This window comes from Atractosteus spatula, chromosome 6 (genome assembly GCF_055471065.1).
Source record: "Atractosteus spatula isolate fAtrSpa1 chromosome 6, fAtrSpa1.hap1, whole genome shotgun sequence".
Lineage (NCBI taxonomy): Eukaryota > Metazoa > Chordata > Actinopteri > Semionotiformes > Lepisosteidae > Atractosteus > Atractosteus spatula.
The window spans coordinates 43,163,263-43,307,441 of NC_142711.1; the positions used below are offsets into that span (position 1 = coordinate 43,163,263).

Consider the following 144,179-nt stretch of genomic DNA (forward strand, 5'->3'; position numbering starts at 1 on the left):
TCATATCAAGGCAAGTCTGCAAGATAACACGCAAGAGAAAAGAGTTTATCTGACTTCCTTTGACAGCCTGTTCAAAGTCACATCTATCACCAGAATGCATCAAAACCAGTAACAGAAAAAGATAAATATCTGCCATTCAAAAACCTGCATCTGTTAACCTCGAGAATATCTGCCTGGGTTAAGTACAGTTAAAAAGCTCAGACTGTTTATGCAATAAATTAACTTGCCTTGGCCTGTCACAGACTTTGCTTTGCTGGCTTCAAAAAATAATTTAATCCAATCTCAAAACAGCACTTCTATCCATCAGTTATCAGAAGCTACGTATTCCTAAAAATAAAACCTAGCCCACAAGTAAACCCCTTTTCTGCAACATAGCCCACAAGTAAACAAACCCCTTTTCTGCAACCTAGCTCACAAGTAAACCTGAGCACCTGCTTCTGATGAAGAGCTGGGGAACACTCTTGTCACATGTTCTTGTTTGAGGACTGTCACAAGTCTTTTCTTCACTTGTTCACCTATTTTCCTCATCCAGAAACAAAAAGCCATTAGCTTTGTGCTTTGGTGTAAATTATTACAATTATTGTACAGTATGTATTGATTGTTTTGTATCTGTCTTACCTGTTGTGGATCCACAGTCTTGTCCTTGTCTGTTTGTTCCCTCATGTTATGTCAGGACTGAGCCTCTCTCACCCTTAGTTTAAATTGAGAATTTCCTGTCCACCAATGGGGGGTGTAGCTTAGAGTATTTAACCTACAGCATTCATAGTGTATCAAGTTAGTCTTTGCTTAGTATTATTCTAGTTGGTCCTGAATGTTTTTTACCTTGTCTGTATGAACAAAACATAGCCTGATGTTTGCAAATCCTTGAAACTGCTCACTGGATGTTTCTTGGAAAGTTAATGTTGTTAAATGTCTTTTTTTCTCCTTTTGTGAATATTTTTCTGCACTGTGCACTTCTAATAGAAAGCTATCTTTTTGTACAATCGTTTCTGAGGGTGTGTAATGACTTCTGTGACCACCTCTGGATGTACTTTCAAGTGGTTTCATCACACTGGTGCAAAAACCATATGTTTATGAGAGAGAACACTCTTTTTTTTTGTTGAGTTATCAGTACATACGTTGAGTAAAATATTTCAGTTTATAAATTGATGTATTGGTTTCACTTTACTTTAAACTCTTCCAGTCTGCTCTATCAAAACATTTTTCAAAATACCCTTAGAGACTTAAACAACATTGTTGTCTTATGCCTTTTTAATCTCTAACTTATCTCCAAAGAGGACATTTTGCCTATGCCTGCAAGTCTGGTGCTTGTTAAAAATACTGTATCATAATACACCATGTTATAAACAAAAAGGAGAAAAAGATCTTTTATAGCAGTGGTTGGACCACCACTGTCTAGAACTTAATTATCTGGGTGAAAAATGGCTCCCATTCAACAGTGTCAGCACCCAATTATAAGAGTGAGAAGGAGAGAAAAATATTTAGAGTTTCAAGAGGATCAGGTCCTCCACAGATATGACCTGTCCTGATAAGTAAAGAAAGTAGTTACATTTTGGCCATTTTTTACTGGAGATAAACTGCTTGAGTAACATGCCTCTCAGTTTGTTTCATGCTTATTGTGGCCTAAAAAAAAAAATAAAGGGAGCCAAATCACATACTGTAGCATACAGGGAAAGCTTTCATCCGGCAAAAAATACTGTACTTGACATACCAGTGGCTAGGTTTAGTATAAAAAAAACAACTCAGTTTCAAGTCTCAAGTGCTCTAAGGAATGTTAAAATAGCAGTGTAAAAATAATCTAGCTTTCAAGGATATTTTTATGCAAACCAAGCAGCTGATTCCTCATAATAAGAAAGAAATGTAAAACAGAAACCGCAGCTCAGAAGCAGGATGCTGAACAGAGAGAGTTGTGAACTTGAGCAAAGATGGTTAAAACAAAAAACGAGGACGCTTCATATTTATTTAGAAATGATCTTCATAGATCAGCTATGGGGCACCTTGCAGAAACCTCCGACGTGCAGTTGCAGCCCTTGCAGTTAGCCATTAACTGTTGACCGCAGACCTGAGGTGCAAAGTCAAGGTTTGCAAATTAGAAGAGTGTGGAAAGCTGAGGTTATGGATACTAATTGTGGTTGTACAGTGGTTATTTGATGAACCTTCTAAAGGACATAGAATATTAATTTCTATGTCCTTTAGAATGTATATTTCAACAACAAAAGTATATGATTAATTGTGCTTGGTAAGTTAGATAAGGCAAAGTAAAAACTATGTCAATTTTGATAGGGCTTACAGGTGTTCAAATTAACAAATGCTCTTCAGCGAGGGGGTAAATATTCTCATCTCATCATCTACAGGCACTTTGTAACTCATATCGTAAGATATTTTAAGGCGGGGGAAATGTAGAAAGACTTGAAAGAACACCACTAGTTTCAGAAAAAAAGCCAAAGCATCAAAATGCTTGTTAATACATTCAGTTCTCACCCACATTGTTTTAATAGTGCAATAAATTTGCAAAACACTCAATACACGTTCGGTTTAATGATGTAAATGAAGATCACCTGAAGCCATATTTAAACAATTAAATTTTGTACTGCTGCAGAAATGCTAAACAATGCTGACATTGCAGTAAGTAGATAGCTGGAACAAAAACGCAACTTTCCATAAAATCTTTCAAAATCATTGTCTATCTGTAATTGAGGAACAGCTGTTATCAAATTAAGGAGCAAGGATTTTTGTATAACGATAACTAATTTTGTATTGGATAACTAATCCAATAATTGAGCGCATTTTATGTAGCACTTCTTAACACAAAGGATACCAAAGCTTTTTTACATACTGTATAAGAGGACCCCCACTAATCCAACACTGAACTATAGCATCCACCTGCCTAGAATGGAATTCAGCCAGTACACCAAAGTTAAAACCCCTCTTAGGAATGTTTAATGATCACAAACACTCAGGACCTTGGTTTAATGTCTGGTGTGCTGGACTGAACCTCTTATAGGAGTGTCCCTGGTCACTGTACAGGGTCATTTACAAAATTATGGACCAAGGGGATGAAAGGAAGATCGCTTACAATATCAATGTGGTTTTTCCCCTGAATTTTTCCATCCCAGTACTAACTAGTACCAGCCTTGCTAGGCTTCAGATAAATGATGAGATCAGATTAGATCTAAATGGTTCCTTACCCTACAAGTGGAAACAATTTATGATTTATACTGTATATAGCCCATTTATCACATTTAATGTAGCCCTCCATTTTAATAAAATAAGTAAAAAATATATTTTTAAATACTGTGAGACACTTTTTAAATGACTGTGAATGAAAAGTTCTAATGCTTACTGTTGGAGTTTAGGACTGGAAATTAGGAAAACTAAACATTTTGCTGAGCCATTAAACTCTGCTGAAAGACAGTAACTTCTGAAGCTTGGGTCTCTGACAGAGATGAGAAAGATGAGGTACAGTTATTAAAAAATATGGAACCTATGGAACTCAAACAGACAATAGTCTGCTGTTAAACTAAATATTTGAAACACTAAGTGTAGCATTTTTCAAAAATGAAGGCAACAAAATGTCTATTCTCTTTTGATCCTGACTCAGATCAGCCACTATTCTGAGCACCCAAATCTATGAGACACTGGAAAAGCAGCGAAATGTGAAAAGTGTAAGGACTCTCTGCAAAAATGCATTAGTTTGTTGAAAGCTAGCACAAAACCTTATATAAAAAAGAAAGAAAGCAGGAGAGAGGTCCCATACCTGAGTGTACAAGCAAGACAATTTGAAAAACTAAGATCACTTTATTAGCAATATACAATTTCTTGCATTAGGAATTTGTCTTTTTGCATACCCCAGCTTGCTCTCCATAAGAGAAACGGGCACACAGACGGGGAGAGAGAAGCTTGGGGTCAGAGCGCAGGGTCAGTCAGGATTTGAGCCGGCAACCTTCCAGCCGCAGGCACCGATCCTCTGCCCCTAAAACTTGTGCCCAAAGCAGGTGGTGAACTCGGATTGTCTAGACAGAACCCCTATTGGCAAACAAGCTGTACCAATGGGCTGCTCCATCGTTACACAAGATGGGACACAAGTTGGCCTTGTTGAATCCTGGAATTGGGAAGGACATGCGGGTCCTCAATTGCTCATCCCATGATCACCTTCAACCTGAGAAAAAGGATGACATCTACTTACATCTACCTTAAACTCAACAGCTGCACTGCAGATCCATTCATTCCACAACTGTGACTTGGAACTTCAGTAGCCTTGCAGAATCTACTTACAGTACATGTGCTCAGGAAGGCTATCTCCTGCAAATGATAGTGAAATTTGGAATAAAAATAGTTATTTTAATCCAGGCTTTGTGGCTACCACCACAGATCTTAAAGGCCTCATTAGTTTAGATATTTATAAAAAGACTACTAACTTGAGTTCTGTTAAAAGGTTTTGTTTAACATTTGCAGCTTCTCTGTTAAAACGCATTGAATTCTCTGCCCAGACTCAGGATATCATTGGTCACATCTGATCTTGTTATGATTCAAAATTTTTAAAAAAACTATTGATAAGTGTCTGTTTTTACTATCACGGAAACCACAGTTAACCACTGGTTAATCCTTTCTAAGTTACAGAACTACAGAAATGACAGGTGCCTGCTGCATCACATATCAAAGACTTCAAGAACGATGCCACAAAAGTGCTACTTAACATCTAGCTGTACAGTTAAAGTTTATAACCTTGCTTTGGCTGGGCATTGGGACATGTGAGGGTTGAAACCAGAATGCCCAAATTGTAGCAGTGCCACAGAGTCAATGAGTGTCACTTTAAATAACTCTTGGAATGCTTTCAAACTATCATTTCTCACTTATAACCACACTGATAGAATATTGGACATGATTCTTCTTCAAAAAATCATGGAATATTTTAAATATAAAAGAAAAGAGTATTTTATGGGAGAAAGGAGATTAACTTGACTGATGGATAAAACTAACAGTAAATATCATTAAATACTTTAGTATAAAAGCTGTTTTTTTAATTCCTAAATATCATTAAAGAAGGCTACTTTTTCTATGAGAAATCAAGTATGCAGTAAAACAATGGTACCTGATAACACCTAAATGTTGAAAGATGAATTATATAAACAGTTGCTAACAATCAAATCCAACAGGGAAACGAGTGTGTTAAATGATACAACACTGAAGTTTAAATATGTTTTATATTGTTCTTTTTTATTAGATCATTGCAAGTAACAAGATCATCCTGGGTTTCCACCTAGTGCAAACTGTGAATGTCAAATGTCCCCATTTAAAAGAAAAATGACTGAGAAAGGAAACTTGAAAAAAGAAAACCCTTTAATGGGGGTTTTCTTCAGTGTTAAAAGACACAATTATCATTTTTCAAAACATGGTTAAAAATTTCTCTCTGCTGTTACACCCTTAGTAAACATCACTCAGCAGCTGAAGGACTGAGGCCTTGGAGAACAAAAGAACTAACAAAAGACACAAAATCTACTCACATTTTGCTGTTTTCTCCATAAAGATTTAGTTACTTTTTAGCAGTTTGCTCTTTGCTCCAAAAACATTTTACATGACTGTTTAAAAAAACAATATGCAATTAAATTAATTAAAATTATATACATACCTATGTAATCTTAATTTTATGCCATTAATTTCTTTGAATACTTAATGAAGATAAAAAGAATAAAAGTGTGATTTATTTTATGATCTATCTAAAAAACAGCCCAGGTTCTGTTATTCTATCCTACCCTCACTTGATTCTTTTTTTCAACTAATGTGCTTCAGTGTTTGCACATACAGTGTGTTTGACTTCTTTATTGTTTACGGTACAGTTAGTCACAAAACTGTAGTCTCTTGCTAGTCAGTTAGTAACTCCCCTTTTAAAAAGCCCTTGATCAGTAGCCACAGCAAGAGCATGACTGAGGGGAATTCATAGTGAGCTCCCCAGTCACGATGCAGCACAAGAAAAGATAGTGTTGCACAATGTATGGAGCCTGGTTTTTGGCAGAATAAGAAAGTCTGAATCAAAAGTAGTTGGACTATGCTCCTGCTATAAGCTCTAAGATAACCAGACACTAGACCACCATTTGTCAAAAGGTTCCACCAAGGCAGCCTGCAAACACCAGCTGATTTTTGTTAGCCACAACAATGACTCAACAATCACTCTTCAGGTACATTTCTATTCTGCATGTTATGGTACATGGGGCACAAAGGTTGAAAAACATGCACAGTATTCTCTTTCAACTCAAAAGGACCACTGGCTGCCATGGAAGAAAAACATTAACATTTTCAAGAAGAGCTGAAAATCCTAGTGTTTTTTTTCAAGCTATCAGACAGCTAATTGCAGAGTGCTTAGTTTTTTTTTTAAAAAAAAGGAAATTCACTAAAACTTATGCCATGCAATGCCACTGTAGTCTTTCATAGTTTTGTGTCAGAAAGGTCTATTACATGTATATCCTAAAGACAGACACTTATAAAGTACAGACACCAAAGTAGATCTGGTTTCCAAATAGATCAGAGTGCCATTAGTGAACCAACAGGTCCTATGCCCATAGTAACAAATAACCTGACCAAAAGGCCACGAGTAAATAAGTAAATCTGTCCCATCACAGAACCTTGTTGAATACCCTAAGTAAATGGAGGTAACCAATATCTACAAATTGGCCTCCTGTAATAAGAACTAAATGAGATCCATATCAATAAGAAGAAGTCCCCTTGATCCCACAATAATTTTCCAGACAGATGTTGCCACTGAGAGTATCAAAAGCTGTACTTACAGTAAGTCTAAAAGAAAAAGAAAATTAGTTGACCACTAAAACAAGAACCTTTTCAGTGCTGTGTCTCTGTATATACCCTTTGTGTAAATGTTTCAAAGAGCTCATTAAATGCAAGATGCCACTGCACATTCCAGAATTCATGTGAGAAAAGGCAAAGTGAAAATAGGAGAGTAGTTGTCGAGTATTTGAGTGTCCAGGCTAGTTTCGTACATTGGTGTGATCATGTGACTAAACAGCCAGGCAGGGGTGATTGAAAAAAAAGGCCAGACCCAAAAATAAAGTTCTAAAACAGTGTCCGTTTAGTGAAGTGCTCTTGTGCAATAAAAAATATTTACAAAAGAGCAAACCGAAACATACAACTAAGATAATCAAGTGCAATTTCTCTAGAAAATGTCATCCTACCATTTTAAAGATAGTGGGCTACTATAAACCCAGCTGTGAAACAACACACAGCCTATATTACTAACAAAACACAAAAACTAAGATAAAACTGTCCTGCTATACCATAAGTGCCAGGTTATATACCCTAAACTCCACATCCAGCTGCTCTTGGTGGACAGGTACAGTAAACCTCCACTCAAACCAGTGGTGAATCAGGGTCTGTAACCCATCAAAAAACAACAAGGACAACACTGCGTCCACAACAGATAAGACAAACACAAATAATCAATACACTAATGAAAACATTCAAATTAATCATAACAACAACAATTGTGTAAGAGTGGATACACTTAAATCTAAATTTTCTTTCCTGATTGCTCAGAACGACGACAAAGATTACACAGTTAAAGGAAATTATGAGCCACCACATCAAAGGTCATGTCATGTAAAGTAACAGCCCCTTCTCACAGGCCTCTAATTTAAGTCTGCAGGCACATGACCAGATTTCAGCGACTGACTGATGAGGTTATTACAGATGGACAAAGAGCAGGAAAACTAGCTTTCAGTAGGAGCATTGAAATCAGGTGCAAAGCACAAGTAGCAGATCTCATTTCTACCAACTCACAAGCAGCATCAGTAAAATAAGAAATTCTAACCTATGAAAAAAAAAGAGGAACACTAAGAGATCACACCAAGATCACACTTTTGTTTAGTATTCACAAAAACCAGTCTATGAAAGGTCACCTCAGAATGACTTACTGTATCAACTTGCATTATGTGAATACATCCTGCCTCACGCTCATTGGTTGCCAGGATAAGCTCCGGCTGCCCCACAACCTTGTACTGGATAAAGTGGCTAGAAAATGAATGGATGAATCATGTGGAAACAATATAATAAGGCTCTACTCATGTTTATAATATCCAGAACATATATTGAGCAACAGTGGGGTTTTAAATGAACAGAAAATGCCTAATACACGCAATGAGCATAACTGCCTGAACATTTAGTAGAATGCCAACAGTGGAGTGTGACCCCAGCAAACATATGGTCCAGTCTGAGAAATCTTGGATTAGCCAATGCATTGTATGACTAGTTTTACCCAATTCCTTTCTCTTAACATCCTGTTGCATTCCAAAGAGCATTTTTCATTTGGAGTCCCAAAAGGAATTTTATTACCTCAGAGCAGTCAGTCTAAGCCTACAGTAGCTACTCAACTGATGATAAAACAGTTAAGTGCTGAATCCCCCCTGATCCCTACTTTAACCTCTTTTTGAGTCTCTCTCTGCTGAAAGCCTATTACACTTTCTTTCTGCAAGAGCAGTATCAGGTATCTCTGTGTGGGCTGATATTACAAACCTACATGACTCATCTCTGTGTGGCAATCCAAAACAGAATCTGCAATCTCCTTATCACACCGCTTGCTAATAGGAAAAGCTATTATCCACTTATCGCTTAGAAGAAGTGTTGCTATTCACCACGTGTTCTACAATAAATGATGGCATCAGAAAACTCACCAGCACATTAAGAGTGATTTTAAATAAGAAAGCACCACAGATGATTAAAAAATAAAGGCAATGGTTCTTTAAGAAGACAGTGATTTTTTTTTCCATTTGAATAACTCGACAATATCATACAAGAACAGCCCCTTACCAAGTAACCTTCTCTTTATTATGTGTGAGAGGCTTGTAATTATCTTTCAGATCCAATAAAATGCTACACAAGGGCTGTGTTTAGGCATTACAGTATATCTCTTATTGTTGAAATAATTACTCATTATACCTAAAGCAATTAAATGTAATTTGTATTCTAATCTTTAGTGTTTGTAAAACCCTTTCTAGAAATGAAGTGAAATGCCCTTTAGCAGTAGTTCAATTTGCTGTCTCAATTTAATTATGTTCAAGTACTTAATTAATAGGATGTATGTTTTAGATACTGGAAACTCCATCCATTCATTTTTAATTGCTTTATCCCATTTGGGAGTGTGGAGGAGCTGAAGCCTATCCAGGCAAATAGAGAGTGCGAGACAGGGTACGTCCTCACCTGGACTACAGTCCATCACAGGGCACACACAGACACAGGCACCCTCACACCAATGTTCCCAGAAGCCAATTAACCTAAAAGTAGGTCTTTGGACTACTACTACTGGGAAGAAACCAGAGCTCCTGGTGCAGGGAATATACAAACTCCACACAGATAGCACCCCAGATCAGGAACTGGACCCAGGGCCCCTGTACTGTGAGGCAGCAATGAAGTGCCAATCCTACTGGTAAAATAATGTCTCGAAAATCTTATATGCTACAGTATGTAGACGGATGGATGGACAATTAGATAGTTTGAACATTGGATTTAAATCTTTTTTTTTTGTATTTTCTTGAACCTGCACTTGTTTTCTTTTTTCAAGTTCTATACACAAATGGATTGTATACAGCAGTATACCATTTCTATAATGTCAGTAATAGAGCAGTGGTGATAGCTCTTCCCAGAAACAGCTTGCTCTCAGGTTTTGCCTTCCCCTTCTGAGAGAGCACTGGATAAATAACACAGGGCATGTCCTACAGCAGTGCATTCCACACAACCACCCCTTTTTTTTTTTGCACTGCACATCATTTAGCAGACCTAAACTGTTAAACTGTTCATCTTCACACAATAAATCTGCTCCCTAGCTGACGACGTCCAGAAAGTATTAGGTGTATCAATTATGTTAGTAACGTCTGCAAAACCTGCTGTATGTATTTTCACAGCAATGGGATTGGGAAAACATTCTTGCCTTTTTGAAATAAAGGAATGGTGATCATGTTCAGAGTTACAAAATATACTAATGAAAAGACACAGGCGTGATCCTGTAGATCTTTCTTTTTTGTACATAATTTGGTCCACACATTATTGCAGCTCTCTAGGTGCAAAATCTTCTGTCAAAAAACATATTGTATGGGTCTTACTGCTACCTGACTGTATTTTTCTGTGATAGTAAATACACAACCCACAAAAAAAAAACATTTAGGACAATACTATCACAGAACTTGAGGGCAAAGGAAGACAACAAAACAAATTAGAATCTCTAAAGTAGCAAAAATGCATATAACCTAAGACAAAAAAAACATGAGCCAGCAACATTAAGCAAAATAAATAGTTCATATCACTGTTCCCTTTCTGTACTTCCTTACCATCCTTGATAACCTGATTGAAATACTGTATGGGTAAACCCTTTTTCCTCTTGCTTAGGGTCTTATATGAAATATTTTGGAACACAATTTTAGCCATCAACTTATTCTCTTAAGCAAATTCCAGTTAATGGGTTCAGTTTATTGGATGGGTTACAACTTGTTGTTGGTATTGGGCAAGTGCAATCCAAATTCTTGGAAAACAGCTGGTCTATAAGAGAAGCAGCTTTAAATGCATTAAATACAGTGTATATACTAAAGAGGTTTTTGATCTATTAAACCTTGTGTACAACATAAAAACGTATTGGTTTTATATTAATATAGTTCTGAAGGATCAAGGGCTCTAATATGGTATGCCTGCAAGATCACAGGAAGCAGTATTATTATTATCATCATTCTAACACTCTATCTTTTTGTTCAGTTTTGGGTGTGGTTTTAGAACCTTTGGTAAATATTTGACATGCAATTAGCCTGTATTCTGGCAGGCTTAGATAGCAACTCTCTGACATGTTCAATCACTGAAATCCTTTATTTAACTAAGTTTAAGAATGGTTGCAAAGAGTTTCTTTGTTATAGCAATGGCATATAGAGAGAGGCAAGGGAAATAAGTTCTCTAAAAAAAGAAGGGGTAGGCTTAGTTTTACTGAAACATCTGCAGGCATAGTTTTTTTCTTCATTTTTTTCCCCCAAAACGCACATTTTCAAATGTGGTCCACAAAATGTAGGCTTTTAAACCTCCACTACAAAGCCTGGAGACCACAAGCAAAAAACTGCCCAGCACTATTTTGTTAAAGTAAGCACTGCTATGAACCTACAGCTTGATATAAAACAGACATTAGCTTAGTTTCAAGAGCAGGAACAAAAGAAAGCTTAATTCAGAAGGGTGTCATTTTGAATCTGAAATAAAGGTTCTTAATTTGTTCTTCATATGATTCAGCCTCTACACATGGATGTGATCCATCAGTGTGGCAAACAATTCTGAGAGACCTTCTGACTGAGGCTGTAGTGAGAAGGTGTGAAATGAGATTGATGTTTGACGTCTCACTGTGTGAAAGCTAACACCACTGGCTGTTATCAAGTCACTGCCCTTGTGAAAAGAGCTGGGGAATGGAAAATGAATGGGATTTAACAGAGCCCAGACTCCAGGCTTCCACACAGACCACTGGCGCTCATAGACAAACATTAACAGACATCAAAAGGAAGTAAGCAAATCTGGGCAGGACCCGAGCCAACAATGAGTCGGTCATTCAAGCGTGTCACAGAGGGTGACACTGAACATAACATGACAATGGGGCACGGGCTGTGGCCATTTCACTTGCCAGCCGATACAATCCCAAAACAAAACTGGCATTACCAGTAAGGGCAATAGAAAAACTAAAACTGAAGTGTCATACAGTAGATGCTTAATGTCTGAGTTAAATTTAAATACATGCCATGCTCACTAGGGTTAATATTACCCAGGGGGGGAGACTGATACAGACTGATACAGAAAAAAACAAGATTCATTTATGTATATAATTCTTACTCAGATTGAAAACATGAATTAGTAATCAGTAATAAATCACTAATCAGAGGGTGATTCACGCAGAAAGCAAAGCACATGTTTAACCCCCCTAGTCATTACAGGACTTCCCTTGCAGGCAGATGTCAAATGAAGGTAAAGCAGTTTAACAAGACCAATAGTGTGAATGAGGACTTGAAAAGCACCGACCTTTAGCTGTTTCTGATACTCTGGAATGAATTAATACAGAAGCAAAACCATTCCAGTGTTAGATGCCTAAAACACACAACTTAAGGAAAAGAAGAAGAAAAAGAGGATATAAATGTTGCTATCCTAGCTTTAAATTCACTCTATTTCCCCCAAAAATTGCACAAATCCATCCAAGATGCAGTTTTTAAGATAAACATATTTAAAATCATTTTAAAAAAATTCAAACAATCCTTTTTCATTCCTGTTGAGGCTATTTCATATTTTATTATCATGCAATCCTTTTGGACTGTTAAGTGGGTCAAGAGAAAGATTTGAAAACAAGGCTTTTTCAGTGAGGAGTGTAAACTAAGATGATCTAGTCCAAAACATTGTGTGCAAAAAAAGCAGGTTTCTCAAAACAATCTCTTGCATAAGATGCTTCAATAGTAAAGTCCACGTCAGCAGTTAAAGGTCGTATTATAATGGTGCTACCTCACATCCACCCGGGTCACACAGTAAAATGGATCCAAACTTCAACAGTCTTTGAGACAAAGGCAGTTGTTTGTTGTTTGTTGTTTTTAACTGATCTTTACACTGTGTGATAGTGTCAGTAGAGTAAGAAGACTGCCTGAGCACCGGCAGAGCACGTGATGTCTTCCCCACGGTGTGCCGGTGTGTAGTTGTCTGCAGAGATTTCGGTTCTCTGATACAGGAGAGAAATCTTTCTCTAAGCGGAGAAATTAGTTTGTGTTGCCAGTGAGGGGAACACATTCGGTTCTATCGTGAACACTGTCTGCGGGCATGCGGGGATCTTAAATTGGCGTCAGGTGTGGAAGATGCACATTCCCGCGCACCGCGGAGTAGGAAGTGCAGTGGGAGGTGTGTTCCACTGTCACAAGTGCAAACAACTTAATTGGAATGTACACTAAATCTTACTAAACACATACCAGCTTACACTTAAAATATATCTATTATAATTTAATTGCCAAACAATCATATCTCATTCCTGTTGCGGAGGATACCGTGAGACTCTTTTTAAAACATATACAGAATCCAGGTTTTGAGTAGAGAGTTTTACAAGATCTCCAGGGTGAGACATTACTGTTGTATTGAGTTGGAGGAAAATCACAAGGGTGCCAAGGTTTATGGCAGAGAAATGAGAATAGGCCTTGTCGAACTATAATCGGTTCATGGATACAGTCCCATCACCACACAGATATTACAGAGATGTAGACCCTTATGGCCCTATAGTTACTGTACACCAGGGCCTTATTTTCTCTACTCAGCCTTGGAATGTCACGCTAAGACCATGCTACCATTTGTGTCAATGCATTTTGTGGTAATGCCACCACCCAAACCAATTTTGAAAATTTGTTTAACAATGATAAACATCAGTTTAGAAAGCTATTCAGTCAATTATTAGATCAATAAAGTAACCAAATGTTCAGCTGGAATGAAAACCATAAGTACCAGGATTGGGAAGTTTTAGCCACCAGCAGGGCTCCCTAAGTCCAGTCCTTGAGGGTAAGAATCCAGCAGGCTTTGCAGATCTTCTTCATCAGTGTCACCAGCATCAGCTCCTTGCATTAGTCCGTGTCTTAAGAGAGAAACGTGAGCCTTCTGACTGAGGTCTTGTGCCGTTCATCATGTAAAGAGACCTAGAAAACCTGGTGGACTGTTGCCATCAAGCACCAGGCTGTTTCTGATACTCTGGATGGTTGCACGTTCTGACTTACTCTCACATCAGAACCTGGAACGGCAGACCCAGGATGGCAGACCAAGGAAACCACAGCTACCACACTTAGATAGCTATGATTAATAACAACAACAACAACAACAACAACAATAATAATAATTTCTTACACTAACAGTATATAGAGCTTTTCTGGACAGTCCACTCAAAGCGCTTTACAGATAATGGGGACTCCCCTCTATCACCACTAACATACAGCACCCTTTAGCTGAGAGAATAATAATAATAATTGCTTCCACTTGTATAGTGCTTTTCTGGACACTCCACTCAAAGCACTTTAGAGTTAATTGGGACTCCCCTCCACCACCACCAATGTGCATCCTCACATGGATGATGCGATGGCAGCCATAGCGCACCAGAACGCTCACCACACACCAGCTATCAGTGGGGAGGAGAACAGGGTGATGAAGCTAGTGGTAAAGTCCAATGGGAAATTTGGCCAGGATGCCGGGGTAACGCTCCTACTGTATCCCAGGGTAACACCCTGGTATTTTTAATGACCACAGCAAGTCAGGACCTCTGTTTTACGTCTCATCTGAAGGACGGCGCCTTTTTACAATATAGTGTCCCCATGACTATACTGGGGCATTAGGACCTGCACAGACCGTAAGGTGAGCGCCCTGTACTGGCCCTTTTAATATCTCTTCCTGCTGCAACCTTGGTTTTTTCCAGGTCATCCAGGTAGTGACCAGACTCACACCTGGTTAGCTTCTGTGGGTTGTTAGCTTTGAGTCAACAGGGTGATATGGCTGCTGGCCGGGGAAATATGATGGCAGACCCAGGAGGGTAGGACATCAGCTCCTCATAATCCATTACAATGACTGTACCATAAACCCACGCCCAAAGGTTTATTTCTCCCAGTGGGAGTTTTTGTTTTCCTCTCCTCTGTACCTTTATTATATATCCTGCTACAGAAATCTGTAAAATGCTCTGTGGCTCTCTGTAAAGTGTTGTAAAGGGTGACATACCAACTTAAACTGCTTGATAGATTGAGTTTACATTTATGCAATGGCAATTGCAGAAGAAGCTCAAGTACTTAATAAAGTGATGTAGGTACAAAACCATCCATCCATTTTCAACTGCTCCTTCATCCTACACAGTGTAGCAGAAATCCGGATACCAAAACTGTCTGACAACAGGTTCCTGACAGGATACACCCTGAATGGATACCAATCCACGCACAGATACAGAGGATAATTCTTAGAGATGGCTACTAACTAGGACAGCATGTCATTTGCTTGTAGCAGTAAGTTGATAAGCCAGGGTAAACTCTACTCTCTGGGGTATCTAAATCTACTTTGAACAAACTGCAGTATGTCCAAAATTCAGCAGCCAGAACCAGGTCTAGTGCAAGTGATCACATTACTCCTATCCTGGAGTCCTTGCACTGGCTTTCTATCAAATTCCATGTGGACTTTAAAATCCTCATGCTCACCTATAAGGCTCTGGATGGCTTGGCACCTCAGTACCTCTGAACTATTATCACCCTACTCCCCACCTCGCAACCTTCGCTCTTCTAATTCTGGTCTCCTAGCTGTCCCCCAAGCCCGTCTATATTGTATGGGTGACAGGGCCTTCTCCTGTTATGCCCCCAAGCTCTGGAACTCTCTGCCCAAGGATATCAGAGATTCAACTTCTCTAAACTCCAGACTCAAAACCTTCTTCTTTAGAAGAGCCTTTACTTAACTTGTTCCCTTCTTTACCCATCTTCTCCTACTTTACTTAGAACCATCATTTACGGTCTCCTATTTGTACTGTAATTGTGTTTTATCTTGTGTATTCTTTTTATTTATTGTTGTTGTCATTCTGTAAAGAGCTTTGAGAAGCCCCCTTTAAAGGTGCTACATAAAAAAAGTTTATTATTATTATTATTATTATTATTAAACCCATTAGGTTAGGGGGAGAACATGCAAATCCAAATCCAGGACCAGAGAGAAACGTTTGATTTAATTCAACTAGTTTCTCTAATGGAACTGTACAGAAAAGGGACAAAAGGAACCTCATGCTATTTTAGGCTATTTTTTCCCCAAAAGGTTAAAAGCTCCACTTCACCAGTCCATCATAGGACACACACAATCACAAACAATGAAAACTTCACATGCAAGGGCCAATTTTCCCAAAAGCCAGGTAACCTACCAGTATGTCTTTGGACTGTGGGAGGTAACCAGAGCACCCGGATTAAATCCATGCAAACACAGGATGAAGAAATAAACTCCACACAGATGGCACCCCAGGTCTGGAAATAAATCCAGGGCCCCAGCCCTGCAAGGCACTGCACCACCAAGCCACCCTGGCTAAAAATTCATGCAATCAAATACGTTGTATCATTTATTAGAAGGTTTTTCTGGTCTGTTTGGATGTGAAACTGTTCTGTTTCTTTTAAGTCGTTATCATTGCTTTAGCTTATAAACTGGCAGCTAAAAACAACATTTTAGTTAAAATAAATCATTAAGAGACAAGACCTCTCAGATAAAATCAAATGTTTCTTACCCAGTTCAGCAGGGGTGCAGGTTAACACTTCCACCTTCACCCGGTTAGGAATGTTTTTATATACATTCAAATCCCTATCACAGTGCTATCTTCATATCAGTACCTTGTGAGACTAAACTCAGTAAATGATGATTTCAAAGCACTTTTATTCAAATAATAATGATGTGATGCAGTATTTAGTCCTCAACTAACCACTGTTACTTTTTGTAAAAAAAAAAGAATTTTTATTTTATCTCATATTTAAATCAGCATTCATTCATTTCTGCAATTTCCCTCATGGGATCAATAAAGTCTATCTATCTTAACCTTAAAATGTTTATACGTAATATTACAAGATTATTTCTGATATGTTTATCCGAAGCACATTTATCCAGTTGGATATTTTAGTGGATCAATTTGGGTGAAGTGCTTGGCTCAAGGTTACAGCATTTCCCCTGAGATTTCAATCCACAACTGTCCAAGTTACAAGGCCAGAATCCTGAACACTTCTCTTCACTATGAGGCTGGCAATACGATAATGTGCTATGATTTCATTCTGGCTGAAAAAAAAAACCAATAAGGCAAGTAATTACACCATTGATCATTTTTAACTTTTGCATTTCTTGCCCTTCACAATTTGGTCAAACACAAACCCTGCAATGTGATGGACAGAACCTCTTTCTGGTATACATACAGTTGTGAGGCTGCAATTCACAGAAATTAAGTCATTCTTACTTACGTCTTTCAGCATTTTTAGGCTGATGCCTGTCTGGCGGCTGGTGTGAAATCACTCCAAGGAGCTGTTACAATCCCACACAAATAAGGCAGGGAAATCATTTCTCACTTTGAGAGGAAAAAATAGAAAGCTGGCAGACTGAGACACGCCATGGAGAAAATATACCGTTTGTGCAAAAAGGGTGTATGCAGTATAGTCATATCTTTACCAGTGATAGACGGCAACTGACAAGTGGTGCCTTGCACTTAACAACACATTTATTGTTTTGAGGTAAATAAATAAAACAATGCAAATCTCAAAACAAAATTAACACAGAGTAATTACTTAATTTTTGCATGCTAAAATCGCGCATGAGTTTCAACACATCTTCTTTGTGAAAGTGCATACTTGATTATGTACAAAATCACCACTCATGTTTTGGTGTCTAGTGACTTAAGCTGAATTTTACTCAAAGAATCATGAGGTGTTATTTTAGAACCCATTGATGCTACACTCTCTCCAACAACAGTTGCTTAAGACAAGGGTATTACCCAGAGACAGAGATTACCTAGAGACTAATGCTGTGACCATCTATAAGAAATATGACAAGACCGAAACAAGTAGTTATAACTTAAATCTGCATGTACATTCATATAAACAATTTTTATAATTCAGTTAATGCAAGTTATAATTTTTCCTATGGATACCCTTAGTTCTGCTATAACATTAGGGTTCTATGTGCAACATTGATTCTAGTCTCAGGGCAATAAACACAAAAGCAAAACACTTTCAGTGATATAAAGTTTCACCTATTACATTCATTCACAGTAAGTAACAGCAATAATATCTGAACACTAGCCCTCTGGTTCACTAAATGACAGTGCTGAATATCCAACACTTATCCAGAGTCCCCTGAAGTTGACTGGTCTCAGGGTCTGTATCTGTTAAACAAGCTCTCGTCAAATGGGCATCTATTTGTCCTGTTTGTTTCAGGGACTTCACCAGTGGTGATAGAGGTCTCCACAGATATTGAACAAACATCTACTGTACCTGTAGGTCCATCTGTTTAGGGTTTACTCAAATAGGGCTACATGCTGGCATGTACAATGTCTTTTCTGGGATTTGTTTTACTGCACAACTGACTTTCTGTAAGCACAGCAGCTGCTGAAACAAATACTGTAGTGATATTTGTCCCAGTGGTCAGTCATACATCAGGTCCTGACCATCTTGCCAAGTGTACCACCTTGCACTCTGGGGAATCTTGTTGGAAGCTGAAACACCAGCGTTTTAGGGAGAATATCACACAGCTTATGGAGCCTTTCAGATCGGCGGTTATCATAGGCCTGTCCTAATCAATGAATTGTTCTGGGATACTGGTGATTTTTAGTTGGGTTTATGAGGTGCGTTCTTGTTGGGTCTCGTCAATTCTCCTGTTCCACAGGACAAAGTGAAGTTTGTGTACCAGGTTGCTGGAACCCACGAGGAAAGATTGTCCGGCTTCTCTTTGGGTGTTAGTGCCAGTGGCTGTCCACATTCCTTTGTAGTCTACTAGTATAAAGGTGGTCTGTGGAGATAAAGAATTCCTTCTTCCCCTTAACAGCATAATCTGGTTAACAGTTATTTGCTAAATGATCAAAAGAGGATTTTCCTACAGACACAAGCCCATCATCTTCCCATTATGCACATCACTCAGTTAGCATCTTCCCATGTGTCAAGCATGGTAGTAGCACCAGCATTTTATGGGGCAATCATTACATTCTCCTTTGTATAATGTCCTAGCAGGTATTACGGACTTGTTTGTTTTTCCACCTCCTTTACAAGTAACAGTGTTCAACTTGATCATTGCAGTACATTATTTCTAAATCGACAAATGTGATATTATTGGTAAACAGTGCATACTTTTGCAAGACATATGTATATGTATGTATTTATGCAGGAGCAGGAGGATGTTTAAAGTGCTTGATGAGTTTGATTGTTTTCATGGTCTTGAGCAAACACCTCACAAAAAGACCTTGCACTTCTGAACAAGTGCAAGGTCTTGGAAGGAGACCTCCTTGGAAGGAGGTGTTGTCCTGGAAGGACAACACCTGTTTCTTGTCAAATAACCAGCTGAGCACAGAAGGAAACTGGGAGAAATTTTCAATTTCCTCTTGCTGGAGGATGCTGGAGGATGAAGAATGAGCCACAGCCTCCTCTGTTCTTTTTCTCTGTGTTCCAATATGTCATTTTTTGCTTTATTGCAGGTAAAGGAAGGGGCTGAAGGTTTCTTCTGCTGTATAATGAACCTGCCCCAAAGACAGCTCTCACCCTGCCCTGTAAGACACAATAAGCAATCCACAATTTTTCAATTTCCAATAGTTGACCGAACATGAAAGGTAATATAATGATGACATCTACACCAAAAGAGGGCAAATTAAGTAAATGTTGAACTGAGAAATTAATTGCCCATTTAACACAGTATTACACATTTATTTCCTCTAATCTCTTACACAGAGCTCTCTGTTGTGCATGAGCAGTGTGTTCTGCAGAATCAGGCCAGTTTGAGCTCTCTTGCTAATCAGTAGCTCATTTCAGAAAACGAAACGTCTGTGCAAAGTGCATGGGCTGCAAAACCATTGCTATTATATAACAGTGTTATTTAATAGTGTACATAAAAGGCAAAACAGGGAACCAGCTGTTTTTAAAAAACAATGCATTACGTAAGGCAGTTGAGATTTACCCCATATTTAAGTTTTTCTACTAGGTTTACAATTTTAAGGTTCAGGTGATTTAGTTTCTGTATACTGTATATATATACTGTACTGTACGTCAGATTCTGGGAATTTGAAAATATTACAGGGATACCTGAATAAGGAAAACTGTAAATAAGTGATAATTCATTAAGCTCTTAATAACCTAACGTCAGTGTATTTTTCTAAAAAAAATGTTTAAAAAAATTGGAGAGGTGTTACTTTAATCATTTAAATAATTTGAATTTGTTAAATCTCATTTGAATCTTGTAAAACTGTTGGGAAGAAGCATTTCCCCTTTTCTTTTTCTGTATACAGTTGCAGAAAATCTATTTCTTACTGCCTAAGGCCCACAGGACGTAGTCTTAGAGAAAGACACAAAACCAAAAAAATATTTACCACTAAAGTGATATTTACTGCTCTTTAATAAGAACTTAAGAGAAGTTACAACTAAAAGGTGGCTATTCAGTTTTTTTTTAGCTCTCTTGGATTTAAGTAGCTAATTTATCCAATCCCTTTCTGTAGACGTCAGGGTATTGGCTTCAATATAATGGCTGGACAGCTCATTCCTGACTCCCATAGGCCTTGTGTGTTTCCAGATTTGTCTTCTTTTCAATAATTGCAGTAATCATTCAATGTGTTCTCATTGTTGTCACATTTTGAAAAAGAAATTCATTAAATGGCCTACACAGTGCCCTCCAAATGTATTCAAAGCCCTGATGAATTTGAATAAAACTAAAATAACAGTAAGTCTTACAGGTTCAATTGATTTGGATTGGATAGATCAAATTATTTGGAGCAATGTCAGTTTTTGTGACCAAGCTTGAGTGTCTTGGCAGAAACAAACAGGTGTTTCGCCAACATGCCCTGGTACATGGAAGAGTTTTATGATTTCTCTGATCTTAACAAGGTTTTCATCAAACACAACACTTATGAAGAAGTCATTTTTTTCATTGAATCGGCCCCTAAGGCAATCTTTCAATTGTTATTGAAATGATGTTTGGAATTAAGTTGCTTCTTTGTATGTTTCACTTTCAGAAGAGGCTGGTTCCTTGCAATTCACATTTATTCACAACTCGAATGGCAGTTTTTGAATTTACAGTTGCCTCCAAAACCATTTGCTTGGGCTGTTACTGCCAGGGTGGAAAATATACCAGCAGCCTTACATGTCTTAAAATAAACATTAGTTCATTAGAAAGTGAAAGACGAAGTTTTTCGAGGATCTTCTTTAAATCTTCTCTAAATTTGACCCTTGTATTTTCTGGGATTTAATAACTAATTACAACAAATCTAACTTTGTGCTATGCAATACACTAATGCCTTGTTATACAAGCTTAATTTATTCCTCAAAAACTGATCATACTGTGATGAGTTGTATAATCTCTGATTGGTTCTAGAACTCAAAAATATTCCCTCAGCTACCTAAACTTCACCTAGAACGGTACCTAGGTATGAACATTAATAACATTCCTGGATTATTATTCCAGTAACATGCTTAAAGGCGTGGGCCAGTGCATAAACAGTGGATAGGAAATCAACAACAATCATGCTCAGAGATGCTGGCATGCTGGGACACCGGGACTTTTCACACAGACTCAGAGGAATACTACTGACAACACCCGAGAAGATGTGAGAAATGAAGAATCTTGGCAATGCTGTATGAATGCCCATCATGTAACAGTGAAACCTTGCTCTTTAAATGAAAAAACGGGTAGAAATTCCTACATCTCGTATAAACTAAAACTTATATAGTTGCTCATACAACAAGGGATTACTGTACTACTATGAGTACACCACAACACTTTTATGACACGTCCCACTTTCTATAAACCAGTGCACCATCTGTGTGCTGGGGCATCAAAAAGTGCAAGGCCAAAAGCCAAAAGTGCAATTTTGCATGTAATATCTAATAACCATTTGTATGTGTACTCTGGACTCAATTACCTGTGACAGCAATGCTGTTGCACAAATCAAAGGTAATTCAGGACAGACTTACTGTATGTAGTAATTTGTCCATCTTATCACCAGTTTACCCATGCTCACTCCGATTTATCTGGTACTGTTCATGTTTCACAGAGGTTTTAGGATTACTTCTATGCCAGTTTAAGACTAATTTGGGCCAATCAAAAGTCTTATTAATTGAATATATCCAAATATCCAATAGCTCTGTTGGTAGAGCATGAGACTCATAATCTCAGGGTAGTGGGTTTGTGTCCCCAGTCGGGCACCAGGTCCTCCATGTTGGAGGTTGGGCACAAGGCTAACAGCCCTGTCCCACAAAAAAAACTAATGTTACGGAAACAGCAACAGGATGTTGCTGCTCCTACATGCCGGAAGGCATAACGGGCAAACATCCATCCATTCATCACATTTAGTGAGCGAATCTAAAATACTCGATCTTTCCCATCACTGATTCTGCAAACAAGGGATCATCTCTCCTACTGTATCTTGCACATCTGATTGCTTGTAGCGATGGATTACAGATTCTTGTCAAGCCATTTATTGCTAGGATCCCAGGTAACCTGCTACAGCCATGTGGTTGGAATGTAAAGAAGCACAGTTAGCAAGAAGGTAATGGTTGAAGTCTGAGTAATGTCAGAGCCAACTGTTGCACAGTTGACCACTGGGTTGGGCTGACAATCATTTGGACCCGATTTTCTGAAAAAATGCAAGCCTTATTATTTTCTCAACATCTGCAGGCATCCAGTGATGTCAGTGAGAGACATTCCACTCCTCCAATCAGTGCCTTCTCTAGGTAATATGAAGCTCACAGCATGTCCGAATACGAATATCCCTGCAGCTGGACATTTAGAAGGAGTATGTCTGTACGTCTCATTCTTTCACAAGTGAGTAGGCGAGTTATTCCCAGAGCTGGCCTTTAAAATAACTGGTAATTCCAAATTGAATGTACAGTACGCACAATTAGAAACAGTCAGTGACTCTGCTTCCTATTTGCAGAACACAATACACTTCCTCATGTTTTCTACATTGTTATTTTTTCACTGTTGAATGAAGTAATCCATAAATGTTCCACTGGGCTGATTTTATCTTTATTTTGCTGTATGTTCTTTTGTAATCTCTGTGTTCACAACTAAGGATATTAATTTCACTTAAACTGTGCGCACAACATTCCTCTCATAGCACAAATTAATGTGATTGCTGATCTTTGAGCTCTTTTTACATCTTATAAACAAAGGCCTACTTATGCATAACATAATTGCGTCAGATGTTTCTTCAATTCTGAGCAATGAATCAATGCTTCACATTAAATGAGAACCAAACTATCAAGGGCTGGAGGACTAGAGAGCAAATAATTGGTTCAGACACTTCAGATCTCTCACATTTTTAATTAAAGAAATTTAAAAATACAAGAACGTATAACAGTGCGAAAAGTGTGTCACGTGTGTGACAGCAAGCTGTTTGAGCTGTGGAAAGGCATCGGCTTCACAATAACCTATTTTTAAATGAATACAAAAAGACATCATTAAATAATTAGAGGTAAAGCAAAGCTATCTTGGTTGTAACAAAAAAATGTATAAAAGTGCCTTTAAAAGTAATCGTCATTTGAATCTTTAATTTACAAAGAAACAAGAATCCTACATACTAAATCCCAAGTATATGAGCTGCAACTTTCTTTTAGAAAAAAAAACAAATCCTTGAAGTTTTGAGCTGAAGAACCTGTTATGCTCCTTTCATGGAATTCTGCATATGAAGCTAAAGAATAAACTCAAATAACCCCTCTTACTGACGAAAATCAGTAAAAAAATCATGTGTCCTAAACCTAATGCCTGCAGCTCATTCTTTAAAGCTCTAATTTCTTTTAACAAGGCTGGAAAAGTGGGTGAATTGCCTGATTCACTAGTTAGTCATATACACTGGGTTTTTTTTCTGTGAGTCATATAAATTTTGTTTAACTTACACTACAATGTATGTCCATGAAAATATCATGCTTTATATAAAGACTGGACAAAAAACAGAAACAAAAAGGCTTCTATAAACCTATAAAATTATATTTACTGTATCATTCTATATACTTTTTGTTTATTAAAACCCTTTTATTCCATAACTGTAGCCAAAAATAACTGTTTGGTTCTTTCCTTGTAGTATTATTCTTTCTTTAGAATCAACTGGTAATTCACACTCTCATTTTCAGTTTGGCAGTTCTGCAGTAACAAAACTGGTCAGACAGCTCTTGGAATGACTCAGTTCACTGTCAGCTCCATTCTACCAACTGCCAAAATTAAGAGCATAAATGTGAGAAAGTTTCACATGAATTCTTTTAAGATACATCCACTTTTCCAGGATTATGATTTTTTTCTGTTCTCTCCATTTAACTGATGTCCTATCACACAACCCACTTTTAATGGGAATACAACTGTAATAGGAGTTTAACAACAAACTTAATGTACCAAAGCAATCTGACAATCCAGAGAGAGAGACAATTAAATAGTTAAATTAAAGTAGAAGAAGTTACTGCATTAACAGAAGATTGTGATTCAACTACAATCACAGAAACATTGCTGATATGGAGTATGAATAAGTTGATACAAACCATTTTGAAGACACAGGAACAATATAACATATGGAGGTGTAGCACTACACATCAACATGGGCATTCTAAGATCTCCAGATCTGTATAAACAAACATTCAGGGGGATAGTGTAAGGGGTATGCTATAAAACAACCAATTATTAATAATAATGCAGTCTAATTATAAATAAATCACCAAAGTATTTATGATGGAAGAAGCACATACCATTGACTATTTTAATTTCGGTGGGAAAAATTATTAGGGACGTCATCAAGTGAAACTGACATCAAAGTCTAGGACATTGTTGTCATAGACTTAGCTAACTACTGTTTACCTAGAATGACTGCAATACCTATATTTGTCTAGTCTTTTCGAACTAGAGTTACTGTAAATAGAAGTGAACGAGCAATTATTGACATATGATCATGACATTGTATATTATGCTTTGTTTAAAATAAGTTTTGAAACTGAACAGGCAGAGTCCAAAACAATTTAAAGAATGGGGACTATAAAGGAAGTTTAAGAGAAGTGGAGTAAGGCATTTGCTATCAGCAGTGAAAGAACAGAAATTGAAGAAAAGGCTGGATGTGATTCTGAGATCATTTGCTAACTACCAAACAGGCTATATGGTCTAGATGGCCTCCTCATTTTTGTAACCTTTCTTATTTTCTCACAAACATGTTAGGAAAGTGTACTAATGTTTTGTCAACAAATCATTTACTGTTATATTTGTTCAGTCCAGGAATTACTCATGTTATGGCTGTTACCAAGTATAATGTAAGACAATGTTCACAATTGGTAAGGTATTGGAAATGATGCTCTGCAAAACAGGGCACAGCAAGGTAACACTCAGGTCAATTGTTAGAAAAGGCCAACATTTCATTGTCTTAGGAAAGGTTTCTACTTGCTTCAAGAGACTTAATTTCAATTTACTATTTTGATAAACAAACATACAATAATTCCTAAATAAATACAGTACATACAGTATAAACTGTACATAATTCTACTAGAGCAAGACTGTTTATTAGTCCTCCTCTAAAGGGATCTAAATGGTTGTGATGAGAGTTGACATTTATTTGAAGTAAAGTACCCACACTCCTCCTTGACAAAATCATAGCACTTATGATCACAGGCTTTAAGAAAGTAACCTTTTTTTAATCCATGAAGGTTAAACTACGACTTGGTTAAGTGTTATCATTATCACTGAAGGTTTTGTTTTATTATAGCAACATTAGGCTGTCATATTACAAAACCTCAATTGAAAATGGGCTTTTCTGATTACTTTATCATATTTACTTAGTAGCTAAGCAATGACTTTTTTCATCAGTCTCAAAACCACTGTACTTAGTAATCAAATGTTTTTTTTTTAATTGTGATAGCCCCGGATTTTTTTTGCACTTAACAGGTTAAATTACTGTTTAATCAACACCATAATAATTTACATTCTGTTGGGCTTTGCTTTCCTGCTGTGTATTTTCTTATCACCACTTTTAAATGCTAAGTAATATAGTATATAATTCTGAGAAATGTACAAAGTGATTCATTTATTTTGTATAACATCTGAATCAGAAGGACCAGCAAATGCTTCATTACCAGAAGCTCATTTGAAACAAACATATTTATCTAAAAAAACAGAAACAAGTTTCAGATCTGTCACAGTAAACGTTTACAGTAAATACCAGAGACCAGTTATTGGAACCAATTGCATTGGTTGTATTTTTTTCGCCTCTCAGTATATTTTCATTCTTTCCTGAAGATAAAACAGTAATACAAACATTGACCTGCTGTTCCAGACAAGGAAGTAGCTTCTGTTTTCTTGCTTGGCTACCACCATCCAAGTCCTGAAAAACAACAAAGAAAGTGTCAGACGTGCCCCAAAGAGAAATTAATTTCACCTCAGTCTGTGAGCTAAACCAAAGCAAACTCTGTCTTTTCTGTTTAAACCCATTATGAGCCCAATAGCAACAATTACACCAGAAAGTAAAAAGTCATTATGCTTTTCATTATGTCAAATGCATTTCTGCCACGCAGTGTGTGAAGTGTGTTAATAGCTAATGTTTCATGAGTGCCCAAGCAAAACGGTATGATTAGACTGTGAAATGTAGCCTTGAAATACAAAAATAAAAATATTATATCATAGCAATCACTCCTGGGATTCCAAGCTGCTTTACATCATACATTTATGAAATACCACAGAAGCCGAGTATCCTTGAAAGCATGTCAAAAGCAGATTATAACATTCCGAGGTGGTATTCGTAATCTCCCAGTAGACTCATCGGTTTTTTCCCTGTATAATTCAATCAGGTATGCTTTGGGATTGTGTGGAATCAAATCTTGATAGATTTTGAATAAAGGTATCCATCCATCCATTCTCTTATCGCTTCTTCCTATTCAGGGACATTGAGGAGCCAAAAGCCTGTCTGGGGCACAAGGTAGGATACACCCTGGAAAGAGCATCACTCACACTCACACCAGGGCCAGTTTTCCCAGAAGCCAGTTAAGCTACCAGTATGTTTTTGGACTGTGGGAGGAAACTCAAGCAAACAAGGGGAGCACACACATACTCCAAGCAGACAGCACTCCAAGGTACAGAATTGAATACAGGGCCCCAGCACTGCGAGGCAGTTATGCTAACCACTGCTTGAAAAAAAGGTACTGAGTGCACAAAATATTTGATCCCAAAAGGAATTAAAAATAGATATCTGGAAAAATGAAAAGCTGTTCTTCCCAATGGTGTACATCTCAGATGTCACCACATTCCTGATACAGTGCTATTTTACCTAATTTGTAAGAATTGCCAAATGTCTCAGTCAAAAGTAATCAATCTGAACTTCACTTGAAAACCATTTCTAATAAATGGCATATTAGTTCTGCAAAATATTTTCTTTTGCATTCAGACAATCATTGCTAGACCACTATAAGCTTGTCTTAACACTGAAGAAAGATGAGATCTAGTAGGGTACAATAGAGAATGTTTTGAGTTATTGCTCTGTCCACACACCTACTGTACAATACTCCCTTGTGTTCTGCAGCTTCCACTTAAATTACGGGGGTCTGTAAAAAGTGTTACAGAGGTATGAATAACAGAAAATGTAGTCAATAAAATCAAAAATAAAACCATTGATATTATTGCATAAAGAATTATATATTGCCATAAAAGAATTATGTATTGCCACACTTATAAACCTACTGTAGTTCTATTATTTTATATGTTAGATATAATATAATATATTATTTTATTTTTGGGGGAATAACTAATGAGTTCTATTTCATACAATCAGCTCCGAACACTACTGCATCCTCCGTCCCCAGGGGGAGAATGAGGACCTGTGGGAGCTCTCCTCCAACATGCCCACCACACAAGAGCCCAAACTGAAGCAACAGGGCATCCCTCATTGCAACAATCCCTGCAACGTTGCAGGCACCACACGAGTTCCCTGAGCCCCTTACATGGACAGTTATATGCAAATCCATTCTAGTCAATTCAAGCAATATAATAATAACTCCTTACACTTACTGTACATGGCGCTTTTCTGGACACTCCACTCAAAGCGTTTTACAGGTAATGAGGACTCCCCTCCATCACCACCAATGCACAGCCCCACCTGGATGATGCGACAGCAGCCAAAGTGCACCAGTACGCTCACCACACAAATTTCCCCCTGGCCTTTACCAATCACGGCCTCCTAATAATCCCCAACTATGAAGTGGCTTCTCTTTCTCAGCTATCATCGGAGAGCCCCCATCTTATTCTTTTAAAACATGCCTGAAGATGGAAATTTGTAAAAACAAATACAAATATATTAAAAAAGGAATGACTGAGATATGGATAAATCATACTGTAGATCCTGAAAACAAAGATTACACTTGAAAATATTTAAAAATGAGACTTAATAAAAGAACAAGAGATGTCTGTGCATCAGAGGACACTGTATTTCTTATTCCAGCTGTATAGAATAAAGCTGATCAGAGTAAGAGACAACGAGTTCCTGACTGCTGGACTTTAAGTGTTAGATTTAAATGCATTTAGTGCTGAAACAAGCAATTAGAAAGTTTACAAACATCAAGAGGCCAAGTAGCCAGTCATGCTTTAGTCTGGCATGAAAAAAGTATCATTAAGATGTAACTGACAAGATTTTATTTTCTTCTTTTTTTGTTTTGTTAATGTCAGTAAGCTCACATTATTTTGTGGGATCACTAATATTAAAATCGAAGGCTACGCTGGTGTCTAATCAAGAATAAAATTAAATACTGTACCCTGTAAATAGCTAGCTGAATTCTTGTTCCACTCATGTGACTGCAAACCTTAAAAATAAAAATGAACTGTGCTAAACATTCATGACCCATAAGATGAACTCAGTGGCAGATTAAATATTTATATAGTTCTAATGTACTCTTCCTTAACACATATAACATATTCAGTATACTGTTGTAGTGATGTCAGGCATCCAAACAAAATACAGTAAATAAATTATGTACATTTAATTAATTTTTAAAAATCAGTTAAATGTTTTAAGACCCTGACCAGAAAAACAGGGCTGAAATGGATGTTGTTAACAATGTAATCAAAGTGCACACAACTTCTGTGCTACAAAGTGTACTGGCATTTAATACTTGCTATTTCCAATTAATACTGGCACATTTCATCAGTAAACTATTGTACATGAATGTGAGGAAATTAAACTGAATTCCCTAACCTATATACCTTCTGTTAGTCACTCTCAACCCCCACCTCCCCCACATATGAATTGCTACTACTGAAGACTATTTCTGTAAATGATATCTCTCTGACTAAATATATTGAAGATGAAAAACTCCAGATTACACATACAGTACCTGTAGGGTTTTCCTACCCCAAAACTAAAAAAACAACAACAACAATTCTACAAACTCCCCGATAGTTTTTCTTTAAAAAATTACTGACAAGAAATGTGAACAGGCTCCGAGACAGTTTGTGTGGAATTAACGCAACCTAAGGAAAGCTGCAAGAAAATATATTGGGTGTATTACACTCCAAAACAACCCTGCATTTAACCTTGAAGGACTTACCCAGCTCTTTTTAGACCTTATCCATACATGCAGCCATTCACAAAAATACTGGCAGCCATAATATAAAACAATTATCTGTTAAGTAAATATTATTATTTTTACTTCTCTGCATGTAATTGACCCCTGTTCTATTGCAGCTTGCTCACAGAAGCAGCTGCCCCCTCGAACCCCACTCTTGTTTATTAAACTAAACGTATTTGTCAATAACATGTTTTGGGTCTAGTGGAACTGAAACAGTTGTTTTATTACCCTGCACCCAGGTAAATTCCATGTTACATCAAAGACAAGTGAACATCATAATAAATGTTTACATTTTGCAATGAAGCACATGCAGTGACTGTCTTCTTCCATTGAGTATAACGAACTATGATTTGAAATAATATCATTTCTACCTGAACCACAGTTAAACATACTGCAATGAACCCAAACTGAATACTTTTCACACTCACTGCCAGCCAGAATTAATTCCTGTTTGTCTCCATATCACGAATAAATATTTACAGTGTCCTTACAGATTTTAAAAGGGAGGCTAAGCGATTGCTTACACGGAAGACCTAAATACTGTTCATTCTATACATTGAAGTGTCAAAGGCACATACTGTATAAACATTGATCTCATTCCAAAGTTCAGCCAGTTAGGGTGAGCAGAAGGCTCCTGTATTCCCTGGAACACTTTGAGACCACACAGAAGTTTAAAACTGGCCTTAACCTGAAAGATTTGTTTGTAAATTTAGCAGTATGCCTTTGCTGAGATGAGATGATTAATGTCTGTGACCAATAAATACTCACAGCAATACTGGTCAGCTGTTCAGTATAAATCCATGACTGAGATAACACTTTTGAACAAAGTAGTAACATTATTCAGCTGTTCACACTGTCCTTGATAGGAACAGTGAAAACTCGATAGTTTTACACATTTACTGTGCACAGTCATTAATCACTTATTTCATCTCAGTAAAGGCGTAATGTGGAATTTACAATTGAGCAGTTTTCAGTTTGAGGGTAGTTTTAAAATCCTATCCAATATCAGAGTGTTCCAGTGAACTCAAAGTCATATGGTCACGTAAAATAAACAGAGAGGCATTAAAAACACAACTAATGGAAGTTCATAACTGATGTTCGGGTGAATGATGCGAACTCATCCCAGCTGCTCTAAATCATCATCATTCCCGACATCATTTCTCAAAGCCACATACAGTATATATCAAATACAACCCCTGTTCTGTTCACATTTTATCTAATGCATCTCTCTTGCACCTTCATAGTTATCCCGTAGACTCCCAGCAGTTAACTCTGGTTAACTCTGCATGCAGATCCCAGCCTCTTCATCCTTTGGCTGTAGGACAGACCCTCAGTTAACTGGGTTGATTCTCACTGTACCTAAACGCTCACATGTACACAAACACTTATCTGATTTACCCTTCCTGTTAGAAGTTGGCAGTGATATCTGAATTTTAGCTATTTCATTAGAAACAAAGACTGAATAGGTGCAAAGAATGATGTCCTGAACTTAATGTTGTCACGCCCAGGCCCAGGCTGTTGCCCCGGGCAACCAGCAATGACCACAACGCGGTTGGGATGCATTTCTCAAAGACCACCTGTCTGTCCATCAGACGGTCAATTCAGTAATCAATCATAAAGCAATTAAGCAGGCTATTATTTCCCCCAGTTATTCAGTGCCCAGACATTGTGCTGGAGCCAACAGGTGCTAACTTTGCTGTCACTTAAATACTTGTCCTAAATACCTATTTTTTCTAACTCTCCAAGCGTTGAATCAGCAAAGTCTACTGCTCTTGCTGCACTTTTCTTGTGTCTTGTGACTTTCTCTCCCTCTGTTTTCTTTTCTGGACTCGCTGTCATTCCCCAGTCTTGTCCACTGCTGCTACAGTACCTGACAGTCATTTACACCGGGGAGATGTGGGGAGTCTCCTCCTATCTGATAGCTCTTTTCCCAGCCAGCCTCTCCACTGCACCCTTCTCTCTTCCCCTGCTCGTTCACTCATCTCCTCTCCCTCTTTCAAACAACCTGCGTCATTTTTATCTTCTCATTCATCATGAGTTAAACCTCGCTCCCACCCAGCCTTTTCCGAAGACTCCCAAGGCTTCTCTGAAAACCTACGCTTGGAGCTCGGCTTATCATTCGTCACGGTCCTGAAATTTAACAGCATAACAAATGAAGCCTAACCAGTGTTTCCCAATGCATTGCGGAGTGTTTTCACAGGACCGTGCTGCTGGAGGAGCAGTGAGGTATTTGCTAAAGCTTTATCAGTACAATAGAAAAAGTTAGCAAAGAAAAGATTTATCATGGCATGCTAAGGGACAACCCTCTGCACAACAGTGACAAGACTATTATGTTGCAAAACCAATTTTATAACAAAGGCTGTTTCCTCTGGCCTCCAGCCAATGTCCCCTCTAATTTTAATGGCCTGTGTGCACAAAAATTTGTGCAAATTTTTCCCCAGTGACAAAAACTTGTGTGTACTAAATTGAGTGTATGTAAAATTGTAAACCTGAAATTATTTTTTGGTAATACAGTCATTCTCATAGAAGCTTAGAGATCCAAAAGACCGGGACAGTGATTCAATGAGCCCAGTCATAGAGACTGGGTGTCGAGCAAGCGTGAGCAGTGAGCATAGATACCGATTATCGAGTAGCAATAATAATGCACACAGCCAAGTTGGGCCTCTCGCAGCCAGTCTCGTGTGGTCATTTTTCAGTTGATGACCATGTTTGTTTTATTATTATCATATTTTTTCATTTTAATTTTTTGTGTGCAGTTCAATTTCCTATAGTATGTGCACATTTCATAACCTGTGTGCACGCACGCACGCGCACAGCTTGAAGGGAACATTGCCTCCAGCCCTTTTGGACTTGTGAAGACCTCAATTACTTAACTCCCAAAACCTATTGTTGTGGATTGTGAATGGCTATTTCTTAATCTGTCAGTAGAAATTTCAGATTTAATCTCCACAAAAGCAGGTGGGTTCTTTAGTAAACAAGGTGGTAAAAGGTATGTAACACCCAAGAAATGCACCGTCAGAATGCTTTATGTGTCGTGTCACGTGTGCATTGCTTTTTGTTCAACACTTGAATGGGATCTGATTTTTTTCAAGACACTGACTGTGCACGTAAGGCATTAAGTAAGTGGAAGGAAATTGAACTTCTCTTGGTGATGCATGTTTCACAGGCTCCAGACCATTTTACTACAGGCATTCAATGCACCATGCTAAGAAAACCGCATAACCACATCTCTACTGTGAAGATGGTCTAGGTTTATAAAATCTAAAAAAGCTGCATATTTGTTTTAATAGTAAAAAGGTCCATCTGTCCATTTTTTTTTCTGTTCCATTGACTTCAAGGGAGAAAAGCAGCTGTACGGAGGATGAAACCTGTCTGGAAAGTCTGTTTTTCAGTTACTAATAATGCTCATTTGATGATGGAATTCCCCCTCAAAGATGTGTAGAAATTAGACTGGTGTAGTGAAGTGTAAAGAGAATGAAAGAGCGATTTGAATAACTGTACTGCATCCATACTGTCTGGGGAAGCACCCTTCACCAGTATAGTTATTTCAAATTGGCCCTACAGTTACTATAGGTAGCTGGGCTACATAACATGTGGATATTGAATCCATGCTTTGCTAGAAAAACAAAGATGTAAAGAAAATATTGCTCAGTGTTTTTGTATGTACTGTACTGGTTTGTATTTTAATTCAGCACACCGGACCTCATTTTAGATCATACTGACCATACTGGCCAAAAACAAGAAATCTAAACACCATCTGAAGAACTTGATCTGGGGTATATAGTTAAGGTTCTCTGTGGTGGCTTTTTGTCCTGCTTTAATTTCAAGATCTTATGTCCAACTTGAACTCTTAAACACCGCATTTCAGGAAACTCTAAAACAAAAGAAATTTACATTCTAGTTCCATCTCATCGGTATGGCATTGATTTCATCACCACGTTCCTGTTCATCTTATATTGTTTGGTTTCAGAACTATTCGCAATATTCAGTATTACTTATCATCACCATCTAGTAGCTTGTCATTGTTACTGTCAGGTCACAGAAAAATGCGCTGTTACAGAATCTTTACCCTTGGGAAGAATTATATTCCATCTTTATTTCTATTCCTGCTGTCACTAACACAGCACTGATGTACTATTGTGTAAAAAGTCTAAACTAGCCACAGCTGAGAGTTTGTCATGTTTACATGGAAGCTGTATTGAGTGTACATTGGAACACATCGTTAGATGAAAAGAAGCATCCGGAGGTTAAGACATCTGACACCTAACAAGTGCGCTGAGAATTTATAGCTCTGCATATTGACATATGGTTTTATGAAGATGTCTCATACCAGACAATCTGACAGCAGCAATATCACCTGCTCAGCAGGGCTGAGCTGAAAGACTTCCAAGGAAAACCAGGTTGCTGCTGTATGTGGTAAGTGTATCAATGTCCTCGTATGGAGACCAGGGACACTTTGGATTACATGTTAAACTTGGGTCTTGCCTACTTAAGTAATCAATTCAACTTTTCCACCTAATGTTCTGTGTAGTAGGCCTGCTGTTGTCAGAATGCCAGCCTTCTGTCACTCTGGGGGGCTGTTTCAGTGGTGGATGACCCCTTGTATGTAACATACTTTAGGATCTTTGAGGGAGGAAAACTGATATATAAATTATTATTGGTAATAATTCAGCTACCACATGCACGCAGGTGAAGCTGGATTTTGTGTTACTTTCGGTCAACACCATCTTTCCGCATTAACGTGATCTTAGATGAAAATCACAACTGGTGGCTTTTTCTTGGGAAGGCAACAGCCATTCATCAGCTTCTTCCGTTTGGGTGTCTGTTTATCACGCCCTCTCTGTGAAGAACCAACACAAGCCTTCTAACAGAAGCAGTAGTGAAACAAGCCTTCGAACTAATTATATTTTTTTAAGACTGAGACCTGTGACAGAATTGGTTTCATATCGAACAGATACAAAGTTATTGTATTCACGGCTTATACTCATACTTCATTCTAAAAAAAAAAGTTTCCAAGTGAAAACTATAAGCAACAGCGGTGAGGAATGTAGGCTGTGCATTTTCAAAATTAATATGTTAATCTATATATAACTTAGTTTTGATTGATCCCCCAAAACAATAACGGCAGCTGCCGTTAAAAATGACACAGGCAGAAAAAATCATTTGTTGAAAACACACAGTAATAACAAAAGAAATGGCAACAACTGCACAGATCTAAGAGTGATATATGGATGACTGCTCTTACTTTGTGGGGTAAACATGTAGGGAGGTCTGGTTAGATTAATGTACTGTACATAGTCCTCCTCTACTGTTCTTTACAAGAAAGCAAAGCAGGGAAGTGGTATTCTCTTCCCTAGCAAGTACTGCATCCTTAAAATCATAATGGTCGATCAATTAAGTTCCAGTCTCAACACTTAATTTAGGCATAAGGGCAGGGTCACAGAAATTGATAAACCATGGACCCCCATACTGCTTAGAACATTTCTGATCTGAATGCTGACTAATAGTAAAGATCTATAGCCTAGTTAAAGTTCACACACAGGAACTTGGGTTGGGTGGGTGAGCTATGCAGCCTGGAGGTTATTAGTCTGAAATCAGCTCTTCAGTGATGGGAAGCAAAGCCAGCTGAAGGAAACTGACTTGAGCAACAAGCCCTGCAGCTACTGTGGGTCTTACACAACTGACCTTTATCCATTAGGGCTGCATTCAGCCTGTGACTGAGGCTGACATTTTGCAGTTTCCATTCCTGAAGCACAGGGCAAAGAAACATGCACACGTCTGAAAAATGGCAACAAACTACCAGTTTAAATTGGGAACGTAAGTGTTCCCATTAGCACAATATCTGGAGGGAATGAAGAAGTGCTGATAATAACATTTCACTCTCCCTTAATCCCTTCTGTTTAAGGACTGGACCAGCCTCCTAGTCAGGAACTTGTCAACTGGTGGAACTCAAACAGTCTTGTAAGGGTCATGAAGCAGCAAAATAATATTCTGTGAATCTCACATGCCCCCCTAGTCTGGCACCAGCACGTCTTCTGGTGTCGTCCTTCCAAACTGGCAGCAACAGAAATGCTATAATAGTCTCTTGCTGAATTTTAGTTATTTACATGCTTGCAAAAAAAAAATCAGTGTATGCATGGCAGACCGTTCCATAGCTGACTGCAATGGAGACTTTTCTGGATGATAAAAAAGGCAACTTTGATATTCTATATACAGTAAATCGCATTATATAGCAATAAAATAATATTTGTGCTTGAACTTTCAGAAGCTAAAACCAAATAACACATTTTCTGTGATGATCACAGTTAAGGGAGGCATGGTGGTACAGTGGCACAGTGGTTAGCATTGCTGCCTTGCAGCGCTGGGGCCCTGGGTTAAATTCCTGTGGTACTATCTGCCTGAGGTCTGTATGCACTTCCTGTGTTCATTCAGGTTTTCTTTGGGTGCTCCAGTTTCCTGGAGTCCAAAGACATACGGGTAGGTTAACTGGCTTCTCAGAAACAAGGTGTGAACGTGTGCATGTCTGTGTCTTTGTGTGCCCCGCGTTGGACTGGCGTCCCATCCAGGGTGTATCTTGCCTTGTGCCTCTTGTTTGCCAGGATAGGGGATAGGCTCCCCTGCAGCCCTGGGTTGGATAAGCAGTTAGCAAATGGATGAATGAGCTACATTTTATTGTAATTTGCAAATGTTATACAAAGTTTGCTCAACGACTATACTTGGAGACCTGTTCTTTTATGATGTTTAATGTTTGTTGAACCTTGTTGTATGCGGGTGGTAAAACTGGCTGTGTTAAATAACTGCACATGCACAACATTTTATAGTTTATACTATTTGTACTTTTTTGTGTTAATGAGATTATTTTATTTCATTTGAAGTAAAAAAAAACATGTTCTTGGTATAAAAGCTTATTACTGCTTCCAGGTCTTTATTGTTTTAGTTGTAACTTTAAAGGAGAATATGGGTATGTATCAAATATGGTAGATTTCTGATATATTTTTCTAACCTGCATTTTTCTTTCTTAATCTAAGACAGTCACATAACCAGTGTCACTATAAAACCAGAGCAATATAAATACATATTTTCTGTAGGATAAATGTCTTGAAGAGAAAACAAACCCTACAAACAAGAGTGTCAAACCTCTAAATTCAGTATCATGAAAATGTAAGTGTATTTTTCATTCAAATAGTAATACACACCACACTTGTACAGATACAGTATACCAGTTAGTCCTCATACAGATTACATTCCAGCATAACAACAACACTAAAGATAACAATGAGGTAAAATGTCCTTTCACCTTACAGAGAACCTGTAAATAAAAACTTACAATGCGAGCTGTTAGATCTCTTCAAGCAAAGATGAAATTCTCTGAAAAGCTAGACGGTTGTACTAAAAGTCTGATGGCTTAACTACATTGTCTGTATATTTTAACTTTATTTCAAGCATTCACTTATTTCAAGTACACAAGCAAATAAAATGCTTCAGGACCATTCTATCATTCTATATGTTTATAGAATACTCCTCCTGAATGGTTACTTCATGAAGTGATTCATAGCAATGATTCCTGTTTTTGTTTCTTTGCTTTACTAGTTGTGTCTGCATCCATTTTTTGTTTTGTTTAAAAGAGAGCTGGGCGCAGTCAATTTGGCAGTCTGGCTGTATCTTTGTGGCTACATATTTTGCCAAATGACAATAGAAGAAAGTTTGCTGTCAGTATTGGCCTATGGCGCCAATTTCCAGCAATTGGTTGCCTTCAAGATATTTTAAGCCCAGTTATTCATAATCTGTTTTTATCATCATAAGTACGTCTGCCTGATAGCTCAATGGGGAATGCCAATGGAAATCTGCGATCTTCTTCCTCTGAAGCAGTGCATGAGTGCTGTTCTCGTTACAGACAGCAGGGAGGCTAGGAGGCAGTGTGTACTTTCCAAAGCTTCACACAGAACCAAATGAAACTTCTTTATCTCTGCATCCCATCAGCTGCAACTTTTAGTTTCATACTGTAGAGCAATGAGAAAAAAGCCTATTTTAGCTTGGGCTGCTGTTTCGGACAGAGTATGTTTTCTTTTCATCAACTACAACAGTTCAGAATATTTTCAAATCACCTGTGACTCGTTTCATTTTAATATCATCGACATTAGCAGCAGCACTGCAACCTGAGTTTCACAAAAATTATTACACCAATAACCGATGTTTTTTTTTTTGGTTTCAAAAGTGCCAAGCATGAATCTTAGTGCAATCAATGGACCTATCACTCAAAACATATATTTATTTCCTTCTTTAGATTAAAAACCAGGTCTACTTAGTGTCAAACTGAATGTGCAGCTATGAGCTATGTACTAGCTTTTTAACCTTTGAGCAATCAATCTCCAGTCTGTGCAGAATGATTACAGGATGTATTACAGGGACACCTAATTGAAGTCTAGGACTTGTGAATCCTAAGGGATGTTAACAGGTCATTCTGCAGAATTTACAGACTGATTGACTGATCAGTTAATTCTGATTATATTAATTCCTAGATGAATAAAGTCAAATTAGATCTCCTTTCAAACTAATATTTTGTATATACCCAGTCTAGGTACTAATATTACTAAAATAATTCCAAAAGACTGTTAACAAATTATGACATTCATTTTAAATGCTGTTAAAAAAGAACAAAAAGCAGGCAATTAAACACAGTGCCTTGTAAAAACATTCAGACCGTTGTGCAGTTTTCACATTTTGTTGTTTTAACGCTTGCTGCTATGACAATTTGAAGTAGAGGTTAATACTACTACACACATTCTAAGTAAAAAACAAAAAGAAAGAGCTAAATTGATAGTTAATATATAAGAAAAAATAATCTTGAATCAATTTAGGTGCACACAGTTACATCAAAGTACCACACAATTATGTGAGTGGTCTCTTTATACAATAATAGTTCACATGATTTCAGAATAAATATATCTCCCTTTGTAAGGTCCTTCAATCAGGTAGTGAATTACAAGCAAAGACTCAAACATGAAGACCAAAGAACTTAAAAAAAACTCAGGGATAAAGCTGCAAAATAGCACAAATCAGGAGAAGACTATACACACATTTCACTGACTCTTAGCATGTCTTTGAGAATGGTAAAGACAATCGTTTATAAGTGGATAATGACTAAATCAGACTGTCCACCCAAACTGAGTGGCCTACTGTGCCAAGGAGAAGCTTGTCAAGACTAATCAACACATAGATGAAGCAAAGCACTGGCAAATCTTACAGGAAAACCTGCTTCTGATCTAAAAGCAGGACAACCAGGGCAATGATCCAAAGCAAAAGGCCAAAGATACACTGTAGTGGCTTGAGAATAATGGAACTGAAAGTGCTTGAGTGGCCCGGTCAAAATACTGGCTTGAGTCCTGTTAAGAAGGAAAAAAACTGTTGTCCATAAGTAAGTCCCAAAAAACTTGAGAGAGCCTGAGCAAAATCTGCCAAGAAGAGTGGAAAAAAATTGCGCCAGGCCTACGTGCAAAGTCAGTAAAGACTTATTCAAAAAGATCTGAAGCTGTAACTGCTGCCAAAGGTGTTTCTACCAAGCAGTTCACGGTTCATAATAATTAAACAATCAACATCTTTAATTATTTTTAGCTTTAGTGTTTGCTGGCATCTACCATAATTTATCAGTTTCTGCCTTCAGGTTCTGAATAAAACTCAGTTTTAAAAAAATGTGTAGCCATCATTTGGTAATTTTATAAATTTGGACACCATAGGAAGGATCTGAATACCTTTGTAGGACACTATATATAAATAGTTGGCTTAGTCTTGCCTCCTTTTGCACAATAAACGTGGTCACTTCCCCCTTTCCTGCGCCACAAGGCCCTGTGAACATGAGTCCAACGCTTAATTCATGCAATGTACTCTCATCCTTCCCTGGACAACTTTTAAGGCAGGAAGAAAGTCTTGCTTAATACTTCTAAATCAGAACCCGTAACTGCCCAGACAATGCTTAACATTTCTTAATGTTATCCTGTGAGACATCAGTGGGTGCTGCTTCATGGGTTGCTAAAGACTTGGATAAAAATACCAGTGTCTGGATTTCAAAAGTGAATCACTGGACCCAGGATTCACATCTTCTGATGCTCCTCTATCATATATGAGGAACAGAGGTGGTGATTCAAAAATGCAGGCACTGGCTCAGTACACATGGCTCATGTGTAGGCAAACTGTATTACAAAACTATAAAAAGGTTACAAGGTAGCCTGCAATTGTAATTTTGTTTTAAGTGCCCCTTAATGACATTTACTGGTGAATCAGATAAACCTTCCCAATCTGCATTTCCGATCACTGCCACAAGCTGCTGACCAAGAAACCCAAAAGGCATAGATCAAAACACCAATGCAGTAAACCACAGATTGATCACTGGCAAAATGTTAAACATCCCCACAAAATGAGGAGCAAAGTTTAAAAAAAAATGGATTTGCTTACATAATTTAAATATCTTTAAATTTCAAGAATTTGTGCAGACGTCATTATGAAGGTTGTCATGAGGTGGTGTTGCTACAGTAAGAAGTGGCACCTGAGGTGCAGTTTGAGGACAATGAATTTAGGGGCTTGTCAGTGTGGAGTCAGAGAAATGAAAAGGTAATTTGCTATGCTTTGTGACGGATGTACTAGCTAAAACAATGAGTGAACCCTTATTTTAACTAGATCAATCAAACCCATCTGAATAATCCCTATCAGATTCTGAATGGGATTCTTATTGGGATCACACAGAAGTTTCTTTTTTATATCAGATGAGTATCTACCAGCTCTGACTGTGTAATAAATCACTTAATTGTTCATACTACCGTGCAACAAGATGTGAAAGTAAAGCATAATATAAAAATACAGGTGCAGTGAATGTTAGGTACAGAGCAGGCAAAGGGAAAATAAATGCAAAATGTCATTCTTTTACTGTAACTGTCCAACAAATTCTGAAAAACCTAAAACTGTAAATTAACCATCTCCGCAGTAGGCCCGATTCTAGCAGGTCAGGATTAAAAGTACAACACCAACAATGATGCAAGAGGTAACATAGCTATAACACAAACAAGCTTATTTTGATATTATGTTGCTCACTTCAGTGACAATCACAATTTGACAAATCAGAGGAAAATACATTTATTGGACAGATGGTGAAGAAAACAAGTGGGTGTATGGAGTATCTGTGAAACATTACTGTGCCTTACACATTTTGTTAATGACTTCATTTTTTAATATATTTAGACAGGGTCTTTCTTTTATTTTACTAAAGCAACATGAGTAAAGTACCTCGCTTAAGCATACAACACCTCTGTCTAGAGTCTAGATATGAGTGTGGAGTTCCTCATGAACACCATCCTGCTGCTATGCCATTGAGCACTTAATTGTGTTCATTTGTATTCATGTTTTAGCAAATTCTATGTGGCTTTTGTAGGAAAAGGTGTATGTCAAAAACTAGAGAGACTGGCAAGCAAACCGTTTTCAAAAATGGTTTGAGCGAGCACTGGAAAAAAAATCACATATCTGATAGAAGCACGAAGCTGAGAAATTGAATCTAAATTGAAGTTGCTAATCAAAATCAGTGATATTTCACAAAAGCTAGACTTGGACAGGAAATTAAGAAATTAAGCACACTAATGAAAATGTTTAACATTCAAGGTCTGTGATTAACGAGAAGTAGCTTTGATAAATCGTTCACATTCAGGCTCAGTCAGTTACAAAGACCTTGTGTAAAACAATGACAACTTTAGTGCTGTTCAGGTGCAAAGCTGTAATGCTACATATTATGTGTTAGGCCTCATACTCAGAATAACCCAATAAACATCCATCTATCCATTTTATAACCATTTTATGCAATACATTCTCCATTTTATGCAACACACACACCACAGTTCTCCCAGAAGCCAATTAACCTATTAGCATTTCTTTGGACTGTGGGAGGAAACTGGAGCACCTGGAAGAAACCCATTTGAACCCCAGGAAGAATATACAAATTACACATCCCAGGAATTGAACCCAAGGGCCCAAGGCAGCAATGCTAACTCATCTAATACACAGAAATAGAAAAATTAAGGTTAAAACAAACATAGAAAAAGTACATTTGGATTGGCCTGTTGCTGCAATAGGATGCAAAATAAAAATCAACTTGATTTAAGAGCAGTTGTTAGCGTATAAAAATAATGGATATAAAGACATCGGTAGCTATTTGATAAAAGATTACTTCCATTTATTACTCAATGGACAAGTCTGATTTGGATGTTCTAGATAGATAGATACTTTATTGATCATGTGAGGGAAATTGCAGACTAGTATCTAGTATCACAGTTCAGTCTTACTGGGGTTTCTTTTTTCATTGTTGCCTTCAAAGTACCTAAGCTTTTTAATTGGGAGTCAAATGTTCATTGCAAAATGATTGAACATACAGTACCTCATCCTGACAAATACCACTCTGTGTGCAAGGTGAAGGTTCATGTGCAGTTTCAGACCTGTGTGAAACAAAACAGTGTAAGTGTCACAACAGCATTTTTTAAACTTCACTCAATTGTGGTCTCCTGGTTGCTCAAGTCCCCACTTAATGGCAAGCCCTGAGACATTTTCAGTCATACATGAGGTCACTCACCTGACAGGTTCTGCATTCATTGCTTAGTTTGTTGTTACTTTTTCATTTAAAAACATCAACACATTTGAAAAACTCACAACCCCCACAGCTAAACAACATCCTGTTTATACTGTCTTGTCAGCAGGGGGTCTGAATGAGTGTTCTCAGGAAAATGCATATATTTATTTGTCAGTTTGGACTTCTACAGCAATGTTAAAAAGATCTACTGGTGTTTGCAAGAGGCCTGTGTGATCCTACTTGCTGAAATCAGGATGATTCAGTTTCAGTTTCCTGAGATTACTCTGAGAACGATAAGTGTTCTTATATGACACACATGGTTCACTGTGGTTGGAAATTATTGAAAACTGAAAACTGCAAAGTGTGTATTAGCTAACCTTGAAGTCCTGGGAGGGGATCAAGCAGGGGTTGTCCCCAGACTAAAGGGGAAATGTGAGTAATAGTTTTTTGTCAGTTCAGTCTTTTCTTGGCCCAAAATCCCCTTGGTATCAGCAGTACAGCCCTCAAAGCTTCAACCTGAAAGGTAGGAAACATGATAAAATGTTTAATAAAATGGCAACACTTCTCTATGAAAACTACAATGATCACCAGTACTATTGCTGTGGCACCCCACAATTCTGCACACATGGTAAAGATCATTAATTCAAACCTCATCATCAACATGTACAGTATAAGTAAATATGCCTAGCCTGCACTATGTAAATCTAGGTAAAGGCACTAGTCATTTGTTTCAAAACTATCTTCTAAAACATCATCATCATCAAGTGATTAAAGACTTTTCACACCAGCCATTCATATTTTAATGTTCATCACCTATTGGGAAGATAGCATTAGGCACACTTATTACATGTAAAGTTTTTATGCAAGCTGCATAACAACCCAAACATAAAGGTACATTATTAAAGGTTTGTGTAACAGTCTCTTAAAAGTCATGGCAGCAGGTCAAGCTTTGTCTTCATGGTCAGATTTATCAGATTTATTCCTCTTGTGTTAAAAGGGAAAAAGAATTACATTCTTCTTTGTGGAAGACAAGGCTTTTCCTCAGTCGACTGGTCTAACAGACTGGATCCAAAGCTGAGCTAACAAAAAAAAGCCTGTAACCCTTCTCTACATGGTTAGCTGCCCTCAGCATCCAATTGAGTGATTCTGCATTCCTGACATTCTCGTGCCAATCAAGTCAACTCTATTTCATCAGACCTACAAAAAACATCTTTATCTGATCACTGCCACTTCTCCCTCTACGTTTTGTGAAGTAGTTTGTCCATTCCTTTGCTTACGGTTACCTTTATTTTTGTTATTGGGTCGTGAGGTGTCCATCATGTGTGCTAAGTAACAAAAGGTGAGGTTATTCAGGTTTCTGTGTAATTTTGGATGGCAAGCTTAACAATTAAGAAAAATGGTCTTTTAAGTCTTGGTTATTTTTTTACAGTTTTTTAGTGTGTCTTGTAGATCTGACTTCCCTTCAGTATAAACAGTCTCAGAAGAACCATGTTTCTCATTTTACTTAAAAAACTGTAACGTCTGGTTCAGTGTTCACTTTACAGGTCTTCAGGTACACCTCCTCAGTTTACACCTCCTCTTTTTCCAAATAAGAACACAGCTAAAGATAGGAAGTGAATTTAAATATTTTTTTCAGGACACTGATTTTAAGACTCCAAAAGGCAGTTTAAGCAGCAGTGCTTGATTTTGTCATAACAATGTAAATGACGTACTTGGTACGGTGTAATAAACGATTCAAATGTGTCCGTGTCTTTTGATGAAACACCAGCATTTAAATATGCAGTATGCGATGCCTACCACAAAGTCCAAGTGAGTCACTTTTTTGGACAGTGACCTATAGTTTGCACTCATATCGTCACATTTCCAAGATAAAGGTTTCATTTTCTTAATAAAGAGATTCTCCCTAACTGAAAGTAACTGAAGTGTCAACCTCGCCCCCAGTTTTATTATCTAAAGAAGCTGGGGAATATAGTACTAAGAACAAGTCTCCAACTTCTGTTTCATGAGCACAAAAATGGATATGAACAGTTGTTTATGATGCCTTATGATGGCGGGAAACACAAGTAAAGTCTAATTGAAAAATAATTGAAAATGAAGAGGGGGATTTTTGTGTGACTTGTATTTAGTTTTTTTGTACCACAACAAGTAAAAGAAATGCATTGACTCACTATCTAGACATTCAATGATCAGTTTCTCTGCTGCCACAATAGATACTATAGGCAGACCGCTGACATTTAGCGTGTTGAAGTAACAGCAATGATACCTTTCTGAATGTACTAAATGGAATGTCACCATACAATTGATTTAGAAGAAGAGGAGTTACACATCTTCAACATCTTATAGGTCGGCACCTTAAAAGAAAAAGAAGAAAACATAAAGGATGGATTCAGGCTGTACCTGTCTTTAGCAGGGAAGGAAGGCTGGCACTAGAGTTGCAGGGAGTGTATTAGGGAGATGTCAACAGAAGCTATGGCCATTTGGTCCTTCCACACCACTCCATTACAGTACTTTAATATAACCAAAATTGTTTAAAGGTTCCTGTTGATTAGCAAGTGAATAATTAAAAAAATTATACGTGCTCAAATTTGAAATGATTTTCCCATACTAGTGTCAACTCTTTTATTGTAGTTCCCCATCACACCTAGTTACACACGTGTAATTAATGGGTTTTTGGTTTTACTTCTCGTTTTTCACAGGCACGTCATTGGCTGCATTTCCACTAAAGGCTCTTAATTAACACATGTTAAGAGCTTAAGCAAAAAAAAAGGTCTGACAGGCTTAGAGTCAGCAGTGTCCTCCTGCCTAGTTTAGAAAGATTTTATGCTTATGCAGTAGCCTTAAAAGAATTAAGTGTTTTTTCACAAAGGGAGAAAATATGGTACCTAAAATTTCATCATTTCATTTCTGTTTCCCCTTAGTTATTTAGTAGAAAATAACTCCTTTGCAGCCTCAATATTACCTGAGAGAAATGGATACCAATTGCAGAATCAGGTATTGAGGGAAATATTACAATTTTCCTCAGTATCTGAGGAAAAATTAAGAAAATCACAATTACAAAAAATAAAAAAATTACAATTGCATAGTAGATGTAGTACTTCTCCAGTACTAAAAAAATAAACTATTTCCATGAAATCCTCTTGAGAACAGAGTTCACCAAGTGAGGTGGTGACCAATTAACTGTGTTTCTGTCTGATGAACAGCCAACAATATCCCCTGTTCCAAATCTATAGTAGTGGAAAGCTTTGTGAAACAATGGCTCTTTCATGAATGAAAAAAAACATTATACCTGTACACATACTGTATTATCAAAATGCCTTATTAATATAGCAGCAATGAACCATATTTATTAGTCAATGATCCCACATAAAAAAAACAGTCACTGTACTTTATCAGACCCCTTGCTGTATGGATCTCAGCGTTCTCCAGCAAAACACTACACAACCGCCCACCAGCAGAAGAAAAAAGGGGAAATAGAAACCCGATACTACGGTACTTGTAAGCTCTTTGTTCTTTATTGTCGTTCCCTTTTTTCTTTCTTTTCATTCACCCTGCATTCTCAAAGCCCCTGTTATACTCGGAAAAAGAGATAACACCATCTCCATTAGGAAAATTGCATCCCTGCGGATGGTACACCACCTTGCAGAACAGCCCTTCATCCCCAGCTGAATGTGCATTACCTTTGATAAAACATGTCATCCTTCGTAGTGTAATTCAATTCTTCCACAGTGAAAGATGTCTATCAGACTCCAACATATAGATGGCTGTAGCACATACTTGCTCAGCCCTGAGGTTCTATGTGATGGATGCTTGCAGCCAGTTCCACTTTAACCTTCAGTCAAAAGCGCTTTGAAGCCTGGAAAAACTCTCTAAATTCTATTTTGTTTTCATCGAAAAAAAGACAGGAAGAAATCTCTCCCTTTCCATTCCGTTCAAGGTTTTTTTCTTTTCTGGCTACAACTAAAACAAAACTTAGATTAATTCAGTTCCTTATTCTGATGCTAAAAATATTTGCTCAAAACAAAATCAGAAAACTATTTTTCATGTTAATTTTTTAATAGATTTTACCTTGTTCCTCCTCCTTGGTTCAATTCCTCATATGCTCTTTCTTCAAAGAAATGATAAGTTTCAGATAGGCTTTTATATTTAACATTCTGCTGGGCTGGACAACTTCAATGGCCAGAATCTCACAGTATTGTCCTAGAATATCATAAGCCAAAACAAATTGTCAGTAAGCCAGTCTTCCACCGTTTTAAAAGACTATTTGAGTGAGTTGAGAGAGTAAAAGCATCTCTCCAAAATTTGAAAGAAAACTGTACTACCAGTGTCATTGTTATAAGATGTGATATACTGTATACAGCAAACTTTCACCTCTTATTCATGTGACCTTCTTAGCCATTCTGAAAATGAAGCAGTCGAGTACAGGCTCACCTTAGCTATTGTAACTGCACAGCTATGATGTGCATTTTGCTATAAATAATCTTTGAAAGAAGGTGACCAGTAGACACAAAAACATATTTTCACATATGAGTGCATATTTTTATATAGGGTTAGGTTTAAGGTCAGGGTTAGAGGTTTGCTTGGTAGCTTGGTGTTGTGTTAAATGATCAGTTTTAGACATTTATGTTCAGATAGTTTAAGCAGCTGTCTGACATCTTTCGTAAGTCAAGTACCATAAATACTCGGACGCAATGAACTATTAACAGGTTATTTGTAGCCAGAGAGGAGTGAATTGTTGTCAATTAAAGGAAGCAAGAACCATTAAAAATACATCTCGAAAACATGGAGCCCACATCATGCTGAGATTCTTACGTCTCAACTAGGAGAATGTACGAACCGATGACATGACATACAAAGTATTGCAATTAATTAAAATGTGTTATTCAGTATTAAAAGTTTTAAACAACCTTTCCATTCATCCATCCTTTTTCTTACAGCTTCCTACGATTCAGGGACACAGGGGAGCTGGAGCTGGATCTCAGCAAGAAGCGGGCGCAAGGCAGGGTACACTGTACCCTGGATGGGATGCCAGTCTATCACAGGGCTGACAGATTCAAACACACACTCACACCAGGGCCAGTGTTCTCAGAAGCCAATTAACCTACCAGTAACCTACCCAGTTGTCTCTGGACTGCAGAAGGAAACCATACAAATTCCACGTAGACAGTACCACAGGTCCTGAATCACACCCAGGCAGCAATGTTAACCGCTGCACCACCACGCCACCCTAAACATCTTTTACCTGAGAAAAATAATACCTTTTTGATAACTCAAAGCAACCTCCAGATTTTAGGATGTAACCTGTGTGAATTCTGAAAAGAAAATCACTTAAATATTTTAGATATGTTCATCTGACAGAGATGAATATCTCAAGAAGATCCTTCATTTTAAACCAAGGATGAGACAAGAGACAAGTGCAGAGCATGAATAAAACCGAGAAACTAAGTATAATTTTTAAAGCTTTTTTTAAAAGCCATTAACAACATACATCAATGATGAAAAAACTGTCATTCAAACAGCGATCTGGAAAATACATATTGATTCAACAGAGTATCGCCTGAAGCAATCTGAATTAGTCATCTTGCTAAAGGGGACCACAGCAAAAACCCCTCTAGAACGTGAACCTACAGCCCTTCATATCAGAGGCCAGAGCTTAATCAATCCTCCCCCAGTGTGAAACAAACAATGGAAAATCTCTGTGCACACAGACCAAACTGCGCTCAAGTAACCTATTATCTATTTTGTACTGTACTAGACTGGACATGATAATGGAAAACAGTGGCAAATGATTCTATTTTTTTATTTTTCACTTCTGTTGATACAAGACCAGTGTAGGACATCAATTTTTTTTTCACATTTTTGTGTTGTGTCTCATGGCAGGGATTATGTTGTGAATATTGCCTCACGAATACAGAAACACAAGCTGAATTGTAACTTTTCAATAGCGCATACAGTAGATTTACTTCCAGACGAGCACTTCGAGGAGTATAAACCTCAGGAACATCAACACATGCAGAAACCTCCATGCCTGGGACCCAAGTTTAAAAACCCATTAGCTAATCTCAAGAGGAGCAACCCCTTCAGTAGTTTGGGAATCCCAAAGGGTCTTTCTCGTCAGTGGGGCCACTTCACATGTAAAGTTAATACTGACGTCAGGGGAAATCTGTGAGACCACAGCTGTACCTCTGTGCTAATGCATCTCCACTCTGGTGTAACATGCAAAAAGATTCAAGGGGAATTTAGCTTTCTGCAGTCTTCAGACCAAGTACAGTATTTCCAGCAGTGTAATTCAGCAAAATCTACCCAGAATCTACAGTATGCAATGGTTTTCCACTACTTAATGCAGGTTTTATACTGGATTTACAACTCTTCTGTAAACAGGAAACAAAAACACTTAAAGATAAACCAAGCTCACATAATAAACTATAAATATTAAATAGTATAAGTGGGATAAGTTTAAGAAGAATGAATAAAATATCAGCTTCGCCCAATATGTACTGTAGCATCACTCCCAAAGTCTGAGTTTCCTACTGTACTTCATTTTAAACTTTAAAAACCTATAAGATGACAGAAACAGTTGCTCAGTTCCATATGCCTCTGTAAAATGTAAAATTATACAGCAAGTATTCCATGCAAAGCGCATAAAATGTGCATTACCAGACAAAGGTCGTTTTAAAGAGCAGTCTCAAAGAATATAAGTAATTAGAAGAGAGCATGTATGTAAATCTGAATGAACAGTGCACTCCTAATTTAAACCTTCAGACGTGACTTAATGTCTGACTCAACTGACATGTGATGGCTTTTGAAGGAAAAAAGAAGAAATAGTTATAGTTATATAATGAGCAATTTGAGACTTCTTCCTGTATATAAAACATAAAATCCTGCATGCCACAATAAGCAGTATACAGTATACTGGGATACCAAACTGGGAGGCATGGTCTGGGATTATCAAAGGAGATGTGCCTTCATGAAAATAGTCGCACAAAGGCAGCAATATGGCATAAAACAGTAATTATGTACAGTGGGAAGAAAATTACGACAAATAACGACAAAAAGCTAGTTCTGTCTGTGCTCTAAACTTTCTTCTCTATGACTGGTTGGTGGCTAAGCTGCATAACAGACACACAGTCACAGACCAGATTGTAATTTTTCTCCCTTCTGTGAGCTCCCCTGATAAAAATCTTCTCCCAGCAAGTTGATAGTTGGTCCCCCTTCACTTCCTACCACCTCGCCGATCAGTATCGCTGGTCAGGTCATGTAATAGAGGCCCACAGGTCATCCCCTTAGCCAAAGGGGAAGTAAGATGACAAAACTTGTCCATACTGTCTTCTCCTCACACCACTCAGAATGCCTGACCAAGGAACAACCATACCAATGTCAATAGTCTGGTTTGGAAGAAACGGGTATCCTGTCAACCTCTTGGGCCTGCACAGGCATGTTTCCTGGTCCAAACCTCATGACACTGGGGTCCTAGATAGCGACTCTTACTCCCTTTCTCTGAGGGGGCAGTATTTCACCCCCCTTTCCCTGGAGCTGGGATGAATAGCAGCAGTTTTGAACAGCCTTTCCTGGCACTGGTAACATTGGCAGCAGCATTCCATTGCAATGTTTCCCAGTAGAGATGGTACTGAGGGACTGTCACCAACAAATTTGCCCCTGTGACCCTACAGACACCTACTGTAATTACTGCCTGCCTGACTGGGCTTGGGCCAGAGTGAAAGTGTCCAGCCTTTCCCCCTTGCTCAAATCTAGCCCATGGTGTGAGGTCATCACCTTGTTAAGACCCTCATTCTCACTTTATTATTTGGAGTCTGCAAAACAGCAACTAAGCTAAAATAACTCTATGCTGAAAAGGGAAGAAAGAAAACACAAATGTTGTGTTTTCTTTCTTCTCTTTTGAGCATGGAATAAACGTTTACTTGTTCCTACGCATACTGCTTTCATACAAATATGTGCTGTTCAGGACCTGTGAAATTCACGTTGTGTCACTGGGAGAGCAGGGTGTCACTGCAGCCTGCCTATGACAAAGGTAATGGATAATAAGCAAGAGAATCAATATCCACTGTTGCTCAGTTTATGCTACAGAACTCCAGCTGAGCCACAGTTAATAATAATAATAATAAACTTTATTTTATATAGTGCCTTTAAAGGTGGCTTCTCAAATCGCTTTACACGATGACAACAACAATAAATAAGAAGAATACACAAAACAAAACACAATTACAATATATAGAGGAGACCATGGATGGTGGTACTAAGATAAGCAGAGGGGTGAAGAATGGAACCAGTTAAGTAAAGGCTTTTCTGAAGAAGAGGGTTTTGAGTCTGGATTGAGTTTAGAGAAGGTGACTCTCTGATATCCTTGGGGACAGAGTTCCAGAGCTTGGGGGCATAACAGGAGAAGGCCCTGTCACCCATACAATGTAGACGGGCTTGGAGGACAGTAAGGAGAGCAGAATTCGAAGAGCGAAGGTTGCGAGGTGGGGAGTAGGCTAATAAAAGTTCAGACAGGTATTGAGGTACCAAGCCATGCAGAGTGAGCATGAAGATTTTAAAGCCTACACGGAATTTGACCGGAAGCCAGTGCAAGGACTCCAGGATAGGAGTAATGTGAACACTTGCACTAGACCTGGTCAGGATTCTGGCTGCTGAGTTTTGGACATACTGCAGAACTTGATTAGTTATCTGCGTGTCAGAGAAGAGATGTTACCTAACTGTGAGTAAATGGGTACAGTGTACTACTTCTTCCAATATTTTATTGCAGCCAAAAATTCTCTTCCAGTTTGTTTTCCCCTTTTTTCACTTTTGTTCTCTGGTGCCCCCTAACACAGCATCACTTCAGACATTTTTTTTAAACAACAATCAACAATCAGAAAACTGATTAAAAAAAGCTTGCAGACTCTGGCTATTGCTCTGAGGAATTGGCTGGAGAGACTGATATAGAACCTTATACACAAAACCAGATGGAAAGAGGAAGCAGCTGTAAATAAGGCATGAACATTGCAACATTCTCCATCCTCAACTTCGCATTCAAGTGTGGAAGAGTGACTCAGTCAGGATGTCAAAGAACAGTTCTGGGACAGGAAAATATTGTAACAACAAGACTATTATTCCTTAAAATAACAGAAAAAAAAGTCATTTATATATTTGCTTTATTTAATTTATCGTCCTGGAACACAAACAAATGAGGGCTGGAGGACCAAACATTAAAAAGTTTATAGAGAATAAAACGTAATAAATACTATATCTATACTGAGTAGCAAAAGATATTTTAACACTCAATGCATATTGTGGTTTTTTTAAGTAGACGGATTTTGGATTTCACACCTGAGGGACTTTGACTGCTATGTAAACACTGCAGCACCTAATTTCTGAGACAGATGACTGGACACAGATGATGAGATGATTTAACCTGTTGAAAGTCAAAGTAACATCAGGGAACCAATGTGACCCACTTGTCAAGAAAGCGATGCTATCATGCCTTTAGTATATTGGAAGCATGGAGTCAGACCCCACAGCAGAGCCAAGTCAAGCGCTGAATCAAGGTTTTGTGTGGACCACCCTGGTGGATGTCAATGAGACATTATGCATAAGAACATAAGAAAGCTTTGAAATGAGAGAAGGCCATTTAGCCCATCTGGTACATTCGATGGTTAGTAGCTTCCGAGCGACTCAGGGATCTCATCCAGCCATTTCATGAAGGAAACCTAAGAACTGGCTACAAATACATGGAGGGGTAGTTAGGTCCACACTCCAACATCTCTTTGAGTAAAGTATGTCCTATTCCTAGTTTTTTAAACCCCTCCCATGTACTTTCCATTTGTGTCCTGTGGTTCTTGTTTGACTATTCATTTTGTCCAATAAGATGACTTTGTCAGTGTCTTTTCTTGCATCGAGTCCCCTTGTAGTCTTGTCTGTTATTCTGACTTACTCTTCAAATAAGTTTTATAACATATCACAGAAAAAAAATGCTGTAGAAAATTTTACTTTGGTTACAATTTACACAAGGAATTTATAAGTTATCAAGACGTACGCTTTTTTTTTTCTAACCACCAAAGACCAGGAAAGGAAAAAATGACACCGGGCTAAAGCACCTGTTGAAATTCCCAAGATTAAAAAAATGTGGCTACAGAAGGAAAGACAAATAAAAAAAACAGAGCTCTGTCATGCGTATCTGTCAACGGCACTAAATATCAGAGTCAGTAAAACAACTGCGGATACACCCAAGCTCCTGAAAAGAATGGAAAGAAAGAAGTAAAGTGTGCCAAGACTTTTTTTCTTTATTCCTTTCGCAATCCCACTCAGCTGGGGGGGGATGGTCTAATGAGCTGTAAGTTTGCCAAGTACCGCAGTCATCAGTGAGCAGTTGAAAGGAATCCTGCCATCCAAATGCCTTCCTACTGATGAACCTCTTCAAAGCACGTTAGGTCTTGGACTAGAGGATGTGTCTGCTTAGTCAATAAACAGAACATAGTGGCTTCTGTGATGCAGGGAAGTAAACAGGACATTTTCCCACACCATCCAATGGCAAGCAAACCAGTGCTCACGGATGTTCAATATGAAAAATTTAAAAAACAGCATAAGAGACTAATAAAGTTACACTACCTCATTTCCTCAGCATTCCTTCAGCTAACAACAGATCTGCTGATAAAATAAAAATGAGCAGGTTGAGCACTTTCAAGCTCCATTGTTACTGTTATTAAGTGTCTTATATATTGAAGGAGCCCTGATGTGCTCAGAAGAGTTCTCCTTTCAAAATACTGACAGTTAAAAGTAACAAAACAAATAAAGAAAAATGAAGAAAACAACAGTTGTAATTAAAGGACACACTGAAAAGCAGATTTAATTCTTTTTAATATTAATAATTTTCTTGTATCAACATTGTATAGGATTACCATCTACAGTGTACATGTACCGTATTTACATTATGATAATAAAGTAATGAAAGCTATACAAGAAACTGGGAGAGTAAAATGTTTAGCCCAAAATATTATATAAATCAGATACTAGAGATACTAAATACCAGATACTAAACAGTAGGATATTTTAAATTTTTAATAGGATGATAGAACAGGTTCATTTTAAATGGAAAATACTGCAGCAAGTATTTATGTTGTGGATAATTGGATTATTTAATTAGGAAAAGTATTTTTTATTAAAATCAATACTAACAAAACACTTTACAAATAACATATAACACTATATCTTTGTTTAATAGTCTGCACACATGTATTATGTTTATTCATGTTCTCTTACCAGTAAACACTGAAAATAAAGTTCGGCCTTCCCTCCTAGCTAAAACGGAACCATTTAATAACACACTGACAGTAATGTCACCCACTCTGCATCAGGTCCTGATCACATATGGAGATTTGGTAGCCACATGCCCTTACAAATGCCTACAAACAGTGGGGCACAAATTTCATAAGCTGTTGACAGGAGTATGAAGAAATTTGAAACTATAAGCCTTTTTAATGTTTCCCACAGATTGTGCAGATGTAGGCAAAGTTAAACTCAAGTTCATCCCAGATGTCATCAGTTGATTATTCTACTGTTGACTGTCCAAAACAGCCCATATCCTTAAGCTGTTTACCTCATTCATTTAACAAAGCACAGCACTCATACTGTACATTTCTAGTTGGTCAATAACTAAATTTGTTGTCACAAGTCCAGGTTTAAAACCTGAGCATGTACATGTTAAGGGTGTTTCTGTAAGGGCAAATAGCAAAGTCAAGTTCTGCCCTTCACATCACAATACTGTGATTCAGTCATTAATCCTCACCAAAACCACAGTTATACATGAACTAAGAGATCTGAACTAAACAAAGGAGTCCAAATTGTTAAAAAGCTTCCAATAAAAAATAGTGTGACAGAAATATGGTCATTTGAAAGCTTGTCTGAATTATTTTATCTAATGGAATATTTTAATTTCATGGGAACAGACAAAAGGCGGTTTTTCGACTTTTTTACTTTACACATGCAAATAACTGTCACTTCCCCTTAAAAAACAACAATAACAAAATCAGTAAGTAATGTTTTGGTCACAATAGGACATATACAGTGAATGAAATACAGAAACACAGATGAATGATACAGTACTTAATTACAGTATATGTTTGGTCTAGGTCTTATGCAGGTGTCACAAAATAACATCCCATCCTTTGAATGAGATTTAAAACCGAGGTCCTGACTGCCCATTGTCATTACAAATCCTAGGATGTTTCTCGAGAATGGTAGGGATGTAAATGTAACCCTGGTGTCTTGGAGAAATTTGCCCCCTGGCCTTTACCAATCATGGCCTCTTAATAATCACCATCTATAAATTGGCTTCATTACTCTGAGTCCTCATTGCCTGTAAAATGCTTAAGGTGGAGTACCCAAAAAAGTGCTATATTATTATTACTATTATTATTATTATTATTATTATTATTATTATTATTATAGTTGCAGATCCCAGAATGAAATCTACATGTACATGTTACGGTTCACGTGACATACCTCCTACAAAATTCAAGAGCACATCAGAGCAGGTTTTGCAAGCAATGAAAAGAGAACTGTCACAAAACATTAATAAAACAGCCTGTAGTAACACCACAATGTTATTATTACCCAGATAAAATACAGTTTGAAAAATAGAATTGTTTAAAGCATAGTGTTCATCTCTTGAAGTTTTGCTCTAATGCTGCTTGTTTTATCTGTATTACTCAAACACTGCATTTGCATATAATTTGGAACTCACATTGAGTTTTATAAAACTGTTTCACCCAGACAGTTTAACAATGTTCCCTGGCTCATTTTGAGCTTCTGCTATTACGAAAGGCATTGGGAAACAAAGGTTTATAAGTAAAACGAAGCAAATGACTTGTTCTTAACATGGAAAGCCAAAGCACCTATAAATCCCCAACTCCTTTCTTAGTGTATTTCCCATTGGATAATATTTTCTCTCCGGTATAGGGAGGGTTTTATGATCATGCCCGGAAACCGCCACTGGTAATGCTGTCATATGTAGGAGTCTGTTGTGACATTCTGACTTCAGAAAATACCTGCACCTCTTGTCTCTGGTTGAGCAACAGCAGGCCATACAGTGAAGGCTCTGTTCATCTTCTGGTTGGCCAAAGCTCTGTGATTACACCATACCTCACACATGAACTGAAATTAGAGCAAACTAACAACTATTTTTTTTCTTTTCAAAATGGGCTACACAAGAAAAAAATGAATTAAAAGATATATTTTTCCTTTTTCAATGGGTGCCATCTGCAAAACTGTTTAATGGGTGTTTTGTCATTGTTTACTGTAACATTTTTTTTGTTACAGTATCATCATTATGATACCCCAAAGATAAAAATGTAAATCTCTCTTGTCACATACTGTACATTACGGGTTTTTATGTCCAGTCACTTAAAAATAAGAACAAAAGATTGTATTTCTACTTCACTTCTCACATTTCAAAAACTCTTTTCACCTCTAATCCTCGAGTACACATAGGTTTTTCATAACTGCCCTGGGTGTTTATTGATTTTAATTCCTCTTTTTTTTCTTTTTGGCAAGCCAGACTATGTTTTTGGCAGCAAAGGAAAAGAATAAAAAAAAGATCTACGCATTTATGAAAAACAAATGGAGAAGATTTGCATTGCAAATTTCAACTGCCAGTGCATCTTAACTGTTTGATTATATCGGATTACGTAATGGGGTGGCCCATATGCAGTCTTCTGAAGTACAGCACATTCATCAGAACCATAACCAGTGTAACTGACACTAAATGCTTTCAGTGGAATTTGAGTGCCTCATCTCTTCATTGAGTAAATCACAAAACAGGACCATAAAAAAGCCACAGATAACAGAAAGCCTTTTTGACTCGTATTCTTATTTTGCTCTTCCCATGACCATATGCAGCTGCTTCTAGAAAAATACCAAGGAGTTATTCTCCAAAACATAGTTTGATATTTGTTCCAACTCCACCCCCTACCACCACCACAGATCAAAATAAGTTAGATAACAAAATACGTTCCTCCTAAATTCTGCTCTAAATACTCCTGCACTGGACTTGTTGTTGCATCCTACAGTCTGGAGTAGTACTCTGTATTCCCCTGTTTCAGTCTAAGAGGGTAGCCCCTACCATGCAGTCTAAGTGAAAGACTAGTGATTTGAAGTTAAAGGAGCAGGCTATGCTCTTTAGACAGCATTACTTTACCAATCAGTCCCTTAACCTAACAGAAGCATGATTATCTGTGAAAAGGTCAACACACGTGTCCTCCGTGTGTTCAGGGATAAAATACCACAAGGCAATAACTTTTTACCTGATGTGGAACCAAACATCATTACTAGCTGAAAAAATTAATGAATTAAACCTAGACATCAACTACATTTTTTTTAATTTCCTAAGCAAACCTTTGCTAAGCTGCAGCACAGGGGTCCTCCAATAACCCTGAGTGTTGAAGTAACAGATCTCTGGAATGTGGAGTGTTGTACTGCCATCGCTGGGTAATCCCCATTGAAAAAAAACCAGGAGCTCTACTCTTGGGTAATGACCTGCTTCCTGACACGTGCTTTAACAGAATACAGGATTTTTTGAAAAAGGCTAAAGGAATCAGCTTCTGTGAGAAACTCCTGGGAACAACCGCCGGATTCTCTTTTCCATACTTGCACATAACATACAATTCCCGGCCGAGGAAGAAGCCCTCTTTCACCCTTCTCATTTGTCCTGTCCCAGGAAAAAAAGTGTCCTGATTACGTGTGCTTCTCTCAGTCTTAGGTCTGAATACCGTCAATTAACCTGATCTTATTATTTCAGAAAAACATTTTTAAAATGTGAAATTATTATTGTGTTTAACAACAAACTTTATTTCATATAGCACCTTTAAAAGTTGCTTTTTGAAGCACTTTACAGTAAGGAAACAACACACGAGAGATGACAGCAGGATTATACATGTATATACGTATACATGTATAAAAAGGTTTGGAATACAGCAGGAAAGCAAAGCAATTAAATAAAAGAAGAAGGTTTTGAGAGTTGAAAGTGCTCAGGGAAGGTGACTCTCTGAGATCCTTAAGGATATAATTATAGAGCTTTGGGACATAGCAAGAGAAGGCCCCATTACTCATAGAATAAATCACAATTATAGAATGAGGTGCCAAGCCATGCAGAGCCTTATAGGGGAGCGTGAGGACTTTGAAGTCGACACGAAACCTGACAGGAAGCCAGTGCAAGGACTCCACGATAGGAGTAAAGTGATCATTTGCACTAGACCTGTTCAGGATTCTGGCTGCAAAATACTGAACATACTGAAGTTAGTTCGGTGTGGATTTAGATACCCCAATATTTGGTTAACAGCAAGAGAAAAGTGTAGTAGCTCAAAAACAAAGGTGAAAGAAACAAAGACGCAAAGTGCTCAGGAATAATGAGAATGTGCATTTAGGATGCATAATAGGAGGCAATACTTTATAGAAAGGTTGGCGGGCTAAACGACATTGTTCAACCCATCACAAAGCAGCTGGATGAGGGCTTTTGATCAACCAATAAAACAAGCAATATCAAAACAAGCAAGCCCATCGGCTTTCAAACCTTAATTTGTCTTGTTTTAAAAAAGACGGCAAATATTCTTTTTAAACAGGAGAACTTAATCATAAGTCGTAAATGTTGTGAGAAAGGGAACAGGCACCACTGCAGAAGAAGAGGACTGTTTCAACAAAAGTGAGGCTTGTGCACATACATCTCAGCTTCAGAAGCCAAGGAAACATATTTTCTGAAGGAATCCAATGGTGTTTTGAAATATATTGCCTCATTGTCACCATATTATAATTGTAATAATAATCACAACAAGGAATAAATAGCTGCAAGGCTATTTGCTGTGATCTCTAAAGTTGTGGCAAAACTTCAGCGCAAGGTTAAATACGGATCATGTCTCACTAAACTACAGATCAAAGAAGAGGCAGGAAGGAAATTTAAATATTTGTCACTTAAGCAAGATTGGGGTTAAATGTCTTTTAACTACTGTAATTAGCATCCTGATGTGTTCACCTATCATGTAATTGTCTTTGTTTAGATGTTAAAAACAAACACAAAATACTTGTTCATTGATGATACATTTTAAATACATATAATAATTAAAAACAAAATTTAAACATTTATCAAACAATTTAAATATTATCACATACTTCAATGATTATACATTTTAATATATTTCATTATACCGTGTATTTAAATATACTTCAATATATTTTTCTAATTAATTATGAACATTGAACCTATTCCTAAAACTATACTTTTAGAACCTAGTTTCCCAGATTTTATATCTGTATATTTCTTTTTGTAGAGAAACAATAAAGTGTCCTACAATTTACCACAACAGTAGTTTTTACTTAAATGATATTTCAGATAGTCCTTTCCCATCTTTTCCAAATCATTTCAGATCCACAGGGGCAAGCGATTAATTTAATCTGTGGATATACACCATTACAATAATTATATTAAAATGATATGCCCATAGAAAACTGCACACTGTATACAGTATATTCAAGAACACATTGCTAAACAATTAACAAACCACTGCTGAACTTAAAAAAAAATAATGGTTTATGGGTCAGATGCATATTGTATATTTCACCTGTATATTATATAGTGTATATGTCTTTAAACACAAAGATTTATTAATGTTTCATTTAAGTGTACTGTATTAGAGTTTTGACAGTATATTTAAAAATAACCATAAGTATTCCGCAATAAAGTAACATCAATGATACCCATCACAGCAGATTAAAAACAGGCCAAGACTGCCAAAAAATCACTCCTGGAATGGGAAATGCATGATCAAATGTAACATTAAGAAATGAGTGTGGCCCACAATTTCACAATAGAAAATGACTTGCAATGCATAAGTAAAAAGCTCACTTTGTGTACTGTATGTTTCTAAGAAATGAATGAGTTTTTGTTTACCTATGATTTTCAGGGCTCTATGATCTCTTCACAACATAGAACATGACAGATCCTGAAATGCTGCTACTCAGTTGTAAGTCTCTATCTTTATGTTAAAGGGTAACTCAACCAGCTAATGATATAGATCGCAGCCGAACAAACAGCAAAGTCTGAGCAGATTCTGAATGAGTGACTGGCAAGCCCCTTTTTACCAATATTCTTCTCTTGGTAGACTTCATACCAGTGAATCACTCGACAAGGGGACTCAGCCTTGTACTATGAATTGTACTAAGTACCAAGTATGGTGAGAAAGCAAAGGTTTTCTTGCAGGATAGAAAGAAGCATTATCTTGATTCATTACTGGAATGGCAGTACAATGCCACCCTTGGACCTTCCATTCTAAGGATCCTCACCTTATGTGGGCAGCAAGAATGTGGCTTGAAAGGTCTGTGTTTCATAACTTTGCAAGAGCAAAGTAAACAGAGTGCAGGTTAAGTAGTTCCACGGTCTCTGTCTGCCCCCTCTATTCTGTTCTAGCTGTCTGGTACCATTGTTGGCAAATATCCAAATATCTCTTTACAACTTGTACTTGTGAAAGATTCTTAATATATTACCTATCCATCTAAATTTTTAACCACTTTATCCAATTCAGGGTTGCAGGAAGCTGGAACAATGGGCAAAAGGCAGGATACGCCCTGGATGGGACACCATTCCATCACAGGGCACACACAGACACAAACATGTACACCAGGGCCAATTTTCTCAAAAGCCAATTAACCTACTAGCATGTCTTTGGAATGTGGAGGACCCACAGAAAACACAAACTTAGAGAAAACATACACACTCCGTGTTGATAGCACACCAGGCCTGGAATTAAACCCAGGACCCCAGTGCAGAGTCAGCAAAGATAACCACTGCACCACCATACTGCCCTACTCAAATTCCTCTAAATGAAAAGAATTCAGCTTAAATTTTACCTTTTGATGACTATCATTTTTAATTTTGTCACTCATTTTTGTAATGATGTTTGATACAGTATGTGCACTTCATAATGTCATCATACACCATAATAGTAAAGTCGTAAGATCACGTAACCTACCAGGATGTCTTTGGAGGAAACTGGAGCACCCAAAGGAAGCCCATGAGAACACAGGGAGACCATACAAACTCCATGCAGGTAGCCCCCCAAGAACTGAATTCAGGGCCTCAGTAATGCAAGGCATCAGTGCTAACCACTGCACCACCATGCCATCCAATATTATATTATAGGAAAATATATTATATTCCTGGTAAACTGGAAATGCCTTTGTTTTGCACACCACCTTACATTTACTCTGTGCGACTGATAAAATGGGATTGCCAAGAGTTGTCTGATGTACACTTATTCAGCTCACCTAGTGTACTAGTCTGCAGTGTCAAAAGACATGTCTATAATGGGTGTAGAACGGAAGGGTTTCTAAATCACATGAGTGCAATGACAGCAGTCAGTGAACTACAGTACCCTAAGCCATAGATATACATCAAAGACACAAATAAGAGCAATAGAGAACATACAATGTTTTCCAAAATACTGTAGTATCAGCGTTATGGATATCTGTACCTGTCAAATTCATGTGGAGTTTTACTGAACGATGAACTGCTCGAACAAGGTTGAAGAGGGTGACTGTTAAAGAACCTCACTTGGATATCTTCTTTCATTGTGGTGTTCAAAAGTCTAACTCCTATCCTATATACCCTATATCACTCTATCTCTTTTAAAAAAATGTCTAAATTTAGGGATTAAAAATTCAGAAATATACAGATAATTTTACTTTGTTAAATTACTTACTGAAAAAAGGAAGCTAATGTGCTGGATGCACTACTCAAGTATGTTATGTATCTAAATTTTCTATGATGTAAAAGAAAATGAGGCCTTTTACGACAGTGGGCTCGTTTGGCAGCAGACAGTCAACACTGAGGTTTCTTTCTAAGACGTTCAGTATAATATATACAAACACCACACCTGTATTGCTCAATGTTTCCTGTGAATTTCACTCACAAGTGCAGATGTAGCATTTTGCTCTCCCCTAGCTTTGGCCTCTCACTGTTGTGTTTGGCTTTGTTTTTCTGAAATGGTCTGAACATAAGTGCTCATCTCTATCCTCTATACAGAGAGCCTGCATACTCAGTAAAAGGTTAACTACAGCGAGTTATCAAAAGGAAATCACATGCAACCATTGTGGCGTTAAAAGTACTGCCTTTCTTTCCATTCCTATCAGTAAAACAAATCACTACCGAAGCACAAAAAGTACTTGCTGTTCTGCGCGTCTGTGGGTTCAGGGGTAGACAGCTGATGATCAGCTGATTTTAATATAACTGGAAGGAAAAGCATTTCCTTTACTCTTTGTGTGAGGCACTCAACTTTAAAGCCTAGCTGCAAAGAATAAAAGGCTTTTGATTCAAACTCTCAAAATAATTTCCTCAGTGTAACTCTTATACTATACACAGCCTTTTATAACCCATGTTCTTCCAGGAACCCACTCTAATTAAGGCACAGTGAAAGGCGTCATCAAAAGATCTTCTAAACTTATATATCTCAGACAATACTGAACCGATGGCTTCCTGTCCAGTATCATTCAGCAGAAAATGACAGGTACGCATGTCAAGTGAGTAGCCAAGAATTAAATTATTAGTTAAACTGGAGATGTATCAGACCAAATTGGAAAAGTATTAAACGTGCACACCTTCCACATGTACATCTGTCATTTTCTTTATCAAATAAAAGTACAAATCTTAAGGCCTTTCGAGTGACTCAACCGGTAAAAGTGCTCGCCGAAATGCAAATCAAGCTGTATAATCCTTGACATTGTGAGTTAGATCCTGCGTCACGTCACTGGCTGACTGTGTCTGGGACTTCCCTAGCGGCGGCACACAATTGGCTGAAATGCCAAGGATGGGGTGGGGAGAGTCAGTCAAAGATGTCTCAGCTCTCTGCAAACATAGCGACCCCTGTGGGCTACTGAACACTTGCAGGTTTGCAGTGCTGTCCGTGAGGGACCTGCCTGTCTTCCAATTGGCACTGAACATCTGACAGGGGACTGAAGGGCATGAAGGCATGGGCAGAGTTTGCCTGCACTTCTCATTCTCCCGAGTGCTGTTGTGTGGTCCGTAGTCATTGTTTGAACAGTACACAACTGGTAAATACAACATCAGTTCGTATTTAGAATCAACGAAAACTAATTGGTGATTCTAAATTTTAGGAAACCAAAAAAAGCCTGCAGAAATGTGTATAAATCTGATTCCTGGGAGGATTCTGCTCCAGTGAATGCTCAGACATATGAAGGAGTACTCTGCACTCTCTTAGCGACTTAACTGGCAATATAAAGGAATAATAATAAAATAATAATATTGCATACAACAGTGTCACTGAGATTCAAACCCGCAGATCAGCTGCTGTTTATGTAGTAAGATTTGTACAAAAGGGTGTGTTTTAGGACAGGAAACCACTGCAGGAAAACAACAAGTACATTTTCTTAAACACATTTAAGGCGTAACTATACTATGAAAGTGGCATGCATTACAATCCTTTACAGACAAAATCAGTCAAAATAATATTTAGTTTGAAATTGGTAAGCAGTTGTGAATTAATTACTTTAAAAAAGGAAAGCAAAAGCTTAAAGTCTCAATTCATACTTCCCGACTTTTGTTCAAATATGGAGTTATCAATTTTCTTTTATGCTCAGACAGTTTGGAACTGGCAACAGTTATATAACTTATAGGGCCATCATACAGCCACAGTGGGGAAGAAAACAGCTGATGTGCTCCCTGGAAAATGTGGACTTTTCGGAGCCATCCATCATAGGCATCACAGATCATCACAGAATGATCACTGTTATTTGGCCACATGCAGCCACAGCCAACTCCAGCCCTTCGCTGGCCAGTTCTGCTTCATGTCTCAGTCAGAGACAGCAAACAACCTGGCAAATAATGGCTCTTCAGCCATCAACATCAAGATGATAAGGCTGAGTTTGTGCCGGAACAGAAACTTTTGCTGGATAACTCTCAGGAGCTCCTGGCCAAGAACATTTTCTTCCAAAATATACTTTCTGAACACCACGATCACGTATTACACTTGTAGAGGTTACAAAAATCCATGTTCCACTGTACTCTTTTTATGTGAGTGTTGAGGCTCTTGTTTGTGTTTTTGAGCTCCATATTATAAAGTCAGAAATGTTAAATGTACATACTGTATATATTCAGTTCTTTCTGGTAATGACAGGCTTGATGACACCCAGGCCAGTTGAAACCAACAGAATCCAAGCATCACATTTTCTGTACCACCATGATGGAAACTGCAACTGGCAATGCATGAATTGCATGGCTCCACCAACACTATGAAACAAACAGCTAAACTACTTCTGAATCCCTTTTTTCTCAGAAGAACATCCTGGTTAACTGTTAAAAAAAGGGTTCACATGACTCTTAACACCACTGCAGTAGAGCAGAAAGAGAGGACCTTAAGCTCCTTAATTTTGTCTAATTGGGGAAGGAAAGTCCAAAAACATGCTAATGGTTCCTTCCAAAAGTATTTAGGCCTGTTGTGGTAAGAAAGCTGAAAAGGTACTTTTTTAAGATGTTTTTTTTAATTAAATGGGATCAGCCTTCGCAGAGAAACACAAGCACACCCAAACATTATTAAGGTGCTATCTAGTAAAAAGTTATAAAAAGGAGCAAAATGAGCTGGGTGCACATTCAGCCTTCATCAGGACAGGACTTGTATAATAGAGATCAGCATTAGCCATGAATGAGAGCTTTTTCATGGGATGGTGAGAGAAATCAGAGAATTCAAAGATCAGACAGAGCAGCAGAAAGTTTTCTTTTTGTCGCAGGCAAACATCATACCAAAAGAATACAGTAATAGTACAAAAGTGCCATTAACTGAATCCCAGCCCTGACACTGGATGGCCACTTCCTCTCAACCCAGAAGAGTCAGCATGGCCAGCCCGAGAGCAGGAAATATGAGCATCTATCGAAAGTGCACATAGGAAAGGGCATTGCACAATTTAAATGTTGACACTGTAGAAAGGAATCAAAACATAAACAGGACAAAAACTCAACCAAAAATTGCAAATGCTTTTCCTATTCCCCTGCTCTTGCTAAACTTTCACTTCTGTGAAATAAGCTGTGCTCATGCATGACATAGCCTCACATCTGGCCCCTCCCTGGCACAAAATAGATGATCTTGTTACTGTTTAAATAATAGGTTTGTATAGGTTTTTGACAATTTCTACCAGCCAGAAAGACTTTATGCTATTGATTTTAAACAATATTAAAGCAGGCAGATGTCTCTTATACACCACTTCTGATCCGTATTATACAATACAGGAATCAGACGGCTGGAAAGCTGGGAGCAATCATTTGTATTTAACTTCACTTGACATGCCCTGTCATAAAACAGGCATATTACAGAGTGAAAGCTTACAAATAAGAGAGGACCGAACAGCAAACACATAAGCAAAGCCATGTGGCCATGTGTCAGTGACATGGCAGTGCTATCACTACATCACCGGAGTCAGAACACTGTACAGTGAGGTCGGCATCGCTCCTCCAATCCAACTCCGCTGTAGGCACTGTGGAAAGCAGGTTCCGTGTCTGGAGAAAAAACTGAAAAACTCTTCTCATCCCCCTTCCTGTGCCTGTGAAGGTTGAGGTGTGTAAAACAAGGGGGGTGGGTGCATAACAAAAAAAGCAACAGTTTCAGTTCTAAAAATAGTTCTGCCATTTTTATAGATCTATTATTTCTTGCCAATTGCCCTTCCTTACGTGTCAAGTGTGTAGAGCTCTGGAGTTGATCAATGTGTTCTTGATGCCAAAAATTCAGTTTGAATTAAGCATTTTCGGAAGTACTTTGAAAACCTTTTCATACTTGCTTTATGAGAGCCAAATAAGTGATCGTTCACTGCCTGGTACTTGTCACCTCCTGCAATGCAAAAGCCTTTTTGCTGCACAAACATTGTGTGTTTGAGAGAAATGGCTGAATGAGATCCTTTGATCAACAATCTACTAACTGTACTAAGATTTATTCTCAACTGTTCAGTCGGATACAACATGTATTATTATTATTAGTATTATTATTATTATTATTATTATCTGAAATGGAGAAAGATGACATTGCTTTTCTTAGGAATTGTTTTTTACTGATCATATACAAGTCATGCATTCACAAGTAATGGGTACTCCCCTTCACCACCACCAATACAATAAACATACGATATATAAGGGATGTCACAACATATAGGAAACTTTTAAGTTAGCATGGTCCACCACACCAAGTCTATTCACACTTGGGTCTATAAACACCGCAAGAGAACAATGTTCAAGTCAGGCTTCTGGCTGAATACTGCTATTTCAGGACTCTAGGTAGACATCTTAATAGCCCTGTACTAAAGTGCTCTGCTGGTTAAGGCTAATCACCTCTGTACCTGAGGGCAGCAGGGATACGTTGTCACTTAAAATCAGAAAAAACTATTTCTTTAAAAACTGTCTTGAGTGGGCTGCAAGGGAAACCCTTCCTGCTGTGATTATTATCAGCTTCTGTTTTAAGCATTGCCTTCTCACAGCATTTCCAACAGCCCGTCACTTCGCTTCCAAGAACACAGTGGGAATAAGGTTAACACACGTCATCCATTACTGGACTCATCAGTGTTGAGCATAAACAAGGCGCTCTTTCTTGTTCAAAGGGAATTGAGACATTAACTAAACCTCACAAGTTCTAAGTTGATAATAAAAAATGAAATAAACCATAACTCTTGTCATATGAAATGTTTCAAAGCTGTCCAAATGTGAGTTTAAAGCTACAATATGTACTGCTGTTTCCACAATGTTTTGATGTTTTAATTCATCCAATTTATCAGCATGCTGCTTATTCCTGATAAGGGTCACAGTAATGGACAACCTAGGGGTACAAGGTGGGACTCTGAACGGGATGCCTGTCCATAGAGGGGCACAGGATCCCGGTCAAGGCCAGACAAACATTTAGAGATGGCAATAAACCTCAGCCAGCCTGTCTTTGGAGCAGCTGGTGAAACCCCACACGAACAAGCAAACTGCACACAGGAGGCTCTGCAGACTGGAACTAAACCCAGGACCCAATTGCTATGAAGAGCTAACCACCAGACTGCCCGTTGTGAAGTATTGTTATGTTAATTTCTCTTCTGAAGATAGCAGGAGACACCTTTGCTAGTTCTTGAATAGCAGGCCAGATTTGAACAAAACACAAACCTGAAGTGTGGTCTGTCACAAGGAGTGACATTAATGTTAATGATTTTAAAAAAAGTTTTTAGCTCATTCTATTGACAAATTGTATTAGCTTGTTTGAAAACCATTCAGTTTTCCAGAAATCACTTAACAGTCTACTTTAGCAAAAGCTGAACACAGACACACTTGTGTCTGCCACTGTTTTAAATGCGTCACAGCCTTTTATTAAGACGGTGGCTCTCTGACATGTTCCCTTTTACATGAACGCTGATCTGAATGTTAACAAGCCTACACCATCTCTTTTGCTGCCCACTTCTTGACATTTTCCACTATCAACAGAAAGTGGCATTTTCTTTTCTTTGTAGTGAATTTTATTCCCGTTGAGCTAGACTCACTCACCCATGGCTCTGTGTGACATGGAGTCTAAACAGAATGTTTCTCTATACGTTTCCATTGTTTGAGAGTGAATCTCATTTAAACAAACAACTGCATGATGAAAATCAAATGGCCTAAACCTTACCACATGTAAATGAGACCAAAGCAAACAAAACAGGTTACAGATGAGAAAAGACCATTTGCCCCATACAGCTCATCTGATTGATCTCCTTTGAAATTCTAGCAACTTGAAAAAGCACAGTGTCACAGATCGCACACAAACACGCAAGCGCTCCCACATTCTCACGGGCACTACTCTTCGTAATCGCCCAACGCACCAATTATCGCCGCACTCGTCCTTATTGAAACCCTCACTCTCCTCTTGGACCTCGCTCACAACTGAGGTTTCCTCACCGAGCTGCTCTATGACTGCCTTCTCCTGAAGACAACCCTTTTCTTCTTTTTGTCCTTACTGGTTTTTGACTTCCTGCTCCCGTACTCGACCTCGACCTTGCCTCTCGTTTTGGTTTAGCTATCCCCTCGGATCCCTTTCCATCACCTGACCCGACTCCACCGGAGACTGCTACGCATGGGGTCCAACTACCCCTGCCTGCTACGGCGTGACACACAGCCCATTGCCTTTTCATATTGTTCTGTACACCTCGTATGCGTTGGCTCCATCTCTTCTGAATGGGTGTGGAGGTCATGGCGTTAAAGTACACCAACTCTTGTCCCAAAGAAAATCTGCTTTAACTGATACTGCAAGCCCACATTAACAGCGTCGCTTTCTGGGTGGGCAGAGGTCTGACATATCCCTCACTGATAACACTCATGACTTAAAGGCCTTTAGACCCAATGTTGTCTAAAATGGAAAGGTTAAGATCCCCCAGGTGACACCCAGCCCATCCCTCCCCCAGTGGTGCACTGACTCTTAGGATTCCCTGTCAGTGGCGTAGTCTTGATTATGTATTATACAAAGAAATTCTGCCACCCAAATGGAATTCAAAACACTTACAAAATGGCATACATGAACTACAAAGTGTATTAAGAGCAAATAATTACAGGACAAGTTTTATGAGAAACACTTCAGAGTTACCGTATCCATAGATAAGCAGTGGGGAGAAGTTGAAAGGTCACCTCACAAGATGTTAACTGACTTCAGGCTACAGCTGTGCCTTATAAATTAAAGATATAAAACACCTGACATTTAGCTTTGAACACAGACTCCACAGAAACAGGTGGTTCGTTTGACAGAAGGGGGAATCGGGAAGTCCGTAGGGAATAGGAACATCAAGTGATGACATGAGAATTTTTATTTGATTCTTTCAGTGCACACTTACCAAAACTGGACAGAAGCTTTTCCTACATTTCGCACAAGAAAAGTGCAATTGTGGACAGTCAAGACATGGCGAAAGGAGATTTTTTTTCCCATTTTTATTTTCTTGTTATTTTGTTATGTGTTACAGAGACAATAGTGTTGTACAGTATATGGCTTTAACTATTTGCAGTCTTCTAGCTCCGCAGGCAAAAATAGCTTAGGAAAGGAGAGCCCAGCTGGTTCAGTCTATGAGGAAGCATTTGGAGGTCAAGTTGACCTGTGCAATCCCAGACACTGCAGATTTGACTCTTGTCTGTATAATTAGCTGACTTTGACCTGTATTTCCCACACAATATATCAACAGCTGCCTGTGCTGGGAGGGCTTAAGTTGACAAAAGTGTCTTCTGCTTGCCACACAACAGTAACACTTGTTAGCTGACAGCAAAGGAGCTGCATCATTTGTTCAATTGATGCTGCCCTTTCCAATTGGTATTACAAGGCCTGCAGTATGACAAATACGAGTATGATGGATGACTCGTGTAAACAAGCACGTCAGAGGAAAGCATGCACCTGCAAGTGGCAGAAGCCGGGATGACTAATCATGAAAAAAATGGAAATTGGCAACCAAACAACAACAAAAAAAGCTGATGGAAAATCAGAACTCTGTAGATCCTTCTAGATAATCAACAAGGGACATAATATTCATAACTTACTTATCAGCTATCCTGTAAGCTTTTCTGCTCATTATTCTTATATCAAGTGTGTTTCAGTCTTATAACAAGACTGTTAATGTAAACCATCCATTTTCTAACTCTTTCATCCAATTCAGGGTCGCAGGGGAGCTGGGGCCTAATCTGGAAAGCAACTGGCACAAATAAGGGTACGCCCTGGATGAGACACCAGTTCTTCACAGTACACACTCAAACATGCACACACTTGCATAATGGCCAGTTTTCCCAAACGCTATTTAGCCTATCAGTATGTTTTTTGGACAGTGGGCGGAAACTGGAGTGTCCAGAGGAAACCGGAGAGACGGAGAGAACATATAAACTCCATGCAGATACTGCAGCAGCCCAGGTCTGAAGCTGACCCCAGGGCTCCAGCATTGAGAGAGATAGCAATGATAACCACTGTGCCACCATGCCACCCATTAATACAAAAAGTACACTTTAAAAAAAAACAACATTGGATGAACAGTAGACATAGTGTTCATCCAACTGTTTTTTTCTCTTCTCACACTGCTTGTCCTGACTTGTTTTTTTTTATAAAGTTGTATGTTATTTAACGTCTTGTTGCTGCTGCTATTCTGTGTTTATGTTTTGTTGATTCCTTAATGTCTTTGTATTGGAGCATACATGTAAATAAGCATTTCATTGCACTTGTGCATATGGCAATAAACTGAACTGAACATACCTCCATTACTCCTCTCCTCAAAGTAACTAAAAAGGACTACTGTTTTAGTATAAACATAAAGGCATCACATACGCACAATACCTGATAGACGTTTTGTGCTTCAGTGTACAATATATTTCTTGTCTTCCTAAAATGAATATTAAATTTATAGACACAACATTTGTAAAAGAGCTTTTTCAGTAGTTTAGCCTACATTTGACGTTTTCACCAGAGAACATTTTCCCAAATTATCTGAATAAAGAAATTAAATTTCAGAGTACACAGCAAAGAAAAATGAAAACCTGGATGACTGTTTTATCATAGGATGAAATGGACACATGATACACATAGGACTCAAGATCAATGTTGGCAGTTCTCTGTTGCTTGTCAAAATCCTCCCGAGGTAAGTAGAGAACGCGTAGGGCAGTGTTTTCCTCACACAGGCAGGAATACAGTGCATTATCCTCAGAGAAAGCAAAGGGGTCATAGGCGGCACTTTTTCTTTCTTGACTGGCATTCTGGAACACTGAGACAAAATTTCTAAGGCTCTCTCCCTCCCCAGACAGCACATTCAAAAGATATCCTTCTGCCTGCATAGTTACAGAGGAATCCTGTATGCCGGCCATAGAATCAGGACTCTGCCAAGTTGTTTCACAACTAGAAAGAGATTCGGCAGTAAGCTGGAGAAGTTATTTATAGACAGGCTTTTTATACTGTACAGTACATGCTTGAGAGACTCCACAAAGTAAAATTCTCCACTGCTTGCTCTCAATTTTTAAATGTAAAAAGATTATTTTTTTCCCTGTGGAAGCACCACGGTGAAAATCTTTTAGTCCTGTACTAGCCAGCACTATTTTGAAGTTATATATGGAATATTTTGCTTTTTTTTCATCATTTACTGTATCACACCCCTTCCAGTAATCTTTATTTAAAAACATTCTAGAAAGGAAAGATTGAATCAAATACCTCATGGACTATTATCTTCCTATTACAAAAATGGTAACCTTATCAATAGGTTGATAGGGCAGTGATATCTAGGGCATGTGGCTTTTTACCAGTATGTACTGTGGAAACAAATGCAATATTGATAAAGACTTCAGAAAAAGATTTCCAATTCTTCTCGGCAAAACCAAATCAAGGGTCACATGTCGTCGAAATCTGTCAAAAACTAATAAAACAGATTTTACGCACTGCATCACTAAAAAATAAACCCCACTTTCATTTCTTTAAAACAGAATTTTGTTCACTTAAGCATGTAAAACTTTTGTTCATCGATCAAACAGACCCCAGCTCATAAAGAATGTTCTATTTACTGTTCAGGACTGCCCATACTGTTTAACAGCATCAGTTGTTGCAGAAAAGATACAAATTGCCAAATTTTTAAAAGCTGTATTCAACACATGCTCAAGAGGTAACCTCAAGTATGGTTCAAAACCTATACTGAGCTTTGCCAGAAGTGTGGAATATGTTATAACCAATAATACCAATCAGTTTCTCCTCCTACTGTACATCCCAACAAGCTCCTTACAGTCCCTTTCCTCTGGAGTTAGGACTGCAGTTTATTAAGTGTCACCGCTCACTGAACCTCTGCAAACAGTAATGAGTTGGTTTATGACTGACAGTTAATCAACATCACTAACACCTTTGTTCTTCAGGCTCTTGAAGATGAATTTATTAAGAGACTATGATTCTCGAGATCAGGCAAGATGCATGAACATTTTCCTCACAGAAGGTAAAGGATTTCAACTGAAGTAAACCCTCATTGCTTATTCATTCACACCTTGATAAACATTTGTAGGAAAATGTCTGCAAATATGTCACCCTGCAACTCACAACTGGCAACCCACTGAAGCTAAGCAGATGTTAGCCTAGCCAGTACCTGGATGGGAGGTCTCCTTGGAGAGTTAAGGCTGCTATTGGAAGAGGTGTTAGTGGGGCCCATAGGGAGTGCTCACCCTGCTGTCTGTGTTGGTTCTAATGCCCCACTATAGTGATGGGGAACACTCCTTCAGATAAGATGTAAAAATTAGTTCCTGATTCTTTGTGGTCATTAAAAATCCCAGGGCTGTTCTCAAAAAGAGTAGGGGCGTTAACCCGACTTGGCCAAATTTTCCCCTGACCTTTATGAGTCACGGCTTCCTAAAACCCCCTTCTATGTACAGTACTGTCTTCATTACTCTGTTCTCCTCCAACACTGATGTGCTCTTAGCGTATTGGTGCACTTTGGCTGGTGTCACATCATCAAGGTGGGTGCTACACATTTAAGGTGGTGGAAGGGAGTCCCCATTACCTACAGTATGAAGCACTTTGAGAGGAGTGTCCAGAAAAGTGCTGTGTAAGGAATGATTAGTCTTGTTCTTGTATTTCAATATCAGTTCATCTGGGTGAATTATCACCTGGTTCAAGGAAATGAGCATTTTACTCTGTCTCCCTACTTTTTAGTAGTTAATGGCACTTTCAATATCCCTTCATTTATACTGCAGGAAACTTCTGAAATTCTTCACACCTCAATTCATGTACAAATTTCCACAGGAATGCAATATTTTATCAGTCTTTTGCAATTAATTTGCTGTTCTGACACAGTTAAGTGTCACAACTTTCCCCTCAGAGCAATACATTTGCTTCAGATACGCAAACTAAAAAAGAACACTGAAATAGCAACTTTAGCTATGCTGCCAACTTGGACACGGTTCTTCAGAACATGTTTGTCTACTGGCTATGGCTCAAACTCTGCTGAACTGTGGTTAGAACATGATGTTTGCAGAAATATGTACCGATTTATGTATAAATCCCTAGCGTTTCTAAGAAAATACTTCTTGAAGTTCTACAGCAGACCTCAATATACAACTATTGAGTACCCTCCAGATTTATTCATACCTCAGCTGCAATAGGAATAAAAAGCATCACAGAGCAGATCAGCGATAATCTCGCAACCTACAAAGGAAAGGGTTGGCAGATTTTAAAAATGCAAGATAATTAATCAAAGTTTATATAGTAGATTATTTTGCACAGTCTTTTATAGCATTGTGTTTTGTAGTGTTGTGTACAGTATATGCTATTTAGTGTTTCAAAGTCTTCTACTGTGTAAAAATGTCATAAAGAACAGAGTACGCAAAACATACAAATAGACTACATACATGTTTACAGTACACATTAATTCAACAAATTGCATTTAGTACAGCACCTGTATAATGAGAAATAAGTCAACAAATAAGTGATTAGGGGTTTCCTGTTTGCCTGGGGGGATATAAAAGGCGGAGTGGTGGCACTGTGGCTAAGGATCTGCGCCTGTGGTTGGAAGGTTGCTGGTTCAAATCCCGTGACCGGCAGAGGAATCCCACTCCATTGGGCTCCTGAGTAAGGCCCTTAACCCCAGGTGCTCCAGGGGTGCCATATAAATGGCTGACCCTGTGCTCTGACCCCAAGCTTCTCTCTCTCCCTGTCTGTGTGTCTCATGGAGAGCAAGCTGGGGTAGGTGAAAAGACAAATTCCTAATGCAAGAAATTGTATGCTGTGTATCTTAAAAGGAGGTAAAAATTCAGTTGTAGTATCTGTCATCATAGACAAGAATAGAAGTTGGCCTGAAGCCTACAGGCAAATGATCATGATCTCCACAAGTTAGGGAATGGCTATAAATGAATCCACGAAAAGAATGCAAGAAGAACTGACCACTTTCCTGTAGTGTCCATTATTTTGAAATGTTAGGCTACTGGCATAGTGGTTATAAAAAGAGGACACAAAATTATCTTGCCAGCACAGGCTGTGAGACAAGTGGTTGGGGAGGCAACCGTAACCATGAATTCAAAGCCAATATTTAAGGCATTCTCCTACACAAACTTCTATTTTCAGGATACAAAGGTTTTAAAACTACCATTCAGTATTGCTTGCATGACCGTGGTCTTAATGACCAGGCTGAAAGGAATTTACCAAACTACGTCTGAATGAACTGAGTTTTTTGGACATGCTTATCATGTTGTTGAAAAAATATGAAGCTCTTGTTGTGAAGGTCCTAACACCCTCTCTGATACTGTATATGATTGTGTGGTACCTTACAAGTGCCACAGTCTCACAGCACACTAAAATCATATCTTGCTTCTATAATATATGCCAGAGTACTATTTGCAACAGGGGTGTGAGTAAATACGACTCCCTGTTTTCTGGACGTACAGTAGCTAAAATTGCATATATTAGGCTCGGCTAGATTCAACCTGTACATTACTATACAGTAGCTTACTTTAAAAACCAAACGAACACTGATTTCTACCTTAATCCTGTCTCCCGTCTCTGCCTCTTTTCATCTCTTCCTCTTGAATCTGTATTTCTCCTGCCTTCTCACATGAAGCACTCTTTTTCAGAAACTAGATTCTTACTCAGTCTGTTTCTCTTGTTGGTCTTCAACTGTGTCACTAAACTCTAGAGCCTTTCACAGTATTACCTGGGCACTAGTATTGAGAGTGCAAGCGAGACCAAATTAAGCATTTGGTTACTTCACCCTGACAATCATTTGAAAACCTGCACCTACCTCTGATATACGTTTGGCTCCTTCTAAACATTCTTATTTTGCATTTCAAGACAAATAAAGGACTTGTCATAAGATTAGCACATTTCACAGAAGTTTCAAAATCTGCCCATTTCACATCATCCAGGGTGAGATCTGACATTACAGACTTTATTAATCATATAATTTCTAAAGGGTAATCAATGCATCAATGTTTTTTTTTCTGCATCAGCTATGTTCTTACTCTTGTCTGATAAGGATACTGTACATTGGCCAAAATAACCTCTTCTGACTTTTCATTTGTTGTGACATCTTTGTTTCAGTTTTGACTGTGCAATTGACATCCTTATGTTCACATTTTTTCATTCATTGTCTTTCTGTATGTCAGTAAAAGGTAAGTGCACTAAAATGTGAAATTATCGGCACCTTTACAATGTAATTAAACATGTGACTTGACTGTTTGTTTTGCATTTCCACCTCTACAGTTTTCATTTTTTAGAAATATATGACCACTGTTTGTTGGCAAAATACACTCTTGACCTTCCTGATCAATCGCAATCAGTACATTTCACCAAAGCCCTTTGACATTTTTCACAAGTAGTGGGTGATTTTTACCGAACCCACAAAGTGACTTTTATTAAGTCATGTTTTACATTTCTTTCAGTAAAACGACTAGAATGCTGTCACAGCTCAAACTTCAGTAAATGCTGGAGGTCACAACGCCTAAGCAGCACTTTATATCTGTGCTTGCACACAAACAGTCAGCAATGGAAAATCCACTTTTAGCTACAAACCGATTGTCTTCATTTCTGAGAAAAGTCTGAACCAGAAACTACACCCAGCATTTTTTTTTATTGGTTTTTGAACAATTAAGCTTTTATGCTGAGGGCCCCATTTAAAAGGGGTGAGTGTGGTTTGAAACTCAGCCGTATAAAAATCATCCACTACTCAACATTTGTTTTTTCCGAGTGCTTTACTCAGGAGAAGTGGATCTTCAGTGACACAGCAATAACTCTGGCAGGGAAGTGAGCACATAGCTGGAATACAACCAGGATCACTCTGCTTACCGTAAATGCTGGCTAAGCCCACAGCTTCTACACCCTCACTTTCAGCCGTTTCCGGGCACCACAAGACACAATAAAACTCTAGCTTGACAAAGGTTTAAGAAATCGATTACATTTCTTATAATATTATTCCTGTTTTTTTTATGGGGGGTGGGGGTTTCCCAGCTCTCCAGATTTTTGGCATTCACGGAGTATTCTAGGCTCAGGTCCAGAACAATCCAAAAATGACTGAAGCATTTGGGAAGACAAAAAAAAAAACAGCAGTCACACGTATTGTAGAGACCATGACGTGATGCTGACCGCAAACAGAGACTGACCTCAAGGAACTGTCTAGTAAAAGTCGAGGACATAAAATCAGGGAGGAGGGAGGATGTGGGAAACAATCACATTAAATGCCAGTAAAATGGAACTGCGTGGAGAAAGATGCATGAATCTTTTCATATTTAATTGATGTCTCATTCTACTGAGCTGAACAGAACAGATGATACATGCGCTGCTGTTCCCTCCTCGCTATAATTCAGGGACGACTCTCTTAACTGTTTCACTACAGCCAGCCAGTGAAAGCCCCTCCTGTTCAGCAAGTTACCTTTCTGTACAGAAAGCCACGCAGTAGTTGTGGCTTGAAGACACTACTATAAAACATATTCAGCTATAGGCTGCTTGGCTCCCAGTGACAACATTTTTGAATACTGACATCACTAGCTCCGATCATATTTCTGACAGTCCTTTACAACCAAAACACACATCGTAAAACACGTATCAAGACAGAGACATGCTTAGGCCAGACAAAAGTATAAATTTGCTCACAGATTATATGGCGTGCTAGGCTCAGTACAATTTGATAAGAAATATTATTGAGTTTTTACTTTCTCTTAAAGTCCACCCCCTTTTACACTTCAGTTTGTTTACAAAATCCAAGTGCTTACAGTTTGATTACATTATAATCATTCAATCTGGACTATTTTCATGTATACTAGTTGAGGCCTAGTCACTTTATTATGTTCACACTTTATTACCAGTGTTTGAATTGAGGGAGGATGGGGATGAGTCCTTCTTCAAAGAGGTATCAATAAATCAGCCCCTTGTTGAAAGAACTACTGACAAATCATTCTCCTGGTGGAAAGAACTACCAATAAATCGTTCCCCTCCTGAAAGGAATTACCAATGAATTGCACCCCTTGTTTAAAGAACTACAAATACATCATCCTTCTTGTTTAAAAACAACATTGCCTGGAAAAACAAAGTCACCACCCAGCCCCTTTTCAAAAAAGACAAAAATGTACGAGATGTTGAGGAAGGCTGCATGAAAAAAAAAAACTAATTATTTAAGCCAAACTCCCCAGACAACACAATACTCACCTCAACCACAAATTGCACTATCTACCTTGTTATAGTTTACAACTCAAGTACTGCTTATACAGTAGCAGTCATCACCTGTGACACTTTCCCGGTGTGACTAAAAAGCCATGTAGTGAAATTCAACTCTTGAAAATGACATGATCACACCACTTCTGATCATCATGTGTTACCACAACAAGTACCGTTCTTCATCATTCAAATTATCCTTGTAAACAACTTTTTCTGTCATCAGTATACAGTATTAATAGAACTTGATTCTTGAAATCCAAAATTAAGTTAATTCACTACAGACGTTTCACCCAGTACATGAAGTGCTTACAATTGAACTTTTGTGTTTAGGATAACATAGAACAAACATGAAAAATTACTAAAATGAATGTACAAGAAAAACGTCAGTTTTCAATGCTGGCAGATTTGGTCTGAAATGGAACAAAGGACTGGTACTCCATACAATACTTAGGCCTCTATTGATGCACCCACTCACAACTGTCTTGCAAAGTCAAACTGTCTCCATTTCAGTGGTTAGACAAAAGACTAGGGCCCACATTGTTTCCATCTGCTGAGAGGGGGAGTGAACCAGATAAACTGGACAATTACATGATATGACCACTATTGTCAAGAGCACCCCTAAGATATTGTATCATAACTCTATCATCTCTATAACTAACTGCTGGACTAAACCTGATCATGAGGCTTTGACTCATAATCTACTTAAAGAATATACAATACAATTTTACCTTTGAATCAGAAGAGGAATCTGAAATATGGCAGGGACTGTGTTGTTGACATCTTTAGTCTTCACATACAGTTCTAGCCTTAATGTGCAGCATATACCATTTCTTGCCCAGTAGAACTTTTTTTCCAGTCTACCTAATGATAATTTAACAGAAAACATTAAAATATTTTTTTTTCTGAACTGGTGGTTTATTTGTGATTTTGAAAGTGCAGTACAGTGGAAAGTTTGCTTGATTTTAAGTGTGTTTAAGTGTAACAGTCTACACTGCAGCTCACTGGACACACACAACAGTGATATTTACATGTTAAATAGACAACAATGAGGTTTCTTCATTGTTTGAGTAGTACTATTCCTTGTGAAAACAAATACCCAAATCATGTGAGTAAAGAAATTGCCAGGTGCTCAGTATTTGGTATACAGGTATATGTGTTGAGTAAAAATGAGCTGATTAAGATTCTAAAAATTGATTTCCTCTTATAAACCACAGGTAAAACATGAGTGTTGTCAGATTATCTGATATTATCGTAGGAACATACTGTAGCTTTTAAATTCATTCACCTCTTGGTATACTGTTTAAAAAAAATTGAAGTTGGCCTTCAAAAAACAACCCTGACCATCAGCTCATCTATTATGACTTTATTCATAGAACTAATGTGAACTGTGTCCTAATGGATCCTATTGACACCTCTTGTCTTGTGGCAGCTCTTTCTACCACATGGTGGGAGACAGTTCTTGCCTGTGTTTTGGAAGTGGGTCCCTTCAACTCTTCAACTTCCCTTTTGGGGAAGACTATTCTTTGGTCTTTAACATTTCTTTTGTTGAACGACACCAATACATGGAGCAGAGCTGGATGTGCCTGCTGCTAAGAGGATGGTTTCTCAGTCCTGGAGGTCCCCACATTCCTTCCCTGGCATCACTGGACCCTCTGAAAAGAAAAGCCACAGAGCAGAGTGGAGTATTGGTCAATGTAGTTAAAGTCCACAGCAATGTGAGAGGTAGCCCGGGACTGAACAGTTCAGATATCAAGAGCTAGTTCATTCAGAACAGAGGAGGAGTGGTGAGAACAGCTTAAAGTTGAATGACTGGAAACAGACAGGAGCAGGATGGTTAAGAAAGCAGCTGGCCAGAACAATGGTTTTTAAATGGATGCATGTCACTACAGGAAGCCAATGGAGGGTCCTCAGAAATGGCATGGCACAAGAGAAACATTATAGAGAAGAGAACGGGTGAGCAGGAGAATTCTGGATGAGTTGGAAAGGGTGAGTAATCCTGGCTATGAAGTTAGCTGAGTGAGAGCTTAACAGACCAGGCCAAGGCCTGAACTAGAAATTGACCTAGATATTGTCTAGAAAAGATAGTGAAAAAAGTGTACAAACTGTGGATATCCCTCAGTAAGAAGTGTCAGGAGCCAGCCAGAGTAGACATGTGAAGGATATAGGAGAGAAAGAGGGGTCAAGAATGACACTGAGGCTCTTGACTGAGGAAGAAAGGGAGAGGGAGGTGGAGTCAAGAGGAATAGAGATGGAGAAGCTGACAGAAGGGGAAGAGGAAATGGAGGCCAGACGTAAAGAGTTTCAGTTTGAGATGATGGGAGTGCATCCAGGATGAAATGCCAAGGTTTTCAAAAGGGCAAGACGATAAGTGGATCTGAGCATCATCATCAAAATAGAATGAAAATCTATAGAATAAGTTCAAAGGTGCTATGGAGCAGAGGTAGATTCGAAGGCAAGACTTGGCCCTTGATCCAACACGTTGCAGGGCTCACTTATAACTTATAACTCTAATCACACTTTACGTCTTTTTATTGATCAAGGTGTAGGTGTTCATATTGCATCCACTACAGATCAGAATATCATTAATTACATTTGCAGTTTCTTCAAGACTATTATACCTGTAGCTCACATTGTTAAAAGGCACGTAATTTATCTTTCAACCGTAAAAAAGTTCATGTGTTTATGCAGAGGTCTGTGGGATGTCTGGAATGAGCTACCCATCCAAATTTGTCAAATCTAATACTATTGCTACTTTACTTTCAGGAAATGGCTGGATGATAGCCTAAGGCCACTTAGCTACAGTACTTAAAACCAAACACGCTACTGTAGCTAGACCAAATGGCCTGCTCTCATCTGCTAATTCTTAGTGAATGCCTTTATTTCATCTAAAATTCACTAATAAAGTGCTGTCTTTGCTGGCTTCTAAGCCAGGCCTGTGCTACAGTTCCAATAAAATTCAGTTTCAATGATTCTTACTAGAATAAGTAAGTGAACACATAGTACTCCCATGTGTTAGCTCTCAGGGAGATCCAGAATTTATTTTAAAGCCCCATTATTCAATAGGAACTTTCTTGTCAATGTTGTTGCTCTATCAGTCGCTATGTGCCTTGAGGTCAACTGACTGTGGCTTTCACTGTATTCTGAGCATGAACCTGAGGGAAAAAAGGACAAAAAAAGCTTTTTGTGTAGTGTGGATTAGAAGCCTAGACTGTTAAGTGACTTACTTTCTGACACATTCTTCCAAATTATCTTTCTGATTTTATAACAACATGTTGTAGTTTACATAATTGGATTAGCAATTTATTAATAGTGTATAAATATTTGGAGCATATTTGTTAGCCCAGTCATTTTGTCAATTTTGTTTTTTCATTTTCACTTTGGGTAAGGTAACTGAGGTCTTGTGTTTGATTTAATTGCAGCAAAGAGCAGTCTGAAATAGCCTGAATTTTAGGAAATGCATCTTCTGCTTTTTATTTGATGAGCTATTGTTTTCCAAGCAACTCATAAAACAGAAAAATGAGACCTCACCTGACTTTACAAGCCAATACATCCACAGGAAGCAGAAACATGAAGAAAGGAAAAACACTTTTTATCCATTTTTCCAGAGGAAAAGCACATTAAAGTTTTTATTATCTATACAATCACAAGCACAGGAAAAAGGAGTTATTAAGGCTGGCAAAACACAATGAGCAGCTCATTCTATGTTTTGTTTGTTTTGGGATTTTTTTTTCCATAAAAAGAGTCAACATGATAATGTCTCAAAAATAATGACGGACGACGCCTGCTGCTCATTTTAGAATCATTTTCTGAATGTACTTTAACCCTTTTCTTCCTGAACCTGAGCGCTTCAGTCCAGGCATAAAAAAAACTGTGGGAGACATTCTGGTGTAGCACCAAAAGTATGTAGAAGTATTTCGGTTTTTACCTTTTCAATGATATCAAGTGAGAAAAAAGAAAAAGTTCAAACTGTTCCTACACAATGGAAAACACTAACAAAAAAGAAACAGCTCAGGAGTATCGACTGCACTTGAAGTGCTGACAATATCAGAGTTTTAACTGTCAGACTCCCTGAGCTTGTGATCTGTGCATCATTTCAACCACAAGCCATAATGTTTATGGAAAAAGAAGCAAGAAATGATTTAGTCTCTCACATCAAAATACATTAGGAGCTCTTCCTCCAGAAAGGTCCAGAAATTCCTTCCTCCAATCCATTTTAAGCATGGATTAGAGGGTATATGCAACACCACATTTCCAGATGAAGATTCTGACCCTTTTGGTCAAAGATGTGCTCAGGGTATACCCAACACCTATGGTACATTTGGGAATATATTGTGATGGAGCACTTTTGCCTGCGTGTGACTAATGTGCTTTTACATCTAACTGCTGTGACTGTGCCAATGAACCAACAGCTGCTCCTTCTCAATGATGACTCTCAAGTCATTATTAACATGTGTCTTTAGCTGGAGGGTCTAACCTCTATGTTATGAGAATTTAGTGTGGCTATGTTACATTTTGCTAATACAAGAAATTATGTTCAGATGTTTTTCCTATCTTCATAACCTTTTAATAGGCCCCTTATCATTTTTTTTTTAAGTTTGCAAGCTCTCATTTTAACTTTCTTACAATTGCTGGTTTTCAACAATGTTCGTTCTTGAACACAAAAAATGTCCCAAATTAATATCCTGGGTGGCTGAAGCTTTTTAGAATCAGCTTTGTGATAACTAAATATAAAAATATAATTTTGCAATATACATAATTTTAAGTTTAATTAGGGCTGCTATGACCAAAAAGAAAAGTTATGAAAGAACAGCTCAAACCCTCACTTTTAATGTACTCCTCAAAGACAGGTACAAACAAGTTTAATGGCAGTTTATACCCAGTTGAAAAGCTACAGCAAGTCAACTCAATCATGCCAATTTAATCTCCTTCAGTTGTCTCCTTTTAAACAACTGAATACATTCTTCAAGGCCTTCTCATGAAAAACAGCTCAAATGTCTCTTCATAGAACAAACTAGACTGCCCAGCATCCCAAAAGTCCTGACAGAATTTACTTATTTTAGTGGGGGAGCAAGAAAACAGCCCTTATCACTTTCTGACAACTTTCAGCATCCAAATGCAAGGAAGCTAGGCGATGTATTCATACCCCTACTGCTTTCTCTGAAAAACAGGTACCACTGGCTTACTGACAAACTTAGATAAACAGCTGCTCAGGGATGATGGTGCAGTTAGGTGAAGAACTCATGATTAAATTTTTAAAATCCATACTAATTTCCTAAACATCCTGCCAATTCATGTGATTCTGAGAAAAAAAAACTCAAGCACTTTGTTCATGAATCCCTCTTCATAGTAGATGCTACTGCATTTCAAATAATAAACAACTCCAAACGTTTATTGCTGTTAACATAAAGAATCTTAAAGGCAGTTTAGACAACTGCTTCTCTGGTCATTCATTACTAGGAGATCTGAATTGTAACCCAGATCAGGTAAAACATACTGTAATAAAAGATCATGGTATTATCAAATTAAAGGGCTCGTCTACACCTATCAATATGATATTAAATGTCTTTACTTTCTTGTCAGTATCCCCAAATAATTTCATCTGATTCGACCGTTTTCCACAAAGTTGAGATTTGGAGGGCAATTTTAAGCAATTTCAAAATTTAAACCTGCTTCCATTTCTGAAGCCAAATAGATCTGTTCTTTTACAAAAAACATAAATATCATCATAGGATGGGCCCCAGTGATTCTAGTACAGATGCATTCAATTCATTCATACAGTCGTTCAGAAAAATACACATCTCAATGCAGAAAACAAGCAACAACAGACTAAAAATCTGTACACACGACTAGATGGATGGTGATAAAGAGTATTTTGCTTTCTTTCTCTAATATTTGCTGAGTCACTGAATGGTCTTTCCCAAGAAGTGTGACTTGTCTTTGTTTCTTCTAATCATTAAATTGCCCTGCAGACAAATGTTTTGGAGCATCAAAATGAAAATCTTTCAAATTAAAAAACACTTTTACAACAGACAGAAAAACCTACAAAACCTAAAAATATAGGAAAAAGAAAATAAATACGTTACATTAGGTAAAACAAATTTTTATATATTAAAAATTAGTGCACTTTTATCAACACTGAATCTACAGGGCTGATTCTACCATTACAAGAACCCTAATGTTTCATGGGAAAAAGAGAGATAAAATCAAAATTGCAAAAAATGCAACTCATTTTGTATACGATCACCTCTAAAGAATTGAAGTATTTTTTACCACAAAAAGCTACTATTTACTCTGTAGCAATCTTTCGAATTAGATTAAAAATATTACTACTGTAAATATGTATATGTTCCTTTACTGTTTTTTTTTCTTTCAAGTTAAAAATCAAACTACTTTAAAAGGCCAAAAGGTCAGTTAACGTAAAGATGTAATTATGAATTATAGTGGGATTATGAATTTAGCATCTAGTGTTTTTTTTTCAGACACATTTTTCTAATGATACTTCTGACTAGTCTCTTGGTGGGTTTCCTACACTGCCTTGTATTTTTAACTGCCTGGGTTCAATTAGGACTGTCCAAGGTCCTTTTTCAAGCTTGCAATTGTTTAAACTTAGATAACATGCAGTGTTTATAGGGCACCAAAAAAATCTTCCATTCATTTTGTCAGATTTCTTTTGAATGTCTCAAACAGGGAGGGGTAAATATTTACACAGCAGTCAGTGTTTGTTTAATGTTTGAAACACACTTGTGAAGTTGAATACACAGTAGAAAGCAAATTAGAAAACAGTTTGGACAAAAGGCCTTTAAATCTCTGATGATTGCCAGACCTCCCCCCTCCTGTTATACAGTAATGCACTTCTCTCTCTGAGCTCCTTTTGAGGGCATAACGAGCAAAGCTTTCGTCGTCATTGCAGTATAATGCAAATCACTGATTTGCCATTGAATTTGAGAGCTGTCAGCAACCCGATTATTAGATTAAAAACCACTGTGAGCGTACATTGATGAATGAGATGTTCCATGCAGTTTATGGGAACCTGTGAGCACACAGAGCAAACCTCAAAGAATTCTGCCAAGACATTTATGTAAAACAAGGATGAATGAATTATTAATGTCAAAATAACTGCTGAGTGCCCCATCCTAGTCTAAATCCTATTCATGATGTCTATGTATATACACACACTACATTACGACATCTGCCAAACACATGGCTTATACCTGCTCTGAAGTAAGCCAGAATGTTGTCTCCATAGAGAACAAAGTAGGTTAAAACTTGCACTGCATTTCTTACATCTTTGCTGATCAAAGATAGGTTTTCAAATTGTTTCAGGAATCAAAAAAATGAGATGAGGAGAGCCGCAACATGTCTGAATCATAATGAGAATGGGTTACAATGTGCCCACAGCACAAGAAATAGATCTCCTACAATACAAATTCTAGTCTGGTTAAATCCACATACATTCCCATTTCTTTACTTTAAAATAAAATAGGCTCGCAGGGTCTGCCAACAGGCTGGTCCAGTTAAAGCCTCCTCCCACAGGACTGGGTGTGCCCACACCTTGGAGGATGCTGGCAGAAATACAGGATGTGTAATTTACCAGCAATATTCAAATGCTCCCAGGAGCTGCATCAGGCAGGGCTGGCTCTGCCAGGATCGCGCAGGGAAGCGAAGGCACAGGAAACTTCCTGGCATGTCTGAGACTGGACTAGAACCTGATTCAAATGGGAGCGACACGACAGCCGTGCCTTCTGTACGCCACAAGAGTGGAGTGGAAAAAAAACCGCGCAAACGAAAGGACAGACGAAAAATGATTTTGCCGCACCCCTCCTAATGTATATTCCCACCTTTCCATCGGTCCCCTCTCTGTATTTCTCTCTCTCCTTTCTGATCTCCTCTCCAGCTGTTTTGCCTCCTTCCTGTTTTCTGAATCACGGAATCTCGGAAGTACTCGGGTGTGTTTGGCGTGGACTTCACTGCACATACAGTAGCCTTCAAGGAAACTCATTTGCTGGCAACAGTCTGTGACCACTGATATGAAAGGAGGCATACTCTCAATGAGTATATGTACTGTAGACAGTATATTCACTGAGTATACAAGTACAGCAGTCAGGGATCTTCAGTAAATACACTCTAGAAGAAAAGAAACTTGTTGAAAACATTGAAAAGAGGATCTAAAGTACAGCATACAAAACTCAAATTCAAAGCAACGCTTGTACAATATATAATTATATATGTTATGCTGTGACTTTTGAATCACATTTATAGTAGCAGTTTCAGTTCGGATACCTGATGCTCTGGTGCTTATTAAAGCCCTTTGATAAGATATTGAATAAGATCGAATCTAAAACACTTTCACACTTTGTCACTTCCTTTTGCTTTTCCACTGAACATTCTTAGCTTTCTGTACCACTCACAGTCAGAACCAGAGGTCCGAATTCTTCCTGTACCAGCAGCCTGGTAAGGCAATGTAGGTCTTTCAAAGCCCGTGAACAGCAGCTAACACTCCCCAACAGCTTCTCCCTTTCCTTCTGGGATAGATCAGCTGTCAGAAAAACACATGCCTTTCTGTTCAGACAAACATAACTAAACACAATAGCCATCTGCTGCAAAGAGCTGAGTAACAGGATACGGTGACAGCTCCGCCCTGGGCTCGTTGAGTGGATTGATGCTGTTTTGAACTTGGCTGGAGACTGGAAATGAGCTCCATCCAAAAGCAGCTCCTCTGAGTGTGCCTGTGAGTGTATTTGTGAGCTCTATAATTGCATTAGTTCACGGATGATATACCACTGCCAAAGCCAAATTGCTTATCCACGCTGAGAAAGCACTGCAATTTGCTCATGCAATTGTTCCATCCTAATAAAGGTGTGGATCAAACCTTTGAGAAACACAGGTTGGGCACATTTTCAGCCCTTTGTGAAGATGAAGAGTGGGGAAATGTGTTTGTGTCAATGAGTTTATCCGCATGTCACCACACTGTCTCCAGAATGTAAAATATTTGTTTTCTGAACAGTTATGTTTACATACAAAAGAGTGTTTAAAGGTTCAGCTTAACTGTAAAATTAGTACAATTTAGCTGGGGCATGTGTCAATGATCAATTAGCTCTTTAGAACATTCTACAGGCAATTTGGCCATTTGACATCTAACACACAAAGTATAAAACAAATGACAGGAACCATGAGCAATATTGAGCTTAAAAGTACACAGAATAATACAGAACTAAATGTGTTTCTGTTCTTAATATTTGGTATTCAAAGGCAGAGCTCTCTCAGCCATGTAAATCACTGAAATCTGTACCACACCTGGTCAGTAAAATCCAAGGGATTTCCAGCTCACAAGGGACTAAAACGTGATGACTGCTCTGTCAGAATATATTTAAACCTTCTATGGGTTCAGTTACCAATGAACTTGTGCGACTGCTGCCTTGCTGTATTTCATAGCCTGACTCAAATAGTAAGAACGCCTTAAAGGCCACCACACTCCTGAGGGTGACAGATCCTGAAATGATTCATCGTCACCACTAAAGTGGGGCTTACTATAAAAGAGACAGGTGGCTGTAACAAAGTCGGAGGCAGGACTGCTTCGAGATTTGAGCGTCACTTCTAAGTAGTGTACCTCAGACCTCAGTGGTTCTAATTCTGATAGTGATCAGAATTAGCGAAAGGCCCAGGTGAACAACATCAAACAAACTACACAGAGAAACGTTTTCACCTAACCCAGACAATATGACAGGGAGTTTTTTTTTTGTTTTGTTTTCTCACAGCTAAATTCTGTAATTGTTGGATAACTGGCACTCCCTTTCTCACACCAGCCCTTTGAAATCAGGTTTTATTCTGCAGACTGCTATTTGAATTTGTGCATTTTGATTAGTTGAGTTTGCCTATAGTTTTATTGTGTAAAAAGTTCAGAGAAGGACGTTTCACATCTGTAGACAGAAACCCAGAAAAAAAGTCAGAGCAGAAGTGGTATGTGTAGGAGATCATTGACTAATTTCTAAAAGTTGGTTTCATTTCACCAGTGCTATAAGCCTTGAGAAATATACATTGTTCACTCATTCTGCACTCCTTGAATTTTTTAATTTCTGTTTCTGCATTCTTTATTTGGAATTTAGTGTTTCTTATTAAACTTCCTTTTCCCCTTCTACATGAATGTACTCTCCAAATCAAGGAGGCGTGGGTATATTGCCTGTCAACCTAAATGCTTTGAGGATGAATTGGATTTTAAAGGCAAAGGCGATATTTTAAATTATTAAACTCTCATGCTTTTAAGAAAAAAAAAAGATAATTAACGACCCCAACCATGTCTCAAGACAGGTTAAGAGGATATATACAGTACCTGCATCCTGAAAACATACCCATTTTAAAAGCCACGGGATTCGGAAGGCCAATTATATGCCATGAAAGCATATGACTGATCTAATGGAGTCATTATGGGTGATCCCTTCTGGTTGAAGATGATTAGCACACAATCAAATCTTTGTTCTCACTTTGCTTCTTTCTTCTGTGATCTGGTTCTCAAATTGCTTTTTCCAAGACATTAATCTTCCATCTGATTTGAAGACCATACTTCCCGAGTCATTGTTGCTTTGCTTGACACCCTTCTACTCACTGGCTTGGCTGGTAGCATTTTCCATTTGTAACAGCAAGCAGCCAGTGGGGAAAAGGTACTGTAGGTAACCCGATCGGGCAGGATCCCTCGCTATAGTATGTGTGATTGACCATTGGAATTACATGACTTACTGTGCTTAATCTGCCATTACCTTCCCTCGTATGACTCACTGTCACAAATCTTGTGCCCTTCTATCTGTATGAGGCTGTGAACCGATAGCATGCAAGTTCACATTACATAATGCCAGTTTGGGCAACAGAGTGGAACAGTAGCTAGACCATGTACCCTTGAGCAATTCTCCACCTGTATTGTTCCAGCTATACAAGTGGCTGTAAATGTAAGGTGCGTTGGATAAAAGCTTTTGGACAAAAGCATCCGCCAAACACATTAGTAATTATATAAAATCGTTTATATCATTTGCTCCACATTGGCATAAAGAAGTGGACTAGGAAAGATTCCACCCAGCGGGAGACATGCTTTCCCCTTATTGGCTACTTGCCAACATGAAAAGCAGATGCTATTAACCTCTCTACTGCCAGAAAGGTTAACAAGTGTTGGGATTCCATCTTACCCATACTACCTGAAACGTGCCTCCAATTAAATGGCATCACGGTAAATGTGTCCATCTAGCTAACGCACCTGTGTGTGTAACTGGTTTGCAGTGCTGAACAAAAGTAGTTTAAATCTTGTTTTACACAACTCATGATGGTCATTACCACAAGGCACGCTCTTTGATGTTCCGTGCTGCAAAGAGCTGCCGGGGGCAATTTAAAGAGCGACTTGTGGCTCCCTGCTTTACAGAAACTACTCTCAACGCAGGTGCTGCATCTGCAAAGACATTTCATACCCCACAGAGCTGGTAGGCAAGTAGAATAATTAGCCATCTCCTACCTTTAGTTCTACCGATGCGGAAATATAGGATGAACCCTCAAAGGTGTCATGATGTTGCCCCTCATGAGCAGCCCTGCATTCTAGCCTGTAAACAAAACCTTTCATGCTTCAAAAACTTTTAACACAGCTGTATAAAAATCCAGACCTGGAGGGGCATTGCTGTCAGTCAGCTTACCTTGGCAAAAATAAGAAGAACCTGAATGCCGGAGGATTTATAGTATTTGGAAATTCAGCTTATTACTGTAAGGCACTGTTTGGCATCATTCATCTGCTTAAATGCCTTCTCAAAATGGATTATAACATCAATGCAAATACTATTTAACAATATCTAAAGATTGTCTTCAAAAGACAAATAAGTGTTTCAATCTTTTTTTTTCATTCAAAGTTTTTTTTTCCTTGTTACTGAAAGTTCCTATTTAAATGAAAAAAGGATGCTGTAAAAACTTTGGCTAGCAAACAAAACTATCTTACGCACTTGTTGCTGATGCAATGATACACTTGTTCTAATACTTGGAGCAATTTTTTAGCCTGTATTGATTTCCGTGCCAATGAAAGGGGAGGGAGTTATGATATACAAAAATGTGCAGGAGATCTACTGACTGCGATGACACCTTTTATGGAAAGGGTGGGCATTTGAAACCACACTGTGTGGTTTCAAAAGGAATTGACTCTTATTAGTATTAACCAGGTGGGTCCCTTTAAATTTCAAATTGTATGACACAATGTATAACTGTTTCCTTAGCGTGACCATGCAAGCCATCCACTAAAAGCTAATGCTTCCCATTACATTTCTAATCAGTTTAAATCCCCTAAAAGAGTCCTTTGGCATAACTGATCTCAGTTGTTCGTTTTACTTAAAGCTGCCGAAAGGCAGTGACAGCTTGTGCTTCATGACTAATTGAAAAGAAAGGCCTCACTGCTTGGCTGAGTCAGACATAGTTCAAGTTCCTAAAGACATTAGTAATGAGGGACTTTTTCTCTATCGGCCATTCATGAAGGACCAGGAAAAATACTTATGACACTTCTTAAATTTTAAACAGTGTACAAAATACAACAAGAGTAATTGTATGCCTTTACGTCAAATGTTTTCACAGAAAAGTGCTGCAGAATTTATTCCGTATGCTTCTTTAAAAGCATTTGTTTGTCTTGATTTGTTTATTGAAGACAATATATTGAAAAATCCCTTTAACTTACTGAAAGAAGACATAGATAACAGGTAGTATTGATTACTAAGTACCAAGGCTGACCAGTCTAAATAATTAATTGCTTGGCTTTTTTAGTAAAGCAACAACCTGTCCTTCCATCCCACAAAACTAATGGGAGTTTTAAACAGAAGTTCAGGGGGAGGCCAAACCTAAATCTAGCCCACTTCCGCCTGCCTACATGTAAATAGCACTCTTCTTGCTTACTTCTTGTGTGTTTCGTTTTCACATCCCTTACTCCATCACATCTTCATCATTGCAACAGCTCTATGATCATCTTTCATTAAAGTAGAGTTTTCAACAACTCCAACGCTCTCCGTAGCCAGGTGAGTTAACTCAATAAAGCGTGTTATATGAATCATGCCTCCACCTTTAGGAGGGTTGGACTGAACTACTGAACTGCTTATTATTATTTTAAATGTCACTATTTCATATTGCTACTTATTATAGAAAGTTCTTTGCACAGTAAAAACAAACAAAAAGAAAATTCAAGGTCAATTCCTCCACTGAATCTGACCTTCTTTGCTGCTACTTTATATTGGCAGGGTACTAATCTTTCCAAACATTTTTTCTAGAAAGCCCTACATAGACAGAAGTTTCACATACAACAACAAGGATTTCACAGAAAAATGTTTCCACACTTCCCTGAACAACTCAGGGGTAGTTATTCACTCCTTCTGTCAACAGAATTTTTTTTGATACAGTAATGAAAAGTACAAGGCAAAACAGAAACTCAAACTGTGTTATTGATACTCTACCTTAAGGTAAATCTTTCTGTTCCCATTTAAAAAAAGTCTGACTCAGTATTTGCACGTTATACAGCTTTTTTACTGTCGTTCCAAAATTCAGTGGGGGAACTGACATCACTAACAATGTCTCTCGGGAGAGGAACAATACCTTTTAATTTTACACAACGAAAATGCTCACTAAAGCACACACCTATATTAAGTTTCTCAGATGTGTGGATTCCAGGTTTTTCATTAAGTTAGAAAATGGCACTGTCAGACCTGTGGGTTAAACACATTGTGAAACTCCTCCATTATCATTATTAAAAAAAAAACTTTAGCCACCCTTGAGTCACTTAATCTGAGAGCAACATATATAATTAACAAGACTTAGCGCTAATGACTATTTGTTGCTTCTCTTGCTGCTTTTCCTAAACATCAGAGCAAGAACCACATTAATGCATTGAGACCTCAAGCAGTTACTTTTGTTCAATGAATGTTGTATTTAACAATCACTAGTAACAGTGAAAAGTTTTAAATAAATAACAATTCATTACATTTAAGAGAATATGGAGGAGTTAATACAAATGGGTAAAAAATGATTAGATTCCATATTATTTCATAAACCACCAATAATTACTACTATACTCATCAAAAAACAGCAGGAGTTTAAAGCACACCCATCCAAACAAAGCAAAAGTAATTTACAATTTACTGTAGAGGATGACTAATGTGGAATTTTTAATATTCCTTTTATGTATTTATACTGCCCTAGACTTAAATAAATTGTAAATAACATATATAAATCAGCAACTGGGTCATCATATTTGTTTTATTTTGTACTGATAAAAAGCTGACTTTATTTAGTTTGGTGTATTGCTGACAAGCAATAACAGAAAAGAAATGGGCTCCAATGCCAAACAGTCAATGTGCTGAATCTTAAAGACAAGTTACAAGAAGTCTTTTAGTGGAATATGGAACTATTTAGAATTGACCCTGGATTACAGAAATCTCTTCTCAGCAAAAGAAAAATACTAATAAATAAGTGTCAAACACCTGAAGAGCAGAAAACCAAAAGAAAAATCCCACTCTGCCAACAAACAGAATTATGCATTATGCATAGCATGCCACAAGGCAGTACTAGAAAGCACCAGCTTCTCTACAGTATCACACAGGCCTGCCTGATGTCCTTAAATCACTTTTTTATGCACCTTCTGACAACAGGAACTATGAGTCCATTGACAAACTGGCAACCCTGGAAGTCTGAGGGACCGGGAGCTTTTCCAGTGAGTTCAGCACATCTTTAGACATAGTAAAGCCACAGAATTCATTTTTTCTTTTTCTTTTTTTTACAGTTTCTGCTTTCCCTGGCTCCAAAAACACAGCGATCTCCTTCCTGCGCTGCTGTAGACTTGCACATGTGGATTTAATACCATCTCCAGTAGCGCTGTCGTCTTGGTGCCGCGTCGCTTTAATTGCATAAACAGCAACACTTTTATGTCTCTTGCAACTGCTTTTGTATCCAACCAGAGCATTAACTACAATACCAGTACTACTGTGTTATTACCTGCACTACTAATGATAATAACCACACTAGACTTTCACTTAACTGCAGATCCACTCGTTAAGAGAGATTTACTGCATGACGTGTTATCAATATGGTATTATGTGAAACGATTTCTCTACCAAAGCTGCACAATATTATATAGCCGCCTGAAAAACTAATGATATCCAGCTGGACTCGGAGGCAGACAGTGTGGTTATTCAGATCACTGAGCATTACCCTGCCTCTTCGCTTGTCTTGTATCTGCATATCTTTACTGATGACAAGATTTTACAGATTGTATAGCAGTCCTCAATTTGCAGGCCATTCATGCTGGTGGAATATTCCTGTACTCTGGGCAACCATGCATTTTGTGTCTCAGAGGGAACGTGAACCAATTTGAACCCTGTTGTCTCAAGCAGAGACTAGTTTCAGGACCTACACTTCAAATAAAATAAAAAACCTTTGGGACTCGATTTTGGATTTCTCTTCAAATTCAAGGCACAGTCCCTTTTAAAATTAAATAAAAGTTTCTCGTTTCTCTTGCTCCTTTTGTGAATGAGTCTTTTACTCTCACATTGGTCCGGTTTTAATTTTTTTTTTTAATATTTGCACATATGTCAAACAACATTACAGCTAGCCAGTTACTGCATAAAAGCCTGTGACATGTCAAAGGTTGGGAAGAGAACAGAAGAACTAACCTTCTGTGTCCATCTGTTCCTGTGAATATGTGAATACTGGTCATTGAGAAGACCAGATCCCCTCCAACCCTTCTTCCAACAAGTGTGTCAAACCCTCTTCATTAAAACTACACTTCATTTGGACACCTAGTAAATCATATCCTAAAGGAGGTGAGCTTTTAGAACTTGATTTATAATGTCACATTTTCATGGGGTTGTGAATAATATACTGCAAGTGAACCCCAAAACACTGTATATTAGTACAAATTTTTCTTTTAGACGTGTTTTGCGTTCACTTCCTAATGTCAGAGCCAGCTATCAATGTGTATGTTTAGTTTAAAGAAAGAGATTACTGAGTGTTATTCCACTGTAGTTTATTTTTGCTGCTACAACACCATAAATGTTACTGTTATTGTACATAGTGAGAACAAATGTTGAGCCAGAAATAAAAGCCAGAGCGCTTATCTTTTTTTTCATTCTTTCAAGACAACGTGCCTTGATTACAAACATACAAGGGTTAAGCTTGCTGTCTGAAACGTGTCATCACACTTGAAAAAAATCACACTTAATCTGAATGTTAAGTTTATACTTTCTAGTAAGTTTCCCTTTACTTTCACCATTAACTGCTCTAGGTGTCACGACATTCATCCATGTTACAACTATGACTGAAGCAGCCTCACCATGATTTCACTGTGCTTTACTGAACTACAGTATAGCACAACAATGGCGGATAACATTATCTTTTTGATGCTAGGATTTTCGATGCGTGTATGTTCTTAAACTAAGCCGTAATCATTTACCACACACTTCCAAAAACTGTACCAGAAAATCTATGCAGCACGTTTTAGGAGTGAATGGTGAAAAGCGGGGGAGCTGTATCACAAGTTGATGAAAAGAGAGCAAAAATCTATACGTGTGTGTGGGAGTTTACAGGTCTTGCTTGGTTACAGTTTTTTTTTCTTGTCAGACTGAACACATGGAGCTCTTAAAAAGGCTAGCGTTACAGTTATCAGGAGAAACACCCTGTGGCCATCATCGTCTTTATGGGGGCGGGGGGCGGGGGGACAGAACACTTTTTAACAATATGAATCAGCAGTGCCAGTATCATTTTCACCAGATGGCAAGCAATCTCCTATTCCTTTACATTGAAACGCCGAGGCAATCAAAACCTCCCTGGGGACACGCGGCGCTTCTGAAGAGCAGCTAGCAGCCAGCCATTGTGTCCCCTGCACACCATCAAAGTGAAGAGCGAAAGGGAGTCAGGTCACTTATACACTGTAAAAGCATTAGACCATGAGGGGGGAATGTGGTCTGAAACGGGGAACACTGGATGCTTTTTAACCCCTTAACACTAGAATGGTCGAAAAAAATGACACAAGTTATTCGATTTACCACATGAACATGACATACTAATCTTGACAGACTTTCGCCCTTGGTGAGGTCTCCTAGTGCAAGCGAAATGAGTAGCATTTTCGGTGTATGCCCTCATTGGGCATTTATCACTATACCGAAAAGCAGTCACTGTCCTTCATTACAAATTTGGCTTCCGTGTGAGAACCTCCAGGATGATTTGAAATGTGGGCTTTTGATTAGTGTGCAGCCAGAGCTAAAGGTTCATCCCTCAGGGAAACGAGGAGCACATCACAACATCACTGCAACTCTCGGCACACTTCTGCAATCTGTTCTGACAGATGATCGGGGCCTGGGTGACAGGAGGGGACCGAGGACTGATGAGAGCTTGCAGAGGTAAAAGAAGAGGCCCTCACACCATGCACTGATACTGCGCCTGACTTCAGTTAGAATCCCCATCATTATCACCGAAACAAAAAAAAATAGTTCATTCATTTTCTCCTTCAAGGAGACGGCACATCTTCAGCAGCTTTGACATCTGACTGTCACTAGAGGCTGCTTTTAATAAGGTCACACATACTGACATGCCTCTGGGATTTCAACAAGCCTACCAAAGAGAAGCTTCATGCAACTGGAGGACACTCTGGGTACTTAAGTGACTTGGGAAACCTGCCAAAGGATAACTAACCAACTGCATAGATTATGAGTCTCATGATATTTTCACAATTTTAAATACAACATCCCCAAAAAGCTAAATATCATACTCAAGTTTAAACCAGATCTACCTGGATGTAGGGCAACCACAGTACTTGCCGAGAAGCAGTAGGCATACAGGAAGTGGCTGTTGCTCGTGAGGGTTTTGTTTAAATATAAAGCACACTTCCAAGTTCAAGATATTAAATACCATCCTGTATTGACGAGCTACTACTGAAAGAAGAGGTTATAAGCAAAAAGTAACAAAACAGACATACAGCACAGGAGAAGAGTACTGGACACCAGGCATAGAAAACAGCATCCCTATGAAGGAGCTCTCAGCTGTAGAGGAAGGGTTAAGCTTAAAGAGGAACTGCAGTCCCAATTTCTCAGTCCTGTGAGAACAGGAACAAAACAAATCTGTTGATGTTATAGAAAAAATTTACCAATTTCGAATTAAAACACAAAATCGTGAACTGTAAGCCAGCATGTTGTTGCAAACCTGCATTCGAGTTCCCACGAACTGCACCGTGAAGCTGCCCTTCCTGCTCTCTAGTCACCATAACAACTACTGTAATGTGATGCACGAGCGAATAAGTACGGGTTGTTCAGCAGACATTTCACCGCAGAAATGTTCCAACATGTTCGGCATGCAGAGTTAACAAGCAAGTAGTAATTGTCTGCAAGACTGTCTCAAAATCAAAAGCAATATTTCAATTGGATTATAAGAGATGTATTCACAAGCCTGCTTGTTAACAATGTCATTCAGCCATACATTGCCTTGTTGTGGATCGCAGAAAATGGTGCTACGCATAGCTGGAAATTTAGTCTATTTCATGATGTAAACTGGAGGTTTTACAGGTTGTAAAACTTGTGTACATTTTACTTTTACTGTGGTTTGAAATGCACTCATCAATGCTGATTCTAATCCCAAATTATTAAAGTAGCATTGCAGTTCCACTTTAACCGCATGCATATTCAAGCTAGACTCAACAAACTCATAAAAATCCACAGGGATAATCAACAGAAAACATTTAATATTATTAATAATATTGGGCAACTCTGCACGTATAGTAGTTGTTTCATACTCCCACCACTCTTTGCATAAAGAAGAACCTCATGTTGCATCATCTGAAGGTTTGAGTGTGTCCCATCAAGACCTCCACGCCAGACTCAAAACACATTCAGAAGCAGAAGTACTGGACTTCACATTATTTCGAACCATAAAGTGTATTTATTGTTCCATTCTGTTTGGAGTTATTTGACATTTTCATGATTTTTTTCATTTAGCCTCAAAAGGGGCTCCAGTACACTTTCGTCTTCCTACTGCCTTATATTCGATTCCAGCCTGCTCAGCCCCGCCTGGTAAACTGGTAAGCTCAGTTGTACTGTAGTTGAATACTGTACGCAGTATGCCATCCACTGTAGCCGGACTGATATACCGCAGCTGAGAAAACAGCTTGATACGATGAGTAATTGCATCCATGTGCGAGCCAAGCAGAGCAGCAGTTCACAACGCAGAACCGCAACGGCGTCTGGTCAGTGAACCACAGACTGACTCAGGCAGTACGTGGCACCCAGTCACCACCCACAAGGTTACACAGATTTAATTTAACTCTACTGGAGGCTATGGATGCAGTGCACAATAACTTCTAATGTCTTGACAGCTCACCTCTATTGCTTATTACCCCAGCTTAATTCCTTTCGGTTTTCAGTGAGAGCGGCCAAACCAGATGCCATTTCATGAGACATTTTTGCTGATCAACATATTTGTCATAGGAATCTACACATGAACCACATGGTGGCTCCAGTAAATACTTGTTCCATACAACTCGTGCATTTAATAAATAGAGAGGCAGGCTATTCATGTATTAAGGATGTAAATCTATTCGGATATTTTTTTAATCACCTCTTTCATCCAACTGTTTCTTGTTCTACAGCTTAAATAAAAAGACAGACGTGGAATGGGACCATTGCTATAATTTTTTTACACAGCTGTTACAAATAAGCATGATACAGCCTTGATTTATTACTCACTATCACATACAATACAATCAGACATAAGCCAGAAATTTTAAAAAGGCAGGTATCAAAGGGGCAATAAACATTTCAATTTTCTGGTGTCTCCATTGTTGCCACAGCCACAGAAAGAGGAAAATTATGTGTAAACACAACTAAACTAAACTCAGACATTTTTTAAACTTAAATTATGTCCGCTGCAGAGACATTTGGGAATAAATGCTTGTTGGCTTTTTCAAAAGATTTCTTGATGACGGGATCCTGTCCAGTTCCTACAAAGCAAAGAGGAATATCTGTATGCATAACTTACTGAGGGCTGTCAGCATTAGTCCTGTACTATAAGTAAGTACTTCTGATATATATTTCATTAAAACTAAGGGATTTTCATATGACCTGTTTTCGTAGAGGAATGTTTGCTGGTGTGATACTGCAACCAGCAATTGAATTATCAATGGTGAATGAAAAAAAACACTTTTAATACAGATTTAGATTTCATCATCAGCCTTCTTTTGGAAATGCATAAAATATATGGTTTCGTTTTCAGTAGGGCTTTGCTTTGCCATTGAACGAAATATTAATATATCCAACTATCAATCCATGCCTGTGTTACCGAAACAAACTCCAAAAGTGCAGTTCTGCCTAGGTTTGGCTTTAAATGGATGACTGGATAGATAGAGACTCATTGACAGAGAGTTAAATGGATAAATCTGTATTTTAAGATGATGTCTGAAGGCATATCTCCCTCTCTGGGCTAGAAAAATAAAAGAGATTATAACCACCAAAGCCCACACTGACCTTTCCTCTGCTCCCTGTCTCTTAGGTAAGAAGCAGCCAAGACAAGCAGTTAAAAAATCCACAACCTCAGAAGTTTTATTACCTGCAGTTTACAGATACATTCAAACTCAGAACTACATCATGAGTCAACCAACCAGTAGCTAGAGTGCTGTTCTTGCTGTGCTACTATTCCAAACTTCCTGATATGTTTTCATACTGTAACTGCTCACAATAAAAAATAGTTTTCTTGAACAAAAATACATTTTTCCTAAATTCTTCCAAGCAGCCCAGTTTAAATTTAACATCTATATTATACCTGGTTTATTTTTATTACTTTAAATGAGTGTTAACATACTATATTTGCACATATTTAAACATTATAGAATCAAAGGTACTGATGTTTCCTCAAAATCTAGATGGACAAGGTGTACAGTTTCTAGTGTTTATCCTATCACAAGTTAACTGACGAAAGTAGAATTTGACAAGACTACTCAAGAATAGCAGATTTTTTTCAGTCAGTTCTCTCAGTGTCCCTCTTGATGTACTGCCTGCCTATGACAGAATCTCACCTGATCATTAACAAATAACTGTCCATACACACAGCTCGGTCTGGCACAAAGTTCAGACAGTCCAGACAACAGAGACATAGCGGGGTTTTTTTTTTGTTTTAAAGACCCTGTACCTTTTTTCTGCTATTTATCTTTTAGCTGCTGAGTTTTTTTTCTTTTAACTTGGATTCAGGCTGAACAACAAAAACGCCGTAGTGAGAGTCGGCTTCCCCACAGCCTCTATGTGTTTGTGCAGGCCGCCAGCAGATTAAAGGTAGTCTCTGAGGAAAAGCCGTTCGTCACCGTGGTAATATTCCTGCAATGTGCCGACACGTTGTGATTTTCTGAAGCCTGTCTTTCACGTAAACATCATGTAGTTATCAACCACCAGCAACAGGGCTTTCAGCATTGTAGTTATAATCTCGGCGGAGAGTTGCCTTAAATCCACTGAATACAAAGCACATTTGCTAAGGTCATCAGAAGCAGCCTGCTCAGTGACACCTATGCTTCAGGCAGCCACAGAACACAAATGCCTGTCTCTCACCAGCTATTTCAAATAGCAATCTAAACAGTCCAGAGCTAGTCATCAAGTCAACCACAGGCATCACAAGTCACTCTTACTTATGGTGACCAGCCCACTGCGGTGTCAGGAAGCAGAGAAATGACACACTGAGAAGGACTGATGGCTACTTTCTTGCCTTTTAAAGCCCCACACACTGTGAAGAAAATTCTAAAAAACCCACTGCCATTTTAATTATACTGCAAGCACTGTGGGCTGTTTCGTACTCGGGAACCTGTTGATCATCCCTTGAGGAACCTTTTTCTTTCATCCCAAAATCTCTCCTGGAGGATGAAATGAGAGCCTGTAATCCGCACTCACTATTCCTTTTTTTTTACACTGGTTAAAGAAAAATTGGAAATATACTGTACGAGAAGCCAAGAGAATACCCATAGTATTATAGACCTCATACTACATTTACTGTATTCACCCAGAAAGAAATAGGAACAATAACATCATATAACACAATATGTCTTGCTTAAAAAAATTAAAATGTAATTGTAATAACATTACACCGAGCAAAGTCCATTCATCCATTTTCTAAATTTGTTCAATACAGGGCCACAGGGGAGCTGTGCCTACTCAGGCAAGCAACTGGCACAAAGCCTGGATACACCCTAGGCAGGATGCCAGTCCATCACAGGGCACACAGAGACACAAACACAGAAACTCACACCAAGGGTCAATTTTCTCAAAAGCCTATTAAGCTAACGGTAGGTCTCTGGACTGTGGGAAGAGATGGGAGCACCAGAGGAAACCCACACAAACATGGGGAGAACGTACAAACTGCACACAGATAGCACCCCAGGCCCGGAATTAAACCCATCTAAAAGTAATCTCAAAGTATTCTAAGTGTATTGTGATGAAAGGCAGCAATGCTAACCACTGTACCACTGTGCAGCCACTGAGCAAAGTTAAATTTTCTTGTTTCAGAAGAGCACAACTAATCTCTTTTTTTTTTGCATTTGTGTTCCTACTGTATTTCATCAGGGGTATGTGTGTGTGTATTTACCCCCTCAAGGGAAGAAATTCTCCTAAAGAAATGTTGAATCTGGGCACAGGTAGTGAGTGACTACACAAGGAATGGGAACATTGTTAAAATTCCTTACTTTACACTCCTTGGCATGTTTTTTTTTCTTTTTCAATAAAGCTGCAATATTGTAACTACACAAATCGTGGAGTGAATGTTACAGCCAACTCTCTAAAATGAAAAAAAGTATTGAAAGAATGCATGCAGATAAAAATATGCTTTCATCTCAAGTCAATTATTTAGTATCCCAGCATTTAGCAGAGTGCCCATTGTGCAGAAGCTACTGAACAACCAATGGTGCATTCCTGACTCCCACACGCTCACCAGTTCAGTTCTATCTTCTGTGTGTAGTTGCTGTTTTGTGCATTCATTGAAAGCAAGCTAATACTGTCATGAAATCAGTACTAACATGAAAACAGGCAAAGGCGGCACACAACTTTAATTACACAATGGCAAAGTAAGTAAACACAGGTGTCTACCCAAAGGGCACAGGCCCACTTATGTTGAGCACAGTGGGAGCCAGTTATAAACTCTTCCCCACCCACACACATTTTTTTCACTCACTATTATGCAACTTTTATTTTATTACACAATTGTTGCCCACCTCAATAATGTTTAACATCACATATAACTATTAAAGACAGTCAGGCACAGGGTCACATTTCTAACATTCAGCCATTGCTTTATCCAGTACAGGGTCACTGGGGGAGACAGAGCCTGCATGCAACATGCAATGGGCACAAGGCACCTACCTGTCCATCACAGGGCACACACGCAGACACAAACACACCGACACTCACAGCTGGGCCAACTTCCTCAGATGCCAATTAACCTACCAGTATGCCTGTGGACTGTGGAAGGGAAAACACAGCAGCTGGAGGAAACCCACAAGAATGGTGGAGAACATGCAAACTCCACACAGATAGCACCCAAGGAACTTAACACAGGGCCCCAATGCAGCAAAGCAACAATGCTCACCACTGCACCACTGTGCCACCCATGTTTATAACAAGGAATTATTTTCCTCCTACATTGATTGGTTAAAACCACACAGCTGAACGGAATATATAATTATCTAATAATAGCCTACATTTTTAGTGCTCAAAAACGTCACAGATAGACCAAACATATTTAAAAATAAATGGGATGCTAAGAGGTTAATGCAACTTTTTTCAAGATTTTTAAGTAACATTTTGTAGTATGTATCAAATTGTAACATTTTAAATATATAGTACTATAGTACTGGTTTTATATTATTAAGAAGCTGAAAGCTTTTTTAACTAGCAACATAACCGTGTATATTGAATAACGGCTACTTATTTAAGAAAAAAATCAATTGGACCACTGAATATAGGAAAATGGAGTGACTAAGTGTTATGGTATATTGCAATGTTTTCATATTCTTAGAATACTTTTAGAGAAGTGGAACAGTAAAACAGCCATCTAGTATCCTGAAAATAACAGTCTGCTAAAGTATTTTAAAAAGCACCCAAAGACAGTGGTAGGAGCCTAAGACCAGACACCCCAGTCTGTGCAGTTAGGGATTTACAGAAGGCTGTTTTTTACTCACCAAGTATCAAGATTTCTATTGAGCACTATTATTTATGTTTAGCCATAAACTATTTTCTGTTGAGAGCATTTCTGAAATCAATTAAAATTTGCCTTAATACAACAGAAAATGCTGAAGAGCTATCAAGAAATAGCAGAATTGTAGGTTTGATCTATATTAAGTTGTTTTGGTCAAAGATCTTAACACAGGAAAACAGCTTCCATTTATTTTGTTTGTGTGTTTATAAAAACATTAATTTTTGTTTATGCATTACTTCAGTAATTTTATGTGTTTAAAATTATATTTATATAAGAGTCAACTGGATGCCTGCTCTATACTCCAAACTAAATTGTAATTAGCAATTGTTAAAATGAGTGGCATGGTGGTACAATGGTTAGCATTGCTGCCCTGCAGCACTGGGGCCCTGGGTTCAATTCTGGACCTTGGGTCCTATCCGTGTGGAGTTTGTATGTTCTCCCCATGTTTGCGTGGGAAGAACTTCTGGCATCTCCAGTTTCCTCCTGCAGTCCAAAAAGATTCTGGCTTCTGTGAAGACTGGCCCTGGTGTGAGTCTGTGCATGTTGGTGTCTGTGTGTGCCCTGTGATGGACTGGCATCCCATCCAGGGTGAATCCCACCCTGTGCCTGCTGCTTGCTGGGACAGGTTCCAGCTCCCCTGCTATCCTGCTAATGGAAGAAGCAGTTAGAAAATAAATGGGTGCTAATGTCAAAATTTCATAAAACAAGCCTTCATCAGGACAAATATGCTTAGCTCAACAAAGATCTATTATATATAAGAGCTCCCCAATCACTGGCAGTCCATGAACAAAAAGTTCCTCTTTCTTTCATCTGTCTGGATATAAAATTAACAATTAAGATCCATGTAGCAAAAAGCCAAATAAATATAAATCCAGACATCAATTCATCAATAGTGGATCTCTGTTTACCCTACAGTTGGCTCTACCATTTATATTTTTCCGGACAGCACCTTCATGATTTTTGGGGGTGTGTTTTTTATTTATCTTTTTGCATTTGTCACGATCGCTACTCCTCCTCTTAAGGGCGCTCCAGCCCTTCCTTGTTCTGCCTTATTCCCCGCACCTGTTCCTTATTCCAGCCCCTCTTCAGTTCCCCCTTAAAAGCCAGACGCAGACGTCATTCGAGGCTCTTCACTGAATTCTGTTTCGTGTGAGCCCGGGTCCTGCTGCATCTGGCTCCATTATGGTTTTAACCTTCTGTTCCTGATCCCCCCCCGCTGGTGCCGACCCGGTTCCTGGTTTTTAATCCCCCAGATGGATAGCCTGGCCATGGACTTATGCTTCTGTTTTGGTTTCCCGTTTGGACTTCGTCTTGGATTGTTCGCCCCGGACTCACTTCCCCTGGACACCTGCACACCTAGGACACGGCCCCCTGTCTCCATACCATCTCCTGCATGACTTGTTCCTAGAGTTTCCTCACAATTCCGGAGTGTCGTCTGCATAGGGCTCGGAAAGAACTGTTTCGTGACAGCATTAAGGTTATACTAATACAATATAAATTGCTGTGTTTTTTTTATAAACAGATGGTGGCTATAGGGGACACTCCCAGCAAATCCTGTCAATGTTTCAGGGGACAATAATGCCAGAACAGCAAACCACAACACAGGCACTTTGCAGCTGAGAGTGTTACGATGGGGGGAATTCAGTGTTTGGGATCCATTCAGGAGTGCAGGCCAAGATTCTTGAAGATCAGCCAGACTCTTTTTATGTTCCCAGTTCAGCACATGCACTCACTCTAGGTTCACAGAACACTCCAATATCTAAGAATTTAAGGTTCTATTCTTTTGCCTTCTCATCTGCCTCAGCTGAAGGGTCTTGTGCAGACCACCCATCAAGAAATGGCTCCCTTACTTGACCTTCAAGCTGCAGGACATGAGTTTCCATGCTGCATAGCAGCAAGAAATAAACACATCTGAGACTGTCCAGACCCAGCTAGATTGGCGAGCTTATTTTATTTTTCATTTGCATCATGAACACTTCTGTTAGATATCCAGGATCATAAAGGTTCTGTTTATTTGATTCTTACATCCTAAGTGAGAGGTGTCCTACCCTGATCCTGAGGAGCCCTAGTCCAGTTAGGTCACTATATAGTTCAAATACAGGTCACCTGTGTCTTAAGATTGGGAAAACCTTTTTAATATTTGAAAATTAAGCAAGTAATGTGTTCAATGAAAAGAACTGAGGTCCTAAATGATCCTTAAATTACTTGACTTACCAGATCCTGTGTTTAGCTCATCACTAATTGTTTCAAACTTTCAAAAAACATTGATTTACTAGTGACCTAGAAAATCTCCTGGATTTGGGTTCTTTGAGAACAGAACTAGACGCCCCTGTAGAGTATTCTTTACTTGTCTCTGTTGAATATTATCTGCCATTACTAGGTAAACAGCTATAGAAATATAGGTAAAAAATCTATGCCACAGGATGCTGTGTAACCAGTTGCTGATACTTGTGGTTCTTCTTACAAAAAACTGTGAAAAAATATTCTAGAGTTTTATGCTCAAGTACCAGCTTAGTTTCAGTCTCTTTGCCCACAAACCACCACATAAATAAATTACTTTCATTATACCTCCGTGTGAGCTATTGAGATCCCATAAAAATATGATCCAATGCATTTAAATAGCATTTGTCAGTTTTTGTAACTTGGGTAAGAGAGGGTTCAGTGTAGCACAATGCATATAGACAAGTTCTTTATGTTTCTTCCATTTTTATTATCTGAAAATAAGAAAACTCTTTTGGTTGCAGTTCCTGTTTCAAGACATACAGTATTTGGTAACATGGCCAGAGATAGTAAAAATCCAGGAAACAATAAGAAGTCATCCATACCTGCCCCAAAAGGCTTGAAAGCCCACAGTTCTGTTGTAGATCCCCCAGCAAGGAAATACAATGGCACGTGCTTGTTCCAAGGGCCGTTTGTTAGTGGTATCCCCATGGTGCTGGACTGGGAGGTGAACAGTGCTAAAATCAAAGCTGCTTCACACCCCTAGCAAAATTCCTTCAGAGGAGCAACTCTTTCTAGAGGTTTCCATCTCTGGGTTTTCAAAGCCATCTTCTGAGTGCTCAGTGTACTCCCACTAATCCCTTGGAGGTTTTGGAAATCCCTTCCACTTGGAACATGTGGATTTTCATTCTGTACGCAACCATGAAAGCCTCCACAGAATGTGAGCCTTCCTAGCTCAAATCGTCGTCTAGTCTGCCTTCGTCGTCGTCTGAAAACAAGAATAAAAACAATGCCCTTGAGAAACTTCCATTTTGAAAACAACCAAAAGAGCTCTAACAAAGCACACACACTTTTTTTTTGGTTGTACCAGCCATTTACATCCTTTGTCTATCCTCATTACATACTGCAAAGGAACAGTGGTTGAATTAAAATATGTATTAGCTTAGTTGGTAAAAAAAAAACTATATATTGGTCTTAAAGCTTTAGATAAGATCACTATATATGATAGTCCTGCTCATAAGTCTGTTAAAACACTTTACCTCTTATGGTTATAAGGTTTAGCTGTTATACTTGCTCTCTAAAATGAAACTGCAAACAAACTAGCTTTAGTTTACAGAACATGTTCTCTTTGGAGCCGATGGCCAAAGACAGATGATTACTTAAAACAGAAATAAAGAACACCTTTCTCTGAATTTCGGAATGAATTATGGAATTGAAACAATGATGGAATCAGTCACTTCTGTCTCTATTTTTAAAAGGTAATCTGTAATAAAATGTGTTCAGCAAAAACAGTAGTGCATTTTCACTGATGAACAGTCACAGCGAAAACCTTAGTGTCAATATTGTTCAGTACTCTTTTGTGCTCTTATCCTGATTGCCGTATTTCTTTTTCTGTGTCTCATTTGGAGCTGATACTAATGAGCAAAATGCAAGTTTCAAAAGGAATAATTAAATCTGGCTAAAACAGTTAAGGGATATTCAAACAGACAGCACACTGCAAACATTTATTCAGAAACATTTAAAGCACAGAGGGAAGATAAAGAAACACTTCTCTAAAATATCACTTCTGTTTGTCATTTTCTGTGAATGAAGCCTTAACTGCACAGAACTCTCCAATGTGTCCAAGGAGGCTAATGTCAGCAATAATTACACTTCGCCTGACCAAGAAACAGACAGTAAAGATATTTTGCTTGGATAAAAAATGAGACATTTTGTTAAGTAGAACACATTGACATTAAGTCTTAATGCTTAAAAAAGTGTGTTCTTCATCTAAATCTCAAGACAGTGCTGTTGGACGACTATCAAATCCACTTTTCTTTCCATTCGCAAGCAATTCCACAAAGCGCAAGTATCCCGAACAGCTGTTGAGCAAATATGTGGGATGGAATCTTGCGGGTGGCTCAAGTAGCAGCCAATTCCCACTCTTGCCTGATAAGGCCTGGGTGACGCGTCTCTTTCTGCGGTCAAAAGGTCCATAACAGGTCAAGCTTATCTTTCTATTTTTTTTATCAGAACCACTCCCCGTTTTCCAAAGAATTTGTTGGTGCTTCCCTGGCCCATTTCCCACATTGATAATGTGAGCACCAGCAGTGTACAATGCCAGAAAAAAAAATACCCTGGATTCTTTAGAAATGAGAGCCGCGTATGGAAGCATGAGCACTGTAAGGTAGGAAAGTTGATGTCACCAGGAAATTATGCAGTTGTAAAAACAGACTGCAATGGTGAGAGAACTGCAAAACACAGGGCATTTACTGTATAAGGCAGTGTAGTATGGTCTGTGTAAAATCTCTCTGATTGCTCCTTGTCTCCTTCTACTGTATGTTATCTGCTGAAAGCTCTTTATTAGAGGACTGCCTATGCCTGTCAGCTGAGGACACACTTCAATGTAAACGTTTAAAAAAGAAATAAATACCATTAATATAACACCGTCCAAATCTTAATATATATGTGTCCCACCATTTCCCATAAACAGTGTGGCTGTGCTAAATACAAACATTTCTGGATAGTATCACAAGTCATGATTAATTTCTGTTCAAAGGTGGGTATGCCCCTTTTTAGTCCGTGTAGTGCCAGTATCAGCAAATGAATATAAACAAATGTATTCATATTGCTCTGTTTCCTTAGCTAAATAATACTACAGTACAATGATAACACTAATTATTATTATCTTGCTTAGCTGATGGACTTACCAAAGGCAAGTTACAAAGTTTTAAAAAAAACATAGATCAATGCAGCAATACAATATTACAATTTCGATACAAGTTTTACATTACAACAGTAGTATCATTTAAATACACTTCAAAAACATAGTCAATTAGTAGTGGACCAGTCCAGTATAGCTGGGAAGCTCACTACCCTGTCCAAGTCTTGAAGACGCAGTGGATCGTGGTTAGGGTTTGTGTACTTCTACCTTCAAAGTTTAAACTGGAGAGGCTGAGGACTTTGGAAGATGAGTAACAGAGGGATGTCAGCCAGCAACTCTGAAAAATGCTTAAGCGAAGCACTCCTCCACTTCCCAATGATGAATACTGTATTATGGTCTGCTTGTGCTGGGATTTCAAGATTTGTATACCCACATATACAGTAAATCTCTAAAGGAGAAATGCTCCTGGGTTATTCTCAAGGTACTCAGTGATTTTAACTTACTTTGGAAAACTAAGCTGGCCAGGTGATGAAAGACACACATAATCATCATATTAATAGTCCTTACTAGTAAACAGAAATATGCATGAATTTAAACAGACTAATGCCTTAAATGTTTGAATTCAAAACCCTTCTCTAAATGGACACAACCATAAAATTGTGAGGAAATAAGAATGTGCTACATGAGCAGGAAAGCAGAAATGAGGTGATTTGTAATTCATAAAGATGTAAAGATTAACACACTTCAAAACAACAGGGTAGACATTACTGGCGGACATTTTCTCTAAACTGTCCTAATTGCTCTGATAACAACAATTTAAACCCTTCTAAGTAAAACAAAACACAACAAAACCATTCTTCTGCAGAGAAAAAGCTCTACCACCTACCATACACGTTGGGAAGTTCTATGTAAAGGAAGTAAGGAACTAGTGATAAGAAAGGCAAATGGAAAACAGTGTTGCCACAGATAGAAGACACACCTAGTGGGCTTTTCAGTCACATAGTCTTCCCTCCCTGTCTTTGCCTCACCACTGCACAAACAGTGCCTTCCAAAAGCCTTTTAATTCTGTTTGGACAACACATGAGAGGTGTCAGTCTGGGTCGTCTGAACTGCAATGTTGTCAAGAAGGGGCTATCAGTAAAGCTGCATTCCTGACACATGTTACTGCTCCTGAGGATTTTCTGTTCCATCAAGCGAAAAGACAAGAGTAGATCTTGGGGTGTCACAATTGGGTTACAATACTATTCATCTGGTATACATCACAGGGTGCTTCAGTGCAACTATCAAGGAGTGATACATTTTTATTAAAGACGTTTGCTTCTTGAAGATTAATGTGAACATGGCACAAAAAATAATTTAAAAGAATGATTCATTTTTCCTTATAATAGCACATAAGCCCATAAAATGCAGTGCTACACATCAACTGAAGATAAAATAATTTCATATAAGAATGGGGGAAGTTCAGTTGGTATTGATATTATGCTAGCAATGAAAATGGAGTCTCAAGGGGCTGGAATACTTTTAGCACTTTATCTTTTGTGGATTGTACACTTAGGATTCAACACTTCAGTTCACAATCCACCTACAGTAAGTGAGAATTCATGTTAATTATTCAACCCCCCACCTCAGAGACACAAACACACCGAAACCTTTCCTGGTGAGTTATTGTTAATATGGTGGTGACATCATAGTGACATAAATCCAGTTACATTGAATTTATACATTTTATTTTCACTTGAAACTATTTTAAAAATAAAAGGAAGGACAGAATTTCTATTAATTATTAAACATTACAGCAATTAAATGGAAAGGAATGTAAACGTTAACTGACATTTATTTACATCAGTAGTCAGATGTTTGAAAATCATGGCTTCAATCTAAATTGAATTCTTAGCCTGTTGTAAAAGGTTCCCAAACATTTGTCACTTGCTTCCTCCTCCCCAAAGAGTTAAATTTCACACCCCAACCAAACCCCACCTCCACCCCCACAGTGAAACTTTTTTTTGCCCAGGAATTGAGAATTTAACAAATATGGAACTGTATATATGTAACAATTTACTGTATTCTAGCTATAAACAATCCAAAACATTTAACAGTAATAGACACAATATAATATATAAAAGATAATAATATACTGTTTACACAATCTTAATCCTGCAAATATTTGTCCTGGCCAAATGTCCCCCTGGCATTTACCAATCATGGCTTCCTAATTATCCCTATATAGTAATCTATGAATTGGCTTCATAACTCTGTTCTCCTCCCCACTAATAGCTGATGTGTGGTGAGTGTACTGGCGCACTATGGCTACCATCGCATCATCCAGGTGGGGGCTGCACATTGGTGGTGGTGGAGGGGAGTCCCCATTACCTGTAAAGTGAGTAATTTGAGTGGAGTGTCCACCCACACATCAGATATCAGTGGGGAGGAGAAGAGAGTAATAAAGCCAATTCACAGATGAGGGATTATTAGGAGGCCATGACTGATAAAGGCAAATGGAAAATTTGGCCAGGACGCTGGGGTTACACCCCTACTCTTGTCAAGAAATGGCCTGGGATTTTTAATGACCACAGAGAGTCAGGACCTCAGTTTTACATCTCATCTGAAGGACCTTTTTACACTATAGTGTCCCCGTCACTATACTGGGGCATTAGGACCCACAAAGACCTCAGGGTGAGCGCCCCCTGCTGGTCCCACTAACACCTCTTCCAGCAGCAACCTTAGTTTTTCCCAGGAGGTCTCCCATCCAAGTACTGACCAGGCTCACACCTGCTGAGCTTCAGCAGGTTGCTAGTTGTGAGTTACAGAGTGATATGGCTGTAAGGACAGGCTGCCCAACACCCTCTCACTATTGCGAGGACTGAGCTTGGCAGGAGAAGCCGAAGTCCTGGGTGCGAGATCGATATACCGTATGAAGCCAAGCTCCAAGTTCCTCTCAGATGTCAATTTAAACTCCATTAATATATTTTAAACAGAAACAAAATATAATTTTACAAGCCTTTATGTCTGGGCAGGCAACCTACTAGTTGTAGAGCAGCAGCACTTGAAGAAAAAGCTGTTAAACTGGTCAAGTTAGCCAATATTGAGCTGATTCACAGCATAAAGGAGTTCAGCTGGATTTCTGAATTCCTGCAGACACCAGCCTTTCAGGACCTTCAGGATGCCAGTGATAACTGAACTAACTGAAGCCAGATCCAAAATGGCAGACCTACGAAGCCTCAGCTACTTCTCCTGTATGAACATGGTGACAGACCAAGGAGGGCACGACAGCAGCCATGGACTTCTCATGGTCCATCACAACTCATGTACATCAAGCCTACTGCCTGGAGGAGGGAGTTGGGCCTGAGATCTGGAAAGATTTATTTGTGCCCATTAAGGTTTTCCTCACCTCTATGCCCACTGATCAACTTTTGTAATACACTATTATATTACAGAATGTTTATTAAATTTGCAAAACATTATTGTGATTCCTAAAATCACTTTAGAGCACTGACTCTAAAACTCAGTATCCTCAGACCTTAGGCTGTGCCAAGAGAGTGTCCCTAAAAACAATGTAAAACCTTTTACCCTAAATATATAAAATCAATCTTGCTACACAAAGCTCAGTTTTGACTCACAGCTGCTTTTAATCATTTATATTTTGTAGATAAATATAAATCTTGACTGGTATTAGTTTTAAATGCAAAAAAAGAGGTTTCTCAACCAAAATCCTGCTCTGTAATACTATTAAAGATAATAATCAATCCCTGCTGCTCTCGTCTATTAAACATTACCCACAAAATCTTTGAGGTATATAACTATAAAAGTTTTAGTTGCTTATACAGTTTTAGGCAGGCCGAGAAATTACTATTTCACACATGGTTTTTATCAATATTTTTGCAAAATCCACATGTCTGAAATAATGCCTAAAATTTAGTCAACACTTGAAACTCCACTTACTCTATTGGTTGCTAAAACAGTACTGTGTTTCTCAATAAAGCCGTGTGGCATGTTTTTTTGTGTGTTCAGATCTGCTCAGAAAGGATATATGTACAGTATATACTGTATACACTTCTCAACATTTTCTAGGTATAGAAATATCTATACCTAGATATATACATCCCTATATATACTGTATAGAAAATGATATATAAATAACTTTCTAGTAAGAGGCCATGATCATCTAAACTAACACAATGGTGATTAATTTTTATTTCTCTTTTTTTTATTAACTCCACCCCACCCCTCAACTTTGAAGGACTTCTTAATTTTTTTTCTTTCTTTCTCACTCTCTGATTTTTTTTCTTATTATACAAAAAAAAGTCTTACATTCACAAAAAATGAAACACAACAAGAAAAAAAATAGATGAATTCAAAAACCTCCTAATGATATTCTTAACATCCAGTGCCATTCAAGTATGTCTCTAACAGGCCCCAAACATTCCTATACTGAGTTAATTTTTGTTGACAATCCCACATCACATGTGGTTGTTTTATGGCAAATCTACCAAGAGCTTACAAGTTGTAGGCGCACAATTGCTGGTATGTCCCATGCCTCTAGTCATCTCAAAGACCGTCATATTCAAGGCAATTTATCAGACTTATAAGTTTAAATGATGAAACATGCAGGAATAACCATTTTGTTGATATCTTGGCACAAGCATGATGAACACAGGCCCTAGTGTCTTGGAATGTGGAGGCACACAGGACCATAGAGAACCATCATAAATGTGTGATTTTTCAAAAATATATTCATTATTTATGCAATATTTAAACCACTGACATTGACTATAGGAAACACGGTGCAGGCAGGATGAGTGTGAGGTGGTCCAGCCTCAACATCATCCCAGTCACAACAGCATACTGTCAGAAAGCTTACGAACAAAGCTTGTGAATAAGGATCATTCACAAATAAGGATCACATTCATACTGCTGCTCAGCTGAGAAATTAACACTACATCATGTCTAAATAAAACTACAAGTGTGTCTCCATGCAAATGAATTGTAACTGCACTTATAAGGCAGGATGAGGGCCAAGACGGCTGCTTAAATACAGGCTTCTCATTCAAGGTCATTTATAAGAGAGGCTGAACCGTGCAAAAAGTGTCACATGATCCACACAGGATTGGAGGTGAGATCACTTCAGTCCCAGTTCCGGTCTTACAATAAGGACAGAAGGGACAGAAGGTCAAGGGCCTGGGAAAGAGTGAGAGAGATATTTCCGTGGCAACGGGATTATAACAATTATGAAAAGAGGTCAGTTAGGGTTTGAGATACTATTTATGTGACTGATAAGATGGACACCGATACTAGACAACATCACTGGTGTTCAAGGCTGCTCTCTGCAGAAAAGTAATTTAATATGTATCTGAGTGGTAATATCTCTGTGGACATGTTTATTTTTGGTGTACATAGATGTGTGTGAGCATGCATACTGTACATGTGGATATGATCATTATTATTGTTGTTTCACCACCTTAAATTATTATGTTCTTTTTCTGCCATATTACATATGTGGGTGTGTACATCTATGTACACATTTTTACCTTATTTCACTCTGCCTTTATTCTCGGTTTGCTCGTAAAGTTAGTAACATGCATTAAAACATACTCAATAATGCTAGGTTTTCAGGGTTGGCATTTTACTTATTATTTTCCAAAAACAGCCCATGTTATTAATAGCTGCAGAAAATGTGAAGCAAACCTCTTATTCAGTATATCGTCATCAAGGTGCATCTGAGCATTTTATTTTCAACTGAGATAAATTAAACTGATGTTTTCTTCTCTGTGTGTTGTTCATTTTTGTATTCCGAGTACTGCAAAGAACACACCTGCCCATGATGTAAAGAGAACGTCAAGATAAATCCTTCATCTGAATGGAATCACGTTTTCAGCCTGAACGTTGTTGTTTTTTTCCATTGTTGAGGCAATATTTACAAAGAAAAGAAAAACATTTAAAAAGTGGCCCACAATAAAGATGTATGATTGGCCCTACACCGTTTTAACTTACTTTTGTGGAGGAAGTTCTCACTCTGTACAAATTACAGTATATAGCTAAAGTCGCATCTCTACGCTAGCTTCTTCTGATTTTGTACTGGGCTTTCTGTCCAGAGTGTTGTAAGAAGCACTTCCAGACATTCAGCACTTAATGGGATAACTGCAATTCAATATTTGTGTTTAATATTACTTCTTACGTGTTGTAAATCATTTTAAACATGACAACAAACTCTTTTTTTATCCTAACTTGCCCCTTACATCAAAGTTCAGACAATCAAGATGAGATGACCCTGCAATTAAGGCTGATATTTCAGTCCTCAGATATTATTTACTTTACATTTGAGCCTAGGACCACACCAGTATCAGTAACAGCCCCAGTTGCACATAACATTCACAAATTTATACATAACGTTGACATATTTTTTCATTAGTACATAATTTGCTTCAGACAGTTACTAATAATCCCCAGTTTACATTCTAAAATTGTGAATAAGGTATTCCAAATTCCACAGCTGTGTTGTCTCTTACTAGATTTAAAACTTTTACTATAAAAAAGGGGAGATAAAAGTCAGCAAACAAAACATTTTTCTTCACTCCTATTGTCCAGAAATAAGGTAAATGATAACTAAAATAATACATTTCCATCCCCTTATTCTATGAATCCCCTTTGTCCATTAGTTATAAACAGAATTCCACTTGTGAGAAGATATAAGTAAAGGTAACAAATTAACATGTCTACATTTAACACTAGTATTCTGGTTTCATGTTTCCAAGTAAAATGAAAAACAAACTTTTTTTTTTACTTTTTATTTTAAAATCTGTATTTTACCACACCAAACAAAAAAAGTACATTTACACACGTCTTGTGCTTACTTTTGAAATTAAAAAACAGTGAACAACTGGGAAAAAAAAGATTTGAATTCCAAGTGAAGAAAACACACCTGTCAAGAGCTGAGTGGTATCTACAGGTTTTATACTGATATCTTACAGAGATCAAACCCCAAAAGTAGTATTTCACATTTTTAAATATTATTTTCTTAGAAAGGACACCATACTGTTGCATTGAGACGTTAAAATCAGTCTATTGATCAAAGGAAAAAAAGGAATTGCAATCAGATATAATTGCATCAGATTTAGTTCTTTATTGTACTACTGTATGCCACTGTTTAACATACTGTAGCAGCAAAGGGTACTGTGTGTTTTATGCACATCTAGGGAAGGATAGGCCTTTACAAGATTCAAACTCACATTAAAAATAAAAACAAATAATTAGGACCACTCTGGTCTTGATGAGTATGCTATTTTGGAGTTCTCGCAAAGATAATAACTGCAAAACAAAATCATTCGGAAACAAAACCAGTTTCTGCAAGACTCCCAAAATGCACTGCCCTCCACTACAGTTTTTAGATAGAATGTATCTCATGTCCGTCGTTTCACTTTCAGAAAGCGCAAGCGACTCGGAGATCTTTAACATCCACACATATCATCAGCTGTATTAATATAAATTGGGAGAGCAGTAGAAGAAACCCTTTATGTTTTCTCATTCATAATCTGTCGCACACTCAGTTGAATACTGAGTACGATTTGGTAGTCTTTTCAATTAGAAGGCTTTTTTTGTTTAATATTTTAATGTTATGAACTTCCTTTGTTTGTTTTCAGTGCTGCTCCCATTCAGACAGTAGCTTAGACATTTAATGAAGCAAGTGGGATTTATGATGTTTACCCAAACCGATCCAACAAGTTAGTCTTTTGATAACTACACACTTTAAAATGATCAATTTACCTTTCTAAACCTCTGTGTAGCTTAACCAAGAGTACTGTATATCATGCGCTTTTATTCAAAAGACCTCCGTTGTTTAAAGCCTTAACGCAAAGGTAAGTGGACTCCAAAAGCCTAACAGCGCTTCCACCAAATCGAAAGACAAGTAATTTTTAATAGTGTCATAAAAATAACATCTGCGTGGATTGTGGGTTTCATGGAATAAGCAGTCAGTGGAGCGCTCTTAAAACGAGGGTTTCATCGCTATTGTTATCATCATAGTTGGCATCATTGTTTAAAGGATTAATTAATTCCTCTTTCAGTGCAAATCACACTCCTGAAACTCTCGGAAGTTACTCACAAAGTCAGATTTGTCATCTTCTTTTTTTTTTCCATGATAAGTTAAAAGCACCTGAATGTTCCAAAGGAATGTAAAACTTGTGTAAGTAGTAGTGCGCTTCAAAAGTCAGGTATAAAATACTGCCTGGTGATAATTAAACAAAAAAGGAAAAGAGCAGTAATTTGACAAAGATCTGTGAGCTGCATTTCAAGTTTTAGCCTTCATTGGAGTTTAGAATATCCCTGGTTTCCAGTGGGTAACATACCTAAAATATCAATTAGACTATAAGAAGCAGGTGAAGATTAGAAATAGCGGAACAGCAACTACCTGTCTTCCAAATAGTCAATCATAACCCGTGATAGCTGGTAAGACGTGACAGGTTGCAGTTGTCTGCATCGACATGGGGGATGGGCAGAATGGAAACTATCCGAAGCGTGTTGCTCAAATCAAAGCCTCTATAACCTTTATATGATTATCTAACAATACCAGTTTCATTTTTGAATGTTTATATATTTCTTGTTTTAAGGCAACGGCACCCTGGCGGTCTCAAAGCTTGTAGCTCCGTAAGTTATAAAACTTCCAAAAGTGGACACATTTTCTAGAATGCCCACATATTTTATGAAGAATAACGGAACCCTGCAACTCTCGCTTGACTTCTTAACATTTCCTTCTGCCTCCTGACGCTAATTAGAAAACAAAACATCGAAGAATGGGGGAAGGGGATTAAAGAACGCAAGGCCTTACCCTCTCTTCGGATATTCCCACATATTGCGTGAACATTTATATTCCATTTCTGGGGTGGAAATGTCTCCGCAGCTCACAATACCACACTTTGCAAGCAGCTAAATCTCGACCTCTTTTCCATGTGCTCAGAGCACGCGCTCAGTGGAACGTTCTGCATACAGTCAGATACAGTGAGTGACGTCATGGTTTCGCCGAGCTGCCACAGGGGAGCTGAAACGCGTGTAATACAAATCCCACAGAGCGTGAAAGTTTGAAATAGAATAGCTGGGATTTTACGTCTGGAGGGTATTCACTACCATTATCGGTGCATATGCATCATTTATCGCTTTAGGTGAGGGTGAATTTAACCATCGTTTTACAATTAGGAATCCGTTTAATTCAGGGTGGCTAGCGTTTTGTATAGTCCTATTAGAGTGCAATGTAAATCTCACGTGTTCAGGTATAAGGCACTGAACGGTCTGGCTAATTTTTCTCAAGGGTTTATTGCATCCGTGTAGTCCAGATCTTAATCTACGATCTCTTGATACAGGCTGTACTCTGCTAGAACCCCACTCCACACAACGGGCGATGAAGCCTTCTCTTGTGCATCACTAGTCTGTGTACACGCGTCGCGACTCTCAACATACAGTAATTAAAATTCGCTTAATGACCTAAAATGTATAATTTAGTTTTACTCATATTACTGTGCGTTTCCCATCTTTTTACCTCTACACTTTACGAGTGTAAATTGTACATGAACTTATTTATTTTTTAAAAAAAAAAGCTCTTACATAAATATTGTACTGAACTTCTTGAGAATTGAGACTGAATCCTTGTTGGTTAGCAGCCTGTCCCTGACTCGCAGCATAGGGGCCCTACAGTAAGTTAAATCCTGGACCCGGGGTGATATCTGCGTGGAGTTTGCATGCTCTCCCCGTGTTTCTGTGGGTTTTCTCCGGCTGCTCCGGTTTCCTCCCTCAGTCAACAGACATACTGGTAGGTTGATTGGCTTCCGTTAAATCGGCCCTGACGTGAGTGTGCGCCGGTGCTCCGGGCCACAGTGACCCTTAATTGAATATGCGGTTGTTGAAAGCGACGTGGTACTGTACTACCAAGAATCGACACACACTACACGTCGTGTGTATTGTTCATGTACTGTATATTTCAACATGTGAAAAGGGAGCACTAAAAAAAAAGACTAGAACTAAAGTGGTTTGAAATAGTTTCTTAATCACTTGAGAAACTATTCCAAACCACCCAGAAAGTAAAAACCCTCCAGTCCTTTAGAATTACAAACCTAACATCTAACTGCTGTATCTCAATTACTGTGATCCAAAGCGCGCAATCCACAAATTACACACTCGGAATGCGCCATCAAGTCTGTCAGTGCAGAGAGAGGATTGTGCACAATCACCTTGCGCTTTGAACTACAGTAGGTTACGCTCTGTGTGTATGCAGGAGGGGCGTCTAATTTATCACAATAATGCCATGTATAATTGAACAGTCTATACAAAAGAACTTAGTATAGTCGCTGACCTTTATTTTTTTCAGAGGGAGGGGATTCGCAGCGTTTTTTTTTTTGTTCTTGTCGTTGAGCCCGTCTTCTTAAAATTCCATCGCGACCTCCTCCCTGAATAGCAGGCGAAATAAAAGGATACATCGTGGACACATTCAACACAGAACATTGTATAGAATAAGAAATTCATGTGTAAAAAAAGACATTTTCGACATTCACTGGTATCAGTTAAACTCAATGGACACGTTAATTTAAATAATACTCAGGGAGGTCCAGTTTCTGTGTAGGAAATGGGTAATGAAGAGGCTGTAGGCAAAGAGCACGCATACTGAAGAGTCTCTTGGCGAAGTTTTGACTTGTTGCAGACAACAGAGACATTACTTGTGCAGTCCGTCTGCGAAGTGGGAAACTTAAACTTGCCTTGGTCCAAACTATTTATGGAAACATGTCTTGTTTATTTACAGTCTCGATTCATACAGTTTTGTAAATCTCAAAACAACCGTAGTTTGAAACTGATGGTGTTTGAAGATAACCACTGAATGCAGATCCAGAGCAGTTCACCGATAACAGTACGTATTTTACAAAATCTAACGCATCCAACGCAAAATATTGTAATAACACTCACATTCATTATCGGTTTTGTTTTGGTTATATTACACAAAAATAGTAGTGTTTTTACAACGTTACTGAGAGAATCCGTCAGATTTTGGAAACCTAAATTTTAGCTTCAATTCAAAACTACGCTTAGATTGTATGCATTAAAGACATAAGAATACCACAAAATCCCAAACTGACCCAATTAATGTTGCAGCAGCAAAATATTAACGTTATATTTTGGCCGTGACAACAATGCAAAGAATGTCTCATTAAATTCATATTTATGTACTATGCTGCAACTTTTTTTTAAAAAATGCCATTGCATTACAGTATTACAGCAGTACAGAACGGGGTCACCTCTTTGTTGCATTTGGTGCAGAGAACGAGGGGACTTCGTGGTTTTCTATTAGTAATGCTTGTAATGAATTGCCCAGAATTTCATCTCAACAAGGCTGCAGGGTATCCAAGGCCGCCTCTCCAGTGCTCTGACACTTAATGGCTATAACTGGTCAAATACACTGGGCAGGCTGTTAGTTTATAGACTAGTTGTCCTTGTGATGGCCATGCAATTAAGGTGTAGGGTTTTATTCCATGTATTTACTCATTATAAAATTATATTTTCCAGTATTATATGTATATAGAACTGTTCAGTTTGCAAAAAATACAAAATTGTCGTGTTGTGTGTCATTTTTGCTGTCCATTCTAGCTTTTGAAACTTTAAAGCTTTTTTTTCGTGCATGTGGTTTTTCAAATTCTGTATGCTGACTGATCACCAAGTGTTCCAGACTGTTCAACCTAGGAACAGGTTAGCATCTGTCAGTTTGATGGACATTTATTTTCACATTCCTGTTGTGTAACAGCGTAGGGTATTTTTCAGAATGGCTCTGGAGATCCAACCTTTCAGCCTCTCTTGGTCAACAGGAACCTTTGTGAAATGCACAGATGCCATTCTGGAAGCCCTACTTTGGGCGCAGGGTGTAGTATTTTTACTTATTCCCTTTTAAACCAATCAGTCACTAAAACAAGACATTACAAACAACTATGTCTTCATTGGTACAGTACCTGTTACTATAACGTTTCAACACGTATTCCTCAAAGGAGGGAGTGGAAAAGCAGCCTGGTTAGAAATGAAAGACATAAGGTTTTTCCAAATGCCTTTCAGCAATTAACTTAGGGGAAACTGGCAATTTGTTTTCAACGCTAGTCAAGTTATCATCACAACCCCTCGCTGGTTATGTAGAGAGGGAAAAAGTTGCCTCACGATTTTGAGGTTACGTAATAATGTTGTGGTGGCTGAGAGGGAAAGTACGCTTCCTATGACAGCACACTCATATCAGAACAAGACACCTGAGCGAAACTTTCAGAAAAAGAGTTTGAAGAATGGAAAGACAACTTTACTCTCTAACTTCCCATTTCTTCAGTGGAAGAAATTACTTAATTCTTCCAAGGTGTAGTAACTGTGTGTGAAATGGGTGTAATAAACAAACACCGTTCTTCCACTGTAAAAAAGTAGGTAATGCTAAAAGATTGGACAACAACCCGGGCTGGGTCTGACATTTTTGAACACTGAAGAGAAACCAAATAATGCAGAGATAAGAAAGGGGGAGGGGGAAAAAGCAAAATCTACATACAGTAGAAGCAAAAAGTACATACCTGTAGAAAATTGGAATGTAATGAATATTACCTGAGTTGTATAACAAGGGAACGTTGGGTCTTCCCTCAGGCAGCTTGCCTACAAACAGTCCCCTCATAAATACCCTGCAGTTTGTTCTTTGAAGATACTGAAGTACAGCAGGCCTCAGGCATTCAAAGGAGAGTAAAATGGAATATAGCCCAAGCTACATCAATTTGTATATATTAAATACATTAACTTCTCAAAAGAAAAGGTGCACCTATCACATAGAAAAGAAAGCAGCCCTAATGTATACTGCAAGCAAGATTTATTGTCAGCTGCTGTTTCATTGTCTTTTCATTGTTTACCTAGAAAAGCCATTACACATCCTCCACTATTTACTTGTGGAATTATTCTATAAATACCCTGTTCCAGTTAAGAGTATAAAAAGGGTTACAAACAGATGGAAATTTCCACCCATCTGTCCCTTTTCATAGTTCATAGCATATTGATCCTTCCCAGTTAACTAATTTAAAATTATAACCAATGGTTTTGATATAACAATTAGCCTGAAAGGGACAGAACCAGTATGTCTAAAACAAAACCTATCAGTTGATCTTAGGAAACACATTGTGAAATATTTATAGCACAGAAAATAAGCTTGAGGCAAGCTGCTAAAGGTTTTTGATGCTGAGATACTCTAAATTGTAGTAAAGAATTTATAAACCAATGGCATAATTAACAGAGGTAGCAATTCAGAGAAAAAAAAAGATGAAAGAATTGATCTTCTCATTGCACTGATCTGAAGAATAGCAGATACCACTGAAACTAACACAGCACTGAATAACCACAACACAGCAGATCGTGATTGTGACTCTTACACAAATGAAAACACTTTAACTCTATCAACAAGAAGTAGATTCAACTATTTTATTGGGCATGGAAACCTTTTTCTACATTTTATTCAACCTGCAGACATTGTCAACCATTACATATGAAAGTGACAAAATGAACTTGAAATTAGGGTAATTTTACAGGTGGTATTGTAGATTAAGGTATTATGAAATACTGGACCACAAAGTAAGAAAGCTTCCTTTCCAAAAAGAAAATGGCCCTGAGCTCACTTGTATAAGGGTAGTCACTGAATTAGCAAGAAATGGCAGAGGATAAGAAAAAAAAGCAGCAGTATTTCTGCCATTAAAATGGGGTCTAGGAGACCATGGAGGTTGCTATATAAAACACTATGCCTGGCACTTTACAAATTAGTAACTTAAAGGGTTAAATCCCCGACCAAACAGTTTTTGGAAATGTTAATGTTTAAAAAAACCAGACTTCACAAACCCAAAGTCTAATCTTTACACTCGTTTTACGGACTGTGGAGACAGTGAATTGTCATTTCATTTGACAGAGAAAAGTCTGAAGACACTATGATCTAATAATTTTAGGAGCCAGCTCAGATGAATACACAAAAGGAAGGCTCAGTACAAAGCAGAAATAAATCATCATGAAGAGACCATAGGTTTCAGACTTTTTATGGCCTACAGCAAGGTCATTTCAATGTATATTTATACCTAAGAGAAAATGTTATGTCACAACACTGCCTAATGACTTTCCAAATTATGATTAAAAAACGCAAGCAAGCGACAGGTTTCAAAGTGTAGCAATCATTTTTGTTTTGTTCTCAGGACATCAATTGTTTTGGATATCATATTTATTAACCAGAAAGACAAAACACTTTTTTTGCAGAACATTGCGGAATTCTTAAATAATTGTTGCTCACTTTATAGTTTAGTTTAGAGCACTGCTCAAGTTAACTAGAAAAAAAAAATGAACCCCTACATTTTCTGGGATTTCAACAAACTATGTCAAGATTCACCTGATGTAGGATTCTGACATTCTGCAATCCCTGGTCCCAAAAGTGAAAAAATGACAAAAGGAGGCTACATGAACGTATTGTTTCACAAGGTGCTGAAACAATGTCACTACATAATTCCACTGTTTGCACCAGTAAATACCCAAAGATTAAGCTACAAGTGATTCACAAGGAACCTACACTCTTTCCTTTTTACCTAATTTCACTGAGGAAATTTGTTAACCAGTTTTCACTTCCAGGAAAGTGAAGGTTCCATAGTAGGAATAAACAAACTAAGAGAAGATAAAAAATTGTATTTGGTAAGATTTAGGAGACCATATCCATAGGCTTTTAAAACAAAAACCTTCAGACTAGTCAGAACGATGGAAGGAATTTTACCAGAAGCACTTTTCAACATCTCACTCTAACAGTACTTGACCTTTAAAAACCTTTATAAGACTATTTCCAAAACAAAGTTACTGATGGGTAAAAGCCTAACGGTGATGCCGCATACTGTGATGTTGTACCACACCCAGACTGAGGAATGTCACAAAATAAACAGCTACTGTATCAACAGGCCACATCTTCGCCTCAAGTTAAGGTTATAAAAGCCATAAACATTCATTTTTAGTAAGTCACTAGCAGTCATGAGACAATCTGCACGAGACCTGCAATTCCAAGTAGCCACTGAATAACGCCACATTTTAATCTCAATGACCTTAATTCAAAGCATAAATCAAAGTATAAATTCACTGCTTTGTGAAGTGCCACACATTTCTTTAAACCTATAGAAGGCAATTCCTTCAGACACATTGCAAAGCAAATACATTCAAGGAACATTACCAACTTTGCATTATTGCATAATACTTCAAAGGCAGCCTACAAGGTGATATTACAGGGCTTTCAATAACCTTAGGAACAAGCCTGCAATTCACAAGACAGATAAAACATTAAAAACTGACTTTCAAAATCAGAGAGTAATGTCATCTTGGTAATGCCCCTTAAACTGAACTGTGAAATACCTGAAGAAAATGCATTCAGTAAGTTAAAAAACGCTTGCGGCACTTTCCACTGTTATAGTGAATTTAAATGCTGGACATCTCAGAAAGCCTAAATTTAAAATGCTTTTAAATACAAAAGGCACCAGGAAGAGAAGAGCACATCCAGTTACTGAGACACAACTAAAATGTGTGTGTGTGAGCTAAGCTACAGAGGACACTTGCATTCCTAAAACACATGGAAGTCTGCTGATTTGAATGTAAGGGTGGGCTCTTCAAGGCTGTTACCAGAGGACTGGACTGCTCTCTACCCTTATGAGTTCAGTTTATGGCTTTACAATGGTTTTGAGGTACGCTGTCGATAAAATCAGTGCAGAAGCTTTGAGATTAAAGTTAGTGTCTCTACTTATGATAGAATCTACCACCATAAAAAAAGGTTGCATGTAACTAGAGATGAAACTGCATCCCTTCAGGAACTTGAACTTTTTAAAAACGAGGGAAAGGGAGGCAGGATGATGCAGAAGTCCCATGAGATCATATTCTTAAAACTATTCATGACAGCCACAAATCCCGTGAATACCGATACTTGTGGTCAAGTGGATTATGTACAGTACTGCTTTTGCTCCTGTACTATAAAGCGGTTTTACAGTTTGTTCTACATTGCAAAGCGCTTCAATCTGCAGAAGCAGGACGTTCCAAACCAGTCAGTGAAGGGAAAGAATTCTAAGCAGTGGAAAAGGCAAAAGGAAACTTTAAAAACCAAAAGGTGTACAATTAAAACCAAGCAAATCACTTCAAGGTTCATAAAGACATGTATTTAAATAAGATTCAGAATCAAAAGAACAATTATGGCACAAGCCACATGCTGTCTGATGAAACCAATCCCAAGTACTCTAGTCTGCAAATTTTGCAGATGGCTTACATAAAAAAAACATTTCAAGAAAATGTTTATTTATATAGAAAATTTTTACATGATTTTATTTTTTTTAAGAAAAATATTACTTAAAAACAATTTGTAATTTAAAAAAAAACCTCCTCTCCACATCAGCTGAGGCAGTTTAACTTTTGGCAGAACCTCTTCAAAGATCTCCACCAAGGTTGTGTAGTTTGGACTCCCTCCTCTATCCTCCCCCCCCCCAAAGTCTTGAATTGTTGCATTTACATGCAATAGATAATACACAGCAGTCCTTCTAACATATAAAACACTAAACTGTCCTGAGTCCTTTTATAAGGTCTTATATATGAGGGCTTCTGAGCTGTGCAAGCCTGTGTTTCAGCTGTTCGCTTTTTCTCCTTAATTGTTCTTTCAAAGAAATGAGTCTCTGTTCATCTGCTTGCATGCTGAAGATGCATTCAGTTGCCTTTTTGAGGATCACAACTTTGGGTGCCTTTTCATTGTTCGCTACCTCGGGTATCTCGTCCCTCAATGCAAAGAAGCTCAGTTTGAGCTCATTCCGCCTCTGCCGCTCCAGAACATTGTGAGTCCGCCTCTTGTCATTGTCTTCTGTATCGGATGTCCTGGGACTCGTGCACTTGCGGTTGTTGCTGATTTGTTTGAGGACCCTGGTACTGGTTTCCAGCTTTATCCTCTTCACAGCTGGCTGCTCGTGCCTGGTCGACGGGGGGGCCGCGTAATTGTGTTGGTGAATGGGGACATGACACCTCTTCAGTACCAAAGGACTGTGGTGAGGTCTGTGGGACACTCCGGACTCGCTGCTTTCCGATCGCTTGATGCTGTGCCTCTTCTCCACCGTCACCACGTCGATTTCTTCGTCATCCTCCTCGTTGTCTTCTGCAAATGAACGAACACAAGGGTTTCAACCACAAGGAGACTCCGGCCACCAGCCCACTTTCATGAGGATTACTATCACACCTTTAAACATGCTTTGAAGTCGGCATTCCTCCCCTCCGCCCCGCCTCCTCCTCCTCCTCCTCCATCAGCTGATACTCCCAACACTGAACTCTACCCTGCACTTCAGCGTAATGGCTTAAAAAAAATATCTTATGCAACAACTACCCATGACAGGGCAGACCGTTTGCAAATGTAACACGTTGTATTTCTTTAGCACAAAGGGCACCGGCTTTTCTGGAGAGCGCGGTACGCCTGCAAGGATCAAATTCGGGTGTCCCTGTGCACAACGAAGCACCTACTCCCCGTCACCCGATAGGAAAATGCCTTGTTTCACTTCACTACCTCGGCTAACCCCTCTTGTTGCTGCTCCTGACATAGCGGCTTCAGACGGTACACCCCTTTTCTTTTCCTGCAGGCTGCCTATCGCGACTTCGTCACGACAGGTTTAAATCCCCCCCCCCTCCGCCTTCACTCCCCAAAAATATAACCTTTTCTAAACGTCTTTTAAACGGCCATTTACAAATTAAAATGACGCCCAGCGCGTCTCACCTGAGTCGCTGCCGCTGCTGCTGCTGCCGCTCGAGCTGCTCGTGCCCGACGGCGTGTCGAGAGCCGAGGGCAGCGTCACGGTGCCGCCGGCTTTGGGGCTCTCGCTCATATGGTAGGGGAAAACAACGGAGGGGTCAATGCATTCCGACGCGGAGGTATTGAGGTCTTGCAAGTAGTTGGCGTTCAATTTATTGCCCGGAATGTCGCAGGCAGCCTCCTTCCGAGCGGCCTGCAGGGACGCCAGCCGCTCCGACACCACCTTCTCCAGCTTGGCGGCCGCCGAGAAGCCGCTCCACATGCAGTCCTGGATGATGATGGACTTGAGGAAGGACTGGGAGTAGTCCGCGTCGCAGATGAAACTCTGGCTGACCACGTCGTCCCCCAGAAACTCGGTCACCATCTCCAGCTGGTCGGCGGTGGAAGGGACGAGGCTGGAGAGAGAGGGTCGCCGGCTCGGGGAGAGGGGAGGAGTGGGGAGCAGCTCAAATTTCTTCCAGATGTCTTCGCTGGGAGCCGGGGGCTGAAGCTGGCTGTGCTGCTGCTGGTAGAAATCCTCGTCATCGTTGTCAATGTAGAAATAAGGCTGGATGGAGTCGTAGTCGTAGTCGTAATTTTTACTCGATAGGCTGGAATTCAGCGGCATCGTGGCTGCCTGCGAAGGAAGTAAAAATGTGAAAAAACGTATAATAAAAACCGATTCGATCTATCCCTATAGGCTCCCAATCTAAAGCAGAGGTTGCTGTCCTAAAATATCACTCAAGTTATTAAAAGTACGAGCCTTAAGATACAATAGGCAACGGTTAAATACTACAAGTCACCCAGATGTGATGTTAAAATGCCAAGTTGCAAGGAGAAACCCCTCTAGCTGCGCAAGACTGCATGCCAAAAAAGCAGCTGATTCCACAGCTAAGAAAGTCAGCCGGCATTTAAAAAAGCAGCTCACGCTGACAAGCTACTCACACGTCCCCCTTTTTAAAAAGCGATCCCAAGATGTAGCAAGAAGCCCAACCGCATTATCAGATGCAAGATGATTGTAACACGTATATCGACAAGGGGGGGTGGGGAACGCAAAAGTTTTCCAATCGCATTTCAATGCGCCTTTAAAAAGAAAGAAAACCAGAAGACGCCGCTTACCGGGAACGAAAACAGGGAGGAGGGGGGGAGACCAAAAACCAAAAAGCAACCGGGACCAGCCGAAAGTGTCTGAGCCCAGCCGGTATGCGCCAAGTGCAAGTGAAAGCGGTATTCCAGAGCGCTCGCTCGTGTCTGTCTGGCTCTGTCAGTGGGTCAGCCGCACGCGGGCAGGGGCTCTGCGCCACAGCTCGTCATTCACGAAGACGAAGGCGAGCGGCTGCTCCCCGCGACTTTTAATACTGCCGCCGCCTCACCACGGCTAGTATCCGTCCGCCGCTCACCGCTTTTTCGCGCCAAATTAGTGGTCCGCAGAAAGGACGGGTTCTCGCCCCTCTCTTTTGGCGGGGTACCCCCTAAAATCACAGGCGAGGCTGAGGCGGCGTGAAGGGGCTTCGGACTTTCCGGACCCCCCGGGGTTTGTTTTTAAAACGGGGTCGTGAGTTTTTCCTGGGACTACTTTTCTGGAATAGTAAAAACGTCACGACTGACTGCACACACCGCAGGCATAAATGAGCCGGGCTGCTGTTAGCACTGCTGTGTGAAAAGCGGTGGAGTGAATTGTGTTTTAACATCTTAGGGTTATAGTTTCCTCCCAAAACAATTTAAGCATGTCAATTAAGACATATTTCAACTGCTTACACATCTTTATGTGTACGTTCTACCAATTTCATTCTGATTTGTGAATTAAAGGATTGAATTTGACGTGTTATTTATTGGCTGGATTTATATAGCGCCTTTCAATCCAGAGCACTTTTAGCAAAATATCTGATATTTCTTGATCGTAACCTGCTCCAACATGCAACTGCATTGCGCACGTTTTAACATTAAACACATCTGCGGTGCACTGTATTCTATTTTATATTGAAGACAGCAGTCAGTAAAATATTTTAAAAACGAACCAATAAGAAAACGGTGTGATATGTTAGGCCTCTTAAATTCACCCGTTTTACTGTCATTAAATATTGTTCACGATGCGTCAAAATGTAATTCATACAGTAGTTCTCCAGAAGTCTCCGCACCCCCTGTTAACTGCATTGCACGCTTGCTATACTCCAAGTCTAAGAATTCAGTCAACAGAAGCAAAATGTGCATTTGGTGCATTGGAATTTAATGCGTTTATTTTTAGCATATATTTGGTGAGACCTGGTGATCAAGTATTACTGAACATATTTGTTAACACCTGCTGGCAATTTATTTGGAACATTTTATGGTATTAAAGTGATGTCTCGTGCAGTTACCAAGTCCTTTTAAGTGCCGTTAAATCACCGGGCTGCAGCCTTCCTTAAAGACAGCACAAAGCCCTGCTTCGGATGTGATCCTTTGAAGGCAGGAAAACACTAGCATGTTCACCTATGAATCATATAATAATAACAACAACAACCATTAATGCGCTTATCACAACCGGAACCTTTATTTGAAACCTTAACAATTTCCACTCTTTAATGACATTGCGCACACAGAGTAGTTTCCTATTTGTTCAGGTAACACCATTAAACATTGCTTAATCAAACACCTATCCGATATGGAGCTGCAATCATAAAACAATTAATCAGACGTCAGTTTCATTCAGTTTTATGGTAGGTACTAGGTGAAAGAAAAAAAAACAGCCGTACTTTGTTTAGGTCCGCCCAACATTAAAACGCTCCCGAACATTTTAATAAAATAATGTAATTGCGCCCTCTGGTGATAAAACTGTAAACCAAACAAAATAAGCGCTTTGATTACTGGAACTCAGCCTCATAAGAGTTTGTATTATGCACCGCGGTACAGTTTTTCAAATAGAATGCAACATTTCCTGTGTTGGACACCCCTGTTTTAAGTCATAAAAAAGTATTTTATGATTTGTAATAGTTTTAATAGGTATCAATTAGAATGTAGCCAAAGATTAACGATGGCAGAACTAAAACATACAATACATGATAACATACTGTACATGCATATGTATGCATAACTTGTTGGTCTTTAAAAAATTAACTATCTTTGGACTTCTTCTGTATCATTTTTAAAAAATTGATTAATCATGATAAGCAGCGCAGATTCATCCCAAAAACTCAGGGAGAGCTACGAATGAACAAAAAACAAATCCAGAAATCATGGTTTATATATACAGAATACTGTATACACCTGTATGGTTAAATCATGTGGCTATCTACAGTATATGGTTAAATACTATATACATTTCATGAATGCTTATTAATAAAAGCAACAATAATAAGAAGAAATAGTAGCCCGATGATTATAAATCCCTTAACCACACAAACTAAAATTAGTTTTTCATTTTTTTATTATTATTTAGGTGTAAAAGGTGTATGCTTAAACTATACAAGTCTTTGGTGATGTGTAGCCATGTTGCTCATGTCCTTCTGTACTGGTTTCAAAGCTTGTCCACTGGTGTGCAGAGACACGTTGGAGCTCCGGTACGGCGTGAGACTCTTGGCCGTCAGCTGAGGACCGCGCACTGGGTTTCACCCAGGAGAAAGGTTCCATTTTGTCCATCTGAGCCGCTGACTGCGCCAGTTATGTCACGGCGAGCTCTCTTGTTGTGACTACCTGAAGACCCTCTACTCTTCTTAAGAAATGGAGCTGGCCATCAGAAACTCAAGAAAACATCTTGCTGCCGTTCGTTTTTACGTAACACAAATCCTTCAAAGGGAACCCCCGGGAACGTATTCACCATGCTGGAGCCTTCTCATTTGTTTTTCAAAGCAATGGGACATTGTTGGTGTAAACCCCGCAACGGCACGCATTTATGTGAAGTTTGAAAAATTTGCTGAAGTTCATTAAAAAAAAAACTAAAACAAATCGAGACAAACTGAGGACCAAACCTTAAAGGTGACGAAAGAGGCCCTGAAGCTTGTTTTAAAACTCGCGGGGGGGATGGGGGGGGTCCATGCATTCCGACCTCATGTGCCAGAGGTTCAGCTCCCGCCCCTTTCCCGCTCCGCTGTCGCCTCCGTCCTCTGTATCAACAGGCGTGGCGCAGCAGGGCAGATACTCAGTGACTCCAGCACATGGGAAAACATTCTACGGAGACATGGGATGTGTTTCTCTAAACCGAGGCACGCAACTTGCGTAGAGCCATGTCTAAACTGAGAGGTGGAATGTGCATCTGTAACTGTGATCACTGTATTTTCTAAATAACAGATTCACAGATGCATTGGATTTGTATTAGTTGGCTGCCAAGAGCTGTTATCTCGTATTGATAAGACAACATCGGCTTTCGCTAATGTCCATCTTTGGAAAACAAAATCACGATTTGCTCCCTGTTTGAAGCAAGTAGGAATTAGGGCACCTCCACGTTTTTCTCACTAACCTGTGAGCTGCACAGGGCTGGATAAAAAGGATTGGATCAGTCCTGCTATGTGCAGCATCAACACCCATGATACACATAAAAAGACTTCCAAACAGAGTTATGGGCAGGTAAAAGCTAAAAAAAAGTGCTTTGCTCCCCTCGTACTATACAAAAACACAAAACAAATGAAAGATAAAATTTGGTGGTCAAGTTTTAATGCATATAAATTGGAGCATGGTGGCACAGTGGTTTGGCAGTTAACACTGCTGTCTTACAGCTCTTGGGTCCCATCTCGGCTGGGGTGCCTTCTTTGAGGAGGTTGCATGTTCTTCTGAGTTTGGGTGGATTTGCACTGGTTTCTTCCGTAATTCCAGAGATATGCTGGCTATGTTGGTGCCTCGAAGTAATTTAATTTTGGGATGTCACAACTCCTACCAGGAATAAGGTCACGATAATGGATGGATGATGATAGTATTTAATGTGTTCCAATAAAGAGTACTTCTTTAAATCAGTTGTATTTTTGAAGTTCAAGTGAGGAGCTGTGCCGGCTGCACAGGGACAGGTAAATATTAATTTCATGCTGAAAAGTAGAAATAAGAAACACAAAAGTTCGTCTGGGGGGCCTTCTTCAGGTGTGAGGGACAGAGAGAAAAGTAGCAGGGATGTGAAGAGCAAACGACAAAGCAGTTGAGAATGGGCACAGAGCTGGTGAGAGCAAGTGTCTGGACAGAGGGAAATGTGGGGGGGGGGGGCTGAAACATTGAGATCTGTGACTGAATGGAAAGATTTTTAGAAAAAATAGTCTGTCAATGGCTTCTGGGAAACTTGGTCCTGGTGTGAGTGTGTGCTTATGTTTGTGTTTCTGTCTATCCTGCAAAGAGCTGGCGTCCCATTCAGGGTGTATCCTGCCTTACTCCTGTGGCTTGCTGGGATAGGCCCTGGCTCCTCGTTACCCTGTGTATTGGATAACGAGGTAAGAAAATGGAAGGATGGATAGTCTTCCACTGAGAGAAAAAGGAAGGTGAAATACAAGTTCAAGGATAATCCTGACCATACAGTTTCCTCCATAAGTACTGGGACAGGGGATTCAAAATTACTCTTTTTGCAGTATACTCAGAAAATTGTTGTACTGTTTTAGAATAATAGCACTTTTTGTGTTCAATCCCTCAATTTCAGGTGAACATAAGTATTGCGACAAATAAGCGTAAAATAAATTAAGGCAGTATAAAACTTAGTATTTGGCTGCAAATACTTTGCACACAACAACTGTATCAAGCCTACCTTCCTCTCTTTCGACTCACACCTGACAACGGCTCAACAGCTGAACAGTGTCTTTAGTTCTCAGCATGGGATTAACCTTTTCTTGTCCCAAATTTCTTTTGTCTGCAGGACAAAAGCTAGCCGTCTGAGAAGAATAAGCTCCACACTTTCTCCATAAATGTTCCGTATAAAACAAAAGCCTGTGTGAATGTGAATGTGTGAAAGCAATATTCTTTGCAGACTATTCTGTAGGAGTAGTTTGTGACAGCAGGAAAAACTATGAATACAGTAGTCTGCAAAAAGATTAAATGATTCAGAGACAAGACAGTTAGAAAGTGTAGTGTTACAAGTGGTTACAGAGAGTTCTCCGTATATATTTTAAGCGACCAAGGATAACAGCCTCTTTGACAGTGTTTATTAGCAAGAAAATAAAGTATTGGCATATCACAAAGCACTATAACAGGTTTGTGCAGTGATGAAACTCACTGTTAAAAGACTACTGCTCTGACAAAAAGCCCACATAGAGGTGCCCTCTCTCTGTGTAAGACCCCCTCGGGGACAGCAGTGAAATATGACATCAGAGTATATTCTGGCAGGAGCCGGAAAACAGACCGTGCCTTTATTTCCACTGTCTCCTGCGCACACAAACTGATATAAATAACAACCACCGTGACCCAGAGTCCCCATCCCAAAGGTGTAGGCCTAAGCACACAATCGCTACAATAGTATTTACAGTACTTTACCGTCTAGCAACAACTTACAACTGCACCAAATAATATTAGTAATTGCTACCCTCATATTTGTTTAGAAGTGATGTCGTAAGTGGAGTAATATATACAGTAGCTGGGAATGTGTGCTTTTGAAAACTGTCTCTCTTCCATGTGGAATATCTGAATATGTACTATATACAGCATGCCTACATTAAAATAACTTGAGCAAAGACTCAGGCATGTGCATTTATAATTGTCACACCCAGGGGAGAATCTGCGATTTTTTATTAGTGTCTACTAATTCAGATTCAGATTTACAGGAGAAAGCATTCTCATCCCAAGCCATGACCCCAAACCTGGCTCTGTTTGCCCTTCGTAAACTCTGACGTGTGTTAAAAAAAACATTTCAGGCATCTAGATTTATAGATTCATCAAGAATAATTGCAGGAAAATGATTGTTTTCCAGGCTGTGAGATTTTTGTTGGGTGTCTCTCTGGGTCATCTGTCAATCACCCAGGCAGTTTCTCATTCGACTTCTCCGAGGATGAATTGAAGATACTATCCCCAGTTTTGTAATTACAATTCACTGCATTTTATTGAATTAACCGCTGAAAGAAAGCTACATCTGAAAAGCCTACCTGTCATCCATCCTTTGTCCAATAATTTGTTAAAATTCTTCTTCTTATTGCTACTGTACCTCATGTTGTTGCCAGCAGTGGTGAAATTAATAGTATAAGTAGTAATGGCAGTAATGTGAGGATTATTGTTGTGTACTTCGCAGAGCTCTGCAGTGGAGCAATGTGTGATGAAATGAGCTGATAGATTTAGTGCTAGAGTGCTGCTAGGGTGCTGAAAAGCATGCGGCAACTGTCACTTACCGTAGTGTTTAACACAGGGAGGACACATAAGGAAAGTGAATTTGGGTAGAAACTGAAACATGATCATGACCGGCATATTTGGAATCCTCTGCCGCAGATGTATTACAGCCAACATCAAAATGATAAAAGAGAAGGGCGCACACCCTCTGCTCCATTGTAATTTACTACACGCTGTCAATATTTTGGTGCGTAAAAGCCTTCATTTGGACATCATTTTGACTGATTTCCATGAGACAGTTACGTGTGCGCTCTTTTGTTTTTTTAATGTTCCAATAACCACGATCCTCATGTGTGGCTGGATATGGAAGCCCTGTTGTATTGGTGCTTAACAAACAGGAATCTACAATACCCAGGCAACCGAAAGCAGCTCTGGTAACCATAAACATTTGAAATGCTGCTTGGAATCGTGGGATATAGCTGTATAAATGTGTTTCTCCTGCTCAAAGCAATATTACCACCTTTCAAACAGGGGCGTAGCCAGAGGTGGGGGCACAGGGTGGCAGCTGTTACTTCTAAATATGGCTTTGCCACCATAGCTGCCACCCTGTTACCTAAAATCCCATATTGACTTAAATTTACCAATAAAGAAGAAGAAAACAATTACAACGCATCTTAAAATTGTTTTTTTAAGAGTGTACGTGTAGCCAATGTTGTAAAAAGTTAGCGTTTGCAAATATGTGGCAGATTGTTGTGAAACGAATAAACAGAAACTGTCACCAAGACCTTATGTTATATTGAGAATTGTGAGGTTTTTTGTACTTTAAGAAGTTCTCAAAATACAGTGGGAAATAATGGGCTTTGAGTGCCTTTCCTCGTGCAGAATGCACTTCAGAGTCGTGTCCGGTGTGAATACAAGCTCTGCACAAATCTGCTCTGATTTTATGTCATTACTGCCTCACCCGCAGTGTAAAACAGAGATTAACAGTGTAACTGGGGAAGGAATTCGAGTTTTAATAGTATATCCTATTTTAAGAGGCAAATAACCCTCAAAGGTATCTCTGCCAGCCCTTTGCCACCCCAAATATAAGATCCTGGCTAGACCACGGCTTTTAGCATGATCAGATGTCAGAAAGCTTAGCAAAGGTGGGCCCAGCCCTTACTGGAATAGGAAAGGTCTAAGTAAAAATTAAACATGATGCTGCTGTAAATGCAGATGGTGGACCAGTAGGTGGCACTGTTCCCCCTGGACCAGATTTTCCTTGAGGTGACTCCTTTAATGATAAGACATTTTACTTACAGTAGGTGCAGAGTACTTAGTCAGTAAAGTTCACATGGAACCGTTTGTAAGAGCTGAGTTGAAATATATGTGGCACAACACCAAGCACAAAATGGAGCAGACACAAACAAAACTGAATCTCATAGCTTGGCTTTGTGCATGAACACCAGACACCCAAACAAGGGCATAACTTTCATATCACAGGCGTGAAAGTGTTTTGGGCCAAAACTGTTCAATTGTGCAGCTATGGGATTTAAGGGAGAATGTAGAGAAAAACATTTTGTCATGTCCATAATCCACACTCATTGGATTAAGATATTGAAAAATGCTCTCCCCAGATTTATTCAAGATAAACAAAAAAAGCATAAAGTAAGTTATGTTTATTTAATTACGTTTTGAAGAAGATAGACGATTATATCCTTTGTTCTCATATTTCCGCGTGAGCTGAAGAACAGGCCACATGATACGTTTATGAGAGGTGCCTCTAGGAAAATGAGAATGAACAGTTGGCTAGTTCACCATTAGCTAGAACTCAAACATTGTGGCAAATATGATGCACATTCACCACAGAGGTGTTTCTCCATTGTACCTGTTAAATCTCTGCTGTATCAAAAGCATTGTTTGGCTAAGTCATTCCATGGAGACTTGACCCATTTTGAAATCTGGTGCTATAGCTTACACTTTTAAAACGTTGACCCTAGACAAAACCTAAACATTTTGAGTGACCCTTACTGTATGGGAATGAATCTCGTCAGGTTAAGGGATTAAGCGATTATGTTGACTACGCTGCTGCTGATGCAAAAATTAAAGAATGAAACTCCAAAAGATGTGAGCAATTGCCACTCACATAATTACGTTCCCATCACCAAAATGATGTTGTTCTCTCACGCAGACCTGAGAATACCTTTCATAATGTCTCCTAGGCTTGATGCAGTTGTTGTGTGCAAAGGATTTGCAGCCAAATACTAAGTTTTCTACTGCCTTAATTTATTTTACGTTTATTTCAATTGATCACATGCATTTCCATTGACGTTTGCTACAGTAAATGTTATTACGGTATTATAATCAAAATATTTGGTGTAAACTGAAAATCCTATTTTTAAAACAACGTTAGTTTATTGTTGATAAAATAAACTGACAAAAAATGCTGTGGAATTTGAACCAAAACAGTTACTGGAAGTATTTCTCATAATTCAGTAGCCAAAATGTTTTGTGTTTGTTTTGTTTTGAAAAAAATATCTTGCTGTTTATCCATTAATACTTTGTAGAATAGAACGTGTGTATAAGGGCTCATTTCCTGTGTTGTCTGTTTTATAACATAAACATCCATGGCTCATAATCTCTCTAAATCCTGCAGTGAAATTTTTCCTTGTAATGTGGGTGAAAATGTTTTACTTTCATACCTTTACTGAATTTTACAACATATAAATAATAACTTAGTGAAACAGTTTTATTCATTTTAATTTATCCAAAAACAGAACAAAATCGTACATGTACAATTCCACAGGTAGAGTGTATCAGGCGTATTTGACAGTGTTAGTGAGTTTTATATTGTTAAATAAATATAGCCATTTAAACTATTAATGTGCCCGTTACCGGTAATGTTAGCATTCACTGAGGTGTCGATATAACTGAATGGTCATCAATTAAATTTCAGGGTCCCCACTCTTAACATCTTAAAAATAGATGTTTAAAGCTTCTATAAAATTTTATGCTTTATAAAGTTCTTTTACCAATTTTATGAGATTTTCATAGCCACCAGAAGTCCAAAGCAAAGTACTTCTAATGTTGATGGTATGTTGTTGGTTTTTGGCTGTGTCTGCATAATGCCAGTTGTGTAGAGCTTTAGGTGTCTAAGTGTGTGATAGCATGCATGCTATTGAATGTTATCCACACCTCTGTATGTAAAATGGTACAGGAGAATACATATATGTGTGCATAATGTGGTATGCATTGCTTTGTGTGAGTGCAATACTCATACAGGCCTGTCAAATCCATTATCAGGATAGCCTCCATGTCTACAAACTGTCATTCCAAAGAGAGTACCTCATTAATCTAATGATTTTGGGGATTTTTTTTACATGAAAATGGTTATAAATGATGTGGAGGTGAGTTTCGGTATTTATAGTACCTAACTTTTTGGAGCTTGGAGAGAAGCGTTAAATGTATCCAGTAAGCTAAGACTTCAGCTTACGTGAAAGTCAGGAGAAAAAGTAAAGCCCTCCAGGAATGAAACTCGACATCCCCTTTGTTCAGAGCTGTCTGAGGTTTGAGAAAACAATTAACAGTTGCCGAGAGTGAGACACACAAGACAGAGCTGCTATTTTGCTGTCTTTTCTTGAAGTTTTCTTTTTCCCACAGACCCTATCAGCTGCCTTTTCTTTGAGTTATGCCATCACTGCCCAACGCCCACCGCTGGAATTTGAGACACAACAGTCAGCTGTAAGAGGAAACCTGAAGATATGTCTTTCTCTGACTTTGTTTCTATGTGTATCTTACAGTACCCAAACCAGTCATTTTCTGCTTTCCCTGAACATATTTCTGCAATGTATTCATTTCCTAGTGGTGTCCCCAGCCCACTTCCTGGGGAATTTGGGGAGAGTGAGAAAAATAAAACAGGCCAGTGGATGATAACTGTCAGTAGGAGCATCTTCTGAATAACAACCACAAGAAACATACCCCGAAAAATATCACAAGATCACAAGATAAAAGGTTCTCGTTCTATAAAGCCTAAATGACTATTACATTGCAGCTGTTGATGCTGAGTAATAATAAAAAAACTTCCAGTTTCCGATGAGAGCTAAGATTCATATCTGTCATGTTTTTTTTTCAAATTACTGTTGTCCTCCCTTTCCTTTTAATAAAGAGTCAAACGTAAATGAACAAAAGAGTAAGCTTGAGTTTTTTTACCTTTGCTTGAAAAACATTTGTAATTCTGACTTTTTATAGATCTCAGATTCTACTTATTAAAACCCAAGTCTACATTCTAAAACTTCTGCCCTGAATGTTATATTTACCATCATTTAAAAGTAGAGTATAGGACACACTGAACGTCTCAATTGTCTACTATTCTGCGTAGCAGAGAATGAGGTACTGTTACTATTGACCCCTATTACAAAATCAACATTTCCTGTAATGTCTGATTTGGGACAGACCTGCTACAACATTTTCAGCTTTGCAACATTCTTAAAAAGAAAAATAGGTGCATTGGAAAACCAAATTATATGATAAGATTTGTACACTTCACTTAAAAAAGCAGGATTAGTATGAACATGGGAGGCACTTACAGTAGATTAGCATTGCTAAATTGCAGCACTGGGGGATCTGATTTCAATTCCTGGGCTAATATATGTGTGGAGATTGTACAGTATGTTAAGAGTCCAGTTCTCTTTAATAGTGAGAGAAACCAGCTCAGTGCAGGTGCCTCTGATTTCTCTAATCACCCTGTGCAGAAAGCACACTTATTTGATATTACTTTTGTTTCCGGAGTATTTACTCGCTGCCCTCAGCAGTCTGAACCAAGCTCATCACTCCAGATTTCTGTGCTGCATCACAGATTAGAAGCATTTGCCATCCTACTGTACTTTTCCACTGTAGCAATGGAAAGGCTTCCTCAACCTTGCATTAGAGGAAATAACATTGGAAGCAGAAGCAAAGTTTTGCCAGCAGGAACTTTTAATGCATATCCTCCAATAATTTTACTATTTATTCTCCGCCTTTTTGGCTGGTGAAAAATACTATCAAGCAGTTTTACGTCTAACCGCAAAGTGAAACATACAGAAATGCAATCTCAGCTATTGCTCCTGTTTGGTTTCAGTCAAAACCACTTGTAGTATCGTGTGTTGGCTGCATTAATTGCCCATTTCCCAAACAGCTCAGGCGAAAGCTTTTTTACCCAGATGGGCTCAATTTCACATTGGTTACAGAATATGTGAGATCAAAGAAAGAAAATCAAAGTCTTGTTTGAGGTTTTGGCAAGACTGACTTTTCAATTATGTGTGTTTAATTGACATTTATAACAGGAAAGACACATGAGTCAAATAGCAACCCGGATGCATTAAATTCCCGATGGTTTTAAACTGCCACTTTTACTGAAGCTAAAACGCATTGCAAAAGAAGGTATTTACAACACGGTTCTATAGTATGCATATCTTTAACTGTGTAATCAAGCAGTGTAATAATTGAATGTTAAGAAAAAAATATTTTTGTGTGAAATCCCAAAAAAAACACTAGCTAAATGTGTCTGTACAGTATAGATCTGTACAAGTAAAGAATTGCTGTTTTGCAATACAGTTGCTTATCAAACAAAGTAGTGTTGAAGAAGGCTCCACAGCTGAAACGTTGTGTTTCCTTTCTTTTCTTTTCAGCATGGAATAAACCCGTTACCTGTTCCTCCTAAGTAGTGTTGATATGCACAAAATTGATTAAAAATCGGCAAAAAAGTTTGCATAATGTTATAAAAAGTATGCAAAATAAAAGGAAGACACTAAATTTAATGTACTGAAGTAATGTGCACATTATCCGATCTTTAACTTGTGCAATTCTTATTGTTTTTCAGATGTGTAGCACAACTTGTACAGACTATCGCCAGGAACATTACAGTAAAAGCCGTATGAGGGAACGTTGTGCTTCGATCACCTTAAAAAACAGCTTTTGCATCACAGTTCTGGAAGCTGTTGGTACAATCACTGAACAAACAATTCTCTTTGTAAAATCATGGGAATGTCTTGAAGGATTAACTGCTTTGCACTGTTCACTAAGATTGAGCCAGCTGTGATCCCGTGATCTTCCCTTTTCAAATAGTAATTTTAATGGGACAGATCTGATGAAATCAAAACTGTTATTTTAGTTTTGCAGTCCAACAAGTTGTGTTTTTGCTCATGTGATCAATATAAATGATAAAAAGAATTCAATATGTTTGTATGCAATCACTTGGTCATTATTAGAACACAAAATTGTTTTTTTGGGTCCAGCCCAGTGATTTCGTGTGACCTTGGATTTTGGGATTTTAATACAAATGTGTAGTTTTACACCTGAAATGCCAATTTCAGAGTGTAAATGTCAGTGTCTCTTTCAGGAGAGAAATCCGTGAAATCTGTGATCCGATTCATATCAGTCTCATGATCACAATTAGAAATTGCTGGACAGCAAAGCAAAGTAACAGCTTTGACTTTGCTGTTCTAATGCTTTTGGAGGACATTGTATAGTATATACCCTAATTTGACACCTTGAAAACATCCCAGTTTAAGTGGTACCAGATTCTGAACAAGTGTCCATTCCGTGAGTTAAAGTGCTTCATGGATCCACTTTCAGACACGTGCTGACCGACAGAAGACCCATGTTTAGTAATGAAATACATTAGCAATGGTAGAGCTCCCACTTGGCTGAAATTTTGAACTATAAATGGAGTTCGGTCCCTTGCCAAGCCAAAGACTGAACTCAGGCAGGGAATCCTAGCACTCGAGTTGAAGTGAAACTTAATATACACTGAAAGTACACTATGAACTACAGGGCCACACTGAGACTCTGGGAAACAGAAAGTGTAGCACTTTTTATTAGGAGATATTTTAGGCTCCATGCTGTTCAATAATAGATTAATATATTGGGAAAGAAACAGCTGCTGGAAATGTGAAAGTTAAAACTGACGACAGCAGAGGAGTTAATCAAGAAAAGGATATGTACATCTTAATATTGTGTTTTAATGCTGATCACCAGATTTTCTGTTTATTTTTTTATTTCAATATGGGGTGGACTATTTACGAGTACTATTAATGTATATGCTTTTGGCAGAAAAAGTGAATTTGTTGAAAGGTAAAAAACAGCTTTCAGTATAGTTAGCTTTCAGTAGTTACACGCACTGAATACGCACTGGCACAGTATACTGAATGACACAGTTCAAGGTTTTGAGAGGTGTAAAACTGTAATAGCGTACCATTAGAAACAGTGCTGTGTATGACACCTGACCTAACCGCTGCAATACAGTCAGCGTGTTCAGGTCAGGTGTCATATTTAGCACTGTTACTGTACTTATGATATGCTAGAGTCCACGTTTTCTGGACTCTAAGGTGGTGGATGTTGTCATATACAGTATTTTTGTGTAATACAGGTTCACTGGTTACTGTAACCATACTTATATATATATAAATATTTTCCCCAGATATACTGTAAACTTTTGCCAATATACCACAAGTTTCTGAACTTTCTGAAACTATTAGTAATGCTAAAATATTATTATTATAAAGAAGGGAATATACATTGCCTTATTTTTTCAGCTTATTCTAGCCTTAATAAGTATTTCAATACCTGACAGCTGACAGAGCTGTTTAAATATAAAAGCACACGTACTACAAAGCACACTGGTATGGTTGAGACGGAATTACTGGGAGATCTTCTTCCTGGTGTGAGAGCACCATCTCCTGGTCTAACAGCGACACACAAGCAGTGTACAGCCCAGAACAAGACGGGCACTTCTAAAAGCAGGAAGGGGAATGGGTGACAGCAGTGCAACGCCATTGCCGATACCCTAAGTGAAATCTGATGTGCCTTGGTGGGGATATGATCAGAGAAATAAAAATGCCACAGGCACACGATTCCAGACTGCCTCTGCAATTACAATTGTAATTAATCATTCAACACATCAAAAAAATCTCTATCAGCAAGACATGTCCCTTCTACAGGATTGCCACAGTACATGAGTTACACAAATCTACAAATTGCACCTATAACATCACCAGTATGAAGAGAGCACATAGCCCATGAATCTCTGCGCAATAACCCCCTCTAGTTATAATAAACATCACACACCCCTCTCCCTCAAAACCGTATTTTCTAACACATCTCACAGTTCAGCCACTGCACTGCATGCAAATGTATTACCACTTCTGAAACATCCATCCATTTCCCAGTTCCCATTTGCTTCACCCAGTGCAGGATTGTAGGGCAAGAAACACTGAATCACTATTCTAAGCACGCTTGAGTGCGTGCCATAATTTAATGGTAAACTATAGTTCATGATTAAAGACTAGACTAGAACAACTTTGACTTTCATTTCACATATTCTCACATCTCATAATAAAGAAATACCTAATAGTCAATAGCAAGTTACTGTGTGCCTGCAGCTTTTAGAAAATGTTTAGGCAAGCTCTTACAGTATGTAGAGTATGAGATCATAACACTCTACTGTGTATAGTCATGACACCACAGCCCTTTACTGATACTTACCTTTATAGACTATAGTTAGCAGTAGCATTCAAAGATGATGTGTTCAGAGATGTTTTAGTACAAAACGTGCAAGTTCTTATATCGAGGTGCACCTTATGTGCAGTAGATGCATTAAGAGGCTGTAGGTGAGCTTGCTGTTTTGTTTCATGCGTTGTACATTGTGGAGTATAAGAATGAATATTCATGGCACTGTAACATATTCAGCATCTCTGAATCTTGTCTTTAAATGTTGTAAATGCAGAGGGCTAATTATTAGGAAATATTAGGAAAAAAATATTAGGAAATTGCTGTTAAATTACCAAACTCTTTCAGTGGCAGGTGGAGCTCATTTAATTCCAGGTCACATACTCTGAAACGCTGTGCCACAAAAAAAAAACAACAACTAAAAAAGTATGCAACAAAAATAAGACTTAAGGTTCTGAGATAAACATAGTCCTGACTAAGTTGTTTTTTTATTGGTATACAAATGTCAATGACTGATTAGTAAAAAATAAAACATTCTGTAAAATATTTTGACATGGACTATTTTTAAAATTGAATATTGGGATAGCATGCTTCTTCAGAGTGTGTTAAAATTGAAACAGATCTATTTTCATTCACTTTACCCTGAGTATGATAATCCTCATTATCCCAATTTTTGGAGATATTTTATATTTAAGTGTAGCTGAATATGTGTGATGTGTGGTGAGCGTTCTGGTGCACTATGGCTGCATCATCCAGGTGGGGCTGCACATTGGTGGTGGTGGAGGGGAGTCCCCATTACCTGTAAAGCGCTTTGAATGGACTGTCCATAAAAGCGCTATATAGGTGCAAGCAATTATTATTATTATTAGAATTATTTTCTGGTTCAGCTATATGTTAGGCCATTATTATTAGAAAAAGGAATGTGTTCATGTTATTCAATTGCCAATGAAATTTTCAAGCTTGGGCAGCACAGTGGTACAGTGGTTTAACATTGCTGCCTCACAGTACTAGAACCCTGAGTTCAGTTCCTGGAGTGCTCTATGTGTAAAGCTTATATGTTCTCCCTGTGTTCTTGTGGGTTTCCTCCAGGTGCTTCAGTTTCCTCCCACAGTCCAAAGATATACTGTACTGGTAGGTTAATTGCCTTCTGGAAAAACTGGCCCAGAGTTGTGAGCTGGTGTGACTGTGTGTGTGTCTGTGTGTGCCCTGTGATGGATAAGCATTCCATCCAGAGTGTATCCTGCCCTGCATCTGTTGCTTGCTGAGACAGGCTCCAGCTCCCCCGTGACCCTGTATTGGAAAAAGTGGTTAGAAAATGAATGAATTTACAAGGGGGGCAGCTTGGTGGCAGGCAGACACAGACAGACACACACACACTCACACCATAGCCAATTTTCCCAGAAGCCAGTTAACCCACTAGCATGTCTTTGGAGGAAACTGAGGCACCCACGCAAACACAGGGAGAACATACAAACACGCAGATAGCACCTTAGGTCTGGAATTAACCATAGAGCCCTAGCACTGCAAGGCAGCAATACTAGTGTCTGTCTGCCCTGCAATGAGCTAGTGTCCCTTCCAGGACATACCCTGACTTGTACCTGTTGCTTTCCAGGATAGGCTTCAGTGACCCTCATCCCTGAACTGGAAGAAGCAGTAGCACGGATGGATTTAAAGGGGCTTTATTTTGACAATTTATACATATGACTGTCTGAATAATGCTAACAGTGCCTTGCAAAAGTATTCAGACCCTGTACAGTTTTCAAAAGTTGCTGGATTACAAACGATACACATCTTTTTCCAAACAGTATTTTTATTGAAGACTCATATGCTCAAACAGGAATTCTTTAAAAGCAAAGTTAGTTGTTTGTCACTAGATATCTTAAAGAAAGTAACAAACTGAAATATACTGCTTGCATAAGTATTCAGTCCGCACACACTAATATGTGGTAGAGCCGCCTTTTGCCCCCATAACAGCTTAAATCTTTTGTGGTAGATGTGTTACAGATATGCACACTGTTTGCCCATTCCTCTTGGCAGATTTGCTTCAGTTCATTCAAGTTTCTTGGACAGTGTGTGGACCACAATTGTGTGTGTGTGTGCTTACGGACGCCATAGATTCTCAATAGAGATCAGGACTTTGATGGACCCATCAAGGACATTCGACTTTTTACTCTTTAACTTTATTCTTGAGCTACTTCAATGCTGCTTTGGCTCTGTGCTTGGGATCGTTGTCCTGTTGAAAGGTAAATATTAACCGAAGCTTCAGTTTTTTTTCTCAGACTGAAACAAGTTCCCTTGCAGTTTTTCCCCGTACGTTGCTCAATTTACTTTTTCGTTCAGTTTTAACTAAATTCCCAGGCCTCTACATGATGCTGCCACCACCAAAGTTTACTATATGGGTAGTGTTTCTTGGGGGGTCGTGAGTGCTACCTTTTTTGCCTCACATAGTGCTTTCAATTTTGGCCAAAAAGCTCTATCTTGGCCTCATCTGACCATAAAACTCTTTTTCCAAATCTTAGTTGGATCACACTTGTGCTCTCTGGCAAAAATCCAGATGGGCTTTGACATGATTGTTTTTGAGTGAAGGCTTCTTTCTTGACACCTTCCCATACAGGCCAGTGTTATGCAGAGCTCTTGATATAGTTGATGATACACATTCACTCCACTCTCAGCCACTGGTCTTTCAAAGAGATTGTTGGCCTCTCACTGTTTTCCCTCACAAGTCTTCTTCTTGTTCTGATAACAACTAATAACAAGGATAACAACTCTGATCCTGAGTTTTGAGGAACTGCCTCTCAGTTCAGTGTTTGGGTAATGTGATGCAGCTTCCACTTCTTGATTAATGACCAAAGATCCCTAAACAGACTGGGATCTTTATCCCAGTTATATCCGTTTCGGGGCAATTTCTTTCACTTGAGTAAACTTAGAGCTTCCTAGAGCATAGGGGTCTATATACTTATGCAAGCTGCATATTTCAGTTTTTGACCTTTAAGGTGTCGGCTGACAAATAACTAATTTTGTCTTTAAAAAACTTCTATTTTAGCATGTGAATTTGCATTATAAATATGGAAAAATAAGTGTAAGGATCATCTGAAACCCTTTCAGGGTCTAAATACTTTTGCAAGGCATTGTAGCAGATTAAAATTAAGTATAGTTTCTTAAAAAATAGTCCAGATATTGTTGTGAAATACAGAATTGAATTTGACTGTGACTGTCCACAGGGTGGCGATTGATCTTGTTTCCAAAGTAGAAAAGCTAGCTTTTTTATAAAACTCTAGAGAAGGGAAAATGTTGCTGTATTTTTTTCCTCTTTTGATGATTAACGTAATTCTGACTGCTGACAATTACAGAAAAAAACAGATATGATTCATGATTCAGGGTTTTTAATTTTTTCCTAGACAGTTATTTAAACCACAGTCTGACAAAAAACAAGATGACATTTAATGTTTTAGTGTACTCAGTTGTATGGCAAGATGGAGTGTTTCAAATCTGATAAAGACATTAAAACAAAGGCTACCATCATATAATAAAATTCTTAGGTAGGCCTATATGAGTCCATAATGCTATACACATACTCTTATAACAAATAAAACATTAGACATTATAAGATTAAATTAATCTAACAGAGCAACCTCTTGATCAATAAGCAAGACCACTCAAAGAGGTTCATAAGATCAAAAGTGTTGTATAATGTAATTTTTACAAATCTATCACTCTTCTTCTGAGTCATGTCATTAAGGATGTGCTCTATACCCACTTACAGAAATTATAAATGAGATAATATTACAGTATGCACACCACACCTTTAATGTGCATAGTATTATAAGACATTGCTAAGATGATGAAAAGTGCAATAAGTTCATCTATCCCAGACATGCCAAATTGTTACAAAATAAACAGCTAGTCATGATCTTATACAGATATAGTAAAAGTGCAAGATGTCACACTCTGTGCTCTCTTTTTAAAAAGCTACATGACTCAGTTTTGACATTGTGCAGGTTATGTTATGCTATATTTACTCTTGTTTCGTCTTTCTGATTGAGAGCAAACCTTTGGCACTGGGTAGATGGAATTACCCTTGAATTGCACAGTTTTAAGCTCAGCTTTGATGGGGTTAATACTCTTTTGGCCAACGCTGTGTGATTCAATTTCTCTGAGCTCAAACCTTCCATCCTGTTTGATGAAACCAGCAGAACACACTGACTTGTGTGGTTTTCCCCCAGAACGTCAAGTTCTCTGAAACGTGCAGGGTGCGCCTTACACCTTTACACAAATACCGTAGATTAAAACCTGGCAACTTGTCAAGAGGAAAAATGCAACATTGGCACAGAGACAAAATTATTTAAACCAAAATGTCTCGAGGGGCAGTACAGTGGTGCAGTGGTTTTGCAATGCTGGGATGCTGGCCTCAGTTCTGGACCCAGGGTGCTATCTATCCATTTCCTAAACATCATTCAGCACAGGGATGTGAAGGACACTGGAGCCTAACCAACCAGGTAATGGGTCAGTCCATCTCAGGGCACACACAAGCGCAGGTACAGACACATACACCCACATTTTCCACAAGCCAATTAACCTACAAGTGTGTCTTTGGACTGTGGGAGGAAACTGGAGAACTTGGAGGAACTTGGAGGAAACCCATGTGAACACAGGAAGAACATACAAACCCCACTCAGATAGCACCCCAGAAGTGAAATCAGAGCTCCAGCGCTGCGAAACAGCAATGCTAGCCACCGTGCCACCAAATGGAATCTTTCTCAAATATTTTCTTTCAATACTGCGAGGGATATAGCTGCTGTATATTGTTTTGTTTTGTACATCAAATGGACTCCTTCCTTAGCACCATATCAGATAAACATGTTGTCCTGGCTATAATTGACAGGAATGTTCTTACCTGCTCTTACCTGCTTTCTTGATGAGCTTCCCCTGGATCAAAATGACTATTGTTCTCTAGCCATCATTAGAATGCGGTTTAAGCTTGATGAGGGTCACAACAGCCCAGATCCTCTCCCAGAAGCACAAGGAGGAAACTGGGACTGCACGAGGCATGGGACACCAGTCCATCACAGGGCGCGTGCACGCACACACACACACACACACACATAAGATTGATCTTGCCAACATATCATTGTGGAGTAACCAGAGCACCAGTAGAAACCCCCCAAAGACTCAAAAGCTTCAAAGTTATTGACAACACCAACCCAGAGGACCTCCTCAGAATAAAGAGTGAGCTAGATGACGTGTGTGATAACAGGAGACATTGCTTTACACTTAAGGTTGTGGCAGTATAGCACAAGCTAAGCAGCCAGGTTGTTGAAGTTGAAACCCTGGCCTCTATCAAGCCCAGATGAAAGAGGGTTAAATGAATATTCTCCTTTCATGCTTATGTTCTTCTGTTCCGATG

The 144,179-nt window shown here is 38.6% G+C and overlaps 2 protein-coding genes across 3 annotated transcripts; both read right to left on the minus strand.

Moving 5' to 3' along the window:
• Positions 1-17,218: 17,218 nt before the first annotated feature.
• LOC148832928 (uncharacterized) lies at positions 17,219-114,283 on the minus strand. 2 transcript variants are annotated; one of them, XR_016091242.1, is made up of 7 exons: positions 114,146-114,283; positions 103,070-103,452; positions 42,261-42,399; positions 41,695-41,752; positions 25,994-26,053; positions 24,234-24,313; positions 17,219-19,265 (listed from the first exon to the last, which is right to left on the minus strand). XR_016091242.1 is itself a non-coding variant. In XM_088918601.1 (6 exons), the coding sequence occupies exons 2-6, from the start codon at positions 103,173-103,175 to the stop codon at positions 18,952-18,954; spliced, it is 618 nt and encodes a 205-aa protein (XP_088774727.1). In that variant the 5' UTR covers positions 103,176-103,452; positions 114,146-114,272; the 3' UTR covers positions 17,221-18,951. The 2 variants fall into 2 exon arrangements, 1 of the variants encoding a protein (XP_088774727.1); XM_088918601.1 differs by lacking the exon at positions 42,261-42,399 and having other exon boundaries at positions 17,221-19,265; positions 114,146-114,272.
• A 7,209-nt stretch (positions 114,284-121,492) lies between these two features.
• Positions 121,493-124,443, minus strand: mycb (MYC proto-oncogene, bHLH transcription factor b). Its single transcript, XM_088919427.1, has 3 exons — positions 124,235-124,443; positions 123,101-123,752; positions 121,493-122,491 (listed from the first exon to the last, which is right to left on the minus strand). The coding sequence occupies exons 2-3, from the start codon at positions 123,741-123,743 to the stop codon at positions 121,935-121,937; spliced, it is 1,200 nt and encodes a 399-aa protein (XP_088775553.1). The 5' UTR covers positions 123,744-123,752; positions 124,235-124,443; the 3' UTR covers positions 121,493-121,934.
• Between the last annotated feature and the right edge of the window lie 19,736 nt (positions 124,444-144,179).

Bases quoted from the DNA above. Each gene is read 5' to 3' on its own strand.
- LOC148832928 (XM_088918601.1), bottom strand. From the start codon at position 103,175: ATGGGGATACCACTAACAAACGGCCCTTGGAACAAGCACGTGCCATTG. The intron at 41,753-103,069 runs GTATGGATGACT...TGTTTCACACAG, and splicing joins TTTCAAGCCTTTTGGGGCAG to GTCTGAAACTGCACATGAAC. The intron at 24,314-25,993 runs GTCAATGTTTGT...TTGTTTATACAG, and splicing joins TTCCTTGTCTGGAACAGCAG to ATCTGGAGATCTTAGAATGC.
- mycb (XM_088919427.1), bottom strand. From the start codon at position 123,743: ATGCCGCTGAATTCCAGCCTATCGAGTAAAAATTACGACTACGACTAC. The intron at 122,492-123,100 runs GTGAGACGCGCT...GTTCATTTGCAG, and splicing joins CAGCAGCGGCAGCGACTCAG to AAGACAACGAGGAGGATGAC.